At 59.2% G+C, this 137,729-nt stretch overlaps 2 protein-coding genes and 2 long non-coding RNA genes across 11 annotated transcripts; 3 read left to right on the top strand and 1 right to left on the bottom strand.

The window, feature by feature from the left end:
• Positions 1–18,888: 18,888 nt before the first annotated feature.
• Positions 18,889–104,877, top strand: ACSF3 (acyl-CoA synthetase family member 3). Of its 8 annotated transcripts, none has more exons than XM_058279567.1 (11): positions 18,889–18,987; positions 25,471–26,122; positions 27,440–27,595; positions 54,056–54,210; positions 55,511–55,656; positions 67,810–67,922; positions 74,604–74,730; positions 88,560–88,694; positions 88,867–88,978; positions 96,649–97,589; positions 97,957–98,690. In XM_058279567.1, the coding sequence occupies exons 2-10, from the start codon at positions 25,481–25,483 to the stop codon at positions 96,779–96,781; spliced, it is 1,719 nt and encodes a 572-aa protein (XP_058135550.1). In that variant the 5' UTR covers positions 18,889–18,987; positions 25,471–25,480; the 3' UTR covers positions 96,782–97,589; positions 97,957–98,690. The 8 variants fall into 8 exon arrangements, with proteins under 8 accessions (XP_058135550.1, XP_058135553.1, XP_058135547.1 ...); XM_058279564.2 differs by lacking the exons at positions 96,649–97,589; positions 97,957–98,690 and adding exons at positions 102,876–102,992; positions 103,265–104,877 and having other exon boundaries at positions 18,938–18,987; XM_071209034.1 differs by having other exon boundaries at positions 18,938–18,987; positions 96,649–98,137; positions 98,230–98,690.
• LOC139436842 (uncharacterized) lies at positions 103,515–109,711 on the bottom strand. Its single transcript, XR_011646254.1, has 2 exons — positions 109,122–109,711; positions 103,515–104,550 (listed from the first exon to the last, which is right to left on the bottom strand). It is a non-coding gene; the product is annotated as an uncharacterized lncRNA (long non-coding RNA).
• A 1,568-nt stretch (positions 109,712–111,279) lies between these two features.
• On the top strand, positions 111,280–128,541 carry CDH15 (cadherin 15). The gene is made up of 14 exons (XM_058279562.1): positions 111,280–111,400; positions 115,987–116,145; positions 118,620–118,775; positions 119,631–119,775; positions 122,575–122,735; positions 122,957–123,085; positions 123,431–123,616; positions 124,090–124,343; positions 124,530–124,672; positions 124,814–125,050; positions 125,115–125,354; positions 125,548–125,684; positions 126,238–126,405; positions 128,022–128,541. The coding sequence occupies exons 1-14, from the start codon at positions 111,359–111,361 to the stop codon at positions 128,220–128,222; spliced, it is 2,358 nt and encodes a 785-aa protein (XP_058135545.1). The 5' UTR covers positions 111,280–111,358; the 3' UTR covers positions 128,223–128,541.
• Positions 128,542–133,107: 4,566 nt separating this feature from the next.
• Positions 133,108–135,274, top strand: LOC131274278 (uncharacterized). The gene is made up of 2 exons (XR_009181481.1): positions 133,108–133,205; positions 133,844–135,274. It is a non-coding gene; the product is annotated as an uncharacterized lncRNA (long non-coding RNA).
• Positions 135,275–137,729: the final 2,455 nt, after the last annotated feature.

Below are 137,729 nucleotides of genomic sequence, written 5' to 3'. Positions count from 1 at the left end.
GGACGCGGTGCGGCACGTGCGGCCCTGGCTGTGTCTCCATGGAGGAAGGCGCCCCAGGCGGGGCCGCTGTCACCCCACCTTGCACTGGGGGTCCGCCCCGGCCCCCTGGTTGGCACCTCCACATCCGCCGTGGCACCAGCCAGCGGGGCCTGAGGACGCGACCTGCGCCCAGAGTGTCCTCCGGGCCAAGGTGGGCACGTGCCCCCAGCGCGGGGCCCGTCGCCTACGGCGGGGAGCTGGGCACCCTCACCCCACGCGCGCGCCGCGTCACGAGGCCGCGCACCGCTGTCGTCTTTGGGTGGGGACTTGCAGGTAATTGCGATTTTTCTGCAGTTTATTACAAAAGTGCAGAGAGTTTTTAAAAAAGGCATTTTTAGCCCAAAATAAAAAAGCCTGCGGGAGGAGCGGGCAGGAGTGCCCGGGTCGTGAAGGAGGGGGAATGGGGAGAGGCACGGCGAGCACGGGGCCGGCGGCATTCTCCTGGACCCGTGTGGGCGGCGGGCAGCGGGCGCCACGCGGGCGAGACGGGCAGCGGGCAGTGAGAGCCGGTTTTCCTGTTGCGCTGGCAATGCACAGTCACAGGGACCTCCGGGAAGGGGCAGGAGACGCTGCCCCTCGCTGCGGCCACGAGAGAAGCAGAGAGAACCTTCTCTGGGGGAGCAATTCAGCGACGTGCTTGAGTGGGCACTTCTCAGGCCTCGTCTTTAGGAAACATCAGAGCCGTGCACGGGACTTCCCTGGAGTGAGTGAGTGCACAGGAAACGAAGCCCGGCGGGAAGCGGATGCCAGGTGGCTGCGGAACGTCTGCGCCCCAGGGCAGCCCCCGCTGGCCCCCGCCTGAGGCCGGCGCGGTGGAGCGAGACTGGCCTGGCACGGAGACACGGCGGCGTCCGGGCGAGGGGACGGGGTGGAGGGTTCTGCTCCAGCCGCGTCCCCCGCACCCCGGTGGCATTGTGCCCTCGCTGTCCCCCGCTTCCGGATCTGGCCCTAACGTCGTCCCCAGGTGGTCAGTCCGGGGCAGTGGCCGGGGCTGCTCCAGGACAAGCGGGGGCTGTGCCATGCCATGGCCCCCGGGCTCTGTTTGACTCGAGTCCCTCGTGGGGTCACGGTCTAGGGTCTGGGGGGCTGGGACGCCCCGCCCAGGACAGCTCCCTTGCTGGGCTGCTGGCCGGGGGCCTCGGCTCCCGCTGGTCCTCAGCAGAGGTGTCCCAGGGGCCCCGTGGGTGACCCGCTTTCCCGCAGGAGCCACCGGGAGCGGAGGAGGGGGCCTCGGGCGGCCCCGCCCCCGCCGCTGCGCGTGTCCCTCCTCCGCGTCTGGTGACACGGGCCAGCTTCAACGTGGACGGTCCACATGACGTGCCCCCTCGGGAGCCAAGGGTCCTGGGTCCTCTTGGGGGCAGGCGGGCGTGAGCGGAATGGGATCCGGGCCGGGCCTGCCCTGGCGCTGGGCCCTCGGCCACCACCCGCCCCGTGCCCGCCAGCCCGTGCTCTCCACTCTGCGTCTCCGCATCCCGTCGTCGCGCCCCAGGCCTGCCCCCCCTCTTAGCCAAGGCAACGAGTCCACGGTTTGCACACGCTCCCTTCACGGGCAGCTCCCACCAGCACGTCTGTTTTTCTCTAGGCCCATGAAGAGCTGCGCCCCCAGCGCCCCCAGCGCCCCCAGCGCCCCCAGCGCCCTGGGCTCGGTCAGCTGGAGCTGGGACCCCACAAGGAGGGAGAAGAGAAGGGGCTCGTGGGTGCCGCCCTGCCGCCCCCAGGCTGCTCCCTACCGGGGCGCAGTGCGTGGCGCTCGTGGCGAGGCAGAGCTGGTGGAGGGCACCGCCCGTGCGCCGGCGGGCAGGGGGAGACCCTGGGGGCCTCTGGAGGGGCACGTTGAGCCAGCGTCCCCACGCTGAGCGCCCGCTCCGCGCCCAGGGGCTGGCGAGGGAACGAGCCTCCGCAGCGAGCGCGGCTCTGCTGCCCTGTCCCAGGCCTCATCCCGGGGAGCCCGCTGTCACCCCCATCCCCAGAGAGCTGGGGCTCCCTCACGCAGGCAAGAGAGAAGCCACGCAGGTTAGGGGGTCAGCACGGCGTCTACAACCCCGGAGACCAGCCCGCCCCGGACGCCCCCGAGGGCACAAACCCACGTGTGGTGCCAAACGGGGGGCCCCACCAGGGGCCCCGGAGCGGCCGAGGGGCCTGGCTGCAGTCCCCTCCTCCCCGTGACGCCAGCACGCCGCCAGAGCCGCTGAGGGGGGAGCAGGACTGCTCGGAACTCCTCCACATCCGCGGCCGCCCCCGCCCAGCCGAAGGCCGGGGCTGGGGGACCGCTCGGTGTGCGGGTCGGGGCCGTGAGCCGTGAGGAGGCAGGGGTCTTCGGAAAGGCCCTGCCTTCCTTTTCCGTACAAGGCGAGAACCCTGGCATGCAAAGGTCTTGAGCTCCGCTCTTTAGATTTCAGTCCTCAGCAAACTCGTTTGAATGTTTATTCAGCGTTAGGTCGTTATAAGCGGGCCCCGGGTTTCTTTATGGTGCCGTCGCTTCCCGCGTCGTCTGGTTCTCTTCTAAGTGACACCGTGGTGAGCATCTCGGAAGGGGCCGCGTTTGGTCTGGAGCAGCGTGGGGGGGCTCGGGGCTCGCGCCAGCTCTGTCGCGCTCTAGTGTGTGAGCGCAGGCTCGTGACGCGGCTTCCCAGAGCCCCGTTTCCCGTTTCCTCCCCGGGAGGGTCCAGCCGTTGCCGGTGTAGCGGCTTCACCGTGGTTAGGTGCTGAGAGCCTTCCTCCCTTGGTGCCCCGCGCTGGGCGCCAGTGCTGCGATCAGCTTAGGTATAGGTTGGCTCGAAGGGAAGGCAACGCAGAACTTTACAAAATAAAGGACAGAGAGAAAGACACGAGAGGAGATAAAGCTGGGACCAGGGACGCAGCTTCTGGAACCGGGAGCTTCCACCCTAGTGTCCGCATCATATTTATTGGGAACTCCAAAGCAGCTGTTCCTCATCAACACGGCAATGTTTACAACAACTGGGGACAAGTGCAACAAACAGGGAACAGGCCAGCCAGTTTCCCACAACAGTTAGGAATTCCAAAAACAGTGGATTATGTTTGTAAACTGATCTGAACCTGGGCGTGCCTGAGTTATGATGAGGGCTTTGACTGGGCCACGTCATCGGGGCGGGGACTCACAGATTAAAGCCACAGCAAACGACAAGAGTTGAGACATTTTGATGTTAGAATCTTGATTTGGAGTTTGATGCTGGAGTCTTGAGCTGGTGCTCTGGGAAGTAAGCACTTCTCCAGAAGCCAGCCCTGGGAAAAGAGGACCTGAGCCAGGAGAAGAACACGGAGGAAGAGAGACAGCTCCTTAGACACAGCAGAAACCCCAGGGAGAGAGACAGAGCCGTTCACCTGATAGTCTCCAGCTGACCTTGTGAAGGAAACAGAGGGGCTGAGCCCAGAGGAACCCAGGAAGCCTGAGCCCTGGCAGACATCCGCAGCCATCTTGCTCCAACACGTGGAAATAGACTTGGCGAGGGAAATAACTTATGCTTATGGCCTGGTGTCTGTAAGCTCCTACCCCAAAGGAACACCCTTTAAAGAAACCAACCCGTTTCTGGTGTTTTGATCAGCTCCCCTGTGGCTGCCTAGCACAGCCAGGTTGCCTGGGCTCACCCCCTCCCCGAGCCTGAGACCTTCCCACCGCCTTGCCCGCACACTGCCTGCTTGTCCACTGGCTTGTTAGCCTTCCTTCTTCCCCGCTGGTGTGGCCGCCACAAGAGGGCAAGGGCTCTGGACCCGGCCCAAGCTGCCAACCCTGCAGCCCGGCCCAGGGCCCATGGAAGGCCGAGGGGAGGTTGGCCAGGGCCTGGGTCCCAGGTTCTGCCGTGCTGGTTTGCAACAAGGACTTGCACATAGAGGGTGGCTCAGCTCCGCTCGCCATCGTGTGCCTGGCAGGGAGCACCCTGGAGGCCTCTGGGTGTGTTTCAGGAGAGACACAGGCGTCCAGCTGCGGTGGGACCATGCGGTGCAGGGGCTGCCCGATGTGGACACATCCCCCTGCCCCTTGTAAGTTATTTTATCATCTAATTTAACTTTTCTTTCCAGCCATTATACACAGTTATATATCCACACAATTTAAAGAATCATGCTTCTGGGGAGAGAAGAATAGAATAGTTGGAAGAAGGGGTAACTGGGGGGCAAGGGAAGCGTTCTGCATGATCCTGCAGTAATGGGTACAGGCCATGTTAAATATCTCCAAAAATGTATAAAGATTTATAGTCTAAAATATATGCCATAATGTAAACCATAATGGAACCATGGTTAGTAACTGTATTAGTCAGAGTTCTCCAGGGAAACAGAATCCAAGAGATATCTGTCAATAGTATGTGATTCTATAAGAGTCTCTCACGCAGCTGTGGGGAAGCACAAGTCCAGGTGCCGCAGGCAGGTGCAGCCAGGGGCTGCAATGAAAGTCAAAATGAAGGTTCTTGACGAGTTCTGGGAGACGTTGGCTGTCCAAAGACGAGCTGGGAAATTCTCTCTCAATGCTGGAATCACTTCCCCTTTTAAGGCATCCAGCCGATTGGGTTAAGCATCACTCAGTGCTGATGGCAATCTCCCTGACTGACGTAATCGTGATCAGCTACCTATGATTTACCACTGCAGTGAAGTCAGTGATGACCAAAGTCCATAAATGCCCTTGTATTGCAGTTAGCCCAGTGCTTGCTGGACCAAACAACTGGGCCCAATTACCTGGCCGAGTTGGCACAATAGCCTAACCATCACAGTAGCTGTGTCTCAATATCTGTACATCAGTTCAGTAAATGTAACATCCACATGTAAAAAGATCATTTCTGGGGAAGGGGGAAAAGGGTTTGATGTTGGGTATATGGGAGTCTTCTATATTCTATATGTGACTTTACTGCGACTTAAAACTTTTTTGAAGACATTAAAAAAAAAAAACAGATGTAGGCACTGAGGAAGAAATGGAAGAGATTTGTCTTGCCACTGTACATAGAGGGCAACACCTTTTACAGTGATGAAAGGCAAAACATCAAAAAAATTTTTATGACATTTTTTGTTTTTTTAATACCCCAATTTATTTTTTACTTTACTTTCATTTTTCTAAATTATTACATATTCTATTTCTAATAATTAAACCTGTCATTACTACTTCATTTTCCTATTAATTGAACTTGGCAATACATTATTCTTCATTTTTGAAGAAGTTTTGGATCATAAAGGGGTTCAACTGTGACAGGGGAGCAGCACTGGTGTGGGGTGTCATTGAAGGGGGATGCATGGGTGGGAGAGAGTTCTCCAGGACATGCATATAGGGTGTACAGATATGTTCAGATGTTCATTAGGTATTGACGTAGTGGGTAGTTTCACACAGCAACTGGAGGAGTACTGAGTTCCCATTCCAGGAAACTCTGTCTCATTCCCCAATGGAGAAGCAACAATCCCCCAAGTACAAGGGCAAAGACCAGTAAAGAAGGAAGGTCCAATGATGGGCCCTTGATACTGAAGACTATGCTTATGAGCCTGTGTGCTTGAAATTTCAACTAGGTCTAGAGCTGCAGTGTGCCTAAGAGTTACCTCCTGAGAGCCCCTATGTTGCTCAAATATGGCTACTCTCCAAGCCAAACTCAGTACGTAAATGCATTACCTTCCCCCAGCATGGGATGTGACTCCTGGGGATGAGCCTCCCTGGCGCCGAGGGATTACTACCAAGCACCAGCTGTTGTTGCAACTAGAAAAAGACCTTGAATTAAAGGGGGAAATGGTAAAGACAAATGAGTTTATATGGCTAAGAGACTTCAAAATGAGTTGGGAGGTCATCAGGGGGGTCGCCCTTACGCACATCTCAGCAGGATCTCAGAGACAGCCAAAGTAAATACACCCCCGGTAGTGGTGCTTGTGAGGGCTATGGAGACACCCAGGTCCAACAGTCATGACAGATGGCTCTGGAGTTCAGTGCCTTGTCAGAGGGCCCTACTTTGGAATTTGTGCTTCTGAGTATGATGGAGTTGGATTCAGAGGTGACCTTTCTACACATTCCTCTTCTGTCACTTCTACTGAACCTGTGGTTGGTGCTGGGGTTGGTGTATGCTCAGGGGACTTGATCTCTGGATTGTCCCTGTGAGAGCTGGGCCCTGAGCCTCAGCAGAGTTGCAACACCCACTCTCCAGTTTGTTGGACTTACCCAGGTCCGTTAACAAGGAGGTGGGAGGATGGCCAACAACACCAGGAAACCAAGAGAATCTGCAGCTGGAAGCAGGAGAATTCCATCCACAAGCTTTGTGGGATTTAGGCCCCCTCTCGATGTAGAGGTGGCATGGACATCGCCATCCCAGGGTCCTCAGGAGGAGGAATAAAATGTGGATTAGTGTGGATTTACTGGTATTCTACTATAGAATTATTGTGACTCTAGCAATGGAAGAAATTATATCACTGATGTGGAGACAGTGGCCACAGGAGTTGCTGAAGGCAGGAAGAGGGAAAAGAGGTGTGATATGGGGGCATTTTCTGGACTTGGAGTTGTCCTCAATGATACTGCTGGGACATTATATATCCTTCCATAACCCACCAAATGGACTGGGGAGAGTGTAAACTATAAACAATAATCCATGCTGTGTAGCAATACTCCAAAATGTACTCATCAAATGAAATGAATTTGACACTAAGACATTGTCGATGTGGGAGGAGTGGGGGGTGTGGGGAGTGGGGTATATGGGAACCTCTTATATTTTTTAGTGTAACATTTGTGTTATCTATGTATCTTTAAAAAAAAAGATAATAAAATAAAATAAAAAATAAAAAAAAAGAATCACGGAAAGCAGATTTGGTTCAAATGATAGAGCATCCACCTACCACATGGGAGGTCCAGGGTTCAAACTATGGGCCTCCTTGACCCGTGTGCAGCTGGCCCACACACAGTGCTGATGCATGCAAGGAGTGCCGTGCCATGCAGGGGTGTCCCCCGCGTAGGGGAGCCCCACATGCAAGGAGTGCTCCCCATAAGGAGAGCTGCCCAGCGCGAAAGAAAGTGCAACCTGCCCAGGAATGGTGCCGCACACATGGAGAGCTGACACAGCAAGATGACACAACAGAAAAGAGACACAGATGCCTGGTGCCGCTGACAAGAATACAAGTGGACACAGAAGAACACACAGAGAATGGACACAGCAGACAATTGGGGCGGGGGGAGGGGAGAAATAAACTTCTTTTTAAATCTTAAGAAAAAAAAGCACCACCCTTCCCTTCTTCTTGATATTGACCTGCGTGTCTCAGAGGCGAGGTCATCGCAGGCGCTCTGCTGCAAAGGAAGCCCCAGCTTCCCGGCCGCCACCCCTGCCCCCCGCCCCCCGCCCCCACCCCGGTCCATCGTGAGCTTGGTTAGGCCACACCTGTGTCTGCCTTCCGTGGTGACGTGATATTTACACTGTTGTGCTTCTGTGACGGGCTTGCTTTACTGCGCAGCGATTAATCAGGCCTCGGGGATCTCTTGTATCTATCAGCTTGTATCTATCCCCAGAGCTTCCCGCCCCCCTGGGTGGGCCTGGGGTCCCCTGGAGGAGTGGGCCAGCCGAGGCCAAGGGGGGCCAGCGGGGACCTGGGCCTGAGCCCTGGGGGTGTCGGGAAGGCTCTGCCTCGGGTCTTAAGGGGCTGCTCCAGCAGCCGCGCTGGGAAGGGCCAGAGGGAAAGTGCAAGCCGGAGACCAGGAGGGGTATTTAGGTGGGGGGAGAAGAGGTGCTCGGCACCCACAGTGGGGCGGGAGCTGCCGATCCTGCAGCAGTCCACGGGCTGGCAGAGGCTGTGGGGTAACCAGTTAGAGGGGAGGCCCGGGACAGGCCCATTTTCCCATCTCTTGGGCGTCAAGTGGAGACGCCGGGTAGGCAGCTTGGGGCGCCCTGCCCTGGCCTCGTTAGCTGGTTGGTGTGGCCATTCCACACACCTGGGTGCTCGGCCGCTCGCTCGGTAACCTCTGGAACGTCTTTGGTGAGTTCCTCCCCCCGCTCCGCTCCCCCTGCCTGCAGCCTTGAAGTGGTGTCTGTTGGACCTCTGGACTGTCCACAGATTTTCTTCACTTTCCTGGTTTTCTTCTCCTAGTCTTCTTTTGTCCTACCTCTGGGAGATTCCCTTAGTTTTATTTTCCATCCCTTCTGCTGAGGTTCTCATTTGGACTATTGATACTGAGCAGAAGCTGGTTCCTGCCCGAAGCACCTCAAAGGCCAATCCCTGAGAAACTGGGGTGTCAAAGAGAGGAAGAGGTTTATTGCCAGCGCACCGCAAGGAGAACAGATGACCTAACGGCCCAAAATCTGTCTCCCAGACTTGCAGGAATCGGTGGTTTTCTAGTGTGCAGGTTCAGGAGTTGGTGCTAATGAGCAGCTCAGTGGGGCTGGCTTGGGTTCCTTCACTAATAAACGTTAAGGGGGCTGTCAAGTGATCGTAAGACTTTAACGTTGTAACACAGGATGGGGGTGAGTGCAGAACGGGGGTCAGTCGTAAGGTCTCTACAAGCAGAAGGTAAAGGTTCTAGAGTTTTACAATCATTGTTGGAGATCGAGCCATCTGGACTCTAGTTGAAATGCATTTCAGTAAGTTCAGGGATTTCCTTTTACAATATATCAGAAATATATGATGATTCAGGAACCATAATGATTTGTTAATGCTTAACCCTCGGTTACACAGTCAGAGTCTTAGTTTCAACAGCTCCTTTGTGCTGTTTGTGACCTTTCCCAGAACACCTTGCTCTTGAGTCATGGGGGCCAGAGCGCCCCTTCCTCTGCAGAGTCTGTTTCCTGCAGGTTTGGGCCTAAGTCTCTCAGGTTAGAGGCTGTCCTCAAATATCTGGTGATAAATAAAATCGAGTACCCCAACAGGGAGGCACCTGAGCTAAGCCCCACAGCAAGTTTCTATTTCCAGGAAATGCCCAACTGCCCAGAAGACCAGATTCAATACAGCCCAATCTCTACCAGCTATCGCCAGGCAGCCTCCTCGTTCCTAAGCAACCGCCTGCTCCTCACGTCGCACACCCCCCTAAGGAAAAGAGAAACTTCACGTCCGCTGGTTGGAAGACTTGCACACCTGCTCTGCATTTGTCCCGTTTTGCCTCGGTGGAGCCCCCTTCTGCTTTCTGAATGGGATGATACCCAGTTCATGCATCCCCATAAAGCTGTGAGATCCTAAACGGCGTGGAAAAACAAACCAGAGTCGTGTATGCGGACGATGGCATTTTATTCAAAACACCAAAGTTTTACTGCAGCAAAGGAAGGCAGAAGGGAGCGGCTTCGGGGTTCTAGGGACGGCAAAGGATTTTCACAGACACAGGAAATTTGTTTGTCGCCTACTGATTGGACCAAGGTTTGTCCATCTTACAGGGGTGGGTTTATGGCAGGTGGGATTTATTTTGTATTGGGTCAAAGGTCATGAACTAGGGCTCCATCTGGGTCAACTGCCTCTGTCGGGTTGTCAAGTTTCAAGAGATGAAGAGGAAACTTAAGAGGGCATGGCTTTTTATTTTTGACTCTGAGGGGACCCCAGGGCTCTCTCTCTACAATTTTATCAGGCATGAAAAGTTTTTCTTTGATCACTGGTGATTCCGTTCATTTTTGAGTTGCCAAACCAGAAATGGGAGTGCATGGAAACTTTAGGGCCCAGAGTTAAAATTCCTGCTGTCCCGTCTCCTGCGTCTGTGTTTTCCTGATGCAGCGCACCCCATCTGGGAAAGAGGCAGGGGGATATACAGTCGTAAGTTTTGACACCAAAACCAGCCTTGTCCCAACGACACATACTTGGACTTTGGGCCTTTGTGGATGAACCAGACAGAGTGCAGTGTCCCAATTTTCCCCAGATCCAGGTCTTTATCCTCAGGCACCTGAGGCTGCCTCCCCTGTGTAAGAAAAGAGTTACGTTTAGCTTTCGCACAAAGGTGATGTGGGATTGGGAACACGTAAACTAAAATTAGCCTCGTGGTTTCTATCGGTTCTGGCACCAAGTTTGAAGGCAGCACCAAATTTGAAAGCAGCGCCAAGTTTAAAAGTGGCACCAAGGTTGAAAGCGGTGCCAGCTTCTTATAAGGGTAAAATACAAGGGCGGGGGGACTCCTGTGGGTTAGTTAGCGCTCTCGGATAGGTTGTAACCTCTGGAGTACCCAGCCAATAGGAAACGGGTGGATCTGCATGCCAGGCTTAGGGAATAAACTCTGCTGCATCCGGCCACGCCGGTGCCAACCTCCATGTTCTGGCTGTGTGGGTAAGGGTTAAGTTTAATTTTCACAAGCAGAAGCCAGAGCAGCTCTGCCATTGGAGGAGGGAGGAAAGGGGTTCTAGTGGCTTTTGTGCACCAGGAATTTGAAAAGTGGCACAAAAACGAGGGGGGCCAATGGTGAGAAGTGGGGGCAGGGCCAATAGTGAAAGGGGCGCCAAATTTGAAAAGCGCACCAGGAGTGAAAGTGGCGCTGAGCTCACCCAGCCCGCCCGAGTGTAGAGAGCCAGGAGCAGCAATGGAGAGAGGGAACAGAGTAAGTTAGTTAGACGCCTTGGATAGGCTGTAACCCCTGAAGCAATGGGGAATGGGGAGCCCTGCATGTTAGATTTAGGGTATAAATGTCAGTATTTCTTTCTGTTTGGTGCATCAGACATTTTATCCAGGTCTAGCACCCATTCTTGAGAGATCATTAATAAAATCCTTTTCCCCTCCACAACCAGGTGAGCCTTTGTTCTCTAACAGATTAAGCTTTCTTTCTAGCAACATTTGGGGCTCGTCCGGGATCCAAAGCTTCGGAGGGGGACCCCCAGGGCAGATGAGGAGAAGGCACACCCCGCCAAGTGAGCAGTCTCAGACTCTGCCGCTGGGGGCCCACCTCTGACAGCCAGAAGGACCCAAGACCAGACACTTAGATCAGCCGATTGTGGATGAGAAAAGGGGAAGGAAAACCTGCCTCTCGCTGACCAGGTAACCCTGTGCAAGGGCCAAGGTAAGAAAAGAGACTGTTAAGTATTGCCTTGGTGGGGGGAAATTCTAATGAGTCTGAGCTTGAAAGAAGCCCAGACAAGACTCAGAACAGGGAACAGAGGCAGTCGGTCGACCGGGGAGGGGGTATCTGTAAGATCCCCCAGGGACATTCCTCCAGATAGCCCATTAGGGAGGATGTTGGAACATTGGACCGATAATGATCGGACTGAGGGAAAGGAAACGACCGCCCGATGTATTCTGGCCAAGATACTGTGCAGATGAGTATTGACTCTGTGCCAACCTTGCTTTCATAATTCTTTTTGGGTTTTTCTATTTGTTCAGTGTATGTTTTAATACCTCCAGGTGGTAATATTAAATTGACAATGAAAATTCTTAAAAGAGCTCTATTCAAATAGCTAAAAATAAAGAAAAATAACTTCTATCAATAAATAAAGTATGGAATTCTTTGAAATTCCTAAATTGAGAAGAATAGTTTATTCTTTTTTCACAAAACAGAATGAGAGATAAGAGACTTAAGTAGATATAGAAAGGTATAAAACATTTGTATGAGTGCTGACAAAATTTAATATTTGTTTAAAAGAATGTGTTTTTTTCCTAAGAAAGGTGGCTTTCATAAAATCAGGATGGAAGTATGTAGGACAAAACTTGAATGCATATGGCAAGTTGTAGAAGGTATTACAGGAGGTAGCATTAAGAAAGGGAATTGTGTTTTGTGATGGCAGAATTTGTGTTGAGATGAAGCAACTATTGTCTATATGGCTATGGATAGCTATAAGAAGTTTGTAGAAGCAATGTTTAAACCAAAATATTTGAATGGCTAATTCCAGTAAGTCATTATCAAACAGAAAACTGAATTGATTTTAATAACAAAAAGTAGCTTCATGACAGGAAAAACTGTCAGAGGCCACCTCAATCTGCATATTAAAGTGGTGGTAAAGGAAGATAATCTTGATTCTATTGGGCTGTATTGCTGAAGCAAAATACTTGTTAAGTATTTTACAAGTGGAATACTGGAGTCTACCATCCCAGCTTCTCTCTAGGGTTAGCAGTGCTCAGCGTGCTGCTGTGTGAAGGACATGCTAGGCGGAGCAGCGATCACCAGGGTGCTGTGAGCAGAGCTTAAGCATAACTGGCATTATACCCTGCTCCCATGCAGAGACAACTTGTACGGTGCTAAAAACCAGGAGCTTAGATCTATTAACTGCAACCCAAGAAGAAACTTATGCATTCATTAGTGCATTGAATGGTATTAAGTACTGGACCTCTATCTCCTATTCTAGATATATGCTTGATGGTTATGATGATATATTTTCTAAAGCATATGCAAAAGGATATTGAACATATTAAAAGGTCCTGGTAACTTCACTTTCTAAGCAGTTAATGAACCCGCTTAATCCAAGTCTCCCTCTCAGCCCTTATTCTAAAACCTGTCCACTCCTATCCTGGGGAGGACTGGCAAACCCACATGCCGTCCTGCCAGGGCTAAGCACTTTCCCACCAGGAAGGAACAGTAATCGAGGTGGCTGGGATCCACTTCAGCTTAACCCCGTTGAGACAGTCTCTGGGTAACCTTTCCTCACCCAGGACCTGGAAGCCAGTTTCTGATGAAAACCTGCAAAATAAAGACCATCAACTTTGAGAAGATGCAGCCTTTAGGCTCCCGGCCTTTTCTGTTTTTGTGGCCCAGTATCTTTTCAGTGAAACCCTATATCCTCAACATTCTAACTAAGTTTATTTCTCCCATCTTGTTAGCCATAGAGGGATTTCATCCAGTTTCACCCAGGGTGCCAGAGTCACCTTCCTCCAATCATGATAGAACAGCAGGAGGGTTTTACACCTGGTCAGGTAAGGCCTCCTGCCCCTAAGCAGGAGGAAGCAGTTACAGAAGAGTGACCACCGTCCTTCAGCAGCCCTAAAGAATGAAGGAGTGAGCTCTCAGGGGAGACAGAGGCTTTAGAGGGGCTCAAAAGGGCAAACTCCTGTTCTGGCCCCCCCTTCCTTGAGAACCTTTCCACCTGTCTGTGACAGTAGATAGAGGGACAGCCTTGGGGGTTCTGATCCAATCCTGGGGAGGTCAAAGGAGACCTGGAGCCTTCCTTTCCAAGATTTTGGATCCTGTCTCCAGGGAACGGCCCGGATGCGTTCATGTTGTGGCAGCAGCCGCTCTCCTAGTAGAAGAGAGCAGGAAGCTGACTTTCGGGGGAGCCTTAGTCATTAGCACCCCTCCTCAGGCCAGAACTACTCTGTCTCAGAAAGTGGGAGGGTGGTTGACTGATTCCAGAATTCTGAAGTATGAGACTATCCTGATGGAAAAAAATGACTTGGTATTGACAACAGACCACAGCCTGAGCCCAGCCTCCTTCCTCTGGAAGGACCTGACCAAAGGGAGGCTCCTGAGCAGGATGGTTTAGGCCTGACTGAGTATCAGACCCGAGTCTGGTCTGACCTCGGGGACCTTCCCCTGCACTCGGGGGAAAAATTATTCATAGACGGGTCCTCCAGGGTCCTGGAAGGAAGGGACACAATGGCTGTGCAACTGTGGATGGACTAACTTGTGACATGAAAGAAGCTGGCCGACTGCCCCATGACTGGTCAGCTCAAACTTGTGAATTTTATGCATTAAATCAAGCCCTCAAATTATTAGAGGAAGAGGATGGTACAGTCTACACCAACTCTAAGTATGCCTTTGGGGTACTACACACCTTTGGAACAATTTGGGAAGAGAGGGCATTGATTAACAGCAAAGAAAAAGGGCTAGTCCATGAGGAAGTAATAAAACAAGTATTGGGCAATCTATTCTTACCCAGGGAAGTATCATTGGGGCATGAAAATGGACACCAGAAAGGTCACAATTTGAAGAAAGGGCAACAGGTTAGCAGATGAAGACACTAGGAAAACTCCCTTAGTTCCCCTTTGAAGTTGATGATCCTGGTACCCTCCATTCCCAAAGAGTTCAGGGTCCCCACATTCTCTGAAAAGGAGGTGAAAGAGCTGAAGCAGTTAGGAGGGACCCTGGATGATCAAGGGAGGTGGCTCCTCCCATATGGCAGACAAATGTTGAATAAACAGGTGATGAGAGAGGTATTAGCAGACTTACAGCAAGGGAGTCATTGAGGGGTGCAGGCCAGGTGTGATCTGGTTCTTAAGTGTGTTCGATGCATGGGCTTTGTACTGTAGCTGAGCAAGTAAGTTATCGATGTATGATTTGCCAAAATGACAATAAGAAAGTCTTCAGGAGGCAAGAACAAGGGGACGGGAGCCGGGCCTCAGGCCATTCCAGGGCATTCAGGTTGATTACAGTGAAATCCCCCGGTGGGTCGGCTGAAGTATATTCTTTATGGTTATTGTAGATCATCTGTCAGGATGGTGGAGCCATAGCCTCTGGGCCCAGCAACAGCATCAGAAACTTCTAAAATCATCCTTGAACAAATCATTCCTTGTTATGGGTTAGTGAAAACACAGACCCAGACAACAGTAGCCACTTTACCTCCCGTGCTCTCCAGAACATGACGCGCAGCCTGGGTGTCACATGGACTTCCACACACCTTGGCACCCGCCGTCTTCAGGGAGAGTGGAGAGAAGGAATCAGACTTTTCTCTCTTTAGAAAGAGCATCTAAGTTGGTCTTAGAAACAAAGTCACCCTGGATTAAGTGCTCACCCGTAGCCCTACTGAGGATTAGAACCGTCGCAGGAAAGAGCCGGGCATCTCCCCTTATGAAATGCTTTCTGGCTTGCCTTTTCCCAGGAGGACTGGAGACCTCCCTTCCTTAGAGGTGAAGGATCTCGTCCTTAAGAATTACATACTGGCTTTGTCCTCTACTTTGTCATCCCTCAAGCATTGTGGTTTGTTTGCCCAGACGCCGCCTCTTGGATTCACTGTCCATCAACACCAACCCGGCAGCTGGGTCCTAATCAAGTCGTGGAAAGACTCCAAACTTCAGCCGACCTGGGAAGGACCCCATCGAGTTTTGTTGACAACTTAAACTGCAGCCCAGATAGCAGAAAAAGGCTGGACCCATTATTCTCAAGTAAAAGGACCAGCACCCGACCCGGATGATAAGTACCCAACAAATCCGTCCAAGTCCTGGGAAATCACACCAACTTCAGATCCTTTAAGGATCACTCTGAGAAGGCAATAGTTGGAGGGCATGTCGGAAAGGGGGAGGCACTGCTTGGACTCTGTATCAGTGAACTTTGCAGGAAGACATCCCTCCACTTAGGGGGAAGGCTATTACCTGTATCCACCTTGTCTAGTGCCTTAAGAGACTAGCAGATGAAGGATTTAAAGTTTCTGGAAATGAGAATAGTTATGCTGACTATGACGTTTCAGTTTCAGGTCATGACAAGCCCCGTTAAATTGAGAGTAAATGTAACCGAAGGTCTAGAGTCTCAGACTGTGCGGTTTGACCCCTGCCAAGTGATAAGGTGTGGAGATTTAGGGCAGTGGTGGTGGCTGAGGGGGCAAAATAAATGTCTATGCCCGGAGTCACCAAGAGGTTATCTCACCTCCCCGTCTCGATTGGAGCTTCGTGTGGTGGACTAGCGAGGACAAGGGGTGGAGCACTGGGAACGGAGGAGGCCGTACTCACTAGAAACCGTTAGAGGACAAGACGGCCTTTTATAAAGGTAATACCCCACCAGACTGCAAAAACCTCCAGTGTAACTTGGTGTTACTAACCATGAGAAAGGCAGACAAATTCAGCAAAAACAACCATTATTCTTCCCCTGACAGAGGCTATGGGATGGGGGTGGGCGTTACAGGTAAGACCCTCTGGGGAGGTTCTGTATTCAAGTCCTTCCTCCCCTGTGGATATGACGTCAACAACATCCCCTCCAGCTCACCCTTCAGAGATGCCAAGGGAAAACCCTCCAAAGGCCAGGTCCCTGGTGCAGAAGGATCCCAAAGCAGTCAGGACACTGAAGGCGGAGGATTTAAAGCAGACCATAGAAATAGAGACAGGATATGGAGACGCAAATGCCTGGGTAGAATGGGTCCAACATACAGTCCAGAGTCTGAACAGAAGCAACAGTTAGGCTTGTGCAACAGGCCGGCCCACAGCTCATATCGTGCCCTTTCCACTAGGTATAGAAAAGCATGAAAGGGAGTTTACATGCATGACACTCCTCTTCCAGAGTGCTACTCCTGGTAAAAATTGTGTTACATTGTTCTCTCTCTCCTCTCCTGTCAAAAAGGGAAACAACAAAGCCATGCCGGCTTCCCTCCTGGGTCCAGGAAGTTGCTCTGCCTAACTCTCTAGATGGGGAAAGGGACTGCAGGACTTTGGGACCATGGCCTCGTGTACAAGAGTATGGAACGTGAGTGAGGACAGTACTAGCAATTTCTCTAGTTTGGCCATACGCCGAGCAGACCTTTGGTGGTACTGTGGAAAGGGGATCCTCCGACCGGTGTTACCTGAGAAGTGGGGAGGAGCCTGTAATCTGGTTCAACTGGCCATCCTATTTACCCTGGCATTTGAAAAAGAGGAAGAGGGAAGCAGACTTGGCCCAGTGGTTAGGGCGTCCGTCTACCACATGGGAGGTCCAAGGTTCAAACCCCGGGCCTCCTTGACCCATGTGGAGCTGGCCCATGCACAGTGCTGATGTGCGCAAGGAGTGCCCTGCCACGCAGGGGTGTCCCCCGCGTAGGGGAGCCCCACGCACAAGGAGTGCGCCCCATAAGGAGAGCCGCCCAGCACGAAAGGAAGTTCAGCCTGCCCAGGAATGGCGCCACATACACGGAGAGCTGATGCAGCAAGATGACGCAACAAAAAGAAACATAGATTCCCGTGCTGCTGACAACAACAGAGGTGGGGGGAAAAAAAAACAAGAACAAGCAGCAAATGGACACAGAGAACAGACAACTGTGGGGGAGGGGGGGAAGGGGAGAGAAATAAATAAAATAACTCTTTAAAAAAAAAAAGAAAACGAGGAAGAAACCCAAAACCAGGGAAAGGGAACGAAAAGAAGTTCACTTGGTTCCTTTGATGACCAAATTTATCTAGATGGTATAGGAGTTCCCCGGGGAGTCCCTAATGAATTTAAAGCTAGAAATCAGGGAGCTGCAGGATTTGAGTCATTCTTGTTCTGGTGAGTCACCGTTAACAAAAATGTGGATTGGATTAACTATATATATTTTAATCAACAAAGAATTACCAATTACACTAGGGATGCAGTTAAGAGAATAGTAGAAAAGTTGGATGCTACTAGCCAAATGGCCTGGGAAAATGGGATAGATGTAGAAAAGATGCTAGCAGAAAAAGGAGGTGTCTGTGTTATGATTGGAGGTACTGCTGTACCTTCATCCCCAATAACACGGCCCCATACATGACTATCACCAAATCCTTTCAAGCTTTACAGCCTTATCTGAAGAGTTAGGAGAAAATTCTGGTGTTGACAACCCACTCACAGGTTGGTTAGAGAGCTGGTGTGGAAAATGGGAAGGAGTGGCACTATCTGTCCTGACTTCCCTTACCACTGTGGCTGGGGCACTCACAGCAGGTGGATGTTGCATCATCCCGTGTGCCCAAGGGTTAGCTCAGAAACTCACTGAAACGGCCCTAACCAAACAGATGCCCACACAGCACAAGCAAACACCTTGTACCCCTTAAAGAGGAGATCTTTAGCTAAGATGAAGAATGTGAGGAGGCTCTCCGCCGGTTTGAAAAACTAAATTGTGAAAAGTGAGAGTCTAAAAGAAAGAGGGGTGATTTGTAGGAAAGGGTTAAGTTTAATTTTCACAAAGGGGAAGCCAGAGCTGGCTTTGCCATTTGAGGAGGGAGGGAAAGGGGTTCTAGTGACTTTGGGGCACCAAGAATTTGAAAAGTGGTGCCAAAATGAGGGGGGCCAATGCTGAGAAGTGAAGGCCGGGCCAATAGTGAAAGCAGCGCCAAATCTGAAAAGGCTGTCAGGAGTGAAAGAGGTGCTGAGCCTGCCCAGCTCGCCAGAATGTGGGGAACACAGTCACAGGGCCTGAGAGCAGGAACTGCACAAGTCAGACGCCTGGGATAGGCTGTAACCCCTGAAGTATCCAGTCAGTGGGAGCAGGGGCGGGACCTGCCTGTCAGGTTTAGGGTATAAATGTCAGTGTTTCTTGCTGTTTGGCACGCAGGCCATTTTATCCAGGTCATGCACCCGTTCTTGCAAGATCATTAATAAAATTCTTTTCTCCTCCACCATCAGGTGAGCCTTTGTTCTCTGACAGGTGCAGCTTTCCTCCTAACACTGGGGCTCCCCAAGGACCACATCAGATGCCTCCCAAACAGCAACCATTACCTGGGAGGGAGAAGGGCATGGGAATAGTTACGTATCCAGAGTATATGGACATGGTTCTACGGATAATTCGCATAATTGCTATTTGACAGTGCAGCTTTTGTCTTATTTATTTTTTGCGTCTGGCATTAAATGTTTGCCTTTACTTCCAGGAAGTTAAAACACCTTAGAGTACCCTGGTTCCCAAGTCTCCTAGAGGAGAGACTCAGACTTTAATCTGCTTAAGCTATTCCAGAGGAGTTTTTACAGCAGTCGCCCGCCTCAGCCCTCGAGGGGCCCCTTGGGCAGGGCTGGGGTGAGGCTCAGGAGGGTCCCTTAGTAGATCTAATCTTGAGAGCCTTTGGTCTAGAGTCTCCCTGTCCAGTTGGGTAGCCAGTAGGCACTGTGGCTGTTTAAATCTAAACTAAAACAAATGAAAACCCAGCTCAGCAGAGAGGTCCCCGGGGCACTAGCCCCGCGCGCACAGCCTCCCTCTCCCCAGCGCGGAAGGACAGACAACCGGCCCCGGAGCCGCTGATTCTCTAAAAACCCTGGGGCCTCTCGGGCGCGGGCGGGACCCGGGTCTAGCCACTCGAGGGAGCCGCGCTGCCGCGTGTCCAGCCCCGGGAACCGCTCGCGCCCGGAACCCGCCTCCGCGGCGCCGCGCCCGGGGGGACGCGCTTGGGCGCCGGACGAGGTCTGCGCGCGCCGCCGCGCTTCCGGCCCGCACTTCCGGCCCGCGCCCCGGGCCCGCGGAGCCGGCAGAGGAGGAGGCGGCCCAGGTAGGCCCGCGCCGCCCGCACGCCCCTTTCGCCCCGCGGCCCGGCCCCGGCTGGCGCGCTGCTGGGAGCCCCGCGCCGCCCGCGGGCTGCGCGGTCTCCGGGTGCCGGCGGGGCCCCTCCCGCGGGTTGGAGGGGCCTCCTCGGAGGTGCCGCGTGCCGGGGCCCGCAGGGGCCCGGGAAGCGCGGGAGGGCCTTGAGGTTCCTGGAGCCACATGCAGGCGCCAAGCCTCCGAGTTGACTCTTCTGCTGTGTCCGGAACGATTCGTTGCTGTTTTTCGCGGGCCCGTCAGAGGCACCGCCCCCTTTTTCTTTGGTGTCCAGGCTGCTCCCCGCCGGTGCAGAGTCCAAGCCGGTCAGGCCCCTGCGGGGAGTAGATTTGTGAGCAGACGTCGCCGTGCGTCCATGTGAGGTACTTTGCAGGCAGAAGGAGGGGGCGGCCAGCCTCCCTCCACTCCCCCAGGGGAAGGCTCCAAAGGGGGCTGCTCCTTGAGCTGGGCTTGGAAGGACGAGGGGCAGGGTGAGGAGCAGGAATCGAACCTTGGGCAGTCCAGGAGAGGCGGGGAGATGTGCGCGCGGGAGTTGAGGCGGCGGCGGCGGCCAGGCCTGCCCTTGAGTGCCGGGCCCGGGAGCGGGCGCTTTTCCGGGGGCCTTGGGAGCTGCTCAGCAGGCCCTGCGGGAGCGGTGACACGCTCCAGTGGCCTCAGGAGCCAGGCTGTGCCTCGGAAGTCGAGCTCCCCTTGCTTTCACCATCTTTTCCTCTGAACCTTTTCCTCAGGGCAAACTGAACTGGTGGATAAACTGTGGGTCTAAGAAGGCAAGTTTTGCCCTTCCAGATGGCTCTTTAAGAAATGGTGTTTTACTCCCTAAAAGGGGCGGGGGTTTTAAGTGTGTGTGCCCTCCCTTTATGTGAATGTCGCGCTCATGAATCGGTGTGAATGTCTGATACTTAAAAATACAGTTTGAGGGAAACAGACTTGGCCCAGTGGTTAGGGCATCCGTCTACCACATGGGAGGTCCAGGGTTCAAACCCCGGGCCTCCTTACCTGTGTGGATCTGGCCCATGCGCAGTGCTGATGCGCACAAGGAGTGCCCTACTACGCAGGGGTGTCCCCCACGTAGGGGAGCCCCACACGCAAGGAGTGCGCCCCGTAAGGAGAGCCGCCCAGCGCTAAAGAAAGTGCAGCCTGCCCAGGAATGGTGCCGCACACACTTCCCGTGCTGCTGACGACAACAGAAGCGGAAAGAAACAAGACGCAGCAAATAGACACAGAGAACAGACAACCGGGGGAGGGGGGGGGAATTAAATAAATAAATCTTTAAAAAAAATAAAAATAAAAATACAGTTTGAAAACACCCCCTAAAACCACAGGCATCGCATTGAAATGACTGTCTTGTGCCGCAGGAGTGGGGCAGGTCCCTCTGCTCACCCCACACCCTCACCAGAGCAACGAGGCCTGCGGAAGTGCTCTGTGGGGAACCCTTCAAATATAAGGTTGGGGGTGGTGTTGAGTAGATCAGGTGCCTTCGTTCTGACCAAGTAGATTTGGCACGTGGTTCTGTGCTGCGCACAGCCTTTTGTTTCACGCTCATCACATGCCAGGTCTTTCATCCCCGCATTTACTCTGTGAGGTAGGTCTTGTTATTATCCCGTCTTACAGATGGGGAAACAAATCCTGGAGAGGGAGGAAAAAGGAGTTCAAGGCTAGATCCTCTCCAGCCATCAAACCATGCTCTTGAGCGAGTGTCCTGGTTGAGACAAAAATGTGATCTTTCGGTGCTTGACGATGAACCAGGGAGGCGCATGTGTCACCCCTTCTCGATGGGCTGCACTGAGGGTCTCCTCTAGTCTCTGCCCTCATTCCTGCCTCCTAGAGATGGAGGAGCTGTGCCCAGTGGTTCCCAAGCTCTAAGGGGCATTATGCCTCTATCATGCAAAGGCTGTCCTGGCTGAGCAGAGTGCCTGTATCTTTGCTTTATCGTGCGTAGCAGTTTGATATAGTTATGAATTTGGGAAATAGATATTGGATTATGTTTGTAATCTGGTCTATTATTGGGCATGATCGAGTTATGATTAGGGCTTTGATTGGACCATGTCTTTAGGGTGTTGAGCCCCTTGGTGGGTGGGGACTCAGAGAAAAGGCGTGGCAAAGGACAGAGCTGGAGCTTTTGATGCAAGGGTTTTTGATGTTGGAGTTTGATACTGAAGCCGTAAGCTGGAGCCCCTAGAAGTAGGTCACAGAGGAAAGAGAAGCCAGCCCCATGAAGGGAGGAACCCTGAGCCCAGGAAGAAGCAAGCCTTGGGAAGGAAGGAACCTTGAACCTGAGAGAAGCAAGACCCTGGAAGGGAGGAACCCAGGAAGCCTGAGCCCTCACAGCCGTCAGCAGCCATCCTGCTCCAACACGTGAAAATAGACTTTGGTGAGGGAAGTGACTTATGCTTATGGCCTGGAATCTGTAAGCTCCTATCCCAAATAAATACCCTTTATAAAAGCCAACAAGTTTCTGGTATTCTGCATCAGCACCCTTTTGGGTGACTAATATATCATGTAAAGTGGTAACACTGGTTGTTTCCTGTTGGTCCAAAGTACTGAATAGCAGTTTTATGAGTTGATTAAAACAGGGAACGTCATGTCTGAGATGCATGTATCTGATGGCAAAGTCGTTCCAAGCCGTGCCGCTGGCATGATGAGACGCGCCCCAGTGGCTGAGAGACAAGGGTCACTTCCTGAAGGAGCTGTGGGTCTTTCTGCATCTGGAGATTCTCCGAAAGACGGCGCACGGCACTTGGCCAGAATGGACGTTCTTACCTGCTCAAGGCAGGGCCTAGCCCAGATGACCGTGAGGGCCCCGCTCTGTGTTTAGAGTCGATGGCCGATGATGGCCAGGTCTCCAGCACAGAGACCTTGGAGGCTGGTGTGATGGGATGTCCCCATTCTCCCACTTTACCCAGTCTCTTTGGAGGAGACCTGGGCAATATTTGTTGGAATTATGAGGACCTGTGTTTTGATCTGGCAGTCCCACACCAGCCCCGCAGGAGCCCACGGCTTCTCAATCCGTTTTGCTGCAGCATTTTCCTGAAAAGCACAAACCCAGGCCTTTCGGCAGGACGGCCTTTTCTGAGACAGTTTCTGCTCCGCCTGCTTTTGAAGCGGTCGTCCCAGCCTCCCCTGCCTGCCTTGGTGCGCTGGCTCTCCTGCACTCTGCGTCTGGGAAGAATGCCACTCGTGCTGCTCTGCTGCTGCCAGCTGCTCAGCCCCCTTCCCTGCCGGTGGACTCCCCCACCTTCCTGCCCGGGGTTGGTGGATGCGCCAAGAGGAGGGCTCAGGTGTCCTGGCACCGCGCCGCCGTCGTGGCCCCCCTCCATGCGTCCGGCCGCTGCCGTGCCGTCTGGGCGTGTGTTCACCTCAGGGCCGGCCCGGCACCTGCCCTTGCACTTGCCTCGTGCGGAGCCCAGCTCTTAGTCGTCTGCAGGAACCTCCAGCAAGCCCATAGCTTCAGTCAAACAGCGCTCCTTCCTCTCTTATTTATCTCTACCATTTTGAGAAATTAAACAGCTGTAATTAATTATAAAAATCATATAAAAAACACTCGGGGGTGGATGTGGCTCAAGTGTTTGAGTGCCTCCTTCCCACATGGGAGGTCCTGGGTTCATTTCCCAGTGCGTCCCCAAAAACAAAAACAACAAAAAATGAAAACACCAGCTCATGGGAGCCAGTGTCACTCAGTGGTTGAGGGCCAGCTTCCCGCATAATGAGGTCCCAGGTTCAATCCCTGGCCCTGGCACCTAAAAAAAAACTGTATCCACCATCTAGAAAAAGTATTAATTTTATATTTGCTTTGTTTTTTATATAAAGGGAAATATTAATGAAGTTGAAGTATCTATTTAAAAATGACATTTATTAGACTTTTTCTGATAGAAAAACCATACATTCTCAGTGCAAACAAAAAAAAATAAAAAGAAAATTGAGAAGCGCTAAGAAGAGACCAGAACTGCCCAGTCCCACGCAGCCTTGCGCACGGCCCGACTCTGGGCCTCGGCCTCTACCCGCGCTGCCCGCACTGCTCGCCCCGGAGCGCCGCAGCGGGCTCAGGGCACTCCCGGTAGTCCTTGTTTCGAGCCCTCGTTTCGAGTCGTGGATGTGGCGTCTACAGCGCCAACTTACACGCTCCATGGACACATTCTTCCACATAATCTCGGGCGCCCGGGGTGGCATTCCTGTTGTCACAGTTCCGCTCTGTGTCCTTGTTGTGAAGTGACCATGAGGGGTCGACTCTGCCGGGGAGCAGCCCAGCAGCCCTGGGGCTCAGGTCCTTGGGGCAGCTCCTGCCGGCTTGCCCTTCCTGCGTGCTTCCCGGGGTCCGCAGGTCTGTTGCTGAGGCCACCTGCTCACCACCCTGACCCCGCCATGGGCTTACGATCCTGTTTTCTGGTTGAGTTTAACGATATAAGCGAAGCTGTCAGAATTTAAGGATGTTGGAGGGGGGCGGTGGCTGTGTCGGGGAGCCCCGGGTGGGGGGGTGGCTGTGCTTTGGGGTCGGGGAGTCCCCGGGGGGGAGCGGCTGTGTGTTGGGGTCGGGGAGTCCCGGGGGGGGGGCGGCTGTGCGTTGGGGTCAGGGAGTCCCAGGTGGGGGGCGACTATGCGTTGGGGAGTCCTGGGAGGGACCGTGGGCCAGCTGGCTGCTCCGGGCGCTGCGCTCGAGTGGACAGAGGCCGGGGAGCAGGGCTGGCCAGCCCTCGGGTCTCCTGCCACCTCACGGGAAGGTGGGGCGTTTGGAGCTGACTGTGCGCACCCTCCAGACCCCCGCCACGCGCCGGCCTCCTCCTCGGGGTCCCTGTTCCAGGCGTTGCCTCTGCCACTTGCCCTGCTGCTTGGTGGGGGCAGGGGGCGGCCAGCTCCCCGGCCCCAGCTCCTTCAGGCTTCATTCCCAGCAGCAAGCACGTGGCCGGGGGGCCGCCCTCGCCAGACCCTCGCTTCAGGCCCCTGCCCGGGGCTGGGCAGGAGGGCGCCCTCGCCTCGTATCTGTGGCGCCCCTGCCTCTGGTCCAGCTGCTGGTGTCTCGGGGGTGGGGGGTGCAGACCGTGAGCCCCCGGGGCCAGGCTTGCTTGCCGTGGGACGGATGCCGCCCAGCCTGGAAGTGCGGCCTTCAGGTGGGGCCGCGCGCGCTGGAGGGCTGACCCCTGGGAGAGCCGGGGAGCGCCGAGCAGCAGCACCAGCTGGGGCGGCAGCTCCGCGCGGAGGCCTCTGGGCCGCCCCACCGGGTTAGGAAGAGCGGGCTTGTTCTCACGCGGTTTCCTGCTGTGGAGCTGGCGGGCAGGTGCTGCCAGGTGGTGATAGTGTCGTGTGTAATCAGTTTTGTGAACTAACAGCAGGGACAACACCGTTTAACACACACAGCAACACACGCAGTTGTCTCCACAGTGCAGCACCAGAGGGGCTGCTTCTCCCTGGGGCAGGGGCGCAACCTGGGGTCACTCTGGCGGCCGTGGTCCCCAGTCCTGCCAGAACGGGAGCCAGAGTCACAGCTGTTGCTCCATCGCTTTGTCGCTGGCTCTGCAGTGGCGTCCTCCAGCCCTGGGTGCCCGGCATGGGGTGTTGACAGAAGGCCCTTTTCAGGTGCCCACCCGGCTTGTGCCTGCAGCCACGGTGAAATCTCCCACAAGTCACCCTGCGCCTGGCTTTCCCTGCCGGCCCACATGTCATTTGCACCCAGCCACCCGGTAGCAGGTGTGCTGAGCTGGGGCCAGCGGGTGGCTGACGGGGAAACCCCGCCCACAAGCAGGTGCCACCAGCCACAGGGCTGACCTGCCACGCTGAGCCGCGCCAGCCTCGCGGGCAGTGCTTTCAGCAAGGCTGCAGGGCAGGCGGCCTGCGTGGCCTCACATCGAGTGAGCCCTCGACTGTGGGCTGCCACGGAGGCCGGCGCTGTTGGGAAGCCCCTGGGCGAGGGCTGGAGGTGCCCCCTGTACAAGTGCACAAAGCCCCCGAGTGCCATCCCTGGCGGCGGTGTCCTGGGCGCCCGAGGGCTTCCCCCCCCCCCCAGGCCTCACCCCAAGGCCCTGAGCTGGCTTCCCGCTGCTGGGCTAATGGCTGGTGTAGACCCCCACAGTCGCCGAGGTTCCCCGAGGAGCACAGCACTCGCTCACTGGGGCTCTGGGGCTTCACCGCAGACGGCGGAGCACGTGCTCGGCTTGCTTAGTGGCTCCTCCTCTTACCTAGTATTTTCCCAGGTTCAGAGATTTTAAAACCATTTTTCAGAGTCACCCTTAAGTTCATTCCACTGCTTCTTACAGTTTTAGCATCTTGTATATTTTTGCAGTCTTTAAGCTAACGAGATTAAATGAAAAGCTGAGGCGCTGGGTGTTTAAATCCCAGGGCGGGGAGGGAAGAGAGGGTGTGTTCGTCTTTTGGGACAGTGGCTCTGCTCTTCACCGTGTGGCGCAGGGCACGGGCTGGCGGTAACCGCGTGCCTTCTGCTTTGCAGCACCGGAGCGATGCGCGCCCCCGTGAAGGCCCTCGGGCGCCTCGTCGGAGCCACGGCCACCTGCAGGGGGAAGGCCCTCCTGCACACGGCCTCGGCCCCCCGCTCCAGCAGCAGCGCCCCAGTGTTCGCCCGGGCCCTGGCCTTCGGGGACAGGCTCGCCGTCGTCGACCAGCACGGCCGCCACACGTACCGGGAGCTGTACCAGCGCAGCCTGCGCCTGTCTCGGGAGATCCTGCGGCTCCGTGGCTGTGCCGGCGGGGACCTGCGGGAGGAGAGGGTCTCCTTCCTCTGCGCCAACGATGCCTCCTACCTCGTGGCGCAGTGGGCGGCGTGGATGAGCGGCGGCGTCGCAGTCCCCCTCTGCAGGAAGCACCCCGCCACCGAGCTCGAGTACTTCATCCGAGACTCCCAGAGCTCCCTGGTCATCGCAGGCGGGGAGCACGCGGCGCTCGTGAGCCCCGTCGCCCACAGACTGGGTGTCCCGTTGCTGCCTCTGCCCCCCGCAGACCCCGGTGAGGGCGCGGCGGAGCCAGCGGGGCGGGAGGCGCAGGCGTGGGAGTGGAGCGACCGCGGGGCCATGATCATCTACACGAGCGGCACCACGGGCCGGCCCAAGGGCGTCCTGAGCACGCACCGCAACGTCGAGGCCGTGGTGAGCCAGGCCCCCGCCGAGCCGGCCGAGGGGGAGGACGGCGCAGCCGGGGCATGCCCTGGCCCGGGACTGCTTTCTGGGGAGGGGGTTTCCTTCTCGGGGACCTCTCACGGGGTCGCCGGCCTGCCGCCCCCCGGAGGGCTGCTGGGCGCCGCTGGGGTCGGCGCTGGCCGCTGTGGGGCTTTGGTGCATTTGTTGAGCTGTACAGTGAATATTCAGGGTACAGGATCAGGGCCTGGAATCAGCATTTTTGGGGACAACTGGAAAGCGGAGCAGCTTTTGCGTGTGCCTGTGTCTCACCCTTGCTGTGTGCTGTGGCCTTCATTACTGTCTAGAGCAGGGTTCTGAACCCCTTCTGGGCCACGCCCCCTTTGCCAGTCAGGTGAAAACCACGGACCCTTCTCAGGACGTAGCGTCAGATAGTTTTATGGCACGCCGTGTCAGAGCAGAGAAAACAATCAGTTGGTTTTTTAAAATCCAAGTTCAGGGATCCCCTGAAATTTTTAGGGGTCCGTGGACCCCTCTTTAAGAACCCCGGGTCTAACCGAACCTCCCCAGCCAGTTTACTTCTTGATAGTTTATGCCCTGCTCACTTCCAAAAGGTATATCTATGTACAATAGAACGCTCGGGTTCAGTACAGCCAACAAAATAAAAACTACAGCTCAGAAGCCCCGAGAGGGAGGAGGGTTTAAACAACAGAATCTCGGGCTCGTAGTGTTACCGTGGGGCGTTTAGCCCCGGCTGCCGGCAGGCCAGGCTGATCGAGGCTGTGCCGGCACCTTCTGGAGGAAGCCTCTCCTCCTGGGGGGTCACCGCTTTCCTTCTGACTTCTAAGAGGAGCGGGCACTGTGCCATCCAGTGGGCAGGCCTACAGTACCCACAGAGGGGCCCGGGGGCCGTGGCTGCCGTGGCTGCCCTGTCGGCACGGATCTCGCACCTGAGCAGGCTCCTCTTAGGGGGTGGCCCTCGTGCGGCTGCACCCGCGCAGCGGTGGTGCAGGGGTTTGGGACAGGCTGTGGCTTCAGGCTGAGCGCTGCGTGCCAGCGCAAACACCAGGGCCCTTTGCAGTCGGGGTGGCCGCCCCTGGCCAGCCTGCAGCGGGGACCTCCCAGCAGGACGCCCAAGTCGAGGACCCTCTCTGTTGCTGGCCCCCGCCTTCACGTGCTGATGTTCTCTGCCGCCGAGGCCAGGGTGTGGGCCCGTGGTCCTGCTCCCTCCGTTACTGCCTCCCTTTGTGTGCCGTGGAGCAGGGAACTCGTGGGCAGGGGCTTTTCCACAATGCCCTCAGGGGCCCGTGGCCTTCCCTGTCCCCGCAGGTGACGGGGCTGGTCCACAAGTGGGCGTGGACAAAGGATGACGCCATCCTCCACGTCCTCCCGCTGCATCACGTCCACGGCGTGGTCAACAAGCTGCTCTGTCCCCTCTGGGTCGGGGCCACCTGCGTGATGATGCCCGAATTCAGCGCTCAGCAGGTGAGTCGGCGCCGCTCGGCCTTCTGCCTCGGGCGGCCGTCGGTGGGGCGCCTGCCTGGGCTGCACCTGCCGGGCGAGCTTCCTGCAGGCTGAGGCCGGAGGGGCAGGGGCGGGGTGGGGAGGTGGGGAGGCAGGGGAGGGCAGGAACTGAGGCAAGGGGGAGGCAGGGGGCGAGGGGGGGCACTGTTGTCTGTTGTCTGCATGTCGGATATTGTACATACACTCACCTTCTGGAGGTAAGCAGGGCATGAACTAGCCGCACTTCACAGCCTAAAACGCACTTTATCTCTCACAGTCCCGGAGCTGGGGGCCCGGCAGGGCCTCACGGTGCTGGCGTCCGGGTTACCAGGAGGGCTCGCCCTCTGCAGCCTTGGGTTAGGGTAGACCGACGCAGGAACGGACCGCAGAGCTTGGCTGTCGTGGGGAGCTGAGCTGGAGCAGGGCGTCCCGCGGCAGCAGGTGTGCGGCGGGAGGAAGGGCCGGCACCAGCCTCGGGAGCCTTGGGGCGGCGGGCACGGAGGCTGTGCACTGCGTGTGGCCTGAGGCCGCGTCCGTGGCTGGCTGGCTGGCCTTCGTGGAAGGGAGCCTGGCCTGGGGCTGCCTGACAGGGTGGGCTGGCACAGGAGTGGCCTCGGGGCGCCCGGGGAGGCCAGAGGGCAGCTTCCTGGAACAAGGTCCTGAAAGTTTTACGCTGTAACATGTAAAGCGAGAAAAGGACCTGAGCAGCCTGTCTGAAAGTGGGAAGAGCCCGGGAGTGGAGGCCCGCAGCAGGGGTTCTGGGGTCACTGATGCCCGTGGCAAGGCAGCAGCGCGCCGGGTGCCTGGTCTGTCACGGCGGCTGAGTTGGTGGTGGCAGAGGGGCTGTGCTCCACGTCCCCAACCACAGGACGGACTCGAGGCCCCAGGCGGGGCTGCCGATGGGCCATTCGTGTCAGGGGCCTGTGTTAGTCAGCTGGGGGCGCTGCGCAAGACACCAGGGGCGGGCTGGCTCCTATAAGGGGATTGATGGGGGTAGGAGCTTTCCGACACCAGGCCATGGAGCGTCAGGTATTTCCCTCACCAAAGTCTATTCCCACGTGTTGGAGCAAGACGGCTGCTGCTGACGCTCAGCTTCCTGGGTTCCTCTGGGCTCAGCCCCTCTGTTTTCTTCACAAGGTCAGCTGTAGACTATCAGGTGAATAGCTCTCTCTCCCTGGGGTTTCTGCTGTGTCTAAGGAACCGTCTCTCTTCCTCTGTGTTCTTCTCCTGGCTCAGGTCCTCTTCCTGGGGCTGGCTTCTCTTTCCTCTGCATGCTTATTTCCCGGGGCTCCAGCTTAAGGCTTCAGCATCAAACTCCAACATCAAAACTCAAAACATCAGACACCCTCAGCTCTGTCCTTCGCCATGCCTTTTATCTGTGAGTCCCCACCCACCAAGGGACTCAACAGACTGCTGACATGGCCCAATCAAGCCCCAGTCGTAACTTAATCACCCAGGTGGAGAGCGGTTTACAAACATAACCCAGTATTTGTTTTTGGAATTCATAACCATATCAAACTGCTCAGAGCCTCCTGGCCCTCTCGAGGCCTTGGGGAAAATCCCTCCATTTCTGCCCTACAAGCGAGGCTGGCGTTCCCACTAAGGGGAGTTCGCTGGGAAGAGGGGCCTGGCTCCGGGAGCCGCTGCTCGCCAGCAGCCACCTTGCTCTCTGACCTCGCTGGCAGCAGGCCTCCGCCTCGCCCCTTGCCTCTGTCCCGGCGTCTCCCCCCGTCTCCTCCCCCAGCGGCCCGAGTCTGAGTTGAGCCGTTCATGAGCTGTGCAACCCAGGGCGGGTGCCCCCATCCCCTGCCTCATCCCCTGCCCCGCCGGCCCTCAGCCTGCGCATTTGGGGGCTCCGTGATCCCAGAGAGGCATGGAGGAGGAGGGCCCCCTTCTCTTGCTTCAGCTGGAGTGGAGAGTCGAGAAGAACCCCGAGTGTAGAAGCCTCAGGGGCACGTCCCTGCCCGTCTAGGAGCCTGCCCAGGTGTGGCTGCCGTGGCCCACGGGGAGCGCCTGCCCACAGCACTGTGCTCGGGCCCCCCCTGCGCCTCCTCCACCACAGTGACTCTGCTTCTCCCCTGCTTAGCAGAGGGTCCTGCAGCTAAAAACTGCCTTGCCAGCCAGCAGGCAGAGGCCCCGTCCGCGTCGGGCATGGGCCCCCTCATGCAGCCCTCCTCCCTCCCCAGCCCACCACCACCATGCCCAGCCTGTCCCCTGGCCGTCCAAAGGGGCGAGCGAGGGCAAGACGGGCTGTTGTGGGGTGGTGCCGGCTTGCTGCCCTGGTCCTCTGCTCTCAGGGCTGGCCGTCGTCAGCACTGCTCCCCACACCCTCAGGCGTCTGTGCCAAGGCTGAGGGGTGCGCCGGCGGGGGCGTGTGGAGAGGGCGCCCGGGCTGTATGGGCTGCTCACAGCACCAGGGTACTGACCACTCAGGGGCAGCGAGGACAGCTCTGAGGGCACCAGGGACCCAGAAACCGCCCTTGGCGAGGCTTTGCTGGGGCCGTTTGTAGGACAAATGCCGGGCGGCTGTCCCGAGAGGGTCTCCAGAGAGCGTGAACGTCACTCCTCCCATCAGAGGGCCTTCCTGGGCTCAGAGCGCTTGGTTGGCATCAGAGAGCCATGAGGGTGAAGGCGTGCCCTGCCCTTGCGGCTGCCGCTGCACCAGTGCTGGCAGCGGCCCTCTCCTGCGGGGGCCCCTGCCCTGAGCAGCACAGCCCCCACGGGTTCCTCGGCTGGTGTCCAGCTTCCGTGCTCCCCCTGCACTTCCAGGAGGCGGTGCCTGCCCGGGAGGGAAAGCCGTGGCTGCGCCTCAGGGGCCCGCCGTGCCCGCAGCCTCAGGAGCCCGCCTGAGACCCGCGGCCGCCCAGGCCTCCCCGCCAGCCGGCAGAGCCCGCGGCCGCCGCTCTCCAGTCCCACCTGCGGCTTGTCCTTCCGGCGGGAGGCCGGGCGGAGTTAGCTGTGGAGAAGGCCGGGCTCTGGCTTCGAGAGTTTGAAAGCGAGGGTGGGGCTGGAGGGACGTCCCGGCACAGAGTGTCTTCTGTGGACTTAGCTCTGGCCTCCGGCCCCGGCTCTTCCGCCCGCCCTGCAGCTGCCGCCTGGATGCCTGTGTCCAAACACTCGTGGGGACAGCGGCTTTCACGGCAGAAGTGCCAGCGCTGCCCAGCGAGCCTTCGGAGGCTCCAGGTGAGGCCGTCTCCGGCTGGGCCGCACCTCGGGCAGCCTCGCGGGTGCCCGCCCACCCTCAGGCATCGGCCGGGGTGGAGGGCACTGGGGAACGCGGCCTCCAGAGGCCGAGGGCAGCCCTCAGCCGCGCGCCTCGCACAGGGTGCCCGACCCAAGCCTGCGCTGTCCTGGCCGCCCGGCAGGTTGAGCACCTGGCGGGGGGCCTGCAGGCTGCGGCCTCAGGGTGAGCCCCCCCAGCAGAGCCGGGGGTTGAAGGCTCATGCTGGGTGCCACGGGGGTGGGTCCTCGCTCAGCCCGCAGCACCGGCCGGGGAGCCCGACTTCCAAGAGTCTCGTGGCCAATGGAGAGGGGTCTGCGAGAGCCGCGAGGATGGGACATGCTGCAAATGGACACACGGGGCACGTCCCCAAACGGGATTGTGGGGATGGCAACAACTGGGGAGATTTACTAAAAATCTTTGAACTATGTTCCTAAACTGGTGGGGTTTCCAGTGTGTAATTCATACTTGAATTAAATTATTTAAAAATGTAAAAATGAAAATGAAAAGGACCAAAGCAGGCAGGCGGGAGGAAGGCTGATGGCTGGTGGTGATCCCAGCCTTGGCTTCTGAATCCCGCCTTCTCTGTGGTCACCCCCAGGCCTCCCTTGGCGAGGCTTTCTGGGGCTGTTTGTAGGACAAATGCCGGGTGGCCCTCCCGAGAGGGTCTCCAAGGAGCGTGAACGTCACTCCTCCCATCAGAGGGCCTTCCCGGGCTCAGAGCGCTTGGTTGGCATCAGAGAGCCATGAGGGTCATGGTGGCCACGTGTCCCCATGACCAGCAGACTGCAACCTGGTGACCCCTGAAGGCAGGGGAACACCTGCTCCGCCAACGCACAAACTCACTGGCAGAAATGGCCAGAAAGCAAAGGGCTTGGATGGGGGAGAGTGAGTCGGGTGTGGGAGGGGGCTGTTAGGCGCTGGCTCCCCTGCCCCTCGCCCTCCCCCAGGAATGTGCAGGCCACCCCAGAGGCTTGCAAGTAAGTTTTTCCCTCTGATTCAGAAGTCCTTGCACAGCGAGAGCTCGTGAGAGGCCTTGCCGCGAGGCTTCGGGTCCTCCCCGTTGACGGCTCCTGGTCACGCGGTCAGGGGCTGGGGCGGGGGTGAGGAGGAGTGCTTTGGGGTGCCTCACAAGGCTTGGTGCAGATGAGACCCCTCCCCCAGACCCGGCAGGCGGCGGCTGCTGCAGGGCTGAGAGTTGAGGCCAGGCTGGGTGGACGGGCACAGGCAAGGCTGCAGCCTCCTCACGGGTACGGGTCTGTCTAGGCAGGGAGCTGGCACACCGTCAGGGTCAGCTAAGACCGGATTTTTTAAATGATTCTGCTGCTAAAACATGCTTGTGTAAAGCCCTGGGATAAGCGGCCCAAGCTTGGTGGTACTGTTTGAGTGGTCTTACCTGGTCTGTCTCCCTGCTCCCCTCCAGGCAGACAGACCCTGATGGTGGGTGACAGTGACAGCTTGGGGGCGATGGCAGGGAAGACAGATGGTGCTGTGTGAGCCAGGGCACTCCTGCAAAGCCCCCTCTGAGCAGCGCGGCTGGAGTTTGGTCAGCCTCCAGGTCCCAGCCGCTCGTTGCCTCAGGCAGTTTCCCTCTTCCAGGCCTGCGACGGGCCCTGGTGAAATGGCCAAGCCCTGTGAGCACTGCCCTTTACCTGCCTCGCCAGGCCTTGCATGAAGAGGGGCTGGCGCCAGTGCAGCGTGTGGGGCACGGGCGCCCTGAGGCCCGTGTCCTCTCTGCAGGTGGCCGTGGTGCTCTGCTCTGAGCCTGCGCGGAGGGAGTGTGTGGGGCACGGGCGCCCTGAGGCCCGTGTCCTCTCTGCAGGTGGCCGTGGTGCTCTGCTCTGAGCCTGCGCGGAGGGAGTGTGTGGGGCACGGGCGCCCTGAGGCCCGTGTCCTCTCTGCAGGTGGCCATGGTGCTCTGCTCTGAGCCTGCGCGGAGGGAGTGTGTGGGGCACGGGCGCCCTGAGGCCCGTGTCCTCTCTGCAGGTGGCCGTGGTGCTCTGCTCTGAGCCTGCGCGGAGGGAGTGTGTGGGGCACGGGCGCCCTGAGGCCCGTGTCCTCTCTGCAGGTGGCCGTGGTGCTCTGCTCTGAGCCTGCGCGCAGGGAGTGTGTGGGGCACGGGCGCCCTGGTCCTGTGTCCTCTCTGCAGGTGGCCGTGGTGCTCTGCTCTGAGCCTGCGCGCAGGGAGTGTGTGGGGCACGGGCGCCCTGAGGCCCGTGTCCTCTCTGCAGGTGGCCGTGGTGCTCTGCTCTGAGCCTGCGCGGAGGGAGTGTGTGGGGCACGGGCGCCCTGAGGCCCGTGTCCTCTCTGCAGGTGGCCGTGGTGCTCTGCTCTGAGCCTGCGCGCAGGGAGTGTGTGGGGCACGGGCGCCCTGAGGCCCGTGTCCTCTCTGCAGGTGGCCGTGGTGCTCTGCTCTGAGCCTGCGCGCAGGGAGTGTGTGGGGCACGGGCGCCCTGGTCCTGTGTCCTCTCTGCAGGTGGCCGTGGTGCTCTGCTCTGACCCTGCGCGGAGGGAGTGTGTGGGGCACGGGCGCCCTGAGGCCCGTGTCCTCTCTGCAGGTGGCCGTGGTGCTCTGCTCTGAGCCTGCGCGCAGGGAGTGTGTGGGGCACGGGCGCCCTGAGGCCCGTGTCCTCTCTGCAGGTGGCCGTGGTGCTCTGCTCTGAGCCTGCGCGGAGGGAGTGTGTGGGGCACGGGCGCCCTGAGGCCCGTGTCCTCTCTGCAGGTGGCCGTGGTGCTCTGCTCTGAGCCTGCGCGGAGGGAGCTTGTGGGGCTGCATGGGCACCTGGGGTGGGGCTGCAGCCACGTGCCCCCAGGAGGAGCTCCCTCCCAACAGGGGGCTCTCAGTCAGCGTCCTGTGGGGGGTGTCGGGGGGGGGCGGGCTTCGGCATCAGGAAGAGAGTTTTTTGGTGCTCCTTCTGTGGTCTCTAAAGAGCCTGTGTGAGCTTAAAGCTCTTCTTTCCCTAAGTCCTTGGTAGAATTACCAGGAAAGCCATCAAGTACCAGGTCTTTCTGCAAAGGTTTCCAAATGGTGACTCATTTTTTCTAACATAGATAGGATTCCAGAGATCTATCTTTTCTTGTGTTGGTTTGGGTAAATTGTAACTTGAAGGAAATGGCCCATTTCATCAAAACTGTCAAATTTATAGTTGTAAAGAAGTTCATTATTTCTCCCGTTAGCCTTTCAATGTCTCTAGGATCTGTTGTGATGGCTCCTGGTAAGAGTCTGATGTTGGTGATTTGTGTTTTCTTTTTTCTTAATCACTCTTGCTATAGGGATTTGTATTAGTCAGCCAAAGGGGTGCTGATGCAAAGTACCAGAAATCTGTTGGCTTTTATAAAGGGTATTTATTTGGGGTAAAAACTTACAGTCCCAAGGCCCTAAAGAGCCCAACTCAAGGTTGCTTCCTCACCAAAGTCAGTTGCCGCTGTTGATGCAAGATAGCCACTGGCCTCTGCCTGGTCTCTCCCTCCTGGGCTCCTCCTCCTCCTCGGGCTCCGTGGGCCCCACTTCCTCCCATCTCAGCTGTGGGCTGGCACAGGGCTCGTCTCTCAGGCTTCCTGTATCAGGGTTGCTTTCTTCCCAATCTCAGCCGTAAGCTATCAGACAAATGGTTCCTCCCTCCCGGGGCCCCAGGATAAAAAATGACAGCGCTCTCTCTCTTCCCTGTGTCTTCTTGAGTGCGTGTTTGTTTATTTCAGCCTACCAAGCGGGTGGGGACTCAATCTGAGTTACCCCTTACTGACATAGCCCAGTCTGAAGCCCTAAATTGATTTTACCAAGTAAACCTAATCAGACGCCCCTCAACTGAATCCAGTATAATCAAAAGGGTGCCCCACCCAGAAGAATAGATTAGTTTACAAACACAATCTTTCTCTTTATGGGATTCATAAATAATCTCAAACTGTCACAGGATTTATTAGTTTTATGAATCTTTTAAAAAACCAACGATGACTGTTGGCTACTCTAACGTACCTGTACTTTTTAGTTTATTAACTTCTGGTCTTATTTTCATTCCTTTCCTTTATCTTCATGATACATTGTTATTGTTGCTTTAAGCAGCCAGTAGTCCTTTTTTTCCTTCAAAACTTGCCTGTGTATTTCCTTTTCTGATGTTCATTTCTTCCTTCGACCTGTGCTTCTGTCTTAGATCATTACCCTTCAGCCTGAAGAATTTCTTTTAATAATTCTTTTTTAAAAAAATTTATTATTATTTTTTTATATCTCTCCCCTTCCCTGACCCCCCCCCCCCCAGCTGTCTGCTCTCTGTGTCCACTTGTATTCTTGTCAGCAGCACCTGGAATCTGTGTCTCATTCTATTGCATCATCTTGCTGCATCATCTCTCTGTGTGTGCAATGCAATTCCTGGGCAGGCTGCACTTTTGTTGTGTGGGGCGGCTCTCCTTACGGGGCGGCACTCCTTGCGCAGGGGGTTCCCTTACATGGGGGACACCCCTGCGTGGCACGGCACTCCTTGCACACATCAGCACTGCATGTGGGCCAGCTCCACACGGGTCAGGAGGCCCTGGGTCTGAACCATGGACCTCCCATATGGTAGGCGGATGCCCTATCTGTTGGGCCATATTGGCTTCCCTTAATAATTCTTGTACTGCGGTTCTGCTGATAACAAATTCTCTCAGCTTTTTCTCACTGAAAATGTTTTTATTTCACCTGGCTTTTCTTTCTTCCTTTCTTCTAGCTCCAGTGACCTGCGAGCTCCTTTCCCTCCCATAGTCACTTATCGCTGGGTTACCTCAGCATCTCTTTTCGCCCTTACCTTCTGAATTAGTCAGCCAGAGGGTGCTAACGCAAAATACCAGAAGTCTGTTGGCTTACGGTTACCAGGCCATAGAGCATAAGTTACTTCCCTCACCAAAGTCTGTTGCCACGTGTGGAGCAAGATGGCTGCCGACGTCTGCGAGGGCTCAGGCTTCCTGGGTTCCTCTCTTCCAGGGTCTTGCTTCTCTCCAGGCTCAGGTCCTCTGTTTTCTCCACAAGGTCGGCTGTAGATTATCAAGCAAATGTCTCTGTCTCTCTCCCCAGGGCTTCTACCACGTCTAAGGAGCCATCTCTATTCCTCTATGTTCTTCTCCTGGCTCAAGACCCCAGCATCAAACTCCAAATCAGAACTCCAACATCAAAACTCCAGCATCAAAAAGCTCTAACTCTGTCCTTTGCCATGCCTTTTATCTGTGAGTCCCCACCCACCAAGGGGCTGGGACTCAGCACCCTACTGATGTGGCCCAGTCAAAGCCCTAATCATAATTTGATCATGCCCAGGTGGAGAGCAGTTTACAAACATAATCCAGTATCTATTTTTGGAATTCATAACTATATCAAACTGCTACACCTTCTAATTCCCATAATCACATTTACGACTGTGATTTCTATTTCTTGCCTGGGCCCTGAGCAAGACACCCCCAGCCCCTTTCCTCTCGAGAGCTGTGCCCAGGGCTGTCTCTTCCCCGCCATGGCCCCTCACCTGCCAGCGCCTGCAGGAAGGTCCTAGACCCGCCGCATCTGTCGTCATCGCCACAGAACTTCCCTGGTGTCCTGTGGCTCCGAGCCGGGCCAGGGATTCAGTAACAGTGATCCTGCAGTGGCGACCTACGCTTTTGTGGAAGCAGATTAATTACATATTTAAAAACTTTGCTGCTTCTTCCCTGGCTGTTTTTCTCTTCCCAGTCTCGCTCTCTCCATGCCTCCATTCCTGCTTTCAAATTAACCACCTGCACCCAGGTCTCCATCTGAGGTTTCATCCAGAAGAGCCTCAGCTGAGACACGCGTCAGCTAGCATTAGGGAGTTTGTTTTGTTCACAAACACTTCCTTTTCCTCCTAGTTCCCCCTAATCTCCAGTCTGTTTTCTGTCTCTTCAAATTTGCTATTTCTGCTCATCTGAGTGATGGCATACAATTTTTGTCCTGAACATAACGTTTTCAAGGTTCTTCCATGTTGCAGCAAGTTTCAAATCTTCATTTTTCCCTAAGGCTGAATAATGTCCCATTGTGTGTATGTGCCACATTTTTTTAATCCATTCATTTGTTGATGGACTCGAGTTATTTCCAGCTTTTGGCCACTGTGAATAATGCTGCTCTAAACGCTGGCGTTCGAGTATCTGTTTGCTACCCTGTTTTCACTCTCACTGGTGGAGTAGGATTGCTATGTCAAGTGGTAATGCTGCATTTCGCTTTCTGAGGAGCCGCCATGTTGCTTTCATTGGCTGCACCGTTTTACATTCCCACCAGCAGTGCACTAGGAGTCCCAGTTTCTCCTCATTCTCCATAATATTGATTTTCCACTTTTTAAATGACATCCATCCCTGTGGGTATGCAGTGGTGTCTCATGGTTTCACTTTGCATTTCTCTAATGGCCAGTGACATTAAGCATCTTTTCCTGTGTTTACTGGCCATTTTTATATCTTCTTTAGAGAAATGTCCTTCAAATGGTTTACCATTTTTAATTAGGTTGTTGTCTTTTTGTTGTTGCATTGTAAAAGTTTTTAATGTATTCTGGATACTAAATTCCCATCCAGTATATGGTTTGAAACTGTTTTCTTCCATTCTGTGGGTTGCCCTTTTACTTCTTTGGTAATTTCCCTCAGTGCACCATAGTTTTTACTGTTTGTATTTTTGCTTTTGCTTTTGGTCTTATATCTTAGAATCCATTGCTGAATTCCAAGTCATAAAAATTTGCCCCTATGTTTTCTTCTAAGTGTTTTATAGTTTTAGCTCATATATTTAGAAACTTGATCCATTTTGAGTTGATTTTTTATATGGTATGAGGGGGATGTCTAACTGGAGTCTTCTGCACTTGATTATCCAGTTTTCCGGGCACCAGTTATTGAAGAAACTCTTCTTTCCTCACTGCGTGAATTTAGCACTGTTGTCAAAAAATAGTTGCCCATAGAGATGTGGTTTTATTTCTGGACTTTCAGTTCTCTTTCACTCATCTATTTGTCTGTATTTGTGCCAGTACCCCACTGTTTTGATTACTGTCACTTTGTAGTACAATATGAAATTGGGAAGTGTGAGTTTTCCAAACCTGTTCTTCTTTTTCAGGATTGTTTTGGCTATTCAGAGGCCCTTGCAGTTCCATATAAATTTGTGGATTGTTTTTTCCATTTCTGCAAAAAGAGGTGCTGACATTTAATAGGAATTGCATTAAGTTGCATGTTGCCGAGGTAATGCTGACATATTAATAATGCTAACTCTTCCAATCCATGAACGTGGATGTCATGCCATTTATTTAGGTCTTTAATTTCTTTTAGCAGCATTTTGTAGTTTTCATTATGTGAGCCTTTCGTGTCCTTGGTTAAATTTATTCCTAGATATTTTATTATTTTAGATGCTATTGTAAATGGAATTGCTTTCTTGATTTCCTCTTCAGATTGTTCATTGTTAGTGTATAGTGTATAGTGTAATTGTTTTCTGTGTGTTGATCTTATACCCTGCCATTCTGGTGAATTCATTTATTAGCTCTAATAGTTTTCTTGGGGAATTCTTTAACTTTTCTAAATATAAGATCATTTTGTCTGCAAATAGAGATAGTTTTACTTCTTCTGTTCCAATTTGGATACATTTTATTTCCTTTTCTTGCCTGCTTGCTCTGACTAGAGCTTCTAGTACAATATCAAGTAGCAGTGGTGAAAGTGAGCATCTCTGTCTTGTTCCTGATCTTAGGGGGACTTTTTAAGTCTTTCATCACAGTATGATGACCTGTGGGGTTTATTCACAATTGGCCTTTATCACGTTGAGAAAGTTCCCTTCTAGTCCTATTTTTTGAGTGTTTTCATCAAGAAAGGGTGCTGAATTTTATCAAATGCCTTTTTTGCATCTATTGAGATCATCATATTAGGGTTTTTTTCTTCATTCTATTTATGTAGTCTATTACATTGATTTTTCATATATTGAACCATGCTTGCATTCCTGGAATGAATCCTATTTGGTCATAGTGTGTAATCTTTATAATATGCATTTGTTTCAGTTTGCTAGTTTTTTGTTATTGATTTTTACATCTATGTTCACAGAGGAAATTGGTCTATACTTTTCTTTGCTGGTGCTGTCTTTACCAGGCTTTCATAATCAGAGTATTGCTGGCCGCATAGAGGAAATGAGGACACATTCCCTCCTCATTATTTGAAAGAGTTTGAAAAGTATTGATATTAATTCTACTTTAAATATTTGGTAGAATTTACCAGTAAAGCCATCTGGCCTGGGACTTTTCTTTAAAGGAAGATTTTTTTTTTTGTTTTAAAGTTAATTTTCTTTTAATAGCAAAATAATAGATGCTGTGGAATGAAGGAAGGTTTTCGAGTATTGTTTCAATACCTGCTATAGGTTTATTGATGATTTTTCTTCTTGAGTCATTTTGTGTAATTGGTATAATTCTAGGAATTTTCCCATTTTTCTAGGTTATCTAGTTGGTTGGCATACAATTGTTCATAATATTCTCTTATAATCCTTTTGTTTCTGTAAGGTAAGTAGCAATGTTGCCATTTCCTTTCTAATTTTAGTTATTTGCATTTTTCCTCTTTTTTGGTCAGTCTTACTAAAGGTTTGTCAATTTCATTGATTTTTTCCAAAGAACCGACTTTCTGTCTTGTTTATTCTTTCAGTTGTTTTTCTATGCTCTATTTCATTTATTTACTCTTTCATCTTATTTCCTCTTTTCTGTTAAATTTGGGTTTACTTTGCTCTTGTTTTGCTACTTCTTTGAGATGTAAAGTTAGGTTATTAATTTGAGATCTTCTTTTTTTAATATAGGCATTCATAGTTATAAATTTCCCTCTAGCACTGCCTTCACTGCATCCCGTAAGTTTTGGTATGTTGTGTCTTTGTTTTCATTTGTATTTATGATTTTTCAAATTTTCCTTGTAATTTCTTAACCCATAGGCTGAGTGTGCCATTTAATTTCCAATTATTTGTAAATTTTCCAGTTTTCTTTCTGTTTCTGATTTTTTGCTTCATTCAATTGTGGTGAGAAGTTACTTAAAAAAAAAAAAAAGATACTTAGATTACATAAATGTTACATAAAAAATGTAGAGGATTCCCATTTGCCCCACAACATCCTTCATTAGTGTGGTACATTTGTTACAATTGATGAACACATGTTGGAGCATTGCCACTAAAAGTAGATTATAGTTTACATTATAAACGCTCTCCCAGAGAGTTTTTGCTTTTATGCTCTCAGTAATATTTTTAAATGTATTCAAACTTCTCTTGTACCCTAATATATCATCTACCCTAGAGAATGATCCATGTGCACATGGAAAGAATGTGTATTACACCGTTATTGGGTAAAATGTTCTCTTGTATGTGGTTAGATCTGCTTGGTTTATAGTGATGTTCAGGTCCTTTATTTCCTTGTTGATATTTTGTTTAGAGCTTCTATCCAGTATCAAAAGTAGTGTATTGAAATCTCTGACTGCTCTTGTGGAACTGTTTCTCCCTTCAGTTCTGTCGATGCTTACTTCATGTATTTTGACACTTCGCTGTTAGGTGCATATATATTCATAATTGTTAAATCTTCTTATTGAAGTGACCCTTTTATTGATACATAATGTCCTTCTTTGTCCCTTGTAATGGTTTTTTACTGTCTCTTTTACCCTATATTAATATAGTCACCCCCATCTCAATTTCTGTTTGCATGAAATATTTTTTTTCCGTCCTTTTACTTAAAATCTGTATCTGTGGATTTAAGCATATGTTAGGTCATGCCTTTCAATTGTAGAGTTTAATTCATTTACACTTAAGGAAATTACTACTAGGGCAAGATTTGCTTCTGCCATTTTGCTAATTGTTTTTTGTATGTCTTATACAAAAGACTTTACTGGTTTTTTTTCCTTCCTTTAATCCATTACTGTCTTCACTTAGGTGATCTTTTATGGATTGGAATGACTTATCCTTTCCTTTGTGTATATTTTTTGTGTATTTTCTTTATGGCTACCATGGGATTACATTCAACATATTAAATCTGTTACTGTTTAGTCTTTTTTTTTTGGTAAGATTTATTTTTTCATTTATTTCTCTCCCCTTCCCCCCCCCTCCCCAGTTCTCTGCTCTCTGTGTCCATTTGCTACGTGCTCCCCTGTGACCGCTTCTATCCTTATCAACAGCACCAAGAATCTGTGTTTCTTTTTGTTGCATCATCTTGCTGCATCAGCTCTCCGTGTGTGCAACGCCATTCCTGGGCAGGCTGTACTTTCTTTCGCGCTGGGCGGCTCTCCTTACGGGGCACATTCCTTGCATGTGGGGCTCCCCTACACGGGGGACACCCCTGGGTGGCACAGCACTCCTTGCGCGCATCAGCACTGTGCATGGGCCAGCTCCACACGGGTCAAGGGGGTCAGGGATTTGAACTGCGGACCTCCCATGTGGTAGACGGACGCCCTAACCACTGGGCCAAGTCCACTTCCCTCCCCATAGTTCTTATTGTCAGTCCCTAAGTTCAGTGTGTCCTTGTACCCTGCCTGGTTTTTGGGCCGCTTACTGCTCATCACTTTAGCGGTCTGGCTCTGCCGTCCTTGGGGGTGTGGTTTTGTTTGTTTGCTTGTTTTGTTCTATTTGGGTTTTCTAATGGGTTCATTTCGCCTTAATTATAGAAGATTCTTTAACCATCAACTCTTCAAATATTCCATATGCCCCATTCTCTTTTCTTCCTCTGGGACTTCTGCGACAATATGTTGGGTCATTTGGTATTGCCCCACGCATTTTAAGAATGTTTGCTTCTCTCAATTTCTTTCCTCTCTCAGTTTTTTTTTTTAATTCATTTTTTTAAAAAATATTACATTAAAAAAATATGAGGTCCCCATTCACCCCCACCACCCCCACCCCACCACTCCCCCCACAGTAACACGCTCCCCCATCATCATGACACATCCATTGCATTTGGTGAGTACATCTCTGGGCATCGCTGCACCCCATGGCCAGTGATCCACACCATAGCCCACACTCTCCCACATTCCATCCAGTGGGCCATGGGAGGACATACAATGTCCGGTAATTGTCCCTGGAACACCACCCAGGACAACTCCAAGTCCCGAAAATGCCTCCACATCTCATCTCCTCCCGTTCCCCGTACCCATCAGCCATCATGGCCAATTTTTCTACACCAATGCCACCTTTTCTCGATTATTAACCACAATAGTTCATGAAAAGAATATCATTAAGTCCACTCTAATCCTTACTGTAGTCCTCCTTCCTGTGGACCTTGGCTTGGTTGTGTCCATTCCACATCTATGTCAAGAGGGGGCTTAGATTCCACATGGATGCTGGATGCAATCCTGCTTTCAGTCGTAGGCACTCTAGGCTCCCTGGTATGGTGGTTGACATTCTTCAACTCCATGTTAGCTGAGTGGGGTAAGTCCAATAAATCAGAGTGTAGGAGCTGAAGTCTGTTGAGGCTCAGGGCCTGGCTATGATATTGTCAGTTCAGAGATTCAGATCCCCTAGGTATATCTTAAACCCCAGCACCAACTACAATTGCAGTAAAGTAGCAGGAAAGGCTTGTGAAAAGAGATCACATCTGAGTCCAGCTCCATCACGCAGAAACACCAACTCCAAAGAAGGGCCAAATGACATGGCAGTGAACTCCATCTGCCATAACCATAAAACCTGTGGGTCTCTTTAGCCCTCAAAAGAACCAATACCTGGGGTTGTATCTACTTTATCTGTCTCTGAGACTCTGCTCAGGTGTGCATAAGGGCAATCCTTCTGACAACCTCCAGACCCTTTTTTAGAGACTCATAGCCATATAAACTCATTTGTCCTTTCCATTTCTCCCTTAATTTAGGTCAAACAGCATTTTTAACTCCTGTTATTATATGTCAACAGGGATATTCTGCTGGTCCGCATTGAACCTTTAATTCAAGGTCATTTTCTAGTTACGTCATCAGCTGGTATTCGGTAGTGATCCCTCAGTGCCAGGGAGGCTCATCCCTAGGTGTCATGTCCCACACTGGGGGGAAGGCAGTGCATTTACATGCTGAGTTTGGCTTCGAGACTGGCCACATTTGAGTTACACGGAGGCTGTCAGGAGGGAACTCTTAGGCACAGTGCTGCTCTAGGCCTTGTTCTTATTTCAGGCGTATAGGCTCACAATCATAGTCATTAGTATCAGGGGCTCACTGTTGGACCCTCATTCCTTCCTGGTCCTTGCCATTGCACCCTGCTCCCCTAGGGACCACGACAGAGCCCCCCCCCCCGGCCAGGAACCCAGTACCCCCCAGCTGTTGTTTTTAATTGTTTCCACTATGAGTATATCCAAACATTTCCATGCACCCTGGACACACGCCCTGTGTAACTCCCTGTCAACCATATATCCCTGTCAATAACATCCCATACCAGTATTCCTCCGCTGCCATTGTTGAACCATTCTGTGATCCAAAACTTCCTGAAAAGTGAAGCCCAATGTAATGCCTTAATAGTAAAATGGAATATAGCGATGAGTTTAAAGGTCAGATATAGAATACATATTGATTTGGAAAAATTCTACATCCTATCTTTTTCTTTTCTTTTTTCCTAATTATTGAGCTTCTCTTCACAAGAGCCATAGATCACAGTAATTCATATATACAATATACAGTACTCCCACATATCCAATATAAACCTTTTCCTTTCTACAGCAATAATCTTTTAACATATTCATATCATATTTACTGAAACTGATGTACAGATATTGAGACAACAGCTTTCAGACAAGGTAACATTTGTGTTTACATTGTGGTTTATACTTTAGGCTATACAGTTTTCTAAATTTTTAGTTATCCTATATTTTACATTATGGTTTACGTTATTAGTCTGTCATCCCCTATTTGTTTTTGGTGTAATATTACATGTTTTATATCCATCCTTGTGTACTCTCGTGAAACACTTCTATTGCCCTCACAGTTACGTTGGTTCCATCTATTCAATACATCTTTCCCCCTCCCCTTGGGGCGCACAGTGACAGTCAATCTTCATTTCCTGAGGAGCCACGTTCAGAGATACTTGCAACAGTGTTGAGGGCTTGACCCGCTCAACTGCCCTAATGCCCTGGGAGCCACCCTTTCTCTTGAGAGATGCAGTTCCCTCTATTTGATGGCATCAGTCCTCCCCAGAATGTGGGTATACCTTCACTCTCATTATATGGGTCTCTACCCAATGGTATAACCCAGTCTGGCAAAATGAGCATTCAGATATTCTCCAGGAGTCTGTCCTACATCAGATTATCCCCTTTAAGTATCTTAAACAGGTAACTTTCCTAATTATATTTTGAAAAGGTTTTCTCAGCATTATACTTTCAACCAACACCTGACAATCTCCTATGTTCGTATGTTGCCCCACCCTCCCCCCAATTTCTTGGGCGATATTACCCATACGCCCATCCCTAGCCCCGCTCAAGTCCGCAAAGCCCCACCCAAAGGTAACCCTATGCCCCCATTTTATCCCTTCCTTGTACACATACTTACCTCCAGCTTATCATAGATTTCACCCATGTAGATGTCAGCTTACATCCTTCCTCTACCCCCCGCTTTCCTGTAAGCCTATCTTCCAGTCACTAGCTCTCTGAGGCAGCTTGGTTTACTTATTTCATATCATTGACGTCATGTAGTATTTGTCCTTCAATGCCTGGGTTGCTTCACTTAACATAAGGTTCTCAAGATTCATCCATGTTATCACGTGTGTTTGTAGTGTATTTGTTCTTACAGCCGAGTAGTATTCCATTGTATGTATATACCACATTTTATTGATCCACTCATCTGTTGATGGGCATTTGGGTTGATTCCAACTTTTGGCGATAGTGAACAATGCTGCTATGAACATTGGTGTGCATATATCGGTTTGTGTCCTTGTTTTCAGTTCTGCTGGGTATATACCCAGCAGTGGAATTTCTGGGTCATATGGCAAATCTATGGTTAGTTTTTTGAGAAACTGCCAAACTGTCCTCCAGAATGGTTGGATCCTTCTGCATTCCCACCAGCAGTGGATGAGTGTCCCATTCCTCCACATCCTCTCCAGCATTTGTAGTCTTCTGTTTTTTTCATAGCTGCCAATCTTATGGGAGTAAGATGGTATCTCATTGTAGTTTTAGTTTGCATTTCCCTGATAGCTAAAGATTTGGAGCATTTTTTCATGTGCGTTTTAGCCATTTGTATTTCTTCTTTGGAGAAGTGTCTGTTTAAATCTTTTTCCCATTTTTTAAATGGGTTGTTTATCTTTTTATTTTCAAGATATAGGAGTTCTTTATATATGCAAGTTATAAGTCTCTTATCAGATATATGGTTGCCAAATACTTTCTCCCATTGTGTAGGCTCCCTTTTTACTTTCTTGACAAACTCCTTTGAAGTGCAAAAGGCTTTAATTTTGAGGCAGTCCCATTTATCTATTTGTTCTTTTGCTGCTCGTGCTTTTGGCGTGATATTCATGAAGCCATTTCCTATTACAAGGTCCTGTAGATGTTTCCCTACACTGCTTTCCAAGGTCTTTATGGTCTTGGCTCTTATATTTAGGTCTTTGATCCATCTTGAGTTGATCTTTGTATAAGGTGTGAGATGGTAATCCTCTTTCATTCTTCTACATATGGATATCCAGTTCTCCAGGCACCATTTGTTGAATAGGCCATTCTCTCCCAGTTGAGAGCGTTTGGTGGCTTTATCGAATATTATATGGCTATATATATGAGGTTCTATATCAGAACTGTCAATTCGATTCCATTGGTCTGTGTGTCTCTCCTTATGCCAATACCATGCTGTTTTCACTACTGTAGCTTTGTAGTATGTTTTGAAGTTAGGTAGTGTGATTCCTCCAATTTCATTTTTCTTTTTCAATATGTCTTTGGCTATTCGGGGCCTCTTTCCTTTCCAAATAAATTTCATAGTTTTTCTAGTTCCTTAAAGAAGGCTGTGTTGATTTTTATTGGGATTACATTGAATGTGTAGATCAGTTTTGGTAGGATAGACATCTTAATAATATTTAGTCTTCCTATCCATGAACAGGGAATATTCTTCCATTTATTTAGGTCTTCTTTGATTTCCTTGAACAGTCTTGTATAGTTCTCGGTGTGTAAGTTTTTTACATCTTTAGTTAAATTTATTACTAAATATTTGATTTTTTTATTTACTATTGTGAATCGTATTTGTTTCTTGATTTCCTCCTGAGCTTGCTCATTATTGGTGTACAGAAAGGCTACTGACTTTTGCACATTGATCTTATAACCTGCGACTTTACTAAACTCATTTATGAGTTCTAGAAGCTTGTTGTAGACCTCTCAGGGTTTTCTATGTATAGGATCATGTCATCTGCAAATAATGAAATTTTGACTTCTTCCTTTCCAATTTGAATGCCTTTTATATCTGCTTCTTGCCTCAGTGCTCGAGCAAGTACTTCTAAGACAATGTTAAATAGAAGGGGAGACAATGGGATCCTTGTCTTGTTCCTGACTTTAGAGGGAAGGATTTTAGGATTTCTCCATTGTAAAAAATGTTGGCTGTGGGTTTTTCATATATACTCTTTATCATGTTCAAAAAATTTCCTTGTATTCCGATCTTTTGGAGTGTTTTTATCAAGAAAGGGTGCTGTATTTTGTCAAATGCTTTTTCTGCATCTATAGATATAATCATGTGATTTTTTTCCTTCCATCTGTTTATATGGTGTATTACATTGATAGATTTTCTTATGTTGTACCATCCTTGCATACCTGGAATGAATCCCACTAGGTCATGGTGTATAATTTGTTTAATGTGTTGTTGAATATGATTAGCAAATATTTTGTTAAGTATTTTTGCGTCTAGTTTCGTTAGAGAAATTGGTCTGCAATTTTCCTTTCTTGTGGTGTCTTTGTTTGGCTTAGGTACTAGGGTAATGTTGGCGTCATAGAATGAGTTAGGCAATGTTCCTTCTGTTTCGAGTTTTTAGAAGAGTTTCAGGAGGATTTGTGTTAGTTCTTTCCAGAATGTATTATAGAATTCACCTGTGAAGCCGTCTGGCCCTGGGCTCTTCTTAGTTGGAAGATTTTTAATGACTGATTCTATCTCTTTACTTGAGATTGGTTTGTTGAGATCATCAGTTTCTTCTTTTGTCAATATAGGCTGCTTATGTGTTTCTAGGAATTTGTCCATTTCCTCTGAATTGTCATTTTTGTTGGAATATAGTTTTTCAAAGTATCCTTTTATGATAGTCTTTATTTCTGTGGGGTCAGTGGTAGTATCTCCTTTCTCATTTCTTATTTTGTGTATTTGCATCTTCTCTCTTTTTTTCTTTGTTAGTCTCACTAAAGGTTTGTCAATTTTATTGATCTTCTAGAAAAACCAGCTCTTGGTCTTGTTTATCTTTTCAAGTGCTTTCTTATTTTCTATTTCATTTAGTTCTGCTCTTATCTTTGTTATTTCCTTCCTTCTTCTTCCTGTGGGATTACTTTGTTGTTGTTTTTCTAATTCCTCCAAATGTGCAGTTAGTTCTTCAATTTTTGCTCTTTCTTCTTTTTTGATGTATGAATTTATGGGTATAAATTTCCCTCTCAGTACTGCTTTTGCTGCATCCCATGAATTTTGGTATGTTGTGTTATCATTATCATTTGTTTCAAGGTAGTTATTGATTTCTTTTAAGATTTCCTCTTTGACCCACTGTTTTTCTAAGAGTGTGCTGTTTTATTTCCATATCTTGGTGTGAAATCTGGGCCTCTGGCCCTTGCAGATTTTCAGCTTCACTCCACTGTGGTCAGAGATATTATTTTGTATGATTTCGATCTTTCTGAATTCATTAAGCCTTTCTTTGTGGCCTAGCATATGGTCTATTTTGGAGAATGACCCATGTGCACTTGAGAAAAATGTGTATCCTGCTGTGTTTGGGTGTAATGATCTGTATGTCTATTAGATCCAACTCCTCTAATATACTGTTCAAATATTTTGTTTCTTTAGTGATTCTCTTTTGAGATGTTCTGTCCAGAGTTGATAGTGGTGTATTAAAATCTCCCACTATAATTGTAGATGCATCTATTCTTTCACTTAGTTTTTCCAGCGTTTGCCTCACCTATTTAGAGGCGCCCTTGTTAGGAGCATAAATATTTATGATTGTTTGTTCTTCTTGAGAGATTGTCCCTTTCACTAATATGTAGTATCCTTCTTTGTCTCTCACAATTGTTTTGCATTTAAAGTCTATTTTGTCTGATATTAATATAGCTACTCCTGCCTTTTTTTGGTTATTGTTTGCTTGTAAGATTGTTTTCCAACCATTCACTTTCAGTCTCCATGAGTCTCTGGGTCTAAGATGTGTCTCTTGTAGACAGCATATAGATGGGTCATATTTCCTTTTCCAGTGTCCCAGTCTGAATCTTTTGATAGGTGAGTTTAATCCGTTGACATTCAGTGTTATTACTTTCAAGGAATTATTTATGTTAGCCATATTTTGATCGGACTTGTGTTTGTCATATTTTGTTCGTTTTTTTCCTTCTCTTTTTGTCTTTTTGTTGCTCTTACACTCTCCTCCAACTCTGCCTGTCCTGTTTTTTCCTTTCTTCCTGCAGAACTCCCTTTAGAATTTCTTGAAGGGGAGGTTTCTTATTGGCATACTCTTGCAGTTTCTGTTTATCTGTGAATATTTTGAACTCTCCATCATGTTTGAATGCTAGTTTAGCTGGATAGAGTATTCTTGGTTGGAAATTTTTTTCCTTTAGTACCTTGACTATATCATACCACTGCCTTCTTGCCTCCATGGTTTCAGATGAGAAATCAACACTTAATCTTATGGAGCTTCCCTTGTATGTGATGGTTTTCTTTTCTCTTGCTGCTTTTAGGATTTTCCCTTTATCTTGAGCGTTGGATAATTTGACAAGTATATGTCTTGGGGTGGGCCTGTTGGGGTTTATGATGTTTGGGGTGCGTTGTGCTTCTTGGATACGTACATCTGTCTCTTTAAGTAGATTTGGGAAGTTTTCAGCCATTATTTCCTGCAACACTCCTTCTGATCCCTTTCCCTTCTCTTCTTCTCAGATACCTATAATACGTATGTTTGTGCATTTTGCATTGTCATTCAGGTCCCTAAGTCCTAGCTGGATTTTTTCTATCTTTTTATCCATCAATTCTACTATTTGTTTGATTTCCAATGTACTGTCTTCCACATCGCTAATTCTCTCCTCTGCTTCTTCTAATCTGCTGCTATTTGCTGCGAGTGTTTTTTTGATTTCTTGAACTGTGTTGTTCATTCCCATCATATCTGTTATCTTTTTGCATATGTCTGCAATTTCCTCTCCAAGTGTTTTCTTCATATTGTTAAACTCTTCCTTTACTTCATTAAGTTTGTCTCTGATATATGTTCTGAGATCTTTAATTACTTGTGTGAAGTTCTGCTTCCCTTCCTGGTTTTTAGTTTGTTCATTGGATTCAGCCATGTTTTCCTGATTACTGGTTTGGTTTGTAGTTTTTGTTGCTGTCTTGTCAACATTTTATCTTGACAGGTTTAATCCGTTCCTTAGCTTCTTTGTCTAGTCTTGGGGATTAATTAGCTGTTGTTTTTGCATAAGTGTTATATCTTCTCTTTGGCACTTTGTTCTTATTTTAATTTCTTATTGCTGGCTTAGTTCACTTTGAAGGAAAATATTAGGGCCAGGGAAAGGCAATTGTGTAAGAATGGAAAATGTGTAAAGTAGTATTGGTAATAAATGTTAACAAAGCAACAATATGAGATCTGGGAGGATGGAGGTTAGATTCATGTAAGTTGTGTAGAGTTATAGCAGAGAGTAGAGTACCTATAATAAGGTGGTTGACTGAATATGGGAGGAATATGGTATGAATTAAAAAGCTAGTGTTTTCATGAGAGAGGGAAAGAGAAAAGAAAGACAATAGTTTCAAGAGTGGATAAAAGACAGAAAACAAAACAAAGGTATTAGAAATTAAAAGTTAGACAATTTGGGGATCAAAGAAAGGGAGGTGGAGTATAGGAGAGATAGTCGATGATGGAGGATATCAAGATGTGGGGGAAAGGGGATAGTGTAGGTAGCCAAAATCAATTCACACAGAAATGAGGCAACGGAGGATGAGGAAACCCAGGAAATGTGAGGTGTTCCCTGCAGTATCTATTATATAATTAAGATAAAATAAAATAAGAAGAAAATGAGGGACAAGAGGGAAAAAAAGAGAAGAAAGAAAGAAAGAAAAAAGGGGGGTGGGTAAAGAAAAGGGAGGGGAACAAGTAAGGAAAAGAAAAGAAGATAGAGAACAACAACAACAGCAACAACAAAAAAACCCTAAATAAATGAAAAAAAAAAGACGTTGGGGGATACATGGGAGAAAAGACTAGGAGATAATACAACATTAGCAACCAGGACAATAAGAAATAAAAAATAAAAAATAAATTTTAAAAATTAAAAAAAAAGAGAAAAAGGAAAGAGGAAAAAAAAAATGTAAACGTTGAGGGCTAGAACAATCAAGGACCTCAGATGGACCTCAGAGCGTGGTGGATTCAGGAATGGGAAGTCTGTGATATTGCAGACTCAAGCGGTGTGAGCCTCTGGGGTGTGGGCCACCAGGGTTTAGGGGACACCAACTTGCCAACCTCAAATCCGGGTAACAGGGGGCCTGGGAGCGCCGCAGTGCAACACAGCCTTCAGGGATCCCCGCAGCTGGGTGCCAGCCCTATCAGGGGGGGCTCACATCCACAAACTCTGACCTCTGTGTCAGAAACCCACAATTCCCCCTCTCACAAGAGTCTCTTCTGTAGCTGTATCACCAATTCAACTTCAGGACACCTCCCGCCCTGCAAGCCCCCGAAACAGCCTCCTGGTGACGCCTCTTTATTGCGAGCGATTTAAGGACGCTGCAGATCGGCAGCCAGGCCTAGGGGGCGGGGCTCTAGCCAGAAGCACCATTATTCATGTCAGAAATCAAAATTCCCCACCTCGCAGAAAACTCCGTCTGTCTCACCAAATCGGTTTCTGAAGGCCTCCTGCCCTCCAGGCCCCTGAATAGCCCGCTCAGGGCTTATGAATTCCCCAGCACCGCTGAGCCTCCAGGAATCGCCGCCACGGTGCCGGTGCCGCCCACCCCAGGGGGAGCGTCCTGCGCGCAGCCCCCACCTCCGTGTAAGAGAGCCTCAAAATACCTTTTACATGAATCTTCTCTGTTACCGTCCCACCAAATCGATGTCCAGACACCTCCTGCCCTGCAAAATCCCAAAACAGCCTGGTCCCGAAGAATTTCCAACACTGCCCAGCCGCTTCTTTGCAGGAGAGACTGTAAGGTGCACTCACTCAGCCACCATCTTGCCCCCGTTCTCTCTGATTCAGTTTTGATCACTTCTGTTTACTTGTATTTGACTTTTATCTCTTCTGCCATGTTTTGTCTGTTCTGCTCTTAGTCCATCCAGTCAGTTCTAATTTCAGGTATTTTTCAGTTAATGTTTGTGTGTATGTGTATCTGAGATACTGGGCTGGGGGTTGAACCCAGGACCGCTCGTGTGGGAAGCCAGTGCTCAGCCACTGGGTCACATGGGCTCCCCTGAGTTGGTTTTTTTTGTTTGTTTGCTTGTTGGTTTGTTTTTGTTTTTAGGAGGCATGGGAGACCAAACCCGGGCCCTCCCATGTGGGAAGCAGGCGCCCAGTGGCTTGAGCCGTATTCATTCCCCTATAATGTTCTTTTGATTCTTTTTTGCAATTCCACTTCTCTGATGAAGTCCTACATTTCTCTCCATTTTGTCCATTTCTTTTAAATTCTTTAACATATTGTTGTAATTATTTTCAAGTCCTTTTCTGTTAATTCCAACACCTGGATAATTTGTGTGTCTGCTTCTCTGACTTTCACTTTGCTTAATTATGAGTCACATTTTCCTGTGTCTGTGCATTCTTTATAATGTTTGGTATGACAGTCATTGTCCTTAAAAGAATGATCATGTTCCCCAGAGACATGTGCCTTCCTCTAGCAAAAAGCTGAGGTAAGAGGCTGGTTCTTGCATTCCAGTTAGGAGCCGAGCCTGGTTGGGGCTGGATTGCAAGTTAGCTTGTTCCAACTTACCCTCGTTTCAAGAGTCTCACGGGCAGGATCGGGCACGTGTCCCCTGTGCCCCTCCTCATGGCTCTGACGGCCCAGAACCGTCTTTCCCCTTCACGGCCTCCTTCGTCCGTGGGCGCCTTCCTGGGGTGGGGGAGCTCACTCTGCTTGTGGGGTCCACCCGCCAGCCGCAAGGCTGTGAGAAGCTGCTCGTTTCTCCTTGTACCCCAAGTCCCCCTGCCTTTGGGAGGCCAGCCTACTCTCGCCCTCTCTGCTCACCTAGGAAGTGCTCGCTTTCCTATGGAGTTTAGTTCCTTTTTTTTTTTTGAGTGTACAACTTTCCAGTATCTTTAGCATGTTCAGGAGTTTTTTTAGTTTATCAAGTTTTTTTCGTAGTTGGTATGGCAAGAATGATGGGTATCATGACTTCAAATTCTAACTAGAAGCTGAAGATCATTCATTACTTTCATTTATTACTGTACTATTTCTGTAGAGAAACTTCTTATCAGCTGTTTGGTTACATTTCACATGGCAAAGCAGAATAAATGCTTGATTCTTTTCCTGTCAGATCTCAAAATAGTTGGGAAGATCAGTCAGTTTTATTTCATTTTGTGTAGAATCATTTTAAACTTACCAATTCAAGCAGGCTCTTGACGTGTCGTCCTTCCTGAGGTCAGCTGCTGTGTCCTCGACCAGCGAGAGCTGCTCTAGGTCCACCTCCTGGCCCCTTCGGCACGACCTAGAGCCGGCGATGGCTCCTCAGTCTGTGGGGGACGGGCTGCTCCAGGAGCATCTTGAAGGTTTCCTATCTCAGATCTGGAAACAGCCGTTTCTGTAAAGAATGCTACTTCCTTTTGGAGGGAAATGGTATTTGGAAACCATTACCAGTGCAGGGTGCTCACAGCTACTGGGTTAGTCGTTATTTTTAGACCTTCTCAGGGGACAGAGTGAGGAAACAAAGACTCTTCAGACACATAAACCACGCCCTGGTTCATTGGCAGTGCCACCTCCAAGTCGCGCTTAGGCCCCAGGGTGCTTCCTCAGCCTCAGCTGTTTACGTCTGCCAGCTCCCTTTTCCCATGCCCAGGATTGCAGTTCTCGGTAATGACGTTTGCCTCAGCTCATGTTCTACACACGGGAGACTCAGAATTACAGGACAGCGCCACCACCTCCAACACAGCACAAGTGCCACCAGCCATTTATGAGTTTGGTTTTCAATTTGGAAAAGTTCCTCCTTGTGCTGGGTAAGCCACCAATTTCGCACACATTTAGATTCATTTGTGTCATTTTGCTTTCAATTTTTAGGTGTTTCATATAAGAAAGATTAATTTTGTTTTAAAATTATATAAAGCATTTGTCTGGGTCTAAAGTCAATTTACAAAACAAGCTCCATGCAAACAAATACGGCTCTGCAACTGCCCACCCACCCGTTTCCTTTATCCCTCATAGAAAACCATGGAAATTACATAAATTCCTACCATGTTTAAAAAAATAGAAGCAATGTATTTACTTTCTATAAATACCTATCCATAGCCTTCCCCTTCTTAGATGAACTAAGATCTATGAACAATTGTCTCCAGCTTCCTTTTTTTACTTAACAATATGTTCTGGAGATCACACGAAGACACAGTTCAGTAGGGTCGTTCCTCATCTCTGCCGCCAACTGCGCAGTTCTCCCTGTGGGCGCAGTGACCAACCTTCATCTCTCCATTTTACAAGGGGAGTGGGCTTGGGGGATCACAGGAACATGCATGCTCTCAGGATCCACGGTGGAATGCTGGGGGTCCAGAGAGCCACAAATTAGACATGGCACACCAGCTTTCCTTAAAGATTCAGAGACTTAACTGGTGAGAAAGTCAAAGACATCTGTGTATCGAAACAGGAAAACGCACGCGAGCCTGTGGCTGTGCTGCAACTCTTGGTGCTGGTCTGAGCCAGGCTGGGCTGACCTCCAGGGCCCCAGCGTGTGGGGCGGCTCTCAGGCCCAGGGCCTGCATACTCGCCTGCCCTGGCACACCTGTGGGGGCTCACCCAGAGTCCCCTGCCCCAGCCCTTCCCCCACCGCTGTCCTGCACGAGCCTGGGCACCCCCTGGCTCGGGACGACCTCGGTGGGGTCGGGCAGAGGACGGTGTTGCCCTGAGGTGATGGCATCTTGCCCGCTTGGCTGCGGGGAGGCTGCGGGGCCACGCCTGGAGCCGGGCGCGTGCACATGCCTATCTGTTCTATGTGTTCTACTTCATGACCACATCCTCCCTTTCTTCCGTAGGTCTGGGAAAAGTTTTTAAGTTCTGAGCCTCCGCGGATTAACGTCTTCATGGCTGTGCCTACGATATATGCCAAGCTGATAGATTATTATGACAAGCACTTTACCCAGCCTCATGTCCAGGATTTTGTACGTGCAGTTTGTGAAGAAAAAATTCGGTAAGGCATCCAGGAAGTCTCGAGGATCAATAAACGCTTCGCAGTTCTTGTCCGTCAGTCCTGCTCCATTTTAGGCAGTGGCGCTTTCTGCACTCTTTGAGCAGAGATGCACGTTAGGGGTAGACGGTGAGGGTGACCGACGGTGCGCGGCTGCTGGCTCGGGTCCTCTCTGCCGCCTCCCGGCCCACCTCCTGCCCCCGGATGGCCCCCAGCCCCACGCAGAGCTGCACCCTCTGCGCAGAGGACCTCAGTGTTCCTCGTGGACCCCTGGGCCTGGACGTGCTTCCCCCCGCCTGGGGACAAGGGTCCTGGGCCCGCTGGAAGGTGCGAGCTTGTGCAGGTGCCCGGGAGCCAGTGCGGGCAGGAGCGGGCTGAGGCTGAGCGAGCCCTGGGAGCCCTGATGTGACCCTGGGCCACTCTGCGGCGTCACCGCTACGCAGGAAGGGTGCTTTTGGGTCCCCAAGGGCATTTTGGAACGTCCCAAACAAACACTTGACGTGGTGTTTGGAGCCTCCGTCTGCCATTGCTGCACTCCTCTCTGGACAGACATTTGGGGAGGCTCGTGCCCTCGCCTCTGCCTTTAGGGAACCCGTGCCATGCAGTGTGCCAGCGTCAGGCACTGTCGGTGGCGGGATCTGAAGCCCCGGCTGCTTGTTTAACTGGGTGAGCAGCACCTGCCTCCCAGCTCCCAGGAGTCAAGGGCGAGCGTGAGACCAGTGAGAAAGAGGGAGCCAGGGTGCTGGGGCCAGCGGCTGGAAGATGTGCCCGGCCTGGCCCGGCCTGGGCCGAGCACCGTCGTCACGGGGCGCAGCCCAGATGGAGGTGGGAGCGGCCCCTTCCCTCTGGGCTTGGCACTGTGCAGGAACGACGTCTGAGGAGGCAGTGTGGAACCGCAAACACTCCACGCTGTTTCCATTCTAATCGAGCTGTGAAGCCTTCGCGCGTTAGGCAGGGCACAGGGTCCTCTCCAGCCCAGAGGGGTCAGCGCCTGGCCCATCTCTGCCTCGGCGCCCTCCTGCTCCTCAGACCCAGAAGCGTTTTGCCCAGAAACTGCATTTTATCATCATTATCAATATTAATTGTGTTGTTATTTAGGATTGTTTAAGAATAGCATCTTAATTATATGCAAACGAATGCCACCCCAAAGACCCTACAAATATTTCTTTTTGTTTTGATTAAACCATCCCTTTCTAAAATACACCCAACAAAGTTAAGTTTTAGCCTAAACTATAGTTTGAATCATGACTTGAGAAGCAGCAGCTGTGGGCCCGAGCAGTCTATAGCCTGTGGCTTTGCGCAGGTTGATGGTGTCGGGCTCGGCCGCTCTGCCCATCCCCGTGCTGGAGAAGTGGAGAGCCATCACGGGCCACACGCTGCTGGAGAGGTACGGCATGACGGAGATCGGCATGGCCCTGTCCAACCCCCTGGCCGCCTCGCGCCTGCCAGGTACGAGGCCTTCCTCCCTGGGGTCAGCGTCGGACGGGGGTTCCCGGGGTTGGGGGGGCGTGGGACTGCCGTCGGGCCAGGAGAGGCTGCTGGGCGCTCTCCCCTGTGCTGCCTCCACACCCGCCATGCTGCACCCCGGGTGGCCGGCCAGGGCCAGAGCAGAGGCCCTCCCGCAGGTCCGGGAGCCACGCGCGCTCAGCACAGGGTGGCTGCACAGGTCGCCACCAGCAGTTTCATGGCTCATCCGCAGACGCCCTGACTGCACAGCCAGTGGCGTGAAGGACGAGTACGGGCACGTGCCCCCGGGACCCTCCTCCAGCCCTGCCAGTCTCCTCTGCCAGCCGCAGGGCTCTCACAGCCATGCTGGTGGGCGTGGTCTGCCTTGTGCGGGCTTGCTGGTTTTCCTAATGGCTCGCGGTGCCGCGCATCTCTTCAGGGGCAGGGCACCGTCTGTACATCTTCTTTGGTGAAGTGTCTATTCAGACATTTTGCCCATTTTTAACTGGGTATTTGTTTTCTTCATTCTGAAATTTGAGAGACGCCTTCTACCAAATATGTTTTGCCTGTATATTCTCCCAGGTTGTGGCTTGTCTTTCCATTCTCTCAACATGTTTTTTGAAGAGCAGATGTTCTTAGTTTTTGGAGCAGTTTATTAATTTGTTCTTTTATGAATGTGCTTTTACTGTTATACCTAAGAAATCTTTGCCCAGCCCAAGGTTACAAAGATTTCCTATGTTTTATTCCAGAAATTTCATACTTTTAGATTTACATTTAAATCTATGATCCATTTCGAGTTAATTTTTGCAAAGTATGGGTTGATGTTCTGTTTTTTCCTTTTTACCTATTGTAGCAGTTTGGTATGGTATGAATTCCAAAAACAGATACCGGATTATGTTTGTAATCTGGTCCATACCTGGGCATGATTGAGTTATGATTGGGGCTTTGATTGGGCCACGTCATTAGGGCTTTGAGTCCCCTCCCTTTGGTGGGTGGGGACTCAAATAAAAGGCAAAGGACAGAGTGGAGGGTTTTTGATGTTGGAGTTTGATGCTGAAGCCTTAAGCTGGAGCCCCAGGAAGGGAGAACCTGAGCCAGGAGAAGAACACAGAGGAAGAGAGACAGTTCCTTAGACATGGCAGAAACCCCAGGGAGAGAGACAGAGCCGTTCACCTGATAGTCTACAGCTGACCTTGTGGAAAGAGGCAAAGCCTAGAGAGCCTCATAGTCTCCAGCTGCCCTTGTGGAGGAAACAGAGGAGCTGAGCCCAGATGAACCCAGGAAGCCTGAGCCCTCGCGGACGTCGGCAGCCATCTTGCTCCAACGTGTGGGAATAGACTCTGGTAAGGGAAGTAACTATGCTTCATGGCCTGGTGTCTGTGAGCTCCTACCCTAAATCAATACCCTTTATAAAAACCAACCCATTTCTGCTATTTTGCATCAGCACCACTTTGGCTGACTAAAACACCTATTGATAACCAATTTTTCCATCACTATTTTTTGGCAAGACTGCTTTTCTCCATCGACCTACCTTTGAATCTTCATCAAAAAGCAGTTGACGTCACGCATGTGGGCCTGTTTTCTGAATCTCCTCTGTCCTGTTGGTGTGTAAGCCTCTCCTTTTGCTGATTCCATCCTCTCTTGGTTACTGGAGCTTTATAGTAAGTCTTGACATCTGGTGGTCCTTCAACTTTGTTTTTCCCCTTCCTTTGCCTTTCCCTGTACATTTTAGAAGCAACTTGTCAATTTCTGTGAAAAGTTTTTCTGGAATTTTGATTGGAATTATGCTGAAACTGTAAGTCACTTTGGGAAGAATTGATATTTTAATATTGAATCTTCCAATACTTGAGTATCATACTTCTTTCCATTTATATAGGTCTTTTTTATTTCTTTCATCAGTGTTTCTTAATTTTCAGCATATAGATTTTGCTGTTTTGTAAGGTTTATACAAGAGTATTTCACTTTTTTGGTGTATTGTAAATGCTGCTTTTAAGTTTTCCAGTATCCAGTTTTTGCTAGTATATATAGTGTGTAGAAAATACAGCCTGGGAACCTGCAACCTTGCTGGACTCATTAGTTCTAGCAGCTTCATATAGATTATTTGGGATTTTCTGTGCAGGTGTTCGTGTCAGCTGCAAGTAGACGAGTTCTGTTTCTTCCTTTCCAGTCTGTGTGCATTTCATTTCTTTGTCTTTCCTCGTCGCCTGGCTGGGCCTCCAGTGTGAGGTGTCAGGGAGGAGTGGCAGGAGCGAGTCCTGGCCGTGCTCCCATCTGAGGTGAGCCGTGGGTCCTCGCCCTGACGCCGTGTCAGCTGCCCTCCAGCTGGCTGAGGAGCTTCCGTTCTTTTCCTGTTTGCTGAGAGTTGTTGTCATGGATGTTGGGTACAGAATTCCGTCAAATGCTAATTCTGCATTTACATTTTTTCTTTTGAAACAGTTTAATTATATTGATTTTTGAATGTTGAACTAGCCTTGCATTCTAGTAATAAAGCTCTCTTGATTATGATGCTAGTAATATTAATATATTGTTGAAGTTGATTTGGCAATAGTTTTGTTAAGCATGTTTGCATCTGTGTTAATGAAGAATGTTGGCCTGTCGTTTTATTTTCTTGTGATATCTGGTTTCAGTCTCAGGTTAAGACTCAACTCAGAATGAATTATGAACTATGTTTTTTCCCAATTTTCTGCAATTTGTTTAGAATTGCTATTATTTCTTCTTTAAATCTTTATTAGAATTCATTACCAGCCATCTGGTAATTTGTGGAAAGATTTTTTTTTAAGATTTATCTTATTTATTTATTCCCGCTCCGTCCCATTGGTTGTGCTCGCTGTCTGCTCTCTGTGTCTTCTCATTATGTGCTCTCTGTGTCTGTGTGTCTTCTTTTTAGGAGGCACTGGGAACTGAGCCCAGGACCTCCCATGTGGTAGGGAGGCGCCCAATCACTTGAGCCACCTCCACTCCCTACTTGTTGTATCTCTCATTGTGTTTCTTTGTTGTGTCTCCTTGTTTGTGTCATCTCATGGCATCATTTTGTTGTGTCACCTCGCCACACCAGCCCATCACATCAGCTCTCTGCCTTGCTTGTCTTCTTTAGGAGGTACCAGGAACTGAACTCAGGACCTCCCCTGTGGTAGGCAGGAGCCCAACTGCTTGAGCCACATCCACTTCCCCATGGAAAGATTTTAAAGTACAAATGCAATTTCTTTAATAGGTTTGGGGTTTTTCAGTTTATCTATTTCTTATTTTTTATTCATTCTTATTCAAACTTTATTTCAAATTCAAAAATTAAAATAACAGCAAAAGGCAGTTCAACAAGTTATAGAAGGGGAAGTGGACTTGGCTCAATCAATAGGGCATCCGCCTACCACATGGGAGGTCCACGGTTCAAATCCCAAGCCTCCTTGACCCATGTGGAGCTGGCCCATGCGCAGTGCTGATGCGCACAAGGAGTGCCGTGCCACGCAGGGGTGTCCCCCGCGTAGGGGAGCCCCACGCGCAAGGAGTGCACCCCGTAAGGAGAGCCACCCAGTGCAAAAGAAAGTGCAGCCTGCCCAAGAATGGTACCGCACACATGGAGAGCTGACACAACAAGATGACGCAACAAAAAGAAACACAGATTCCCAGTGCCGCTGATAAGGATAGAAGCAGTCACAGAAGAGCGCACAGCAAATGGATACAGAGAGCAGACAAGTGGGGGAGGGGAAGGGAGAGAAATAAAAACATAAAATAAAATAAATCTTAAAAATAAATAAATAAATAAATAACAAGTTATGGAAGCATTACTCTAAAAAGTTCTGTCCAGGCACTTTTATCTCATGTAATTCATCTGCTAACTTAGTTGTTCCTCTAGTGTTCAGAAAGATTCATAGATGAACACGAATTAGTTAAATAACATAGTCATGTCTCCTTATTAATGAAAAAAAATGAAGAAAAGAAAAAAATACTTAAGTGTATTCATATCTCACAAAACCTAACCCATATTCTTTTTCTACCTTTAGAATTAATATAGTACCAACTTTGCTTTTGCCACAGAAATGTTATAATGTTGTTAACTATAGCCCATAAATTATATTAGTTATGTTTTTCTCATGTATCACCGCATTCTTAACATCCTGCAGTAGAACATTCCTGTGTTTATATTGTTAATAACAATCATTATTACACATTCCCAATATTATCCTCCAGCTGTCCTCCACTTACATTAACCTCCCTAGACTACTCATTTCAGCCACAATCACATCCATAAACCAACAGCATTTGTTACACTCGTAATGTGTTCCCATCAAGTCCAGCCATCGCCACATATTCCCATTTGACCTTATTCTACACACACCCAGCATTGTCTCTCCCGCCTCAGCCCACATTTCATCTCCCACCGATCTACACTTCTTAGTCCAACTCCACACGTCTACTCACTGTATTTGGTCCGTATCAGTGAGACCATCAGTATTTGTCCGTGTGTGCCTGGCTTATTTCACTCAACCTAATGTCCTCAAGGCTCCTCGTGTTGTCATGTGCTTCCCCAGTCCTGCGACTGAATAATATTCCATCGTATGAATGTACCACGTCATGTTTACCCCCTCATTGGTTGACGGGCACTGAGGTTGTTTCCATCTTTTGGCAATTTTGAATAATGCCACTGTGATCATTGGTGTGCAAATGTCTAGTCATGTCCTTGCTTTCAGTTCTTCTGAATATATTCCTAGTAGCGGGATTGCTGGATCGTATGGCAGGTCTATATTTAGCTCCCTGAGGAACAGCCAAACTGTCCTCCACAATGCACCTTTTTACAGTCCCACCAACGGTGGAGGAGCGCTCCTGTCTCTCCACATCCAAGAAATCTTGTAGATTTCTCATCTTTTAATGGCCATTCTATATGGTGTGAGATGGTATCTCAGTGTAGTTTTGATCTGCATGTCCCTAATAACTAGTGATGTTGAGCATCATTTCATGTGTCTTTTGGCCATTTATATTTCTACTTTGAAAAAATGTCTATTCAATTCTTTTGCCCATTTTTTCATTGGGTTACTCTTCATTTTGTCATTAAATTATGTGATCTCTTTATATAATAAAACATGGAGATCAATCCCTTGTCAGAGCATGGTTTCCAAAAAAATTTCCCATTGAGTTGGCTGTCTTTCACATTCTTAAAATCATTTGAAATACAAAAGTGTTTAATTTTGAGGAGGCCCCATTTATCCCTTTTCTTTTGTTGCATGTGCTTTGGATGTAAGGTCCAAGGAGCCACCACCCACCACAAGGTCTTGACGATGCTCCCTTGCATTTTCTTCTAGGAGTTCCATGTCCTGGTTTTCGTATTTAATTGCTCTTTGTCTAAGGCGTGCGGCAGGGCCCTCCTCCTTCCTTCTGGCTGTGCTTAGCCATGTGTTGAGTAGGCTCCTCTGACCCAGCTGGGCAGGTTTGAGCCTTGTCAAAACCACTTGACCAGAGATGGGCGTTCTCAGTTTGGTTCCATTGGTCAGTCTTGCTTCATCCCATCCTGTGTTTACTGCTGTAACTAGATAATACACTTTAAAGTCTGAAAGTGAGAGTCCTCCAACTTCTTTCTTCTTTTTTAAGGTATTTTTGGCTATTCAGGAGCCCTTACCCTTCCAGATAAATTTGATAATTGGCTTTTCCAACTCTACAAAGAAGGATTTGGAATTTTTATCAGGGTTGCGGTAAATCTGTGTATCAGTTTGGTTAGAATTGATATCTTAATGATATTTAGTCTTCTAACCCATGAACATGGTATATCCTTCCATGTATTTAGATCATCTTTGGTTTCTTTAAGCAGTGTTTTATAGTTTTTCTGAACATAGGTTCTTTATGTCCTTGGTCAAGTTTATTCCTAAATACTTGATTCTTTTAGTCTCACTATTGTAAGCAGAATTTTTTTCTAATTTCCTCTTCAGATTGCTCATGAGTAATATATAGAAACACTTGTGATTTTTGTGTATTAATCTTATATTCCACCGCTTTGCTGAAATCATTCTATGATTTCCAAGTTTTATTGTGGATTTTCCTGGATTTTTTAAGTGTAAGATCATATCATCAGCAAATAGCAAAAGTTTTGCTTCTTCCTTTTCCACTTGGGTGCCTTTTCTTTCTCTTCTTTGCCTAATTGCTCCGGCTAGAACTTGCAGCGCAGTCCTGACCCGCGGTGGAGGGAGTGGGCCTCCTCGTCTTGACCCGCGTCCCCGTGGGAGCGCTTTCGGTCTCTCTCCATTGAGCGCAACGGTAGCTGTGGGGCTTTCGCAGAGGCACTTGATCACAGTGAGAAAGCTGCCTTCTCTTCCTTTCAAAGTGTTTTTATCAAGAAAGGGTGCTGTTTTGTCAAATGCCTTTTCTGCATCTGTTTCACTGTTCTTGCATGCCGCCCCCACTTCACATCGGGCTCCGCACCGTCCTGCTGCCCAGCGCCGTCCGCCAAGTCCTCTGCTTCTCCCTGCCGCCACGCCTTGGCCATGGATCCCACCCTGGCCCTCGGTGGGCCTGTGTGGGGGCAGCTGTCCGGCACCTGTGAGGAGCCGCCTGCCCCAGCCCAGCTCCAGCACCAGCGACGGGCGGTGAGCGCACTGGCCTGCGGCGGCGGGTGGGCAGCAGCGACGTGTGCGTGAGACACTGCCCTGGGCAGGGGTATGGGGTGGGGAGGGGTCGTGTGGGTCTGTGCACAGGGGCCGCAGCCCGGGGGGCTCAGCAGTGCAGGGGCCGGCACGGGGTCATCCGCGGCAACAGGGACGGCTGGGCCGGGCTCAGCCGGCCGGAGCGGGGGCAGCTGAGCCTGGAGGCCTCGGAGCAGCGCTAACCTTCACTGAAGTGTGAAGGGAAGTCCTGGGGTGGGTGTGAGAGAGCAGTGACATGGTGTAAGCTGGCGGGGTCGCCCTGGCCCCGGGAAGGGCTGCGGGGTCCAAGGGAGAGCAAGGATTCATCAGGACGGCCATCGTGGCACGAGGTGGCGGCAGGGGGAGACCTGAACCGCTGTTTCGAGGAGTCAGTGTGAGGGGGGAGGGTCCACCTTGGCCCCTGAGACTGCCCTGGGCTGGCCCAGCGCTCTGGCAGTCCACCGTGTATTTCCTGTTGACGAGCCCCCGGCCATGGCTTAAGTGGTCTCCTGGGAAACGGTGGGGAGGGCCCGGGTGGAGCCTGGAATCAGCGTCTGGGTCCTGGGGTCTCTGCCTGCCTCGTCCTCCTCACTGGTCAGCATGTAGGATTCCCCCAGAACTGCCTTTCTCCTGGTTGAGCTTGGAACACATTAGTGATCAAACTTGAGCGTAGCCAAAGAATTCCAAGTCTCATCACAGGCCAAGGCTGTAGGCAGGATGGGTTCATGGGTGAGTTCCAAAGAGCAAGATGAGGTCCTCCCTGGACTCAGGCGGGCAGGCCACGCTCCAGGTCAGCCCTGCTGGTGTCCAGGCTCCCGCTCCACATCACAGCAGCACTCGGCGCTTCCTCTCCCTCAGTCCCCTCAGCCCTGATGTCGGCTCACGGGTGCCCCAGTACAGGCGAGGGTCCGGGCGGACAGCTCAGGCTGGAGACCACTGCCTTCCACAGCGGCCGGGCAGCCAGACCAGGAGGAAGGGCGAGCACAGCCAAGGTGGACGCAGGGCCCAGCCTCGGGGGTGAGAGCAGCAGACCAGGAAGCAGAGACGGCCCAGGAGCGTCCACGGGGGGACAGGATCATCCACAGGGGCCCAGGACTGTCCACAGGGGTAGGACTGCCCACACGGCAGGACCGTCCACGGGGCGGACCACCCATGGGCAGGTGTAGTTCAGAGGCCTTAGTTCAGGGCAGGAGCTGCATCACCTTCCAGAACAGCGAGTTGAGACCCCGCAGGGCCCAGGCCGGGCTGCCTGAGAACAGGCGTGGACAGAGGCCTGGCCTTCTCGGCCTCCTCGCCCTGCTGGTGAGGCACGGCCAGCCTCCTGTGGGAGGAGCGCACCCAGCTCTTGACACCTTCCATCCCTGCCTGGAGTGTTCTTCAGGCCCCAGGGACCTGGGCAGGCGCTGAGGGGCTGGGAGCGCTCTCTCTGGAATGCTCTGAAATCTAGAAAGCACCGAGCGGCTGGACCGCCCGAGCAGCGCCGCGTTGGCGCTGGTTCTCAGCTCAGAAAAAACAGCGACGGGATGTGCCCTTGGCCGGCTGGGCCTGTGGCATGGAAATCTTGGAGCACAGCCTGCCGAGTCGTGTTTCTGGAGAAAGGCCGAGGGGTGCTCCCCCCAGCCCCCGGGGCTTGTCCTCCCAGAGGTCAGCGGTCAGAGGGCCTGCTGCTTGGGCGCCCGGCTCCGGCCCTGCGTGTCCCTGCGTCGCTCTGCGCGCAGCCTCTGAGCGTCATCCCTGCCCAGGCCCGTGTAGAGATGCCCCCGAGCCTGGCACACACGTGCCCTCCTGCGGCCGCCTCGCTGTGCTTGCCACCCCGGCCCGCGCACTTGCCGCCAAGGACGGTGACTGAGTCGTGACCTGTGCTGGGCCTGGCCCACTCTAATGGAGGCTGGTTGTGAAGAGAGGTGGGCCCCGGGGGGTCGCGGCACGGTCACGGCACAGCTGCGTCCTGACCGCAGCCCAGCGCGGCCTCCGCCATGGCTCGGGCCTGCCATGCCAGCGGGTCGGGGTCGCCCAGCCCACGCGGCAGGTCTTCCCGCAGTGGCGCCAGCTGAGCACATCCCAGAGTCTTTGAAACTCAGGCCGTGCTCCCTGCTGGGGCCTTGGTTCTGTTGTTGTGTTGGTGACTCTGAATGTAAGATTCTGTCATCACTTTTGTTGTAGATCTGTATCAGCCAAAGGGGAGCTGATGCAAAACACCAGGAATGGGTTGGTTTTTATAAAGGGTATTTATTTGGGGTAGGAGCTTACAGACACCAGGCCATAAAGCATTGATTACTTTCCTCACCAAAGTCTATTTCCACGTGTTGGAGCAAGATGGCTGCCGACGTCTGCCAGGGCTCAGGCTTCCTGGGTTCCTCTGGGCTCAGCTTCTCTTTTCTCCACAAGGTCAGCTGGAGACTATCAGGTGAACGGCTCTGTCTCTCTCCCTGGGCCTCCAGCTTCAGCATCAAACTCCAACATGAAAAGCCTTCAACTTTATGGGAAGCAGTTGTGGCTCAGCTGATATAGAGCATCTGCCTACCACATGGGAGGTTCAGGGTTCAAACCCCGGGCCTCCTTGACCCGTGTGGAGCTGGCCTATGCACAGTGCTGATGCGCGCAAGGAGTGCCGTGCCACGCAGGGGTGTCCCCCGCATAGGGGAGCCCCATGCGCAAGGAGTGCACTCTATAAGGAGAGCCGCCCTGTGTGAAAAAAGTGCAGCCTGCCCAAGAATGGCGCCGCACACACGGGGAGCTGACACAGCAAGATGATGCAACAAAAAGAAACACAGATTCCCGGTGGTGCTGACAAGAATGCAAGTGGACACAGAAGAACACACAGTGAATGGACACAGAGAGCAGACAACTGGGGGGGGAGGGGAAGGGGAGAGAAATAAAAATAAATCTTTTTTTTTTAAAGTGGAAAGGGGAGGCGAGGCAGGGGGCCTGGGCGTTAGCCTGGGGCGGTGCCTGGCAGCCGGCCCTCGTGGACCCCCCGTGGACCTGCCCTATCTCTGGCTCGACGTGGGACCTGGAAGGCAGACACTGGAGGTGGAGGGTGGGGCCCGGGGAGCCCCCCGTGGGCGTGGAGCAGAGGGCACGCGGGCAGGTCAGCAGCCGCCCGGGGAGCTTCTCGGATGCATGTTTTTTCAAAACCAAAAAAGGCAAACTTGGCAGTACATTCGTTCATTATTTCCTCACCTCTTTTGTCTCTCAAAGCTTAGCAATACTGAAACTACCCCGTAAGGCACAGCTGCCGGCGACGTGTCCCCGTCAGTGGTTTTGTGGCTGGGACCCTGCACCCTCACCCCTTGTCCTCCCTGCTCGCCAGGAGCCCCAGCTAGCAGTCGCGCTCGTCTGCACCCCGCCTTGTCCTTCCAAGCCAGCGCCGCGAGAGCCTGAGCCTCCAGCGTCGTCTTCGCTGGCGGGCACGGTGGGGGTTAAACTTCATTAGGAAATGGCCCTTCCTGGTTCCCGGGTGCGTCCCCTGCCCTGAGGGGCCACGTGCCCGGCAGAGGCTTCGGACTGGCACTGGCAGCAGAGCCGCCTGCCACGGGCTGCCCTGGCCACGCTGTGCTCGTGGGCACGCTCGTCACGGGGCCGCTGAGCCCTGGGCCTGTGGCAGGTGCAGCTGAGGACCTGAGCAGCCATGTGGCTAGCGGCCACTGGACTGGACAGCACAGCTCTGGACGCCCTGAGAAACCTGCCCTGCTCCCACAGCCCAGCACCGGCACGGCCCACCTCCCAGACAGCGTCCTCAGCCAGTGCCGAGTGGACACGTCCCCACCGTCCAGCCGCAGGACATACACCCGGAGGACGAGCTGGCCGGGCAGGGCAAGACCCAGGCCCTGAGGCCCTCGGGTGCGAGCCCCGAGCCCGGCGTGGCGCAGCCTGCAGAGGCTGGGACTGAGGGGCTGCCTGGGGAGTGGCGTCCGCAGCGCTGCTTCCTTCTTGGGAGCCACGTGGCCGGGGGCGGGCGGTGGGGCTGCTCTTCCTGCGTGCAGGCGGCGTCGCTCTCTGGGCCTCGGCCTGGGCACTGGCTCGCTGTGGGCACCACGCCCTCGGCTCCTGAGGAGGCTGGCGTTAAAATCATGGTGTCCACTGCACACCCAGGCTGCAGCCTTCCTCCTGGGAGGCCTTTGGCCTTGCGTCCGAGCGGCCGCGGAGGCCGTCACCACTGAGGGTCCCTGGGCGTGGATCGCAGGAAGCCTTGGGCGCAGACAGCTGTGGACAGGCGTGTGGCCCTGAGTGCCGCACTCTCCTCATCTCTTCCCCTGCACCTGCCTCAGCCCTGGTCCTTTGTTTGTGGACTTCTGTGTGCAGACTGTCGGAGCGCAGTGCGGCCAGCCCTGGGCGTGGCGGGGAGCCCGGCCTCATCCCCACCCGCCCCTGTCCGAGGGGGCCCCAGGCAGCCTGCAGGCCGGGAGTTGAGGCTGCTTGGGGAAGATGAAGCGGCAGGGAGCCGCTGGCCTGCCAAGAGCTGCCCCAGGCAGGCGCGCGGTGGCAGGAGACAGGAGACGCGGTCGCACCCGCCTGCACAGCCTGGTTGAGGCGCCTCCCGCAGGGCGGGTGGGGCCACGCAGGCTCCGCCATCGGGACGGGCTCAGACTGGAGTGGAGAGCGCGGCCTCTGCAGGGACGCAGGCGCCGCTGGGCCCGCGCACACCGTAGGCGTTGGGCCGCCTCTGGGAGACCCTCCTCTGAGCCCTGTGGGTCTCGGCTGTGAGAGGGGTCTCAGGCCTCGAGGGGCTTTCCTGGGGGCCGGCCTGGTGCAGCCTCCGCTGGCCGGTGGTCTCCCAGGCCTCATCCAGCTCCGGCAGAGGCTTCCCCTGAAGTGTGTCAGAGCCGCCGCCAGGCCCGGCGCCAGCGCAGGCCACGGACTGCGCACTCCATCGCACCCCGACGCGCCTGTGCCTCTGTTCCCCGCGCGGGGCTGGGGGCCGGATGTGGGCTGGACCTCGGGGAGCGGCAGCTCAGGACTCGGCACCCCTGAGGGTCCCGACTCACCTGCACGGGCGCAGCACCTGTTTAACCTGCTCCAGCACCTGGAGGGCGCAGGTGGGACGAGGGGCGGGAGCCTCGTGAGCTGACCAGGTGCCCAGGTATCTGCACTCAGGGCACGGCTGCAGAAGGGACAGGCCCCTCGCATCGGCCGGGTGGGCATTCTGGCGGCGATGGGAACCTGCCCCCCGCGACGTGGCCCGCTGCCCCTTCGTCCGTCTGTCCTTAGCCACGTCGCCCTCTCCTTCGCGTTGCTTTTTCTGTTCGTGCACCCTTTGGTCCATCTCTCGCAGCCCACGTGCACTCCGGGATCACCGGGGCTTGGCCGTGTGTGTCTGCAGACGGATCCCAGCAGAGCCCCAGCTTGGAGCCGGTGGCAGCTGCCCCAGCCCTGGGGGTCCTGGCGCCCCAGCCGCGCGGCTCCGCCACGTGCCTTGAGGTTGCACCATTCCCAGCAGGGCAACCCCTGCCCACAGATGCCCACCGAGCTCGGGAAGCCATTCGGAGCCCCCACCCACGCACGTTCTCCCCTGGCCCCCTCATAACCTCCCCCGTCTCCCCTCTCGCAGGCTCCGTGGGGACCCCCCTGCCGGGAGTGGAGGTGCGCATCGTCTCGGAGAGCCCTCAGAGGGGGCACGCTGCCTACACTGTCCACGCCGAGGGGGATGAGCACACGACCCGGGTAGGTGGGCGCACCCTGGGCCTGGCAGCAGCCCCTCAGCCCAGAATCAGACAAGACGGCCCCTGTGGTGGGCGGCCTCAGGGACGGGCGTCAGGGCTCAGGCGTGGCCTCTGTTGGCCGCAGAAAGGGGTCAGGGGGCGAGGGGGGCCTGAGGAGAGCAGGGTGCCCAGGCCCAGGCCCCGCACTGCACTCCCCAAGGCTTGGTCCCTGGGCTGGCCTGGACACGGGTCGTTCCAGCCGGTGCCCCCGAGGGCCGGAGAGGGCAGCGGTCGTGGAGGGCTGCAGTATCCCCGGCCTGGCCCCTCCACGTGCTGCCGGGCACCGCCTGAGCCCGTGTGCCCCCGCCCCGTGCTGCAGCCTCAAGTCCGGGGGGAACCCCACGCCCTGCTCGCTCTCCCCGGGCTGCCTCTGCGGTGCTCCCACCCTCGCCTGCTGGCGGTCGGTGCTGGTGGCCGCCCCCACCCCTGGGGGTCCTCACTCAGGCCCTGGCTCTGGGCTGGTGCCTGCGCCGTCCCCGCTGCCTTGATGGGGCCCCTGCGTCAGGTTGGCCTCCCAAGGGGCACGGGCAGGCGGGCTCGCAGGTGGCACAGGGGTCACCAGTCACCTGGGGCGCACCGGCTGTGTCCACCTGCTTGGCAGAAGTGCCAGAGAGAAGGGGCGGGCGGGCGCGGAGCAGCTCCAGCCTCGAGTTAGAAATGGTTTAGCTGCTCCGCCCCACAGCACCGCTGCCCTCACCCGAACCTTGCGTGGCCCCTCTGCGCCTTGCCCAGGTGGCTCTGTCTACAGAGTTGTCACCGAAACGTCCTCGGTGGCTCCGCCTCCTGGTAGAGAAGCCGCCCTGCTCCGTGGGGCCTGCCTGGGCCAGGAGAGGAGAGCAGGCAGCGGCCAGCAAGCTCGTGCTGGGCGGAGATGAGAAAACAGGGCGGGTTTGGTATAGCGGCTACGTCCTCTAAAATGACCCCACCAGGTCGGGCGCCAGGGGCAGGCCAGGGCAACCGTCTTTTTTTTTTTTCCGAATTCTCAAGAGAGTTTGTTCTCTTTTTTTAAAGAAGATATATTTTTTATTTATTTCTCTCCCCTTCCCCCAACCCCAGTTTTCTGTTCGTGTCCATTTGCTGCGTGTTCTTGTTTTTGTCCACTTCTGTTTTTGTGAGCAGCACGGGAATCTGTTTCTTTTTATTGCGTCATCTTGCTGCATCAGCTCTCCGTGTGTGCAGCGCCATTCCTGGGCAGGCTGCACTTTCTTTTGCGCTGGGCAGCTCTCCTTACGGGGCGTACTCCTTGCGATTGGGGCTCCCCTATGCGGGGGCCACCCCTATGTGGCACGGCACTCCTTGCACGCATCAGCACTGCGCGTGGGCCAGCTCCACATGGGTCAGGAGGCCCCGGGTCACCCCCACCCCGCCGGGACAGCCTCGTGGCGCTCAGCTGGGGCCGTGACGTGGCCATGTCCTCTGAGGGCTCAAGCTGCGCTTCGTCGGAAGCCCCCTTTGTACTGCTGGACCCTAGAGGGTCGTCCAGAAGGAGCCATTTTACTCTCCCATGGGTTCACTTGAAGGAGAAAGGCCCCTTGCCGTGGCGTGGTGCCCAGTCCCAGGCGCCGAGCTGGGCCTGCAGCCTCGGCACAGAGCAGGCCTCGGCCTCGGCCTCGGGAGCTCCGGCATCGTGCGCCTGACCGTGACAGCGTTCACTGGCTTCTCGAGTCCTTGGAAAACGGGGCTGCGTGAGGAGCCGGCGGAGCGAGGGCGGCACCGGGCACCCCGGCGCGGGAGCAGTGTTGCTCGTGGGGCATCAGGCCCGGCGCGGGCTGCGGCTCTGCCAGCTCCCTGCTCCCGCTCCCGGCGGCCCCTCCACTCTCTCTCCAGGGAGCCCTGAAAGAGACGGAGCCCCGAGGGGCCCGGGAGCCAGGCGGCCTGGACCCCTGGGGGAGCTCGGGTCCTGCCACTGCCCATGACACGTCGCCATGGAGACCAGGCCCCAGCACCCGCCCTGCCGGGGTGCATGGCCACCGTCACGAAGGGGTCACATTGCCATGGACACTGGCTAGGACGCCAGGAAGGCTCCCGGCACTGAGGACCCCTGGCGTGCTCGCTTCCGCACATGGGTCTTGAAAACGCGGAGCTTCGCGTCATTGCTGAGCCGGGAGGGTCGGCCGAGCACGTGCAGGTCGTGCCTGGGCCCAGGAGGCTGGTGTTCTCACCCTCGGGATGGCGGGAGGTGTTTTGAAGACTAAATCTCTTAGTAAGAAATAATTTCAAACTTAGAGGGAAGTTGCAAGAAGAAACAAACAGAGCACCCATCTCTTGGCCCAGGAGCGCCCCATGGTGTCACCCCCCAGCCCCTTGCCCCGCTGCCTGCTGCCAAAACTCAGGGTGCACGTGGAAACTCAGCGCAGGTTCTGCTTCCACACGTAGCGCTGCCACGGGCGTCGCACGGCATCTCCTCACCGTGGGGCTCGGCCCAGGCCGGGCGCTGCCTTCACGGCCCTGGCAAGCAGCCGCGGGGTTTCTGGACGCCTCGTTGTCGCGCTTAGTCAGGCTGCACCACATTGGACTTGAGCGCCCGCCCCAGCCACACCTGCAGCGCACGGCACTCCCGAGGAGAGGCCATGCCGTGCCTGGGCCGACGGAGCAGGAGGGTCCACGGGTGGCGGTGGGCTTGGCACCTGGGGGGAGACCCTCAGCAGGGCCCCGGGTGCTCCAGGCCCCACACGCTCCTTCACCCACTTCCATGTCCCACCCCCTGCACACACCAGCATGCGCAGGGCCCCTGGGCCGGGCACATGGGGCATCGGACATGGCGTGGCCCGGAGCTGCAGTGAGGAGCGAGCCCACCCCAAGGCGCAGGCCTGCCCTGCAGAGGGTGTCCCGCGGGCAGGAGCCAGGGCCTCCTCGGAGAGGGGCGCAAGGCAGAGGGCAGCGCTCACCGGGAAGGGGAGCCCTCCTGCTCGCAGCAGGCCGGGGCCACAGGGCAGGGGACGCAGCCGGAGGCCCAGCAGCCCTCGAGGCAGAGGTGGCCTGTGGAAGGTGGGCTGGCCCAGCACCAAGAGCAGAGCACCACGCCTGGGCAGGTGCCAGCAGGTGTCAGTGCCAGGACATTGGCACAGGCCTGCCTCTCGCGCCCTGGTGTCCTTGGCCCCTAGGGGTGGCGGCGGGAAGAGTGCAGTGCGCCCTGGGGTGGAGCCGCCTTGGAGCAGGCAGCGGGGCGCAGGGAGGGGCTCAGGCCAGATGCAGGAGTTGGGGCTGGCCGGAGCTGGGTGAGGCGGGCTGGACGGGCCTCCCCCTTGCCCACCGTTGCCCGGTACAGCGCTGGGCCAGCCCTCAGCGGCCAGGCGTGCCCTGGAGAGCCCCTTCCCTGAGCCATGCACCCCAGGACCCACTGTCCCTGTCCTCTCAGTCTCCAGTCACACAGAGGGCGCTGGCCCACGGCGCAAGGCCACCTTGCGGCCATTCACTCCCCGTCCCTCCTAGCGCCACCACGTGGGCCTCGCGGTTCTGCTTGTTCTGAGGGACTAAGTCTAACATGCCGTGTGTGTTTCCTGTGCTTCCTCCTTCCTCTCTGTGACTAACGTCACGTCCTTAAACTCATCCTGTGTCCTGCTGGGCCGTCTGCGCGGGGCAGTGCCGCGCTGCTCCGTGCAAGCCCACCGCATGCCGGGCCCGACCTCCGCAGCGAGCGCCAGCCAGGCGCCCCCAGCAGTGTCCTGTGTGCTGAGGCCAGCGCTGAGGTCCTCACCGCCTGCCGTGGTCGGCCCTCGTGCCGGCAGGCGCTGGGCGTGGCCTGTGTCCACGTGAGCCTCGTGGCTCCCACGTGGCCTTCCCAGATGGCGGAGGCGCCATTTCCGTGCCTGTCTCTTCATGTGCGCACCTGCCGTTTGGATTTCCTGTTTGCTGAGGTGGCATTTGCCTACTTCTGACTTGCCCACTTTTCTGTTGGGCGACCGTTTTTCTGCCTCTTTCCTCGTCCAGCTAAGCTACGTTCATGGGCGAGTTCGCGACTCAGGACGCTGCCGGCCGCCTACTCCTGGGCTTCCCGTCAGCGGGCGGCCTTGGTCCTCCTCCCCTGGTGGGTGCCACTGCCCTTCCCCAGTCCAACTCCACGAGCACCTGCTCTGCCGTGCCTGCGGCCCCCCCGGGAGCCTCTGGTCCTAGCGGGAGGCTATTCCACCTTCGCGGTCTCCTCCAGCCTCTGCTGCTTCCCGGCACCCTGCAGAGCAAGCGGGCAACCCCCTGCAGGATTGCCGATTGCGTTGTTTGCTGCTCTGTACCATTTCAGGCCCTGCACTCCCCAGCTGGCCCAGCCCACAGGCCTTGGCGGCGTCTCAGCTCTCCTCCTGCGTGTCCTCTTCTTCAAGCGCCTTGCTTCCCCGGGCGCCGAGCACCGGCCAGGGGCTGTCAGGGATCGTCTCGCAGGAAAGGGGCCGCGCAGGGTATCCAAGGCCTCCTGGGCAACGGGCCTGGGCTCAGGCCATCTCCCCTGGCTGGTGCAGCGGACAGCACCAGGGCAGCCGGCAGCGGGGCCAGCAGCAGGCGCGGCTCTCTGTTCCTTACAGAAAACGAGTTAGTGCATCGTCTGCACATCTGCAGCCTGTCACTCTGGACAGCAGACTGCTGCCCCGGCCACCAGCCCTCCCCCCGCAATGCTCCTCCCAGGCCCTCCCTCATCGCTGCCATCTGCCCCCACAGTGACCTGCCCACTGCGCAGGATCCTCGGGCGGAAGGAGAGGCTGATGGGGCGGGGCTCGAGCTGCAGGGCTGGACGCGTTCCTTGGTGGCTGCGCAGTGCCCGTCCACAGGCCCTCACCTTCCGGCAGCAGCTGGCCGGCAGCAGGCCAAAGGCCGCAGCCCTTGGGTGTGGTGGATTCTCTGTCTTTATCAAAAGCCAGCTAGAGGCAGTGCTGACCCTAAACAGTAGACCTTCCCACGGAAAATTGGCGCTGTACCCCGACTGCTGCAGCGTGGGGCGGGGCTCAACCGCCCTGCACCCCAACTTCTGTCTCCCAGACATCTTTGGGGACTTTCAGGCGTGTCGGACCTCGAGTCTCCTGGCTTCATCTGCTCACCTGAGGGCAGTACTGCCGAGAGGGCGTCCACTCGCTGCGGCCCTGCTGGCCACCGCAGCCTGCAGCCAGACACTCGCAGATACCTGCACAAGAGGGGCGTCATTTTTGAAGCCAGCCGCTCCTGAGCACGGCTGAGGGGGAGCGTGATAGTGAAAGGGGCGACCCCTGGGGCAGCACAGACCCCGAGGTGGGTGGGTCCCTGCGTGTCCTCTTGCCCTGAGGGAGAGCTCAGCACCTCCCAGCGCCCAGGATGGCTCTCCCCGCAGACACAGGGCCGGGGCCTGCGTTCAAGCCACCTGGCAGTCCCCCCAGCCTGGCCCCGAGAGCCCGTGGCCGCGCTTCCCACAGCCGTCTGCGCCGTCACGCAGGACCCCTCAGGGCGAGGCGCTGTCTGTAGTCAGGTGCCATCTTAGATGGTTCACTCTCAGCCACCTCCTCGGACCGCGCCACCGCTGCCCCTCGCGACGCCAGCGACCAGGCACCTGGGCCTCTTGTTCCAGGGCGTCGGAGCTGCGCATTCATTAGCAGCGCACAGGGGACGTGCGTGGGGCTGCTCGGAGCCTCGCCCCGAGGAACCAGCGCTTCTGGTCATGAGGAAAACGAGGGCGTCTTCATTCCTTTGCTTCTTTAGGGCAGAAGCTCCCAGAGAAATTGTGTGAGACCGCGGGTTGGGGAGCGTGCCTGCCGGCTGTGGCTGTGAGGCCGCAGCTGGTGCACGGGCGAGCCTGGAGAGCCTCGGCTGAAAGGGCGGGCGGGCGCGGGCGCGGGTCTGAGGGCCCGAGGCGGTGGGGGGCTGGAGCGCGGTGTGCCCCGAGTCCACTCTCACGGTCCATCGGCGAGCAACAGGTGCCCCGACCTCAGCCAGGTGCCCGTCCCCACTCAGGTGTCCCATTGTCCTCACTCAGGTGTCCCGACCTCAGGCAGGTGTCCCTCTGTCGCTCCAGCGCTGTGCTGTGTCCTTGCCGCCCACACCTGTTGTACTGCAGTGGGGGGGCCGGCGGAAGCCCTGCCACTGGGGCTGGGTACAGCCGAGCTGCTGGTGTCCTCCCTCTCGGGCCCCCGCCCCCTCCTGCCGTGCCAGCCCTGGCTCTAGGCTGCCCTTCTGTCGGTCCACCTGTCCTTTGGGGCCACGCCCCAGGTCCTGGCCCCCTGCTCCTCTGGCCAGCATGTCTGCTTTGCTCCCCTGCCCTGCTATGTGCTCCCCGTGTCTTCAAACACCCCGTTCTGGGAGGCTCCTCCCGGCTACTGAATCAGAGCCTCTCGCCAGGCTCCAGGCGCTGGTGGAGCAGCTCTTCCTTGAGGCTGGCGCTGCGGACTCGCACCTCGCGGGGGGCCGAGGGGATAGCGGGCACCCCCGGCTCCGTGCTCGCTGCTCTGTGGGAAACCCTCCAAGCAGGGGCTCCAGGTGCTTCCTGCCCCTTCGCTGTCCCTTGGCACCTGCAGGAGCAGGGGTCCGGAGGCGGGTCGGGCTGGCCTGTGGTGGGCAGTGGGGTGGCGATAGATGTGGGGGGGGGGGGGGGAACAGGTGCCGCAAGCACCACCCACGCTCGCGGGAGCGCAGCAGAAGAACCAGTCCCAAGGGGCGTTTTTGACACACTTCTCTCACCCTCCTTCTGCAGGTGACCCCAGGGTTCGAGGAGAAGGAAGGGGAGCTCCTGGTCCGGGGACCCTCTGTGTTTCGAGAATACTGGAATAAGCCGGAAGAAACTAAGAACGCATTCACCTCAGACGGCTGGTTTAAAACAGGTGGGGCCTGCCCTGTGTCCCTCTGAGCTTCAGAGCAACTTGCTGGCTGGAGCCTGCGGTGGCAGGATGGCAGTGAGGCTCGGCCACCACAGGGCCTGCTGGGAAGCAGGGCCGCTCATTCCGCACGCGCTGGCTGCAGCCCGCTGGGAAGCGGGGCCGCTCGTCCCGCACGCGCTGGAGGCCCGCTGGGAAGCGGGGCCGCTCGTCCCGCACGCGCTGGCTGAGGCCCGCTGGGAAGCGGGGCCGCTCGTCCCGCACGCGCTGGCTGAGGCCCGCCGGGAAGCAGCTCCCCTCCTGGGCCTCCTGGGCGAGCCACAGCTCTGAACACTCAAAGACCCTTCCCCTGTGCAGCCTCGCAGCTTCAGCCTTATTTTGTAATCTCAGAAGTAGGTCCTGACCTCTTCCACTGCCCCCACTTGGATCACTTTTGGGTATTTGCGATTTGGTAGTAGGCCCGTCATCCCACCACTGAAACTCATCTCCCCTTGTGTCTCCTTCCGAGACAGGCCTTTCATAACTGAAAGTTAAGAAAAGGTGAGTGTAAAAGCCGTGGCTGGAGTCAGTGCAACACCCGCTCCCTGTGCACGGGGCCCAGGGCGCGTGGCAGATGGGGCGGCAGGGGGCCCCCCCTCAGGCCTGAGGCCAGGCGAGGACTCGGGAACGCACCGTCTTCTTGGGGGCTGTGGGCTGTCCCACCCCATCTGCGCTTTCCTGTGGGGTATGTGTTGGTGTGCAGGTGCACACCGGCCCAGCAGCCCCTGCATCTGGAGAGGGCGTGCTGGGGCTGTCACTCCTTCTTGCCTGTCTGTTTCTAAGCATTTGCACTGGGTGACTGGGCATGCGTTATCCTTTAATAATCTTCAGAACGTGGTTTAAGACTCATGATGTCAATGAATTAAGGTCAAGAGCGTCCTCCAGGAGCCAGGCGTGTCTCACGTCGCACGTGTGCCGTCCCTCGGCCAGGCCACGGTGCCCACATGCCACTCCACGCGCAGCTGGGGGGTGGGGCAGAGGAGGGAGCCTCGTGCTGAGCTGCCGCCTGTGCTGCTCTGATGGCGCCCATCGCGGGGAGGCTGCGGCACGGCGTCCCTTTGCACTCAGAGCTGCCCAGATGTGGGAGGTTCGGTGCTTTTATTCCCAGGGAAAGCCAGCAAGGCGTCCCCGGGACCTGGCATCCCGGGCTCCATCCCCGAGGCCAGGCTGCCTGGGGTGCAGCGGCAGGGGACGTGTGCGCGTGCAGGGGTGTGCGTGGGAGCACGCGTCTGCTGTGTGTGCGCACGCGTGTGGGGGCTTCGTCCGACGTGTTCCTCGGCTCCTGCTGAGCGGAGGCCTGGCCGTCCCAGTGCTGTCCCGGTGCAGGCGCATGTCCTGCGCGGTGGTGCTGGGCCCACCAGGCTCTCCGCCTCCACCCCGCTCACGGGAGGCCCCGGCTGCCTCCCCCATCGCCAGCTGCCCAGGCCCCACGTTGTCGAGGATGGGGTCCCTGCGGCTGCTCCTGCCGTGACCGGCTTAGGCTGGGGTGTGAGCTCCCAATGCCACCCTTGCCCTGGGCCCAAGAAAGCGCCGGAGGAAGAGGGCGGGAATCCTGCGCACCCCTCTGCCCCCAGCAGCCCTGCCCCGGCAGCCCCTCCTTGCCACCCCCGGCAGCCTCTCCTTGCCGCCCCCGGCAGCCCCTCCTTGCCGCCCCCGGCAGCCCTGTCCAGCTCCTGGGCATGGTGGAGCCGAGGCAACACCAGGGCAGAGGGCGGGGGGCTCAGGCAGCGAGGCAGAAGCCCCCCCGCAGAGGCCGTGCCGTCACTCGTCTGACCTGCCACCTGCTGCACCTGAGGCCACAGAGGCACAGCCGGGGGGCCCTGCGGTCTTGGGGACACGGCCCCCCCCACCAGCAGGGCCTGGAGGGTGCGGGGCAGCGGGGGCTTCCCCCTGAGGAGGGGACACGGTGCCTCCCTGCAGGCCGCCTGGCCACCCGGTCCACTATCACCCCAAGGCCCGTCGTCCGCCCCCTGCTCCCTGCTGCTGCTCCGACTCCAGCTGCTGGGGTCGGAAGCAGCTCGTCTGTCCACATGGGCAGGCAGGGGTGGCAGGCGCCATGGCACGTCCCCCGGGCACCTGGTGGGTGTCCCTGCCCCCCAGGAGAGGGGCCGAGCGCGTGGTGGGGCCGTCACTCCCAGGGGCCATGGGGCGCACGCACCGGCCTCCAGCCCGCCCGTGGAGACACACACCCAAGGAGCCAGCATCTAGAGGCGCCGCGCCTGCAGCCTCAGGAGGGGTCGGGCGCGGCCACCAGGCTGGCCTCGTGGCCATCTTCCTGTATTTTTAATTTCAGATAAAAAGCCACGGATGCAGCAGGCCAGGCGGGGGCCTGACGGGGCTTTGCAGCCTCCACTCCTGATGAGCGTTTCAGTTGAAAAGGAATAGCATGCATTAATTATCGTAAAGAGACGTCTTTAGAAGAAAATGATTTTGAAATTCAGTTGAATTTCATTGTGATGCACCCCGCACTGGAAGGGAGTGTGTGTGCCTGGCTCCCGGGTGAGGCCTGGAGCGCCCGCCTTTGTCACAGGCCATTAGCGACACAGGCTGCATAATGAGCACACAATCAGCCACAGCTGCCGCTCCTGCTGGGAGAGCGGGATATCAGATAGGAATCAGGACGGATCAGACTTAACCCTTTCCCTGGCCAAACACCGGAGAACCACTGGGAGCTCGTGGGCCAAGAAAGACGGCGGACACAGGCCCGCAGCCCGAGGCACCTGCGTCGGGGAGAGCAGGGCGCCCAGCGCCACGGACGCCAGCAGCCACTGGGCAGGCCCCGAAGGGCGGTGCCAGGGCCTGCGCTGCAGCCCGCGGCAGCTCCCAGCATCCGCAGGCAGGCCACGAGCTCTGTCCCAAGACGCACACCAAGAGCCGGTGCCCAGCAGCGAGGGGCCCACTGCGCCTCCAGAGACCCCCTCCCCTGGCGGAGCTCGTTTCTCAGGGCTGCGGCAGAGGGTCAGCAGCTCCAGGCCCCACGGGGTTGCGCAGGCCCCCAGGCGAGAGGCAGCTGGCCGTGGTGCCAGCAGGACTCGGGAGGAGAGAGGCAACCGTCGCGCTCGGACAGTAGCGGCCGGCCCGTCTCACGGGCGCTGGTTGGGTGTGCGGTCACCACCTCCGGGCAGGCCTCCGCCCTGGCCCAGTGCCACAGGCCCTGGCCGGCCCCTGGAGTGCGGCCGCAGCTGCGCCAGGCCGGGTACGTGCTGTTCTGGGGGTGGAGCTCAGAGGGGCATTTCTGGAGCCCTGTCCCCCCGGCCCAGCCCCTCCCGTTTGGGGTGACTGAGTCTAGGCAGGGCTGCCTGGGTGTCCATGTGGAGCGGCCCCCACGGCGCAGAGCGCGCTGCCCCCCGCTGATGGGCCTGTGGCTCCCGTGGCGCTCGCATCGGGTGTCCTCCAGCTCTGAGCCGCACGCGGCGCTTCTGTTCTGCGGGGCCGCGCAGCTCTGGGGTCCTGCCGCTGAGGGCTGAGGGTCGCCCAAGCCAGGCCACTCGCCGTCAGCCCACGCCCAGGCGAGCGTGGGGCAAAAGGTCCCACACAGCGCGAAGCTGCAGGATGCTCCTCGTTTGTCCTCGAGGCGGTCGGCCCCTGGTGGCACCCTCACGGCGTCGCAGAGAGAACTGGTGCTTGAGCGAGGGGAGACGAGAGCGCGTCTCCAACGTACTTGAAAGAACACGTACACTGTCCCGTCCGGTGGGGAGTAGCGTTAGACTGTGTCACCGAATACAGACAAAGGGGTTTCTAAGTCCTCCTTAACCAGACGACAGACTGTGGGAAAGGAACAGCCACCAGGCCCATCTCGGGGCTTCCCGTTCCCACACCTCCCGTGGCGAGCGCTGCACCTTCAACCACGGCGGCATCTGAAGCCGACAGGACCACCACGGCGGGCAGCGCCCAGGCTCTGTGCGGCTCCAGGCGCGACTCCAGCCTTCGCCAGGGCCGCCCTTGGGATGCTGGCGCCCCACCTTTGGGAAGGGGCATGGCCTCGGTGAGGCGCCCGTCCTCCCAGCCCCCACCACGCCCCTCAGCCACTGCGGGAAGGAAGGAGCCCGCCATAACCGACCCAGCCGCAAACAAGGGCTCTAGAAAATGCCGCCATTCTCGGCCACGTTCTGAAGCTTGAGTTTTGCTGTGTTTGCTTCCAGTTCCCCTGAGCCGTTAGAGGCGGTGCCCTCTGCACCCTCACCCCCCAAGCTGACCCTCTCTCAGATGTGGAGCTGCTTGTTTGCGGCTGTTTGCAGCAGTCGCTGCAAGTGCCTGTGATTGCTCAGCGCTTTTGTGTCACTCTACGTCGCCCCAGCTCCTGCCACGTCCCGTCACCTGCACCTGTCCTTCCTCTCTCACCTGTCCGTCGTCAGGGGGCTGCTGGGATGTTCTCGGGTCTCGCTGTCATGGTGACGCTGGCTCTGGGGGGCCCTGGGCCCTGGCTCTCTGCGCCTGCCGTCTTTCCAAACGTGCGTCCCCAGTGGCTGCCCACGCCACATCCCGCCAACCATGTTTTTGTTTTTTCTGTTGTATTTTAGGAGGTACTGGGGATTGAACCTAGGACCTCGTACGTGGGAAGCAGGCGCTCAGCCCTGAGCTCACCTGCTCCCCACAACCCTGCTTTCTTGGCAGCTCTCGCAGCAAGAACCGATGGCCTGCCCCTGGAGTTCGGCACGGCCGAGCCCAGCCTGGGGGCCCACCTGCACACCTCCTTCGCAGGCGTCACATCGTTATGGTGACCAGGGGTCTCCTTCGTGACCTTTTTCCGGCCTGTGGGTTGTAGATACTCTTCTCTATTTTCTGTGGGTTTTGTCAGGCTTTGATTCTGCACTGGGAGCAAATCCTGTGTGGAGTGGCCTCCTGATAAGAGTTTTGTGTGTTTCCCTGGACAACCAGTGTGCAAACTACTCTGAACAGCCATCCCTGTGGCCGCAGGTCCAGGTGGCACCTCGGGCCCCAGGCGCTTGTGCCAGTCGACTTTGGGCCCCCTGGGCTGTTCCGCAGTGCCCCCACGAGGCTCTGCCACACACATGCACACACCTGTAGGCACGCCTGCAACAGGTGCACGCACCGCATGGCAGGGCCATGCACCCTGCGATGGGTCACGTGCCACGAGATGGGGCCACACGTCACGCGGCGTTCCACGTGCCCCGCAGCAGACCCCCACGTGTGCACGCCCGTGATGTGTCTTCACTCAGGCGCAGTAAAGCTCCCACTTCGTGCACTTTCTAATGTGGCTTATCCGTTGTCACCTGTGTTTTTCCCTACGAATTTGAGGACACGTGTTGGGACCTGTGAGGAGCCTGTTGGAACTCGCTTGGCCTTGCCCGGCCTGTGGCCAGCGGTGAGCGTGACCCAGCCTCCCGGCAGCAGAGATGTCTGGGCTGGGAGGCCAGCTTCCGGAACCCTCTGACCAGCGGCCCCCCTAGCGCGCTTCTGCAGTCCACGAGCACTGCCCACGTGCGTGGCCACTGGGACGGCCTCCCAGGGACCCAGGCAGCTCCCAGCTGCACTGGCCCTACGCTCCGGGGCGGCGTGTCCGACTCCCTCGTGCCTCCGTAGACTCGGTACAAGTGCTGCGCACTAGACGCCAAGCGCTGCCACACGCTCCGTCCTGTTAGGAACGGGACCCGCCCGCCTGTCCTGAGCGGCTTCCCCAGAGCGCTGGAGAGTCTCGACCTGCACGTGCTGACGGCAGAGAACACTCGTGAGGCGGTGGCTCAGGCGGCTGAGCGCCCGCCTCCCACGGGGAGGTCCCTGGTTCGGCTCCTGGTGCCTCCTGAAAAACAAAAATTGACAACAAGCAAAACAAACGAAAAATCCATTTCAGGGGCTGATATGGTTCAGTGGTTGAGTGCCAGCTTCCCACAAATGAGGTCCTGGGTGCAGCCCCCGTACCTCAAAAAAAATTTTATTTCAAGTTCTAAAGGTTTTCCACAGAACTTTTGTTGGCGACACCGTTAGTTGCTCGTGGCCGACAAAAACGGGCGTCTGCTCTGCCCTGGCGTCTCCCGCGCTCCCTCCTCGCCTCCCGCCAGCACCTGCGGGCGCGCCATCAGGGCCTTGCTCGGCTCCCAGCCCTCTGGGGACGCCTCTTAGCCTGGACGCCCTTGAAGCCGTGGGGAGCGCAGGCCCGGAGCGAGCGTGGGGGACGGGCTGGCCAGGAAGGAGGGGCGCCCCGAGCCGGTCCGGCCGTTGGCCTCGAGCGCCGCACGCATCCCCGCGCAGGGCCTGGGCAGCACATGGGGCCACCCTGCCAAAGCTCGGCCCCTCGGCCCCGCCACCGTGTGCCACGGCCCTGGGCAGAAGGGTGCGCCCGCGCCCCAAGTCGGCAGGGTAGGGTGCTGCCGTCACCTATGACGTCCGCAGTGGCCTTGGACAGATGGCCTTTCCAGAGGCAGGGGCTGCTCGGCTGCTAGGAGGATTTGGTTTTGTTTGCTCAAATGAAGGTTGAGTTTTAGGGGTCTGCGCTTCCGAGATGGCGTAACCCTGCGGTCCTCCCCACGCGTCCAGCTCACGGTGGCCCATGGCCCGTGCTGAACCGCGTGCGCTCTGGGGCAGCAGCAGCCCCTCGCCCGGTGCATCCTCCAGAGTCGTGGCTGCTCATTCGGGGGAGGCTCTGCTCCCTCTGGTCTGTGCCATGGCCATATACTTGGCACCCACCCTCGGTCCCTGCCCAGAACCAGGGGCCCCTGGCCCTGCAGAGCCCCCTCCCCGGGCCCCAGTCACTCGGCCGGCTGTGGCTTGGGCCATGTCCCTGAGGGGGCTGTGCCCTACCCTGCCCCTCCCCAGGCCCCAGCCCCCCTGGGACCTGCTGCGGCCTAGCAGGCCCCAGACTCGCTGCCCACTTGCTCTCCCCGCAGGGCTCTCAGTGCTTGTCCCCACCCACCCTGGCCCCGCCCTGCTCCAGTGGGCCCCACGACCCCCTCACCCCGCTGGAAATGCTGTCCCACGTGCGCTCGGCCCCAGCCCTGGGCCCTGCCTGCTTGCTCTCCACTGCGCCCGTCTGGTTCTTCCTGCCAGTGCCTTGCCTGTTCGTAACGATGCGCCTTCCTCCAGAGGACCAGTGGCGCCTCCTGGGCCTTGGAGCTGCAGCCTCTGTGACCTCCTGCTGTGCAGCCCGCACCCAGAGCCCAGGGGAGCCCAGGGGAGGCCAGGGGAGGCCACGCAGGCCGGGGAGCCCAGGGGAGCCCTGGGAGGCCAGGGGAGCCCAGAGGAGGTCGTGCAGACCGGGGAGCCCAGGGGAGGTCAGGGGAGGTCGTGCAGGCCAGGGAGCCCAGGGGAGGTCAGGGGAGGCCAGGGGAGGCCGTGCAGGCTGGGGAACCCAGGGGAGGCCGTGTGGGCCGGGGAGCCCAGGGGAGGCCAGGAGAGGCTGTGAGGGCCGGGGAGCCCAGGAGAGCCCAGGGGAGGCCGTGTGGGCCGGGGAGCCCAGGGGAGGCCAGGAGAGGCTGTGAGGGCTGGGGAGCCCAGGGGAGGCCAGGGGAGGCCGTGCAGGCTGGGGAGCCAGGGGAGCCCAGGGGAGGCTGCGCAGGCTGGGGCTTCTTCCCTTTCCAACAAGCTTTTGTTTTCCCCAAATCAGAGCTGGTCTCTGGCTCCTCCAATTTCTCAGTTCCCCTCGCATTCAGCCCCCATGTGCTGGATTGAGTTGGGTCTCGCAAAGTGCAGGCTCAAGTGCCCTTCCCCCCAGGCCCCAGGGTGTCCTCCCCACAGGCCCCAGGGTGCCCTGACCCCCTTCACCCCCCTCCATCCCCACCGTTCAGTGCTGGGTGGTGGTGCAGAGGGTGGTGGTCCCTGGATGGTGCCGCCGAGAGCCGGGCCAGGCAGAGGGGCGCGGGCCACAGGGCGGAGGGGGCACAGGCCACAGGGCGGAGGGGCACAGGCCACAGGGCGGAGGGGCGCGGGCCGCAGGGCGGAGGGGGTGTGGGCCGCAGGGCGGAGGGGGCACGGGCCGCAGGGCGGAGGGGGCACGGGCCACAGGGCGGAGGGGCGCGGGCCGCAGGGCGGAGGGGCGCGGCCCACAGGGCGGAGGGGGCACGGGCCGCAGGGCGGAGGGGGCACGGGCCGCAGGGCGGAGGGGCGCGGGCCGCAGGGCGGAGGGGCGCGGCCCACAGGGCAGCTGACCTGGCGGTCTCCTGGAGGCCTGCAGCTGCTCCCTCGCCCGTCAGAGGCACGTCCAGTCCTCACCTTAGTTTCTGGCTTGGGGTCTCCCTTCCTTTTAAGGAAGCCCTAGAGCTGACCGCTCCCCTCTGCTGCCTTCGCTGCAGCCCGCGTTTGGGGTGTCCTGCCTTCGTGTTCACACGCCCCAGACACATCCTCGCTTGCTTTGTGATTTCTTCTTTGATGCATCGTTGTTTAATAACGTGTTGTTTAATCCGCACGTGTGTGTTTTCCTTTGCTCTGCCTCCTGTTCCTGATGCGCAGCATCATCCGCTGTGGCCAGGGAGGATAACTGCGTGATTCCGGTGTTTGTTAACGTGTCCTCTGCTGGGTGGAGGTTGTGCTGGCGTCTGCGGCCCCGCTGGTTTAGAGTTTCCCTACTGATCTTCTGTCTAGACGTTCTGGCTCTTCCTGAAAGTGCTGTGTGGGCATCTCCCGCTGCTGACATGGAGCCCTCTGTTTCTCTCCTCAAATCTGTCAGTATTTGCTTCATATACTTTGGGGCCCTGCTGTAGGTGCATATTTATTTACAGGTGTTAGGTCACCTTGTTGAATTGACCCCTTTATCAGCATATAAAGACCTTCTTTGTCCATCGTTACAGTTTTTTTACAAAAGTCCATTTTATCTGTAATTAATACAGTTGCCCTAGCTCTTTTTTGGTTATTACTTGTATAGAATATATTTTTTCCACCCTTTCTCATTCAACCTACTTGTGTCTTTGAATTTAAGGTGAACCTCTGGTAAGTAGCCAATAGTTGGGTTGTGGTTTTTTATCCACCCTGCCAGTCTCTGCATTTTGACTGGAGCGTTTAAGCGTGTACGTTGAAAGCCACTGCTGGTAACGCAGAGCTTTCCTCCAGCCCTTTGCTCTTTAGTCTTTGTAAACCTTACACTTTTTTAGATTCTCAGTTCTTCCGTTCATGCCTACGATCATATTTATTTGTTTTTTTGTGTTGTACCACCTTGAATTCCTTCTCGTTTCTTTATGGATGTATTTTTCATGTTTGATTTGTGGTCGCCATGGGGTTAAAACCTAAGACCCTGAACACGTAGCGATCATCCTTCCTGCTGCGAGCTTGACCTCAGCAGCACACACAGCGCACCACCCCACCCTCCCCCACCGCCTTTGGTCACAAATTACATTTTTGTACATCGTATCTTCACAACCATTGCTTTATCGTTACTTTCACACACCTGCGCTTGCGCACCTGTCGGGAGTGGAGCTGCGTGCACGATACAGCGCGGTGTGCCAGCAGGCGCGTTTGCCGAGCACCTGCAGCAGGGCCTGCCCGCCCAGCGTCCCCCCGGGGGGGGCCCCTTTCACGTGGCCGGGGCAGGGCCGGTGCTGACCAACTCCCTCCGCTTCTGTTTCCCTGCGAGTCTCTTCGTTTTTCTCTCTCATTTCTGACAGGCAGTCTTGACAGGTATAAAATTCTTAGCTGGCAGTTGTTTTCTCTCAGCACGTTAAATTCTGTCCCACTGCTTCCCAGCCTCATGGTTTCTGGTGAGAAGTCGGCACTTAATTTCATGGGGACTCCCTTGTACACCACGCGCTGCTTGTCCCTGGCAGCTTTCGGGCGCTCTCCGTGTCCCTGGCGAGGTGGCGTGGCCGTGCGTGTGGGGATTTCCCTTCACGCCCATTGTGCGTTTCGGATGTGCTGCGCGTGTGCGTCTCCAAGTCTGGGGAGCCTGCAGTCCTGGTTCTGTGGCCCTCCTCGCGGCCCCCCCTCGGCTTCTCCCCAGGGCCCGTATGTGTCTGTTTCGCTGGTGGCGCAGGCTGCGGGGCGCCGGCTCTGTCCACATGCCTCCTCCTCTCCCCTCCGCCCTTAGCCTGACTCCCTTAGGTGCCTTATCGAGTTCGTGGATTCTGTCTGCACCAGCTCCAGGCTGCTCTGGGCACTTTTCATCTCAGCCGCTGTGGTCTTCGACTGCAGTGGTCCTGTTAAGCCCTTTGTTTTTTTTTTAAGGAAGTCCTGGGGCTTGAACCCGGGACCTCGCACGTGGGAAACAGGCGCTCAACTGCTCGTTCCTTTTTAAATTGTCTGTGTCTTCATTTAGGTTCCCCTGCATTTCCTCCTCCTCCTTGAGCGCACTGAAGATCTTTTTTTAAGGCTTTGTCCAGAGTGCTCACAGGCCGGTCATCCTCATCGCTCTTTTCTGGATTTTCATCCACTTCTGGCTGGGCCACCATCTCCTGTTTCCTTGTCTTGTACCTTTTCTTGCACACGGTGCACTTGAATATTTTTCATGTTAACTCGGGGATTTAGTCCTGAGCTCCTGTTTCCTGGTTGGTATCCACCTGGTGATGTGACAGAGACTTCTTTGAGTGCCGGAGCTAACAAAACCAAACCAGCCCGAGCCAAAAAGCGCCCTGCCCGGTCCCTGCAGAGCGGCTGCGAGCCGCGTGGCGCTGTCCTGCAGAGTCAGCAGGCGACGCCTGCGCAGGCCCTGCCCCCGAGTCCTGTCCTGGGGCCTCCCGTTGGCAGGGCTCCGAGCGCCCTCCCTGCACCCTCCCCGCGCAGGCCCTTCCTCCTCTGCTCCCGCAGGGCCGGACTCCCGCCTCTGACGCCACCTTCCCCGGCTGCCTCTGCCCGGAGGCCGAGCTGAGGAGGGGCTCCCACCGCAGGGAGGACCCCGGGCAAGGGGCCGGCAGGGGAGGGGCGGGGCTCGTCGCCGCGGCGCACTCTCGATTCAGCGTTTATTTGCCCCGCAAACGTGGCCTCTTGGCTGTTTTCCGTGGCGCTGCTTTAAGCCCTCTGCCGCCCCGGCGGGGGGGTCAGGAGCCCCTCAGGGTGTCGGGCCGCGGCGATCTGAAGTAGCCATCGGAGCGCAGCAATCGGTGGGGGCCGTGATGGCCCGGGTGCCAGCAGTGGTGCCAAGAGCCAGGGTGCGGGGGGTGGCGAGCGACCGGCACGAAAGCTGACTCGCCGGCGCCACGCAGCTGGCCGGCCTCATCCCGCGCTCGCCCCTGGAAGCTGCGCGGTGGCCTCCAGGCCGGAGCTCGGGGTCGACCGCGTCCCTGCCTCTTGTGGCGGAGGCCGCGCTCCTGGCCGTCCTACTCCGCCACCTTCCCACAATGCCATCTCGCGGCGGCGCTTCCCGCCAGGAGTGGTTCTCCGCGAGTCGCCTGTCGTCTTGTCTAAGCCTTGGCTTTGGTGCCACAGCCCTTGGCCACAACTGGACCAAGGAGGATGTAGCCCACAGGCCCTGGGAAGGTTGTGGGTCCCAAAGGCAGGTGCTGGTGACCCAGGGGTCCTCGTGGAGCCGAGACCCTGCGCAGGAGCCCCCTGCACGGAGTGGCCTGGGCAGCACCTGCCGGCGCTCCGAGGAGGAGCTCGTGTGGGGACATAGAGCAGCAGGCAGCACCTTGACCTTGCCGCCCCCAGAAGGACTGGGGTGTCGGAGGAACATGGTCGCCGCGCAGGCTGGGAGCGGACAGCTTGGCTTCCTGCAGGGGGAGGTGTGGGGCCTGGTCTGTTCACTGCCAGGAGACGGCTCCGGCCCAGCCAGGGGCTGGTGGGGAAGAGGCATCTGCGTGCCCTGAACACGGGCCTGCGCCTCCGGGTAGCCAGCTGTCCTCGCGCAGCACGTCTGTCCTCCCGCCTGGGCACAGGGCCGGGCATCTCGGCCAACCGCCAGCTGTGGACGCGGTCTGCCCGTGCTGCCCTGTGGGCGCCCACCTCGTGGAGGCCCAGCTCCCAGAATGGGTCCCCACGCTCCCAGAAGCCTTCGCTCCACGCCCCACGGCTCCAGGCGGGCAGGTCTCCAGGGTGAGGAGAGGTTACGCTGGTGGGACACAGCGCCGCCTGGCCGGGGCAGAGCAGCCTCCGGCACTCCCTTCACGCGACTGCTCCGTGCTTGCAACCTTTGTCCCTCAGTCTTGTCTGGTTAATACAGACGGTTTCTTTAAGAAGCTATTGCTCGGTGAAACGGACTTGGCCCAGTGGTTAGGGCGTCGTCTACCACATGGGAGGCCCGCGGTTCAAGCCCCGGGCCTCCTTGACCCGTGTGGAGCTGGCCCATGCGCAGTGCTGATGCGCGCAAGGAGTGCCGTGCTACACAGGGGTGTCCCCCACGCACGGGAGCCCCACGCGCAAGGAGTGCGCCCCGTAAGGAGAGCCGCCCAGCGCGGAAGAAAGTGCAGCCTTCCCAAATGGCACCACCACACCTCCCAGCCGCTGATGACAACAAAAGCGGACAAAGAAACAAGACGCAGCAAATAGACACAGAGAACAGACAACCGGGGGAGGGGGTAAATTAAATAAATAAATAAATCTTTAAAAAAAAAGAAGAAGCTATTGCTCAGTTAGGCCCCGTTGAACGCGTTGGGCCTGACGCATGCGTGCGCGTGGCTCCGTCTGTCACCTGCCTGTGCACGTGGGGTCCCTCAGCATCACGTGGGGTCCGAGGCTCATGCGCCGCGCTCAAGGCATAGGACCCCCGCAGGCCCTGCCATCACCCTGCGCAGCGTCTGCACTAGTCGCGCGCGCCCTTACCCTCCAGGCTGCCACCCACCAGCAGGCCCTTCCTCTCCGTGGCCAAGCCGCCCCCTGCCAGGGTGCCCCCCGCGCCCACCGAAGGACATGGGCGGCCTCAGCGGTGCTTCGTGAATGCTTGTGCGTGGCCTTTTCGGTAGCCCCGAGCTGTCGCAGGCTGGGGCATGTCCCGGGAGCGCTGCTGCTGCGCAGGCGGGAGCGCGCTCAGCACTGGAGTTGGCGCCGCCCGCCTTCCCTGAGCAGCTGCAGCGCCTCCTTCCCACCAGCAGTGCCGGGTGCAGCACCTGCCTGGCCGGCCGGCGCGTAGGGCTGCCAGAGGTGGGGTTTAGCAGTTGCGTGGTGAGCGCGGTCTGCTCTGCGGTGTCCACTGAGCCCCTGGGAGCAGGTGACTGGGCACCTTCTCTCGCGCTCACTGATGGCCTCTGGGGCAACCCTGGCTCCCTGGCTGGGGGACCCTCCCCACTCATGCACCGTGCTATTGCACGCATGCATGGCGCTGCGCACGCACCGGAGGGCCGCTCACTCCCCCACCCCGTCCTCCCGTGGCCGCCCCGAGCCCGCAGCTCTTGTGGGAACAAGGGCTCCTCGTGTCAGGCTGCCCCGACAGCGCTGGCCTGGAAGGCCCTGGCACGGCCCCTTCCCCTCCTTGCTGGTGTTTCTGCAGGCACAGCGCCCACGTCCCCCCCAGCCCTGCTCCCGTCCCCAGGCCCAGCCAGGCCCAGCGCCTTTTTCTCCCGAAAGCCCGTCTGACCGCATGGCCATGGACGGCTTTGTTGTGTCCACTTGGCCCCGCAGCCGCAGGCCTGTCCAGCACACGCACGCCGGTCCACCCTCTGGCCCTGAGCCTCCCGTAGCATCCACTGCCCCGGGGTCAGGCAGGGCCGCCCCACAATCCCGGCCTGGCCCACCGTGACCCCCGCCCTCCGTTCCTGACAAGGTCAGGCTCTCTCCACAATGGTGGCGCCTGCGCCCCTCCCCGTGTTGCGTGGACTGGTGGTGTGGCCCTGCCTCGTGCCCGGGACCGTCCCCATGAGGGCCTGAAGCGAGGATGCAGGTGGGCCCCACGTTCCCCAAGACGCAGCCCCACGGCCCCGCACGCGGCAGCGCAGCTCAGCCTGAGCCCGCGGGCTGCCCCGCAGCCTGACAGGGCCCCTCCGCAGGCGACACAGCCGTGTTCAGGGGCGGCAGGTACTGGATCCGCGGGCGCACCTCGGTGGACATCATCAAGAGCGGCGGCTACAAGCTCAGCGCCCTGGAGATCGAGCGGCACCTGCTGGCCCACCCCAGCATTGCAGGCGAGCGGGCGGGGGCGGGAGGCCGGGCGGGGTGCCTCCTGCGTCTGTCCTTAGGGGAGGCAAATTCCACAAGGCTCCGGGCCGGCGCTTTCGCCTGCCCTGCAGGCGCTGGGCCTGGAGGCCTCTCGAGCAGCCTGGGCGCGCCTGAGCCTAAGGCCTGTTCTCGTTGCAGACGTGGCCGTGGTCGGAGCTCCCGACTTGACCTGGGGCCAGAAGGTCATCGCAGTGGTGGCACTCCGAGACGGGCACTCGCTGACCCACACGGAGCTCAAGGAGTGGGCGAGGTAGGACGGGGCGGGTGGGCCTGGGCCCACGCGCTGTGCGGGCAAAAAGCGGGAACCTTGATGTGCCCCTCGGCTGCTGGCCTCTCCCCCGGCAGGGCCGTGGACTCAGGCCGCAGCAGGTACTGACCCAGAAGCCGGCTCCTCCCACCGGCGGCTCTGACCGTTGAAGGCCCTGCCAACCCGCGGCAGGGGCCTCTGACCGCGGACGAGCCCCTCCAGGACAAAGCCCCCGGGCGCTCATGCCAGAGCCCTGCAGTTCACCAGGGCTGCGCTCAGAGGCCCCAGCAGGCACGCAGCCGAGCATCTCCTGCCTCCTCCCCTGCCCTGGCCAGGGCCACCGTGGGAACGGCTGTGCACCCGAGACGCCCAGGCAGGGCATCAGTCGCCCCATCTCCCCCTTGTGAGGGGGCAGGGACCCCTACCTGTCCTGGCCTTGTTTTGCTAAACTATTTTTCATTTAAGGGTTTTTGAAATTCACATGATTGAGAGTTTGGCTAGAGTTTTCTCGCTGTCTTAGTTGAGAGAACACCTTGTGGTTGAAATTCCCTTTGCGGGGAGTGGGCGCAGCTCAATAGTTGAGCGCCTGCCTCCCAGGCGTGAGGTCCCAGGTTCAATCCCAGTACCTCCTAAAAAACAACAAAACAGAACCCTCTCCCGATGGTAGGTCAGTGGTCAGCGGAGGAAGGCCTGCAGGGTGGTGGGCGCAGCTCGCACCCAGGGCAAAGCCGCAAGCTGCTGACCGGGCTGCCGCGCTCGCCCCATCCCGTGGTGCTGGGGCGTCCGGCCGAGGCTCTCCCGTTCCCCGTGGCGGGGGCAGGGCCGTGCCAGGCCGCTCGTCCACCCTTCTGTCCGGTCCCTCCCAGCCCCGCTCACCCTGCCTTTTAGTTCGTTTGCCTCACCTCACCCAAAACCTGCCCCCAGGCCTCTCCTCCCAGCCCATCTCGGCCCCCGTGGCTTCACCTGCGTCCCTGGACCCGTCACCCTCCCGGCTGAGCCGCCCTGGCCTGACCCTGCCCCGTCCTGGGAAGCCGCAGGGCGGGCCTGAGGAGCGGCGACGCCCGCTGTGCTGATGGCAGATCCTAACAGCCCCCAAACTCTTTACCCTGGAAATCGTCTCCTGTGCATTCCTCCCCCCGTACATCCCCCTCCCAGCTTGTCCCCTCCTCCTTAGCACTAAAGATATTTTTGGCTCGTCCAACACAACTTCTCGAACAGTAGGAATCCTTGTTTCATCAGGGCAGCACAGCTGGGCAATTAAAGATTCCCCTGGATTTGCAGAATCGCAGTTGGAAGACGACAGTTTAACAAAGGCAGAGGGGTGCTGCGTGGCCGGCTGCTGCCTTGATTAAACAATTACTGTGTTTAAAAGGAACAATAAGGTGCACCCAGAGCTGAGCGCTTCCCGAAGGGGCTTCCGAGCCCCGGCGTCCAGGTGCAGGGTCCTGCTGCCCCGCGGCAGCCCAGTGCGCGTCTGGCCCCGGTCTGAGCACGGGTCACTGCATCTCCACGCTGCGCGCTGGTTCATCGGCTCTTGATGCTTTCTGCCACGTGGCTCTTTCCCTCCAAGCCAGCACCCGGTGAGGGCTGTGCCGATGGTCCCACTGGCAGCACTGGAAGACTCTGGCAGGCTGCTGGGTGCAGGGATGGACGGGTCTCCCTGGGGAAGGCACCGTGAGGCAGGCAGACAGGCCTCGGGGAAACTGGAATGAGGAGTGGCCTGGGGCCAAGGACCCTGCCCCGGTCGGGCCCTCCTGACCCTGGAGAGGGGCAGCTACGCCCTGGCGGGGGCTCCCGGGACACACCGCTCCCACCAGCTCCACTGCACCTCTCAGCCCTCCTGCCTGTCGGTGAGGCCGTACCCCCAGCACCCCGGCTGGCCCTTTCCTGCGAAACTTGCAAGAGTGGGATCAGCCCCACAGCTGCAGCCCGTCTCCGACTGTCAGGAATATTGTCATCACAGCCCCTCACCCAGATACTCCTCGCTCGCCTCAGCTGCTTGCAGCAGAGTGACTCAGACCCTCACCCCAGGGGGCCTTGCCCCCTCCTGCACCCTTCTCAGTGTGCGGCCACCGCACTCACCCATTTGCCATTACAATTGGGAGTGCCAGCCTGGTCAGAAAAGAGGACAGAAGACATCAGGGCAGCTGTCAGGGGTGAGAGCGGCACATCACACAAGACCCCACAGTGGTGGCAAGTAGTTGCAAATAACACAAGCTACTTTATCCAGTCAAATCAGCAATTTAGATGAAACAAAGTCCTTAAAAGACGCAAATTACCAAACCTGACACAAAACTAGAAAAACTGAATAGCTCTCTATTAAATAAATTGGATACACAGCTTATAACTTTTCTGTAAAGAAAACACAGGCCTGAAAGATTGCACTGGTAAATTCTAACACACATCTAAGGAAGAAAACAAACCAAACTCGTACAAGTCTTTGGTACACTAGAGGAGGAGGGAATACGTCCTCACTCATTCTGGGCGGCCACCATCATCTGGTGCCAAGCCAGCGTCACAAGAAAACAACAGGTCAGTATCCTTGATGAACAGACACCAAAAATCCTATTAAAATATTAGCAAATTAAATCCATAAGTTCATAACAAAGACAAAAGTACATCAAGACCAAATGGTGTTTAATTAGTAATTCATATTTACAGAATAAGTGATGGAGTGGCACGAAATCATCTTAATAAATGCAGAAAAAGCACAGAACTCAACTCCCATTTATAACAAAAACTCTCAGCAAACGAAAAGAAGACACTTTCCTCACGCAGAGTAGCAGCCCTCCAGGTAAGCCCATTGTTAGGGGAGGGACAGCACTTTCCTCTTGGGCCAGGAAGAAGCCATGGACATCTTGCCACTTCCCTCCACCTCATCAGATACAGTCAAAATGAATCTATGCCTTTAAAGGTCAAGGCACCGGTGCTCCTGGGGGCTGGGGGTGTGGAAAAATCCAGAAAGGTTCTGTTTCCTGATCCGGGTGCTGGTTACCTGGGAGCATTCCACAAAAAAATTGTTTTTTCCCAAGCCTCCTCCAAGACAAGCAACATCAAGGTGTGTAGTTAAAATATGTAAATTATACCTCCATTTTAAAATGTAAACTATATAAGAGCCCAAATAAATTTAATGAAGAGATTGGAAAAAAAGGTAAAGGAAGTAACCCAGAAAATAGAACAAAAGACAAGTTAGATAATAGCAAAGATCTCAGATCCAGGAGATCTACTACCTATCTAATAGGTTTTCTAGACAGAATAGGGAAAATGGAGAAAATTCCAAAGAGCTAATGCAAGAAAAGCTCCAGAAGTAAAGGACTTAAGTCTCTAGCTGAATGGACCCACTCAGCACCCGTACAGTGAGAGGGGGAAGCGCATCAGGGCAAAGTTAAACAGCCTCCAGAAAGAGGAAAATGCAAGGTTACGATAATGAAAGGGCTCTTGGGCATTAAAACTGGAATAATCAATTTTTTTTAATTGAAAGCAAGAGTTGAAAGATTAAATTGAAGAATTCTTTTATAAAACATAACAAAAGACAGGGAATTGTAAAATAGGAAAAAGAAAAGAAGTAAGGATAAAATTAAAGGACAAATCCAAAGTTGCAACACCAGACTAGTGAGACATCCAGAAAGAGAAAAATGTGGGGAGGAAACTAACAACAACAACAAAATTTTTTCCCAAACTGAAGCCTGAGTTTCCATATTGAAAGAATAATGAGTGAAAAAAAGATCCATGAAAATAGTAGGAATAAAGATACTGAAAGCTTTCAGCTAGGAAAAAAAAACTGGTCATATACTAAGGACGGGACTCTGAAGGTATCAAATTTCAGCATCAACATTTCAGAAGACAGTAGCATAATTCACAAATTAGGATGGGAAATATTTTCATCCTAAAATTTTATACCCAGCCAAAATATCAATGAAGTGTCAAAGTAGAATAAAGGCATTTCAGACAGGCACAGTCTCAAAAACTCCCACACGTCCTTAAAAATTTTATGAGACAACGTGCTGTTCCCAAAGAAGTTAATCACCCAGAAGAGGAGGACATGAGGACAGGGGGTGGGCGGCCACCCGCAAAGATGGGAAGGAAAGACCTGGAACGAGATCTGGGCAGCATTCCATGTGCGGCACGTCCACTGTAGAGGGGCGTTGGGGGCTGTCACATACAACGCCGCTATAAACGTGTACGGGGCTTTGGATGGACATCTCTTTCTTCTGGAGCAGTGCCTAGTACTGGCCAGATCACATCATGGGTGTTAAACTCTTAAAAACCGCCATTTTGCCCCAGTGCCTGTGTACCCTGCTGACGGCTGGCTGCTGGCCATCTCCATCTGCGCCGTCGGGTGGGGTGGCATCTCACCAGAGCTCAGTTCTCACCTCCTGAGTGCTGCGCATCTCGCCATGTGCTTACTGACCTTCGTGCTTCTTCCCTGGTGAAGGTTCTGTTCAAATCTTCTGCCCATTTTTTAAGTCGAGCTGTTTTCTTATTATTGGGCTTTGGGAGTTCTTTATATATTCTGGCTACAAGTTCCTTATCCAGCACAAGATTGGCAAGTGTTCTTGCTCAGTCTGTGGCTTTTCTTTCTCAATACTTTTTGAAGAGCAGAAGTTCTTAATTTTCACCAAGTCCGTTAGCTCAGTTCTTTCTTTTATGAATCATTCTTCTAGTGTCGTAGCTGAGAAATTTTTACCTAATGCAACGTCTTCTAGAAATTTCGCAGTTCTAGGTTTTGCATGCAGATCTCTGATCCACTTGAAGTTACTTTTGTGCGTGGTGTGAGGTGTGGACTGGAGCTCGTTTCTTTTTGCATCTTGTTCAGCTCCGGCACCGTTTGCTGAAAAGCGCCTTCACTGCAGTGCCGCTGCACGTCGCCAGAAGGCACGATTCCGCGCCGTCGGGGGGTCTGTGTCTGGCCTCTCCTGTCTCTCTCTCCCAGACTCAGTACTCCGGCCTCACAATAAGTCTTTGCATCGACTGTTAGTCCTCCAGCCTTGTTGCTTGAAGCCTGTAGCCCTTGGCACTTCCACGTGGGTTTTAGAATTGGGTGGTCTTGAATCTAGGGTCACCTTAGGGAGAAATGCCATTTAACAGTACTGAGTTTTTCACCCATGGACACAGACTATCCCTCCATTAATTTAGTTCTTTGTTAATTTCACTCAGCAATATTTTGTAGTTTTTAGTCTTACAGATATTTTGTTAGATTTGTCCCTAAGTATTTCAGTTTTTTATGCTATTTTATGAGTTGCTTCTTAAATCTTTTGAATCTACTGTTATTTGTTGCTAGTACTAGGATACAGATACAGTTGAGTTTGTATTTTCATCTTGAACCCTGCAACCTTGCTAAACTCATTACTTCTAGTGGCTATTTTATAAATTCCATCAAATTTTCTACCTAGACATTTGTGTCCTCTGCTAATGCAGATGGTTTTCCTCCTTCCTTTCCAATCTGGTTGTCTTTTATTTCTTTTTTCTTGGCTTATTGTGTTGGTCAGAACCTCCTGAACAAGGGCGTGGTGAGCACAGCCGGCCCTCTTGCTCCGGTCCTGGGGGGGCGGCACCCCAAATCTCCCCACCAATGGGAGGCTGGCTGTGGGTCTCTGCTGCCTCGTGTCCAGGAGGAGGTTCTTAGTGTCTTATTAGAGTTGGGTGTGGGAGGTTTTCAGATGCTTTTACCACGTCGATTAAGATAATTTTGAGTTTTTATGTTCCAAATATAGTGGATTACACAGATGGTTTTTTATGTTAAACCCACTCAGTCATGATGTGTTTTCCTTTTTCTGTGTTACTGGGTTTGATTTGCAGTATTTTTGTCTGTAACTTGCACAGGTCTGGGTGTCCTTTTCATGTAGCATGTTCGTCTGATTGTTTCCCCGAGTAGCCTCCGCCAAGCCTGCTGGGCTGTGCCGCCTCCTCCAGGAGGGGCAGTGCTGCACCCTGCGGCATCTGCAGCACCCTGTGCCCCGTGTAGCTCCGGGGATGCAGAGATGGCAAGTAGCAGGCCACGTCTACCTGCGCTCTCCTTGCAGTGGCAGTACCTGCCCCTCACGGGCGCGTGCACTGGCAGCGGACACGCCCCGCGACACACAAGCACGGCGCCTGCAACTGCCGCCACAGACGGGAGCGTGAGAACTTGAGGCGGGCATCGTGGAGCGCTGCCTCTCCAGGAGGCGGCTCCACCTGGCCTGGCAGTGGCACTGAGCCAACAATGAGCAGTGGAGGGTCACGAGGGGCCAAGCAGGCCAGGACCCCCACAGAGCGGTCCCTGCCCGTCCCAGATCCCAGCCCGGGCCCAGGGGCCACAGGTGCTGAGCAGGACTGTCGGCGCTAACGGATCACTCCGGACGCCGTGGGGCCGGTGGAGACGGGCTCGGGAGGCCTGCGGCCCTGCTGCCGGCGGGCGCCCTTCATCGCAGGTGGGGCCTGGGCTGGCCAGGTGTGCGTCCAGGGCCGCCCCAGCCCTCCCCTGCACACCTGTAGCTGGCCGCCCGTGGCAGCCTGTGTTGGAGGCGCGTGCACCTGCCGTCTGCAGGAGGCAGCCCTAGACCTCTGCCCTTGCCGTGGCCGCCCGCGCACTGGCAGTTGGCCCGCACGGCAGAGGCCAGGCCCGAGGGCCAGGGTGGCGGGTTCCAGGGGAGGGCGGGGGTCAGGCTGAGGAAGCCGCCCCTTGGCACTCTCAGGGACCACCAAGCCCAGCCCAGGTGGCTTTTCCAGAATCCCAACACGGCACGGCAGGCCACTGCAGCTGTCCCTGCCACGTGTGCCTCAGCCTGGGAGGGGCGCCTGGCCAGCCCACATGCCCCCCACTCCCCGCCACCCGGGGCGGTTCCCGCCAGCCGATCCCCAGGCCGTCCATCCACTGGCACCCAGCACCCCAGAGACACGTTCCAGCTCGGAGCAGCCGCACCCAGAGGACGAGCTCACGGCTGTGGGAGAACGGGTCCAGAACGTTCCGACCCCATCACAGCTGCCAGGACGCCAGACGCTGCCCACCACGTGTGCACCGGGGCGTCGGGCAGTGTCCCCCAGCCGGCCCCTCAGCGGCACCTGCCTGGCCACGCAGCCTGCGGGGAGGAGCCACAGGCCAGCCACAGCACCACGCCTGGGCCACAAGGTCCCGGGTCTGAGCCTCTGGGGGCCCCACGGACCAGGCCCAGGCGACCCGCCGCGGGCAGGTGGACAGTGCTGGCATCTGCTGGACGCGACCCGGGCTCCCGGCCACATCTCCTGGCAGCTCCACACCTGCCGCCTTCCCGAGGCCCCGGAGCAGCCGCCGTGCGCACTGCCGAGCAGGACGAGAGCAGGCGTTGCGCGGTGCCTCGAGGGACCCGCGGGCGGAGGGGGACGCACCTCGGGGCTGGGGGGGGGCCACTCCCCAGAGCCGCAGAGCCGCGCCATGAGGAGGCGCGCAGAGTGGGCTCCTGGCCCCGCCAAGCCCTCCCACTGCGCCCGCCCCGTTGCGCCCAGGCCTGTTCCGTGGGGGCACCCCGGGGCCACCGCCGGCCACAGCCACCGCCCCGGCTCCTCCGGGTGCCATGTGCCGCTCTGCAGGCTCCTGGGCCGGCCGTGGGGGCTGCCCCAGCCCCAGGGTGGGCCCAGCTCTGCGAGGACATGGCCTCCAGGGTGGGCACCTGGGCGGCATGGGGCTGCGGGCTCACCCGGACCCCTTGTCCCCACAGAGGCCTGATGGCCCCCTACGCCGTGCCCGCGGAGCTGCTGCTGGTGGGCGAGATCCCACGGAACCAGATGGGCAAGACCAACAAGCAGGACCTGCTCCGCCGCCTCTTCCCGCAGGGCCCCCGGGCGCCCTGAGGCCACCCAGCCCGGGGACGGCCACGGCAGGGGCCCTCGAGCCCCTCAGCCATGGAGGCGCCGCTCTTGTCGCCCCTCGCCCTGCTGCGTGCTGCGCGTCTCTCCCATTCCCTTCAGGCGTTCCCTGCCGACTTGCCCACGAGTCTCTCCCGTCTGCTCTCCTTGGGGAGGGCAGGCGCTCACACCCATCGTCTCGGCGCCTTGGGGGCTGGCGTGTGTCCCCGGGACCCAGGCAGGCGCTGACGGCCCCCAGGGCCCCCACCTGGGGGGTCATGCTTGGGCGTCAGTGGTGCAGGAAACGGGCGCAGAGAGCCGGGCCCCGCCACAGGGTGGCTCTGCGCACACCTGCGCAGGCGCTGGGGCCTCCTGACCACCGTCCCTGGGGCCGCAGTGGCGCCTCCAGGCCGGGTCAGCAGACAGCGCGGGGGCCAGGCGGCCTCGGTCAGGAGCCCTAGCCCGCGAGCCCTGCCAGGGGCCCCGCGGGGGCCGCAGCACCGCCGCGCCCTCCTGGGCCCCTCCTGTCCACCCACGAGAGCCCCCGGGCCTGCCACAGGCAGCAGCGCCGCCTGCGCGGCGTAGGGAGGCCCCTCGGGCAGCTGCCGAGCTCCTGGGAGTCGACGGGAGCGGGAGGCCCCGGAAACGGTGGCCCCAGGACAAGAGGTGGCCTCGCCGCGCCAGAACCTCCTGTCGAGGCCAGGCTGCGTGCAGGGGAGAGGTGGTGCCCGGGCACAGCGCCGAGACCCAGGGGAGGCCGCCTCAGCCCCGGGCCGCGTGGGCGGCCCCCGCCCTGGCCCCAGCACCTCACCAGGTGCGGCCCCACCCAGCCCCTGCCCCCCTGCGCGCGTGGGCTGGAGCCGAGCAGGAGGCAGCTGGTCCCAGCCCTGCCCCGGCCATCTCCGGGCCTCGGGAATTTCCTTTCGGGGTTCCCAAGTGGGCCCACCCCCAGAGCCAGCGGCGGGTGGGCTTCGCACGGCCCCCCTCCTGCGCCCCCATGGCCCTTTATGCTCAGCCGGGGCACAAGGCCGCCCGAGGGGCTCCCCTGCCTGGGGGTGCCCAGAGGGGCTCGGGGCAGCCCCCGGGCACGTGGGGTGGGGGGCGCCCCGCCTGGGCCTGCCGCGGCTGTAAGCAGGTCTCTGGCAGAACGGTGGGACTCCAACACCCGCCCATGTCACCAGGTGCTCTCAGCTGGTTTCCCGAGCCGAGGTCCACCCACGCTCTCCAGGGCCCCTCCACGCCCGCTGCCCGCCCGCCGCCCGCCCCCACCACCTGCGACTGAGGGTGCTGGGCGCCTGGGCAAGGACACGCCCCCGTCAGGCGGGCACTCCCTGGGGCCACCACAGGGAGGCTGCTGTGAAGGTGCCAGCGCATGCTCAGGCAGGACCGGGCTGGACGTGGCTGGACGTGGCCACCCGTCCACGGTCACGCCGGCGTCGGCTTCTTTCCTTCAGGGGCTGCAAGTGGTGGTTTTAAGGTCCATCACCCCTTCCACATTTATTACCTGGGTTTCTGAAAAGGACTTCATCTGTTTCATCACCCTGAAAAATAGTCCACGTAGGAGAGAGCAGGCGATCAAAGCCTAAACGGTGCGTTTCCAGGTAAACTGTCAGCGCCCTCGTGGCCTCCGCGGGCTGTGGACCGTCCTGGACCCGTGGTCGTCGTGCTGCTGCTCGGGCCAGCCTGGCCCACATGCGGATCGTTGCCCCCGCTGCACCTGCCCCACCCCTGGGCCCCCAGGAGCCTCCCCAGGAAGGAGGGGCGCCCGGCTGCCTGGCGCCTCCCCCTCGGAGCAGTGAGGGCTGGAATTCAAATCTAACGTCGCAGGGTTTCACCTAACTCCATTGGTTTTGTATTTCTGTCTCTTTAGTACTGAAAATATTGATTCAAAAAAATTACATAATTATTTCCTTTATGCGATAGTTTTATGTCAAAATACTTTCAGAGTAATTAGAGAAACATTCCTACCAGCAGCAGCCTGCGAGGGGGGGGGGGGCAGCTTCGCAGTTCCCGCTCCTGAGGTTTTCCAAGGAGTCGAAGCCCTGGGTCCTAAAGCCTCTCGTTAAAACCCTCTGTGCCTCGGCTGCCCCGCAGGCCCCCCGCCCGTGGGCCCTGCTCCCTGGACCCCACTCGGCCAGCACACTTTCTTCTCCGGGGGAGCTGCCAGCTTTCCCGTCACCAGCCGGCGCCTCCTCTGCCCGGGGAGGCAGTGCCGTGGCCTGGTCGGCTGACCGGGAACAGGTGCTGCCCCCCCAGCCTGGGGCGCAAGCCTCTCCATGCGGCAGATGCCCCTGCAGGCTGACCCCACGGGGCTCCTGCACTTGGCCCTCCAGGACCGGGCCCAGGGCAGGCTGGCTGCCTCAGTACGCCCGGCTGCGCCTCTGACCTCAGCTGGGGGCATCCTGGGGGTCAGTGACGCAGGCGGGTGGGAATTTGTGGGAAGGACCCTGGGATGGGCGCAGCCCCACTCTGGCACCCACACTGGATATCGGGGTGCCTAGTGAGAGTCGAGATGGGGGCAGGGGCCCAGCTGCCCCTAGAGGGGCCTCAGGCCCTGGGGTGCCCAGAAGACCCTGAGGACAGTGTCCTGAGGCTGCCTTGCCTGCCAGGCCTGGGGGACAGGGCAGAGGGGCCCGCCCGCGCCACCCGCCAGCCCCCGTGCACCACCCCCTCCTCCCACCTCCCCTGCGAGGCCCTCCTGGGCAGAGTGTAGAACAGGAGCGCAAAGGTCAGGGCCAAGAGGCGAGGGGCCGTCCCCGCCCCAGGGGGAGGACACGGGTCTGTCACCCAGGGGAAACGCGGGGGCTGCTTGGCGCTGGAGTCCTCTCCAGCCATCTGCTCCGGGCGCCTCGTGCTGGATTGAGGCCGGGGAGCCCCAGGACGGGCTCCAGGAGGCCCCGCGGTGGCCTGGGGTCAGAGGGCACAGCCATGCAGGACGTGGGCAGGTGCCCGCGGTGGACCCCCAGGGCTGCAGGTTCACGCACGTGTCTCACGTGCGCACAGCCTCACGGTGGGGCCAGGGTGTCTCTAGTTGTGTCCCAAGAAACAGGGATCAGGTCAAGACTGAAGCCCGCCCCCTCTGTTCCACGTTGCTGTTCCACGTAAACCATTGCCTGAAAAGCACCCCCCACTCAACGCTGTGCTGGAGTGCCACCCACCCCCGGAGTCCCTGCCTCGCCGTGCTGTGGCCCCCCACAACGGCTGGGTCCCCCCGTGACGGCCCCTCCACCTGGGCCCAGCGGCTGCCTTGGGGGTTGGGGGTCTGTTTCCAGCCCCCTCTGACCTGGGCTGCGGATGTGCGGGGAGCACAGAGGACACTTTGTCACAACGGCGGCGACGCGGTGAGCCCCGGTCAGTCGGAGCCTCCGGCCCACGGCCGCGACGCTACACACGGGCAGGCCGGGCCGAGGGAGCTGCGTGGCAGGGCGCGCCGGGGCGCGGCCACCGTGACCCCACCAGGGTCCCCGCTCGTCCTAGCCCGGGAGCCATGAGGACGCTGCCTCTCGTGGCCAGCGGGCTGCGGCTGTTGGCGCGTCTTAGGGAGCGGGCTGCGTCAGCACAGGGTCCCCAAGACACTACGAGGGGGCCGGGGGTCATCATCAGGGCGCAGGGGCCTGAGGACTCGCCCCGCTGCCGGGAGGCGGAGGGGGCTCCAAAGCGTGGGCGCCCGAGAGGTGGGGCCAGGGGCCCGGGCCAGCCCTGCCCACAGCTTGGTGGTCACCGGGGGGCCGCATCCACCTCTGAGCCCCAGAGCGGCGAGAGGGTGTGAACTCGCAGTGTGTGAGGATCCGCCTGGACCAGCCCGGGGCGGCCACAGCCTGCACCAGGGGTCTCCAGGGTGGCGCTCAGGAGGGGAGCGGGGCCAGCACCGTGGGCCGAGGGGCGAGCCAGCTGCGCGGGAACAAGTGAGAGTCCAGAGCCAGGGGCCTCGGGGACAGCTGCCCCTGCCCTGTGCTGCCCAGCCCCTGCCCTGTGCTGCCCAGCCCCTGCCCTGCCCGGCCCCTGCCCTGCCCGGACCCTGCCCCTGCCCTGCCCGGCCCCACCCCTCCCAGCCTCTACTCAGCACCCTCGGTGGGGGGGTCTGCTCCAGCCTGAGGGGTCCCTGGCTGCCCCCTGCCCGTTCCCACGGCTGCAGCCTCCTCGGTGTGAGCTGGGCAGGGCCGAGCAGCCCTCGAGCCCCTCGAGCCCTAGCGGCTGGTACCCGCCCAGCAGCCCTCCTGGCAGGGGCAGCCGCCCCTCGGCCTCCTTCCCGTCCTTGTCCCCTGCCCTGCCCGAGGCGCGTGGGCACGTGTGGGTGGGGGTCTGCTGGGAGGCGTGGGGGTCACAGTGCAGCGGGGGGGCACGGCAGGCCCTGCGCCATCTGCACCGCGAGCCGTGTGCATGACTTCTGGCATGGAGCCCCCTCCCTTGCCCACCGCACGTCCTCTCCAGGTGGCCCCACGCGCGTTTGGCCCCACTGGCCACCTGATCGTGCGACCGGCCCTCAGGGCCTCGTGAGGCCACAGGCCACTGAACGGTCCATCCCCCGGTCCCACCTGCCGGCCCTTCCCAGCACCACGCGGAGGCGTTAAGCCGCAGCCCAGCCACTTCCCGTCACTCCTGCCTTCACGGGGAAGAGGAAAGAAGACTCCCTCGCCAGCTGGATCGGCTGCCTGGGCACGGGGGCACGGCAGGGGGCACGGGGGCATGGGCATGGGGGCACGGGCACGGGGCACGGGCGGGGGCACAGGGGCACGGGCGGGGGCACGGGGGCACAGGCAGGGGGCACGGGGGCACAGGGGCACGGGTGGGGGCACGGGCGGGGGCACGGGGGCATGGGCGGGGGGCACAGGGGCATGGGGCATAGGGATGCCCGTAATGGCAGAGCAGGGCTCAGAAGCCACCCAGCAGTCACAGCTGCCCCAGGTCCCCAGCGGCCAGTGACGGCGAGAGCAGGGTGGGGGAGCCGGGGCCGCTGGCACCAGCACTGGGCTCCGGGAAGCCAGGCCCGAGCGGGCGCCGCCACAGCTGCCGGGCTGCGCGCCGGGTGCGCCTTCCCGGGCTCCCCCCAGCCGGTGCTGACGGCGGGGGAGGAAGCGCGGTTTAAAGATTCTAACGTGGAGGGCGGGAGCCTGGCAGTGCGCGCACCCTCCGGGCAGGCCGGCGCCTGGCCGCGTGCCCTCTACGGAACAGGACAGCGAGGCTGCTGCGTCCCCTCCATCCAGGGCACGGTCAGGAATCCCGCGCTCCTCGTGCTGCGTCCTCCGAAACCACAGTCCCCCGCCCAGCACTCCCAGAATCCCCGTCCTTCTGCCAGCGGCTTCCCTGGCTCCATCACGCCGGACGTTGGGCCGCGCTGGCAGGCTCGGCTCTGGCTGGCTTTTCCCACTGCCGCCCGAAGTCCCTCGTGCCGACGCGGGCACAGGCACCCCCGGGGGCAGAACGGCCGGCAGGGCGCAGGCAGCGTCGCTTGCTGGAACGACCCGGGCTGCCCCAGCGGGCCCGAGGATGCCGCGTCCCCCTGGCCCGTGCCCTGCGCGGCCAGCCCGGTTTTGCCCAGAATGCCAGGGAGAAATGGCAGCTCCCTCGCCCGCAGCGCCTGGTTCGCGGGGGCGCTTTCCTCGCGTGGACGGCGCTCTGGCTCTCCGCTGGCAGTGGCCTCAGTGTCCTCAGCCTGCCGGCTCAGGCTTCAGCTTAGTGTCTTGGCTTTGTATATGCAAAATGTTATCATTTTAATGTATTCAAATGCACTAATCTTGTCTTTTTGTGTGTGGTTTGAGTTTTGGGTATCTCGTCTAAAAAATCCTACTACTCCAAAGCCTTAAATATATTTTCCCATAAGTTCTTCTAAAAGTTACAAAGCTTTGCTTTCTCCATTTAAGTCCTTAATATGCTAAATTTTATCTCGGCATGCAGTGTGAAGTAGAGCCCTGGTTTTCCCCAAGTGGGATAACTCATTTTCCCGGCACCCACAGGGAGTGGAGCGCCGGCAGCCCCATCCCCGTCCCGTGCCCGGACGTGCCCTGCCCTCTTCCCTGACCTTTAGAAGGACAAACACCCCCTTCTACTTTCCTATAGCTTTTTTTTCTTTCTTTCTTTTTTTCGCCACCACCATTTCCAGAACTTCCCGACGGCCCCAAACAGAACTCCACGCCCCGCGCAGTGACCGCGCGCCCGCAGCCCAGGTGCCCGCTGCTCTAACTCTGCCTCTGCGACTCTGCCTTTCCAGAACTTCTGTGTAAGTGGAATCATGCACTGTCCTCGCCGCGCCTTTCCCCGAGCGTCCTGCCGTCAGGGCTCAGCGGGGCTGCACGGCCGTGCCCGCCTCCCCCGCGTCACCCTCCACTGCGAGGCCACGTGCCGACGGGCTCACCCTTCCAGAGCACGGCTGGTGCTGCCGCGGCCGTTGGCATAAAACGTCTGCTCGAGTCCTCGACTTCGATTCTTTGGGGAATATACCAGGAGTGCAACTGTCAGGTCTGACGATAATTCTGTCTCTCTCTCCCTAAGGACCTGCCAAACTGTTTCCACAGCAGCTGCACCATTTTACATCCCACCAGCAATGCCTGAGGGTCCAAGTTCTCCACTTCCTCCCAATACTTGATATTTTCCTTTTTTAAAAAAATAGTAATAGTAGCCATCCCGGTGCAGGGGCTCTTAGCCTGTTTTGTTCCACAGACCCCTTCACCAGTCAGGTGAGAACCAGGGACCCCTTCTCAAAAAGCAGCAGCAGATAGTTTTATGACACTCAGCATTGGCATGTCTTTAAATTAAATTTTAGGATTATTCAAAATTACACTTTATAACTTTCCCATGATTTCAATACCTAATAACCTAACATGGTTCAAACAGTCTTTTTCTGCAAACATTTAAAACTTCAAGTTTTCCCACAGCTTCATAACACCGTCTCCGCCGTCCTTCCCAACTTTTTGCAGTTTTCCACTGCATGCAGAACACGCTACATCAAAACAAAAATCATGCTAAGCCCACACCACGCTGGGCGTTAGTGAATAAATACATCGCACCCGCGCCAGCACGGCCCCACAAGAATAATGTTTTTTGAATTTTCAGTTCAAGCTCACGGGTCCACAGGCCCCAGTTAAGAGCCCCTGTCCTGCAGCCCCAGTGGCTGATGATGAGGAGCATCTTTTCGTGTATTTATTGGCCATTTGTGTATCTTCTCTGGAAAAATGACTATTCGAGTCCTTGGCCCATTTTTTATTGGGTTGTGTCTTGTTGTTGCATTGTTGGAGTTCTTTATATATTCTGCATTAGTTATCCTTTATCATACACAGGACTTGCAAAAATTTTCTCCCAGTCTGTCAATCGTCTTTTCACTCTCTTGATCGTGTCCTTCGACGTGCAAACGCTTTTAACTTTTATGAAGTCGTTTATTTCTTCTGTCGTCTCTGTGCTTTTGGTGTCACATCTAACAAGCCGTTGCCACAGCCCAGGGCACGAGGAGCCGAGGAGCCGCACCCGTGTCTCCTCTGAGAGCCTCCTCCCCTCAGGGCTGGCGTTGGCGTCTCTGAGCGTTTTGAGCTAGTTTTGAGCTCGGTGAGGCAGGTCCGCTCTCTGGTGGGCGCCTCGTGTTGAAGGCGCCTCTTTCCTCTAGCGAGCCCTGAGCCCGGCAGCGCCGGCGCCCGCTCCCGAGTCTCCTGCGCACTCGTGGCCCCGCCGGGCCCTGCTCCTCCATCTGAATGTTAAGAGCAGCTTAAAGGGGCAGCAGATGTGGCTCAGGCAGTTGGGCACCTGCCTCCCACATGGGAGGTCCCAGGTTTGGTTTCCAGTGCCTCCTAAAGAAAAACAATCAGCAAAACATTGAGCGAAAACATCAAGCAGACAACAGGAAAAAAACAACAGACAGACAGTGAGCAAAAAAAGCAAGACAACAAGCAAATAACAAGCAGACAGCAAGTAAAACAACAAGCAGGGAGAGGATGTGGCTCAAGCAGTTGGGCACCCGCCTCCCACACAGGAGTTCCCGGGTTCAGTTCCCGGTACCTCCTAAAGAAGAAACAAGCAGACAATGAGTAGAAACAATGAACAAAGATGAGGAGGCCAGGGAGGGATGGATTAAAAAAACCAACTTAAAGTTCCTTTAAAAAAAAAACGTATTGAAATTGTTATGAGCGTTGATTGCGTTTCTAGATTAACCCATGAGATTTGTCGTCTTTCCAAAAATCCTCCCTCCATCCGTGGGCATGACAGCCCTCGTGTCCCCAGGCCCCTTTTCGTTTCCTGAATGCTTCGGGGTTTTCCTCCCTGACGTCGCTCTCGTCTTCGAGAGGTCTATTCCAGGAGCTTAGGGCTCTTGTGGGAATCCTGAACGGGACTCTCTGTTTCCTGTTCAGTTGGTTTTGGAAAGCTGTCGCTGTGGAGATGCGGCTTCCGGGCCCACGGCCCCGCGGAACCCTCCGTGGACCGTGAGCGTCTGCCCGTCGCAGGGGCGGCGCCTTCACGGCTCCCGCCTTCTTCCTTTCCCTTCTCTTCTTATTGCACTGCTGGACTCTCCAGGAAAAGTTGAGGTGCTCCCTGGTGCCGTGGGGTCCGCCAGGCCTGGCTGGGTGCAGGGCTGGGGGAGGGTCCTGGGCAGACCCTCCCCGCCAGCTGAGCTGTCGCTGCTCCTGTTTGCTAAGAAGCTTCACCCGTGGGAGCTCAGTGAGCTGAGACCCCTCTCCCCCCGCGGGAGCGCCCTGCGAGCCTCGCGACCCCTTCGCTCGGTTCCTGGCCCCTGGGGTGCAGTCCCCGTCCACTGCCACACTGTGCGGACAGCAGAGGGCTGTGGGGGGCCTTGGGGTGGCGGCGAATTGCGCCTGTGGACTCTGATCATTCATCCAGGGCCCTGGCGGCGTAGCCAGACTCCAAACCCAGAAGGCTCCGAGACCAGGTGTTGCTTCCTCGGCTCTCCGAGTCCACGAGCTCTTTCGGCCGAGACCCCCAGTCCTGGGTGGCAGGAGGCCTCTGCACCTGCTGCTGCTGGGGCGGGGCTGGGGTCCGCCCGGGGGCTCCCCGAGCCACCTCAGGCCTCTAGCAGCGCGGGGGCTCTGGGCGAGGAAGCGCGGCGTGGGGGCCGTGGGCCACAGCACGCTGAGAGGCGCCGCGCCTGCTGGGAGCGTTTTCTTCATCCAAGAATGTTCTTCAAGGAAAACTGTTCTTAGGAGCCCAGGAAAGAAGGCTGGTGACAAAAGCGGGGCAACTCCCTGCTCCGTGACTCAGTTTCCCCACGCATAAAAGGTGTGCGGTCAGGGGGGAAGCCGTCAGGTAGGGTGGGGTTCAGCATGTATTGGCCGAACCTGGGGTGAACCTCCCACTCTCCCACTCCCCCGGCTCTGCCCCCCAAGACTGATCCTCTCAGACCCCTCGCCATGGCTCCCCAGCCCCCCTCAGACGCACCCCTCAGTGGCGCCCCAACCAGCCCCCTCTGTTCCGCCTGCCCCACCCCATGCCATCCTCCCAAACGGGCCCTGGAGCCAGGGGGACCCGACGGTTTCGGGGTGCCCCAGGAGGCAGGGAAAGGGCCGTGAACCCCACCAGGTGCTGATGGAGAGGGCAGGCGCCTGGCCTGGTGGGCACCGTGGCGTGGCGGGGGCCGGGCTGGGCGGTGGGAAACCGCCTTTGTCCTCCCCCTCCCCCAAGAGCCCGCAGAGGCCCTCGCCTCTTCCCTTCCCCCTGCAGCCCCTCTGCCCCCTCTGCCCCCCACGGTCTGCCTCTGTGGCCCCGACCGGCCCTGCCCTCCCCCAGTGCAAGGCCCAGGGCTGGCCCCCTCTCCCCAGGCCTGCAGCCTCCCGCAGCCTCACCCTCCCTCTGCCCCTCCCCCCCAGCACTGGGGAAGAGAATGGTGGGGGGTGGAAACTGGTGTGAAAGACGGGGGTGGGGGGGTGGAGGGGAGTGTGGGCAAGAGGAGGGGGAGAGGGAGAGGGGGGCAGGGGAGCGGGGGAGCAGCAGCTGAGCGCCTGCTTCGCCTGTTCAAGGTCCTGGGTTCAATCCCCCGCCCAGCGCAGGACCCGGCCGCCGGGGGGTGGTTTGCTGGGCGCGGCGTCCCCTCTCAAGCCTGTGCGCCGGGCAGACGCCCGTGGGTGGGTGGGCAGGAGCCACCATGCTGCCTTCTGTCCTTCCGGGCTGCAGCCCAGAAAGGCCCAGGCGACGCCCCCTCTGTTGCGAGCAGCCTGGGTCCCGGGTGCGCGGAGCTCCAGCACCCGCCTGGGGGTGAGCCCGGCCTCCAGCTGGCCTCCCTCGGGCCGCAGTCTCACTGCAGGGGGTGGCCTCGGGGGGGGGGAGCAGCCTCTGGGGGTGGGGACTGGGGTGCAGGGACACCCCGCCTGCGCCGGCGCCCCCTCCTCCAGGGGCCCTGGGCCTGGGAGGGGCAGAGTGTCCAGGGCCGAGGTGGGGGCAGCACAGCCGGGGAGGGGGCAACACTGGGGGGACGCCCGAGGCGTGGGCGGGAGGGCCGGTGGCCCCAAGCCCAGCTCCTCCGAGCAAGGGAGGCCCGGGCTGCGCAGCGCCTTCCCTGGAGCCACACCGCCCCCTGCAGGTGCACGGGGGACCCGCCGCAGGGGGACGGGCAGGGGTCCTTGCAGGGACCCTGCCCAGGGGCCCAGCCGGGGCTCACAGGCCACACGACTCTCAGCCTGGACTGGGGCCCCGTGGGGCTCGCTGGGGGCAGCCACGAAGGGCAGGACAGGCCCCGGGTCCCCTCCGCGGGGGCCCTGTGAGGGGCTGGTCTCCCCCCCCAGGGGCCGCTCATCCCAGGGTGCTGGGGCGCGCGGGGGCACCATGACCCCCCCTCGGCTTTGTCGTGGTTCCACATTCTGTCAAGGGCTCGCGCCCTTTAAACGGTTTGAAACGAGGGGCTTTCTTGGGGGGCCCTGGAGAGGGGCGGGCGGGGGCGCCCTGAGCAGGGAGGCCCCGCCCCGAGCTCCGCCCACTGCGCCCCGCCTGGCGCCCAGCACCCCGGCTGGCCTGGGGGCGCGCGGGCGGCGCGGGGGTGAGAGCGCCCCCGCCTCGTGGCCCAGCCCGTGCCCTGCGGCCCCGCCCCCCGCCGCCCCCCGCCGCGCGGACCCCACCCCGCTGCCGACCCGCGTCCCGACCCCCGAACTGCAGCCGCATCGGGACGCGACCCCCTGGGCGGGGACCGCGGCACGGGTGGGGGGTCAGCAGGCGCGCGTGGAAGGCGGCCTCGAGACCCCGCCCTCCGGCCCCGCGGGCGGTGGCGCCGCCGCCTGACGCCCCCCGCCCCCTGGTCCCCCCTTCCCCGGGGCCGTCCGGGCAGCGCGGGAGGCTCGCGGTTCCCAGCCAGGGCGCCGCCTCTGCCGCCAACTCCGAGGCCCGGAGGGGCCACCCGCTCGCCCACGGCCGGCACGGAGCCCGGGGTGCTGGCGGAGAAGAGGGGACCCCGGGGCGGCGGGGAGGTCGCGACCTCGCGCCGGCCCCCCGCCCGCGCCCTTTCCAAACCCCTCGGCGCCCCGCCCTGCGAGCTGGAGAGTGGGGGCTCGGCGGGGCGGCCCCGCAGCCCCCAGGACGCGGCCCCTCCGCAGATGACACCCACCCCCCAAGAAAAAAACCAAACGGCCCGTCGGGGCTGCGCTCACGCGCGTTTTCCAGCTGAAACCCCGCGGCCCACGGCGCCCGTGCCCGGCCCCGCCACGGCAAGAGCGGGGTCCGCCCAGCGCACGCCCCGTCCTCGCGCCCCCCGCCCCGGCGCCCCACCCCCGCCCTGGCGGGTTAGCCTTGACCGGCCAGCCCCCCGCCCTCTAGCAGAGGGGACGCGCGCCCCTGGCTGGTGGGAGGCAGGGGGGCCCGAGCGAGGCGAGGAAGGAGAAGGGCGCGTCGAAGAGGCCGCTCGCCCCGAGCCCGCCCTGGGGGGCGCCCCCGCCTTACACCTGAGCCCCGCAGGCAGAGAGCCCCGAAGCTCCCCGACCTCGGGGGCGGCGCGGTGGGCCCCGAGCCGGGCGGAGGCGGCCCGGCCCTCCCCGCGCGTGGCCGCCGTCCAGCAGCGCCGCGGGCACAGATGGGCCGGCACCTGCGCCCTCTGAAGCGCGCGGAGCGCACCTGCCCGCGCGGCGGGGAAACCGGGGCAGGCCCCTCGCTCCGCGGCGCGCGCCCCTCCGCCCTCCCCCCGCCCGGGCCGCCACCCTCGCTGGGACTCCCCCCGCCCGGGCCGCGCCCCGCGAACACGGACACACGTCCTCACACGCACCTGCAGGCTCACACCCACACTCACAACCTCACACGCTCGCACGCGCACTCGCTCACACCCGCACAACACGCGCTCCGGCTCGCATGCCTACACCTCACGCACAATCACGCACAACTCAGGCACTCCCCGCTCAGCCTGGCTCGCACACTCTCACGCTCACACACACACCTGCTTGTACCCCAGCGGTCCTGCTCTCCAGGAGCGTGCAGGGCACGGCTCCCACGCGCGCACCGCGGGCCTGCAGGTCGTGGGCTCACTGCAGCGGCGGCAGCGGCGTGGAGGCCGGACAGCGGGGCGCCCAGGCGCGGCCTCCAGGCTGCGCGGGCACGAGGCCGGCCTGGGAAGCTAGGCTCCGGCACCCATGCGGGCGCGGGTGACCAGGCCGGCTTCCTGGGGTGAGGAACTGGGCGCAGGACGAGGTGGGTCGGGGCCCGGGGCGTGCCGGGGCCCTGCGGCGGCGCCAGGTGTGCTGGGTCGGGCAGGTGGCCTGAGCCGCTGACCTGGGGTCCTCAGGGTACTGATGGCCCCGAAAGCCGGGGGCGCAGGCGGGGACGCCTGGGGGAGCCCACCCAGCTGGCGTCGGAAGCCCACCGCGCCCCGGCTCCCTGCGGGCGGGGAGCAAGTTCCAGCCAGCGAGCTTCCGGCTCCTCGGCGCCGCGGGGCGTGGCCGCACAGCAGGAAGGGGCCGCGCGCTCCCGCCACCCGGTCCGCAGCGCCCCGCCTGGGGACCCCCAGGGGAGAGGGCCCGCAGGCGGCCGGCGCCGCTTCCCGCCGAGGGGCCTGCCGAGACCCTGCCCTCGGGTTTAGGCTTGCGGCGGGCGGGAACGGCCACTTCTGCCCCCGCGTGAGAGCCCGCGAACCGCAGCGCTCCCGGCGCCCTCCCCTCGCCGGAGCCCCGGACCTCCGGGTGCAGCCCGCCCCCCCACCCTCTCCTCCTCGCCCCCTTCCCCTCCAGCCGCGCGGAGCTGGGTGACGGGGCACAGCGCGGGACCCAGGCGGGGCTCGGCAGCCGTGGCGTCCCGCGGGCGCCCCCCCCGCCCCGCAGGGCGCGGAACCCCGGGCCGGGCCCCCAGGCCAGGGTGCGGGGAATCAGCGGGAATAAAGTGTGCCGCGGGGAGGAAGACACGCACGATTTGCTGCGTGCCGGGAAGGGCCGGGGCGGAGCTAGCGGCAGTTTCTAGGAGGGTGGGGAGGGGGTGCGGGTCACGCACAACCCCGCGGCGCCAAGGGAGCCCGCCCGGGGCGGGGCAAAGAGCCTCGCCGGCGCGCAGGCAGCTGCGCAAAGGCCCTGGGGCCCGCACGAGGAAGCCGGGAGAGCGAGGGGCGAGTGCGAGCTGGTCCCTACCCGCGCCCCCGTCCCCGTCCCCGCCCGCGCCCGCGCCCGCGCCCGCGCCCGCGCCCGCGCCCGCGCCCGCGCCGCTCGCCGCCCCCGCCGCCCGGCTCGGGAAGCCCCGCCCGCGCGCTGTAGCCCCGCCACGCGCTGTAGCCCCGCCCGCGCGCTGTAGCCCCGCCCGCGCGCTGTAGCCCCGCCCACGCGCTGTAGCCCCGCCCGCGCGCTGTAGCCCCGCCCGCGCGCTGTAGCCCCGCCCACGCGCTGTAGCCCCGCCCGCGCGCCGCCTCCCGGCCCGCCCCGGGCGCTCTCGCGCCGTCGCTCAGCCCTCCCCGGCCCCGCCCACCGCCTCCGCCGCCCTTGTCGCTCCGCCCTCAGCTCCGCCCCTGCCCCGCCCACTCCCCGGCCCCGCACGAGGTTTCGCTCGGCCCCCCGGTCCCGCCCACGGCGCATTTGCGCTGTCGCTCAGGCCGCCGCCACGCCCACGCCCACACTTGCGCTGTCGCTCAGCCCTCCGCTTGGCCCCGCCCACACACTTGTGCTGTCGCTCAGCGCGCCCCGCCCACGCCCCCGCCCACGCCCCGCCCACACACTTGTGCTGTCGCTCAGCGCGCCCCGCCCGCTCACTTGTGCTGTCGCTCAGCACGCCGCCCGCGCCCCGCCCACACACTTGTGCTGTCGCTCAGCGCGCCCCGCCCGCGCCCCGCCCACGCCCCGCCCACACACTTGTGCTGTCGCTCAGCGCGCCCCGCCCGCTCACTTGTGCTGTCGCTCAGCGCGCCCCGCCCGCGCCCCGCCCGCGCACTTGTGCTGTCGCTCAGCGCGCCCCGCCCACGCCCCCACGCCCCGCCCACACACTTGTGCTGTCGCTCAGCGCGCCCCGCCCACGCCCCCACGCCCCGCCCGCGCACTTGTGCTGTCGCTCAGCGCGCCCCGCCCACGCCCCGCCCACGCCCCGCCCACACACTTGTGCTGTCGCTCAGCACGCCCCGCCCACGCCCCCACGCCCCGCCCACACACTTGTGCTGTCGCTCAGCGCGGCTGCCTTTCGGGTCGCCGAGCCGGACACTGGCCCATGGACGCCGCGCTCCTCCTCGCTCTCGGGCTGCTGGCCCAGGTAAGGCCTCGGCATCCCGTGGGGAAACCTGCCCCCCGAGCCTGAAGTGGGGCGCCCCGGGCTTCCCTGGCACGCGCGTCCTGCAGCCGGGGCTGCCCGAGGGCTGAGGGGTCCCGGGGGCAGAGCTGGGGTGCGCGGGGCTCCTCTGAGGCCGGGTGCCGGCTGGCCCGTGCCCGGGCGTGTGGCGGAGGCAGAGTTGGAGAGAGCGCGCCGGACTCACCCAGAGCGCCCCGAACGGCGAGTCCAGGGGCGCCCGACAGGTTCCCCACCCTTAGGAGCGGCCCACCGACCGCGTCAGCAGGGCCAGGGCTGGGAGAGAGGGGGCCGGCGCGCAGGACCCTGCTTAGTCCTGGTGCTTCCGAGCCCCCGCCCTGTGCCCAGATAGCAGGCAGGTGGCTGAGGGCCTGTCCTCCAGGAGCCCCCTTTCTGGGGGTGGCTTCTCCCCCGGTGTGGGGCCCATGCACCCCACCTCCCAGGACGCTCCCCACAGCCCCTGCAGCTGGGCAGCTGGACAGCTGGACGTGCCTTTGTGCCTGCCGGGCTGGGTGCGGCCTGGACCCACAGATCTGCTGGGGCGCGAGCAGGGGTGGAGGAGGCCTTCGGGGTCCCTTCCCCGTGGTGGGCACTGCCCGGCAGGGCCACGCTCATGCCCCAGGCAGCCGGGGCGCAGGCTGGGTCTCAGGTGCTGGCCTTCAGGCCTGGCCGAGCCCAGCGGGGGCTCTGTGGGGTCAGAGCTCGGCCCCCTCTTCCGGCTGCCACCTCCTCGGCAGACGTGGCGAGCGTCAGGGGCCCAGCAGGCACCCACGAACGGCTCCGTGGCAGCGAGGGTGATCCCAGGGGCCGACCCGACCCGGCAGGCCCCGCCGGGGCTCTGGCCCCCCGCCCCACCATGCCCTGCCCTCTGCCCACGGCCGCCCTGCTCCCGTTCTCTGCCTGAGACCAGCCCCTCCGCAGGGCCTTGGCGTTCTGACACCTTGGGGTCCACTTCCAGAAGGTTCTGGGCCTCCGCTGCTGACCCCCCGCACCCCCTGGCTGGGATGGGGCGGCTGTTAGGACAGCACTTCCGCAGCCCCACTGGGTGCCTCGGGTGGCTGGCGCGTGTTCGGACACCCTTCTCTCTGGCTCGGACCCCAGCCAGGTTCTCCTAGAGGGGAGTTCAGACCCCTCTCAGGCTTCCCTCCCCCCAGGGAGCTGAGGCCCCTGGCCTCTCCCCTCCCCCAGGGCTAGGGCAGAATGCCCCCCCCAGGCAGCTGGAGGCAGCCCCTGGAGCGGGGGACGGGGGCCAGCCCGGGGGGCCCCTCCTTCCCTGCGCTGCGTGGCCGATTAGCTCCGCTGCCGGGCGGGGGTCTCCTGGGCCCAAATGTGCGGTCAGGACCCGGGACCCTCCCCGCCCGGCTCGGCTTTCAGCCCCTCCTCCCTCCCTCTCTGACCCCGGCTTGTCTGCCCCGGGGAGCAGCGCCCCACGTCCCTACCTGGGACCCACAAGATGGCGCGGGGATGGGGGACTCCCCCGAGCTCCCTGGCGGGGGGCTCAGGGGCCCCCGCAGCCTAGGCTGGTACACAGCTGCACCCCGCAGCCCACTGCAGGGTCCCGAAGAGCCGAGGGACGCGTCTCCCCACCATGTGTGCTGTGCGATGTAGACGGCCTCCTGGGGGACCTGGGGGTGCACAGAGCTCCCCCCGCAGGAAGGCAGGCGCCCCCCAGCAGGAGGTGGCGTCTTGGAAGGAAGCTGCTGCGCCCCCAGCCCCGCGGCCTGTGCAGCTGGACAGGGTGGCCCCGGAGACGCCGGCCTCCGCCCCCCTCGGGGCGACAGCTGGCCCGTGCCTGGCGTGCCGGCCACCTGCCAGCCTGTCCAGGAATCTGGTGGCCAGGATTCCAGTGGGGGAAGGGCCTCCTGCCCTGAGCCCAGGACCACGTGGCTCCCGGAGAGGCGGCGGGCGGGGCGGGCGGTGGGCGTGGGACCCACCCCTGCCCCTGCGGCACCCGGTGAGCCAGGCCCCCGTGTGTCCAGGAATCAGGCGCCGAGAAAGCGTCGCCTGTGCAAGCCCTGGGCAGGCGCGGTCCCAGGGGGGTCCAGGGGAGGGAGCATGGCAGCCGGGGGGGGGGGGGGGGCTGGGGGGCGGGCCCTGCCTCGACCTCCTCTCCAGGCACCAGGGTCTTTGTGAAGTGCCCCCTTGACCCCCTGGGACCCCGGGGTGGGGGGGCGTCTGAGGCTCTTCAAGGTGTGGTCGCGGCTGAAGGGTGGACTGGAGGGGACCGCGACGCCCTCGGGGAAGTGGTTGTGACTCGCGTGGCTCTGGGCTGGTGGGGGTCACTTCCCAGAGGCGAGGCCCTGCCAGCGTGGCTTGTCCCGGTGACCCACGTCGGTGCGGTGGCCGGCCCCGGCCTTCCGGCCACGTCTTCTGGGGGGAAAGGGACAGGCCGACAAAGGCTCGTGGGAGCCGGAAGTCGGGGGCACACCCACCCACCGCAGCCTCTGTCTGGGCCAGGGCCCCCGGCCAGGCCCTGTGGCTTTCGCTGACCTCGTGAACTCGGGCTGCAGGCCTGCGGCCTCGCCTGCCCGCCCCAAGCCGGGGGTGCCCAGTGTCCCGGGGTGCCAGGGAGGCGGCCAGCGGTTCCGGGTGGGGGGCAGGTTGGGCAGCAGCTGGACGGTCCCCTTGGCCACGTGGGCTCTGCAGAGCCTGGGGGCCCTGCCCTCAGCCTGTGGCTCTGAGTGACCCTCTGCGGCTGCACTCCCGCTGAGTGGCCTTCGGCAACGGCTCGGCCCGCCGCGGAGGGGCCCGTGACCGCCCGCTCCGGGGCTGCGAGAAGCGCCAAGCAGGCCCAGCCGCTGACCTGCCCCGCCTGGCAGAGTCGCCCCCCCCGACCTGGGAGCGGCTCGTGCTCTGGCAGGAAGCCCCTGCCGAAGGCCGCTCAGCCATCTGCCAGCCCAAGGCCTCCCCTTCCTCCCGGGGCACCGCTGTGCATCTGCCTCAAGCTGCCGGGTGTTGGGGCCCGGGGGAGGCAGCTGGGGTCCCACCAGTGGAGCCCACCAGAGAAGGCGGCGTCCTTGGGACGTTAGGGGCACCGGTCATCTCAGCAGGGACAGGCCTCGGGTGCCGGGCCCTGCACAAGGGCGGTGCGAGGCTGCGCCACACAGAGGCGCCTCCAGGCCTGGAGGGGGCCCCGGTGTGCGGGACCACCCGGAGGGCACCACGCTGCCAGGCCCGGCCCCCACTTAGCAGGGGGGCAGAAAGACCGACGAGGTTGGAGTTGAGGGGTCAGCACAGCCCTCCGCCCACCCCACCCAGATCTGAGCCCCCACTCAAGCCTTGTCCTCTCCCGAAGGCGGGGCCCGAGGCCCCCACCGACGCCGACTCGGCTCGGGCAGTGCCATGCCGAGGGGCCCTGGAGCGGGGCCGGCGCATGACACCGCAGCTGCGTCGGCCCATGCCGTTCACGGGTCCTGTGGGCCTCAGTTTCCCCATTCGAGGGACGCCCTCCGGGGTCACAGGCAGGAGCCGCCAGCGCGTTTGAGGCGCGCGCCTTGCCTCGGGGGCAGCCGCGGGAGCTGGCCGCGACCTCCGTCCCCTGCCCGCCCTGACCAAGGTCCTGGCGAAGCTGGACGACCAGGCCACGGCCAGGCCACAGGGCCTGTGCCCAGATGCTGCCCCGGGAGCAGAGCGGGGGGCACTCAGCAGTGCGCCCCCCCCCCCACGCCCTGCCGGCCCTCAAGGAGCGGCCGTGTCCCAAGGGCCCGTTTCTAGGAACCGAGGTGCTGGTGTGGGGTCCCACCTCTGGGAGAAAAACGGCGCAGGCTGGAGGGCCGCCCCCCGCCCGCACGGCCAGCCGAGCTCCTTCCCGGGCGGGGACTGTCCAGCGCCGTCCTCGGTCCCAGGGCACAAGCCCCAGGTGGCTCTGCGGCGGCGGCCAGCTCGGCCCCGGGTGCTCCCCCCGGCGATTCGGCTGCCCCCGTCCCTGGAGCCGGCAGGCGCCCCTGCACCCGCGCAGGCCCTGCTGCCCCCGCCCTCCGGCGGGCTCCGGGCACCTGCCCGTCCTGGAGGTGCTGGGGATTGGTCCCCGGCCCGGCCAGCGTGCTGGGAACTGGCAGGCGGAAGGTTCCGGGCGCTGCTTGCTGTGGGCACAGTGCCCTGGCCCCGTGGGGGAGCCTGCCCCCACCCCCGGGCAGGGAGCCTGACCTTGCCAGAGCGTCCAGGACTCGAGCCACGAGGGGACAAGAGCTGCCCCGCGCCCCCAGCCCCCGCCCGCCCTCTTCCACCACGAGGGACCCGGGGGAGGGGGCTGCACTCCAGCAGCTGCGCCGCGGCGTGGCCGTGGCCCCCGCCCCAGCGCCCTGCCCGCCCCCCCTACCCGCTCCTCTGCTCCCACCTCTGGGCAGGCAGGGGTGGGGGCAGCCCCCCCCCCCCGTCCCCGCAGGCACCAAGTCTGCACCGGGAGGGGCCTCCGTTCTGGGTCCTGGGGGCGCGGCGCGGGCTTCGGGCTCCGTGGGGGCCGAGTCAAGTGGGCCTGGACTCGGCTGGGACACGGGCCGGGCACAGCCCGGCGCCCAGTGCCCGCAGGTGCGGCCGCCATGTTCTCGTTGCAGGGCCTGGGCCCGGCTCTGGGGGTCCCCGGGTCCAGGGGTCCCAGCACCCTGTACCCCTGGCGCCGGGCACCCGGGCCGGGCCGCGTGCGGAGGGCCTGGGTCATCCCGCCCATCAGCGTGTCTGAGAACTACAAGCGCGTCCCCTACCCCCTGGTGCAGGTGAGAGCCGGGGCGGGGCCGGGCGGGGGCTGCGGGGACTGGGGCTGGGGGCAGCGGGGACTGGGGCTGGGGGCAGCAGGGTCTGCGGGGGGCGGGACGTGCAGAGCAGGGCCTGAGCTGTCTCCTTGCCTCCCCGTCCCCCTTCCCAAGCGGCTTTCTGGGCGCCCTGGGCCCAGCCCCCCCACCCCACCCGGCTTCCTCTTCCTGGGCTGAACTCGGGGTGCAGACCTCCGCATAGCCCCGCGCCCCTCACCCTGCCTCCGGCTCTCCTCTCTGGGATGCCCCTGTGCGCACCCTCCCCTGTGCACACGCCCCGCCCTGTGCATTCCCCTGTGCACGCACACCCCTGTGCACACACCCCCATGCTCACACACCCCTGTGCACACACCCCGCCCTGTGCATTCCCCTGTGCACATACACCCTTGCTCATGCTCGCTGTGCTCACACCCCTGTGCACACGCCCTGTGCACACACACCCCTGCTCACGCGCGCTGTGCTCACACCCCTGTGCACATGCCCCCGTGCTCACATACCCCTGCTCACGCTCGCTGTGCTCACACCCCTGTGCACACGCCCCGTGCACACACACCCCTGCTCACGCGCGCTGTGCTCACACCCCTGTGCACACGCCCCGTGCACACACACCCCTGCTCACGCGCGCTGTGCTCACACCCCTGTGCACATGCCCCCGTGCTCACATACCCCTGCTCACGCGCGCTGTGCTCACACCCCTGTGCACATGCCCCCGTGCTCACATACCCCTGCTCACGCGCGCTGTGCACACACCCCCATGCTCACACACCCCTGTGCACACACCCCGCCCTGTGCATTCCCCTGTGCACATACAACCTTGCTCACGCTCGCTGTGCTCACACCCCTGTGCACACGCCCTGTGCACACACACCCCTGTGCACATGCCCCCGTGCTCACACACCCCTGCTCATGCTCGCTGTGCTCACACCCCTGTGCACACGCCCTGTGCACACACACCCCTGTGCACATGCCCCCGTGCTCACACACCCCTGCTCACGCTCGCTGTGCTCACACCCCTGTGCACACGCCCCGTGCACACACACCCCTGTGCACATGCCCCCGTGCTCACACACCCCTGCTCACGCGCGCTGTGCTCACACCCCTGTGCACATGCCCCCGTGCTCACACACCCCTGCTCACGCTCGCTGTGCTCACACCCCTGTGCACACGCCCCGTGCACACACACCCCTGTGCACATGCCCCCGTGCTCACACACCCCTGCTCACGCGCGCTGTGCTCACACCCCTGTGCACATGCCCCCGTGCTCACACACCCCTGCTCACGCTCGCTGTGCTCACACCCCTGTGCACACGCCCCGTGCACACACACCCCTGTGCACATGCCCCCGTGCTCACACACCCCTGCTCACGCGCGCTGTGCTCACACCCCTGTGCACATGCCCCCGTGCTCACATACCCCTGCTCACGCGCGCTGTGCTCACACCCCTGTGCACATGCCCCGTGCACACACACCCCTGCTCACGCGCGCTGTGCTCACACCCCTGTGCACACGCCCCGTGCACACACACCCCTGTGCACATGCCCCCGTGCTCACACACCCCTGCTCACGTGCGCTGTGCTCACACCCCTGTGCACATGCCCCCGTGGACCCACAGGTACAGTTGGGCCTGGAACGTGAGCACCTGAGATTTGTTCCTAGACCAGGGCCGGGGCCCCCGCTGTGCCGGGGAGGCCTTAGACGCCCCTCGCCGCCCCCTCCCCCGCGCTGGCTCCAGGCTCCCCCCCCCACACCCCCGCGCTGGCTCCCGGCTCCCCCCCACACACCCCCGCGCTGGCTCCAGGCTCCCCCCCACACACCCCCGCGCTGGCTCCAGGCTCCCCCCCACACACCCCCGCGCTGGCTCCCGGCTCCCCCCCACACACCCCCGCGCTGGCTCCCGGCTCCCCCCCACACACCCCCGCGCTGGCTCCCGGCTCCCCCCCACACACCCCCGCGCTGGCTCCCGGCTCCCCCCCACACACCCCCGCGCTGGCTCCCGGCTCCCCCCCACACACCCCCGCGCTGGCTCCCGGCTCCCCCCCACACACCCCCGCGCTGGCTCCCGGCTCCCCCCCACACACCCCCGCGCTGGCTCCCGGCTCCCCCCCACACACCCCCGCGCTGGCTCCCGGCTCCCCCCCACACACCCCCGCGCTGGCTCCCGGCTCCCCCCCACACACCCCCGCGCTGGCTCCCGGCTCCCCCCCACACACCCCCGCGCTGGCTCCCGGCTCCCCCCCACACACCCCCGCGCTGGCTCCCGGCTCCCCCCCACACACCCCCGCGCTGGCTCCCGGCTCCCCCCCACACACCCCCGCGCTGGCTCCCGGCTCCCCCCCACACACCCCCGCGCTGGCTCCAGGCTCCCACACACACACCCCTGCGCTGGCTCCCGGTCCGCCCTGGCTGGGGAGGCCTTAGGCACCCCCCCTCCCCCGCAGATCAAGTCGGACAAGCAGCCGCTGGGCAGCGTACTCTACAGCGTGCAGGGCCCCGGCGTGGACGAGGAGCCCCGGGGCGTCTTCTCCATCGACAAATTCACCGGGAAGGTCTCCCTCAACGCCGTGCTGGACCGCGAGAAGACCAACCGCTTCAGGGTGGGGTCCCCGGCAGGGGGTCGAGCCCCAGGCCCCACCTCATCCTCGGAGGGGCGGGGGCGCGAGTCGAACCCTGAGGCCCCCGCGGCAGCGGTTTCGGGGTCTCGGCTTCGGTTTAGACGACGAGCCGACAGCCCCGTGGCGCCAGCGAGCCCCAGGGTCGGTCCCGATGCACCGGCCCCTCGGTCAGGGCTGGCGCTGCCCAGGGAGGGGCCTGGGTTCTGGGGCCAGGGTGAGCTCCGGGGGGCCAGCGGGGGACCTGGGAGCCTGAGCACGGCCGGACCCCGCTGCAAGGGCGGGCCGCCCACCCCAGCCTCGGCCCTGGCCCCAGGCCTGGGCGGGGACTTTGCCTTCCTGCCTTCAGGGGTGTAACGCCCTCCTACAGGCCTAAACTCTGTCAGACGTGAGAGCGAGCTCAGGGTTCCGTTACCCAGAAGGTGCTTAGAGGGCATTTTCTTTTATCTGCATTTATATCCTGCCCATTCCCCAAAAGAATAGGAGGCAGTTTAATTTAAATTTTCATGTGTGCAGGTAAACTTAAACTTCAAAAGAACCAAAACCATATAGAGAAAAAATGAGAAACAGGGACCCAATGTGAACAGATAATTTAAGCGCTGAATGAGCTTCCTGGCAGCCAAGGCAAGAGGGGAAGCATGACAGGTGCCTTGTCTGCTAAGATAATTTCTCTTCAGAGAAATTCCACATGTGCTGTGGCACATGCCCCCACCCCATGCCGTTTCATGCCTGTTTTAAGTTGGCATTTCTAGTTGGGGGCAAAGCTTGCGTTTTGTGACCCTGATGGGAGCCACCAAAATTTGGGGACTACCGTGCCAGCCCTGCTCTCTGCCTGGCCAGCTAAGGGCCTTTGCCCTCGACCTGGGAGGGGCCACGCTGGAGGAACCCACGGACCTGGAGATCATAGTTGTGGATCAGAATGACAACCGGCCCGTCTTCAGGGAGAAGGTGTTCACTGGCCACGTGCTGGAGGGCGCAGCCCCAGGTGAGGGGAGGAGGTGCCCCGGGTGAGGGGAGGGGAGGAGGTGCCCCGGGTGAGGGGAGGAGGTGCCCCTAGGTGGGGAGGAGGTGCCCCAGGCCACTGCTGGGCCAGGGAGAGGGGAGCCCCCGCTAAGGGCCCGGCAGGCGGCAGGTGAGGACGCCCCGCAGGTGCTTCGGAGCCTGCAGGGGAGAACTTCCTCGCGCCAACTCGAGCCACTTTCCACGTCAACTTAAGTTTCAAACCCACGATGCTTCCAGAACGCGCGGGTTCGTGGCGGCGCTGCCCTGGTGGTCCCGCCTGTCCGAGGGCAGCGTCGGAGCCCCCCCGGCAGGGCAGCGCATGGCCACGCGGTCGCCCGCCCCCTTCCCTTCGCTGTCCCGCGGCCAATCCCGGCCTGGAGCTCTGCGCTGCGGTGGCGCCGGCCGCTGCCTGTGCCGCTCCTGCTCCCCTTACTTCACGCGTCTCCATCTTTCAAGGCTTAAAACGTCAGCTTTTTTGTTATAACTTGGGAGTCACAGAAAGGGTCCAAGGCAGCCCGTGGGGCGGCAGCCTGCGCGTTGGTCTCCCCTTCCTCTCCCCCTCCTCGCAGGCGCGGCGCCTTTTTCTCCCGTTTTCTTAGCCCGGGTTCAGGGGCACCGGGAACTAACGGTATTCGCGCGTCACCGCCCCCGGCCTGCGCCGGCTGTCCCCTGGCCGTGCGTCTTTCTAGCAGAAGGCCAGGCGGGGCCCGCCGCCCGCCTCCCCTGAGCAGCGTGTGCCCCCGTCCGTCACCACAGCGCGGGGCGCGGGCTCCCCCAGAGGCCGCCCGGGACGGGGCTCTGCTGACTGACGCGCCCCGTCGCCTGCTCCGACCCAGGCCTGGGACGCGCGTGGCGGGGCCTCATCCCTCCCGGTGCCCCGGCGGTGGCTGCCCGCAGCTCCCCGTGCTGAGCTGCCCTGGACCCCACAGGCCCCCGGCCACCCGCCGGCCTCCAGCCTGACCCCCCCGCCGGCGCGGTGCACGGAGCTCCAGGCCGGCCCTGGGAAGCCCCTGCGCCCCCAGCCCAGGCCCGGCTCCCTCCGCGCACCCCCCGCGGGCCTGCCCCTGCGGCGCCGCCACCAGTGCCCGTCAGGGCCCGGGGCTCCCAGCGCCGCCAGCGTCCCCCGCTCCACCACGCCTCGGCCCCCAGGAGGCGCATGGGCAGGGGCCGCCTCCCGACACGCACACAGCCCGGCGGCCACGGTCCGCCGAGGAGCAGCCCCTGGACTTCCGGCCGTGTTCCCCTCCGGCCTGCGGCGGCCACACCTTCCTCCCTTGTGCGTGGACAGGGACGAGCCGCGGTCCCATCCCCAGGGCCCCGGTTCAGGGTGTCTGCCAGGTCACCTTACACCCCTCCCCGATGAGCCCGTGTGCCTTGTCCAGCGCTCATGGCTGGAGCAGCCAGAGCAGCGCCCGCTCGCCGCAGAGGGACAGTCCTCAGAAGTCTTTAGTTTTTCATGACATGTTGTTTAGTTGTCCAGTTATTTTGTGGATCGGCTCAGTTCAGGTTCGTCAGGCCCAGGCTTTGCCCTCTGTGGCCACAGGAGAGGCGCACGGCGCCGCTGGCCGCTCATGGGCTTGTCCGCTGTGGGTTACTCTTCCCCTTTGCAATTAAGAACCTCGTGGAAGATGGCGCGAGCCAGGCAAGCATCCCGCTCACGCCGCCCCCGGTTCCAGCGTCCTCAGCCGCTTCTTGCTTGCGTCGGGTAGTTTGGTGGCTGCTAAGCCGTGGTCGCCTTCTCCGTGGGTCAGCTGACTTCCTGTCGTGCGTGTACAGCGCATTTATTCCCTTATACTGGTGTGGACTCTGGCGTCTCAGTTCATCGTTAGGATTCTAGGCTGTCGTGGCTTTGATGCTCACACTGTCCCAGCCTTGGCCACGGGGGTCCAACCAGCCAGCTCCTGGCTCGGCCCTTTCAGTGGACAGAGCCAGGCAGTGTGCTTCGGAGTCCTTGCACACCTACGGACACGTGTGTATGCCACGCACGCACACCTGGTTTACGTGTCTGTCCACCCGCGGCACTTCCCAGCAGCGCCTGGCTCCGGGGTGGCTTCCCCCACGGATCTGCAGCCCCATCCCCCTCGGCACAAACCTCAGCCCACTCCCCACACAACGCTAGAAGTAGGCAGATGCCCGGCCTCTGCGAAGAGGAGGCCTACGAGGGCAGCTCCTGGGAATTCTTTTTGTCCCCCGCACAAGGGTCCAGGACCGGGTCGGCCACCGGTGAGTGGCTCCCACTGCACAACACAGCCAGGCTAACTTGACCGCTGTGCCCAGCAGCTGCTGGCCAGGTCGGTCCTGAGCACTTGGCTGACGGCCCTTGCCCCCTGCCGGCCCCCAGGCGTATGTGCCGCTCCCCCTGGCTCTTTGAGGTCCTGAGGCAGCAGGCGGGTGGGCCAGGAGACGTAGATGTGCGTGTGGGCTCCCTCGAGTGGGGCACACTGGCCCAGGGTCTCGGGCCTCGGCCGCCAACGCGGCTGGGTGGGCTCTGCTCAGCCTCCCAGGGCAGTGGGCTTCTCTGTGGGCTCAGGGTCACGGCAGCTTCTCCAGCCCGGGGACTCGCTCGCCGGCCCAGCCTCTCAGCCCTGCACGGTGCTGTCTCGGGCACTGGCTGAAGTAGCTGCCGTGGCTCATAGCGGACACACCAGCCTCGCCCCTCCCCAAGGTCCAAGCCAGGCCCAGGCGAGGCACGGGGGGGTGGGAGCGCGTGGCGCTGTGGAGCCTCACGACCTTGCCAAACCGGGCACGGCGCCTCCTGCCGCCACGGCCCCCTCCTTTCCAGGCACCTACGTGACCAGGGCAGAGGCCACGGACGCCGATGACCCCGAAACGGACAACGCGGCACTGCGGTACTCCATTGTGGCGCAGGGGGAGCCCGAGCTCTTCAGCATCGACGCGCTCACGGGCGAGATCCGCACGGTGCAAGTGGGGCTGGACCGCGAGGTGGGCGCCGTCGAGGTGGACCCCCGCCCCGCCTGGCTGCTGCGGACCCCTCCCCTCCCGTCTTAGGTTCCCGGGGCTGCCTGGGGCTCAGGAGGCCGAGCCCAGGTGCCTGGAGGCAGGCGAGGCCGACCCCACGGCCCCCAGGCCCCAGCTGCCCCGGCCCTGTGCTCGGCCGCCGTGCTGCCCACCGTGCCTTCTCACGCCACGGCCTCGGCCCCCAGGTGGTCGCCGTGTACAACCTGACCCTGCAGGTGGCCGACATGTCCGGGGACGGCCTCACCGCCACGGCCTCTGCCCTCATCACCCTCGACGACATCAACGACCACGCCCCCGAGTTCACCAGGGACGAGGTGCTGCCCCCCCCCGCGCCCCCCGCCCGTCCCGCCCTGCGCGCCACGTCAGGTTACACAGGGGTCCAGTGCGACCCCCAAAGGCAGGCGCCAGCAAGTGGCGCTTGGGGAGCAGGCCCCTGGGAGCCCCCAGAGCCGGGGCTGCTCTTCCCAAGGTCCCCGCGTGAGGGAGCAGGTGGGCTCGCCGCACCTGGCGCACGCTGGCAGGGCCGCTCATGAATCACAAATCCCAGGGGACTGCCAGTTGGGGGGAGGTCGGGAAGGGGGGCCAAGCTCAGGGACCCCTCCCCCTCCGCGGGAGCTCCCCCCCAGCAGCCCCCGTTGGTAAGCCGGCTGCCCCCCCAGTTCTCGCTGGAGGCGGCGGAGGCCGTGGGCGGCCTGGACGTGGGCCGGCTGGAGGTGCAGGACAGCGACCTGCCGGGTTCCCCCAACTGGGCGGCCAGTTTCTCCATCCTGGACGGAGACCCCGATGGGCAGTTCGCCATCCGCACAGATCCCAAGACCAACGAGGGCGTCCTGTCCGTGGTGAAGGTGAGGGGCGGCCGGGCCCCGTGTCCAAGCCGCCAGCGCTGGACGGGGGAGGGCTCAGGACGCAGCTGCGTGTCCGCGACGAGCGCCGTCCCCGTGGTCAGGTGCGGTCAGTGCGCGAGAGCGCAGCAGGGAGAGACGACAAGAAACAGCCGCGGAGAGTGCGTGTCTGTGACTGCGCACACGTGGATGAGCAGGGGCACTGCTGGCCGTGGCGGGCAGCAGACGCAGTGCGGACAGGCGCTGGCAGAGGCGGGCGCACTCGTTCCCTGAAGGTCCCTCTGACGGGACGAGGCCACCCCACCCCGCTCAGGGGTCCCCAACCCCAAGGAAGCTGCCGGTTGGGACGACCCAAGGGCAGCCGTCCGGGGCCTTCCTGCCGCAGGCCCCCCCCCGGGCTGCGCCCTGCACCTCGGCCGCCGGGGCTCCCAGGGGGGTGCGTCCTGCGCAGCTGCCAGCTCTGCTCCCGCCCACAGCCCCTGGACCACGAGAGCCGCGAGCTCTACCAGCTCCGCGTGTCGGTGCAGAACGAGGCCCCCCTGCACGTGGCCGCCCCCAAGCCCAGGCGGGGCCAGGCCACCGTCACCGTGCGGGTGCAGGACGCCAACGAGGCCCCCGTGTTCCAGGAGAACCCGCTGCGGACCAGCCTGGCCGAGGGGGCGGCCCCAGGGACCTCGGTGGCCACCTTCTCCGCCCGAGACCCCGACACGCAGCAGCTGCAGCGGGTCAGGTGGGGGCAGTGGGGGGCGCGTCCCCAGCGAGGGCTTCTGGGGCCCCACAGCCGCCCCCGCCTTGCTGCCCGGGTCCCCTACGGCTGCCCAGGCTCCCTGGCCCTGTTTCCTCAGCGGTGGGTGGAGGGCTGCAGGCAGGGTGTGGGCTCGCGGCCCCTGCCCCACCTCCCGTCCCCTGTCCACAGCTACTCCAAGGACTACGACCCCGAGGACTGGCTGCAGGTGGACAGAGCCACCGGCCGCATCTGGACGCAGCGCGTGCTCAGCCCAGCCTCGCCCTTCCTCACGCAGGGCTGGTACAGGGCCATCATCCTGGCCAGTGACGATGGTGAGCGGACGCGAGGCCTGCCGGTGCCCACCGCAGCCCCAGGCGGGGACCCCGGCCCATGTGGGGCCTCCGCCCGCAGCCTCCCCGCCACGCACGCCCCCGGGGCGGGGACCCCGGCCCACCTGGCCCCTCCGTCCGCAGCCTCCCCGCCGCGCACGGCCACGGGCACGCTGTCCATCGAGATCTTGGAGGTCAACGACCACGCGCCCGAGCTGAGCGTGCCCGCGGGCAGCCTGTGCAGCGAGCCCGGCCTGGGCCCCGGCCTCCTCCTGGGCGCCACCGACCAGGACCGGCCCCCCCACGGGGCGCCCTTCCGCTTCCAGCTGAGCCCCGCGGACCCCGGGCTGGCGCGGAACTGGAGCGTCAGCCAGCTCAACGGTGAGCCGCGCCCGGGGCGGGGGTGGGCGCGGGGCGGCCCCCGCTCACGCGCCCCTCCTCGCAGCGAGCCACGCGCGGCTGCGGCCGCGGCACCGGGTCGCCGAGGGGCTGCACGGCCTCAGCCTGCTGCTCCGGGACTCGGGCCAGCCGCCCCAGCAGCGCGAGCGCGCCCTGAACGTGAGCGTGTGCCGCTGCGGCCGCGACGGCGCCTGCCTGCCCGGGAAGGCGGCGCGCAGGGCGGGGGGCGCGGGCCTCGGCCTGGGCGCCCTGGTCACCGCGCTGGCCAGCGCCGTCCTGCTGCTCCGTGAGTGCCCCCGGGTCCCCCGCCCGCGACCCCCCCCCCCCCCGCGGGCCCACCCACCTGCGGGCCCTGCCCTCCCCACCTGCCCCCTGCGGGCCCGACCCCCACCCCTTCAGACGCCCCACAGCCCCGCCCCTGCCCCGCCCCTGCCCCGCCCCCACCCCGGGACCAGCCTTCTTCCCCTCCCCCCCCCCAGTGCTCGTCCTCGTGGCCGCGCTCCTGGGCCGGTTTCACCGGCGGCCTCTGGACAAGGCCCTGCTGCCCGGGCCCCAGGACGACCCGAGGGACAACGTCCTGGATTACCATGAGCAGGGGGGCGGGGAGGAGGACCAGGTGAGGGGGGGCCAGGCGGGGGCGGGGAGGAGGGCCAGGTGAGGGGGGGCCAGGCGGGGGCGGGGAGGAGGGCCAGGTGAGGGGGGGAACTGGGTGGGGCCGGGGTGAGGGCAGGGGGGGGCCAGGTGGGGGCGGGGAGGAGGGCCAGGTGAGGGGGGGGGACTGGGTGGGGCCGGGGTGAGGGCAGGGGGGGGCCAGGTGGGGGCGGGGAGGAGGGCCAGGTGAGGGGGGGGACTGGGTGGGGCCGGGGTGAGGGCAGGGGGGGGCCAGGTGGGGGCGGGGAGGAGGGCCAGGTGAGGGGGGGGACTGGGTGGGGCCGGGGTGAGGGCAGGGGGGGGCCAGGTGGGGGCGGGGAGGAAGGCCAGGTGAGGGGGGGGACTGGGTGGGGCCCGGGTGAGGGCAGGGGGGGGCCAGGTGGGGCGGGTGCTGAGTCAGGGGAAGGCCGGTGCCCCCTGGAGCCCAGGCCACTAGCACCCGCGGGCGCCCCGGCTACCCCAGGGGTCACGAGGGAGCCCCGCCCTGTGTCCTGGGGTCTGACCCCCCTCCCCCACAGGACGCCTACGACATAAACCAGCTGCGCCGCCCCCCAGAGCTGGCCCTCGTGGGCGGCCCTCCGGGGCGGCCCCCGCTGCGCCGCGATGCCCCGCTCGGCCACGGGCCCCTCCAGCTGCCCCGAGGGCTGCCCGGCGGCCCAGCCGACATGGCCGGCTTCCTCAGGCAGGTGCGTCTCCCGGCGGCTCAGGCCACGCGCGCTCGCGCGCACTCGTACCCTCACACGCACCTTCACGCACAGGCACACGTACCTCAGACACACCCTCGCACGCGCACACCCGCGTGCTCACACACGCTCCGCCTCCGCGTGCGGGGCCAGCACGAGCCTCGGCTCTGGGGAGGAGGGTGGCCTCCGGGCGCCCGAGGACGGGCTCAGAGAGGGCGCCAGGCGCGCAGGAGCCAGCCAGGCTGGGGAAGCCGGCGGGGCCGGGGCGGGGCCGGGGCGGGGCCGGGGCGGGGCCGGGGCGGGCGCGGGGCGGGCGCGGGCGTGGGGCGGGGCCGGGGCGGGGCCGGGGCGGGCGCGGGGCGGGCGCGGGGCGGGCGCGGGCGTGGGGCGGGGCCGGGACTTGGGACGGGCACGCGGCCGGGGCGCCGCCCCAGGGGGCCAGGGCAGGGGCGGGCGCGGGGCGGGCGCGGGGCGGGCGCGGGGCGGGGGCGGGGCGGGCGCGGGGCGGGCGCGCGCGGGGCGGGCGCGGGGCAGGGGCGGGCGCGGGGCAGGGGCGGGCGCGGGGCCAGGGCGTGGGGCGGGGGCGGGCGTGGGGCGGGGCCGGGACTTGGGACGGGCACGCGGCCGGGGCGCCGCCCCAGGGGGCCAGGGCAGGGGCGGGCGCGGGGCGGGCGCGGGGCGGGCGCGCGCGGGGCGGGCGCGGGGCAGGGGCGGGCGCGGGGCCAGGGCGTGGGGCGGGGGCGGGCGTGGGGCGGGGCCGGGACTTGGACGGGCAAGCGGCCGGGGCGCCGCCCCAGGGGGCCAGGGCAGGGGAGGGCGCGGGGGCGGGCGCGGGGCGGGCGCGGGGCGGGCGCGGGGCCAGGGCGTGGGCGCGGGGCCGCCCCTGCGGGACTCCGGTGGACGCGTCGGGCCGTCGCAGTTGGCGTGAGGCGTGGGCAGCCCGCGTGGGCCGCAGCAAGGCCGTCGCCCGCTCTACCTCGGCGCGTGTGGGCGGCCTCGCTCCCCTGCTCCTTCCGTAAAACCCGGGGCTTTCTCCGTGCTCCTGGGGCACCGCTGCGCGGGCCCGGGGCTCCACTCGGGGCCACTCTGAAGTTTTCGCTCCGCGGCAGTCGCGGCGTCCGTGGAGCTCGTCTGATGTCCCGCCGTTGCCACAGGAGACCAAAATCGGGTGGCGTCGGGGGAGCTCGCGGCCGCCTCCCCCAAGCGTGCCCGGGCACCCACGGCCAGCGCGGGCCACCCTGCGGGGGTGGGCGCAGGTGCGGCGCAGGAGGCTGAGCCGCGGCCAGGGAGGCGGGGGCGGGCTGCGGGGGTGGGTGGTTTTTTGGGGGGCGGGTGCGCGGGTTTCGGGCCTGAGGGGAGATGGGGCCTCATGGGCGATAAGACGAGGGCCGGGTCAGAAGAGGAGCCGCGGCCGCGCCCGGTCCGGGGGGCGGGAGGACGCAGCGCCGCGGTCCCGCGCTCGGGCTCACGGCCGCCGGCCCTCGCTCCTCCCCTCGGTCCAGTGCCCGGGGCGGCCTGGGCTGGCCCCGCGGCGAGTCAGCGGCCGGCCCTGCAGAGTGGCCGCGCGTGGGGAGGCGGCGTGGGCGCAGCACCCTGAGCCGCCCCGGCCCTCTCTGCAGGCCCTGGAGGCTGCGGACAGCGACGCCAGCGTCCCGCCCTACGACACGGCCCTCATCTACGACTACGAGGGGGACGGCTCGGCGGCGGGGACGCTGAGCTCCATCCTGTCCAGCCTGGACGACCGAGACCAGGACTACGACTACCTCCGAGACTGGGGCCCCCGCTTCGGTCGCCTGGCGGACATGTACGGCCACTCGTGAGGGCACGCCGGGGGGCCCCTCCCGGGCACCCGCACCCACCTGCCCAGAGCCAAGGAGCTAGGACACCGTCCCCCGGACGGCGCCACGTGCCCGGGGCACCCGCTGTGCAGGGACAGGCGTGTCCACTGCGGATGGCACCAGACCTGGTCTCGGGTCAGAACTTGGAGACGTGGAGAGGGGAGCCCCAGACCTGCGCCACAGCCCTCCCCGTTCTCACTTGGGGCGCTGCCCACCCCACCCCCACCTGGGGACCCCATCTGCTACGAAAAGAAGCTGCCCCCTCAGCCACTCTGAATTAAAAACGTGCTGGTCTCTTCAAGGCGGGCCCTGGTACCCCGGCCCCACTGACTCCAGCGGCCTCGGGGCCTCTGTACCCCCCACCCCCGGGGCGGGCTCTGGGGTGCTCCCACCCTGGCAGGGGATCCCCAAGCTCACACCACCCCCAGGTGTATGCGGCGTCCAGAGGGGGAGCAGAAGGCTTCCTGCCCATCCAGGGCGCCCCTACTCAGGCGGGGGCCGAGGTCCAGGGCTGAGCCCCAGGCGAGCACTGTCCTATGGCCCCCAAACTCCCAGTACACCTGATGGGCATGGCTGGGGAGGGACGATCTGCGCCCCCACTGTCCCTGACCTGACGCCTCCAACTGCAGGGACACAGACTGCCCGCTCACCTGCGCCCCGGACCCTGGACCCTCGACCCTGCTGCTGGTTCTGGGGGAGCGATGCTGCCCCGGGGTGCGGGTGGCCCCATGTGGGCTGGGGGGTGGCAACAGGGGCAGGTGGTCCTGGCGGGGCACAGGCTGTGGCAACAGGCAGGCCTGGGCCACTGCGGCTCTGGGGCAGCAGCAGGACACAGAGCAGGGTGAGGGGCAAAGGTGGCGCAGGAAGAGGCCGTAGCAGCCGTGGACAGATGGACAGACAGACCTGGTCCATGCCAGGGTCCGGGGTGGGAGTGGACGGGGGGTGGGTGAAATGGATGCAAGGAAAAGAGATGGGGAAAGTGGTGGGTCGGGGGCAAGCTGCTCCATCCTGGAACGGTTTTGGTCTCAACATTAAGAAAAAAGAGCCGACTTGTTCCTGGGGTGCCCTCCCCTGGGGCCTGCCCATCTGCCCAGCCCCGCCCTGGCCAGCCCCCTCCCCAACCTGCTTTATCCGGGGCCAGCTTCCAGCAGGTCCAGGAAACTGGCTTCATCGGAGCAGTGGCCTAAGCCTGGAGGGCTGCTCGGCCCCTCCCACCACCCCACGGCGCCCCCGTGGAGCGGGCGTTGGGAGCTGGTGCCTACTCACCTGCTCGCGGTGGGGTCGCGTCCAGAGCAGCCGCAGGGCCACGGGCAGCTCTGCGGTGGAGGTGGGCTGCTCCCGGGTGCTGGGCCAGACCCCGGCCTCTGCCACTCCGGTCACCTAGGCCTGGAGCCACATCCACCTGCCCCCGCTTCCTGGCCAGGAACTGGGCAGTCCCTCAGGTCCACAATCGGGGCCCGCCCTACTGGGGGGTTGCCCTGCCGCTGCCCTGGCTGGTCCTCTGGCCAGCTCTGCCCCTTTCCAAGTAGCCCCAGCTCTGGGACCCTGGAATGGCCCTGCCACCCAGTGGGACATAGCCCGTATCCCCCACCCCCCACCGTGTCTCGGGGCTGCCTGCAGCATGGAGTCCACCGGGGACCCCTGCTGCACCCCTCCTGGCCTCGGGCCATGGGAAGCCCCTGCGCAGCTCACCCCACCTGCACCCTGCCCAGGGGTGGGGTTTGGGGTTGCCCTTTCCAGACAGGGTCTTGATAGTTACCTCTGTGCTTCTGGCCCTTTAGGTCTTTGGGCCTCAGTTTCCCTGAGCACACAACAGGGGAGAGGGTTGGAGTGAAAGGGCCAAGAGCTGCCCAGAAACCTCCCCGTGCCGAGCGCAGGCCGGCCTCACACCCAGCCCAGCGAGGAGCATCGGGGACGCCGCCCCTGGCCGTGCTCAGCAGCAGGACTGGGTGGCGGCCCCAGCGACCTGCCGTCAGAGCAGGAGCTCTGGCTGCGCGTCCAGGCGGGCAGCTCCTGTGGGGCCAGGCTGCAGGGAGCCCAGTCTGATGCCCCCGAGCCCCAACCCCACCTGTGCCTTCGCCCCTCCCCCTCATGAGCTGAAGCCCAGGATGGCACCATTGGGCCAGGTAACCCAGGTGCAGCAGCTCCAAACAGCGTGGGGACAGGGTCTCCCTGCAGACAGCGGGTCCAGCGATGTGGCCACAGGGACAGGAGGGGGGTGGGGGTGGGCCCTGCCGAGGGACGGCGCCCCCTTGCCCCTCCCCAAGCACCCAGGTTCCCTCCCCGCCTGCAGCCATACCCCTGCCAAGGAGCCCCCCTGAGAAGAGGAGCTGTGCTCGGGGTCCCCACCGCCAGCTTCACAAAGCACCACAGGGCCTTCCTGGCTCGGGCAGGCTGCACGGGGGCCAGCAGCCAGCAGGGGGCTCGGGACAGAGCCTGGAACCTGCAGGGGCGGGGGGGGGGGGGCTTGCGGCCCCCAGCTGCCCCTCCTCCCAGGACCCGGGGGCAGGACAGCAGTCACCTACCCCTGTCCCACAGCAGCCCTGGGCGAGCTTCTCCAGTCCCAGGGTGCTCTGCCCCTAGGCGCTCTCCTGCAGCAGTGGCCACCGCAGAGGCGCGCCCAGAGGAGGGGGCCGCAGGGCGCAGGCGGGGGGCGGGCGCAGGCGGCCTGAGCTGCCAGCAGCGCCCCGACAGGGGCGGGGGCGTCCAGCGTGGGCAGGGTCCGCCAGGGCAGCCCCAAGCAGCAGTGCGGGGCCAGCGAGACGCGAAGCAGCAGCACGGGCGCAGCAGCCCCCGCCAGCAGCCTCCCTGGCCGGTCGTGGAGGCTGCCGGGGGCTGCACCTCACAGATCTCAGGACGCGCCACAGCAGCCAGAAGGCGACCGTCTGCTCGGGTGACGCCATCGGGCAGCACCGGCCAGGGACCACCCGTGAGGCCCCGGTGCCCGGACGCCGCCGACCCACTAGCTGGGCCCAGAGCGGGAAGGGCTCGCGAGGGGAGGAAACTGAGGCTCGGGGAAGGCGAGGGGCTCCTGACTCTGGTGGTCTGGGGTCCCCAGGATCCTGGAAATTACTCCCAAGGCTGGGTGGGCTGTCCAGGTGGGACCCCGGCCTCGCCCCTGCAGCTCCTCCCCCGTGGCTGGCGCTGGCCCTAGCTCCCGCCTGCTGTGCCGAGAGCAGGTCTGTGGCCGGGGCCCCCCAGGAGCTGGCTCTGATCAGGCAGAGGGGCAGGCCCCGCGCCCCTCCCGCCGGGTCCTCCTGCCCAGCGGCGTCCGCCCTGAGCCCATCCGGCTCGGCCCTCAAGCTGCCCGCCTGCCCCGAGCCCCTGTCCCCTCACGTCTCCATGCAGTTTCGGGCGGCGCTGTGCCAGTGCTTATCTCAACAGCAGGTCTTTGGACAGGTGCTGGGGCACCTGCTGACCCCTGTACCCATCGGGAGGGCGGGACTGGGTATGGAAGAGGGGGGCCGGGCAGGTTTTGGGGGCCCAGGCTGCGCTGGCGGGACGTGTGGCCACCCCCTCCCAGTTTTCACACTCAGCGCTGAGTGGGGGAGGGGAGTGGAGGGGCCTCCAGGGGGAGGAGGCGGGGGAGAGGGGCCTGGGGGTCACTGGACAGGTGGACGCACCCTCAGGACCCCCAGGAGAAAGGTCTACTCTTCTCAGCCGTGGTGTCCCCGTCCCTCCCGGGGTCCTGGCTCCTACAGCCCGAGCCAGGCCCGTCGACGAGAACTGCCGGCTGCCCCCGCCCCGCCTGGGAGCCCACTGTCCGGCTCCCTTCAGCCCACACGTGCCCGCACCCAGCAGCCGCCTGCCCCTCTGCTCTAGGCCCCCCACGGGTGCTGCCCTCGCCCAAGACCGGCCCTTCGTGCTTCCCTAGGAGCCTAGCCGCGGGCTGCAGGGACAGACGCCCGTGACCGACAAGCCCTCACTCCTCAGGGGCCAGCCAGGAGGGAGCTGACCCCCAAAATGAAAGCGAGACCAGGCCACGGGCAGGGAGGCAGGGGAGAGGCTGAGGAGCATGGGAGGCAGGGAGGGAGTGGAGGCCGGGGGCAGGGGGAGACCAGCGGAGGGAGGGAGGCGGGGAGGGAGGACGGAGAGGGAGGGGGCACGGGAGGGAGGCCGGGGCAGGGACACGGGGGCAGAGGCCCGAGCCTGCCCCGTCCCGACCCAGTGCCGCGCGCCCCCCCAGCGCCGGCCTCCTCTCTCTCCCGGGGGCGGGAAGGAGACCCCGGCCGTGCACCCAGGTCGGGGGCTGCGCCGGAGGCCGGCGGCGGGCAGCGAGGGCCCCAGCGGCGCTCGGGCAGCGCTAGCTCCGCCCCCAGGACCGGCCCCGCCCCCAGGGCCGCCCACGCCCCGCCCACGCCGGCCGCCGCGCAGCGCCTCGGGCTCCGTCCGCCTTGGCTGCGCGCGCAGCGCCGGGGGCCTCGGGACAGGGCCGTGGCTGGGGGCGGGGCCGTGGGGACAGGGCAGAGGAAGGCGGCAGGAACGCGCCGGCCGAGCCCCGCCCGCCCACGGCCGAGGGACTGTCGACCTCCGCCCCGCACTGGCGGCGCGGCGGCCCGCGGCTCTCCTCAGGCGGTGGCGCAGTGGAGGCGGCGCAGAGGCCTCGGACGTCGGGCGGGGAGAGCGTCGGCGCCCCGCCCCTCGGTGGCCACGCCCCGCGGCGTCGCTGCTCCCTGGCAGCCCCGCCCATGATGCCCCGCCCCCCGCGGTCACGCCCCTCGATTGCCACGCCCCCGCGATGCCCCGCCCCCTCGGTTGTGATGTCCCGCCCCTTGGCGGCCCCGCCCTGTGATGTCCCGCCCCTTGGCGGCCCCGCCCCTCAGCGGCCCCCGCCCCGTCATGCCCCGCCCCCTCGGCGGCCCCGCCCCGTGACGCCCGCCGCGTCACGTCCGCCCCGCGATGCCCCGCCCGGGTCCCCGCCGGCAGGACGTCCCCTGGGTCGCCCGGCGGCGCCTTCTCTGCGGGGTAAAAACCCTTCTCGCTTCTCTTTTTCAGAGTTTTGCGGCCGTAGGGCTATTCCACAGCATAAATGTGTCCTTTTGCGACTTTGCCGTGGCGTGGAATCTGTGCTTTCATTTAAGGAAAAGCGGCTTCCTTAGCCATTCTTCCTCCGACCAGGCCGGCCGCGTCTGCTGGCAGAGCGCGCGCTTCCCGCAGCAGCCTGAGCGGACAGAGACCTGATCCTGCCGCTGGGGTGCGCTTTGCTTTCTTTCCCTTTGCTTTTCAGTACAGACGCTAGTGGATTTTCGTTGTTTTTTTTCTGTTTGTTTGTGGTTTTTTGGCACTTAGGAATTTGTGTAGCTGGCTCACTGGGATTTTCTGTACATATTATCATACGATCTGCAACTAATGACTTTGCTTTATTACTTTCCAAAATGCCTTCTACAGTTTGCTTCTCGCTTCCTGTAATTCTGGGGGTCATTTCTTCCAGAGTGACACTGACTCTCACGGAGATGGTCGGGACCTTCGCTGCTCTTTGAGTGGGTGTTTCTGGAACATCGTGTCAGGCCGGGGTCCCTGCACTTTGCGATGTGTGTGTTTTGTTGTGTTGAAGACTTTTTTCCTATTCCTTGTTCCTCGCTCCTTGGTTCGGCCTGCTCTAGGTCTTGAAGATTGTCGCTGTTGGTTGCTCACTCTGGACCGTGGGCCAAGTCGTGGCTGCAGACCCACCTCCCAAGGCGGGAAGCCGCGAGGCCAGGAGGCCTCCCCTGCGTCTGCGATTCCTCTCGCGCCCTCTCTGGTCGGCCGCAGGTGGCGACCTCTGGCAGCCCTCTCTGTTCCACCCCCGATTGGAGCCTTAGGCGGAGCTTCCCTCTCCTGTTTCCTGGGGAGGTGCATCTCTGCGGTTCCTGAGGCAGCGAGATGACGCAACGAGGAGAGACACAGATTCCCGGTGCCGCTGATGAGAATCCAGGCAGACACAGAAGAACACACAGCGAAAGGACACAGAGAGCAGACAACTGGGGGGGGGGGGAGCAGAGAGAAATAAAAAAATAAATCTTTTTTAAAAATTTAAAAATATGAGATGGGAAGCAATTGTGGCTCAACTGATAGAGTGTCTGCTTACCATACAGGAGGTGCAGGGTGCAGTACTGGGCCTCCTGACCCGTGTGGAGCTGGCCCACACGCAGTGCTGCCGTGTGCAAGGAGTGCCATGCCACGCAGGGGTGTCCCCCATGTAGGGGAGCCCCACGTGCAAGGAGTGCGCCCCACAATGAGAGCCGCTCCGTGTGAAAAAAGCGCAGCCCACCCAGGAGTGTGCACGCACACGGAGAGCTGACACAGCAAGATGACACAACAAAAAAGTGACACAGCTTCCTGGTGTTGCATGACAAGACTGCAAATGGACACAGAGAGCAGACGGGGAGGGGGCGGGAAGGGGAGAGAAATAAATAAATCTTCAAATAAAGAAATAATTAAAAAGTATAAGAGGCTCCCACCTGTTTCTTGAAGATTTCCCTTAGTCATGCTGAATTGTTGCTTTAATGGATTATGTTTATTTTAAGAATGTGGTCTTGGATTAATTTATCGATTATACTTCGTTCTGTTTTCAGAATCATTGATTTCTGTTTCCTGCTTTCTTGATTCCAGCCTGTGTTTTCTTCATCCTGAATTTGTATTTTTATAGGTTTAACTTAGATTTTTAAAATTCATTATTTAAATGTTTTCTTTTTCCTATTTAGTAATAAAAATATTAAGTACTATAAATTTTACACTCAGTGCAGTGTTAGGTGTGCCCCATAAATTTTGATGTATAATGTTTAATTTCCAATTTGACCCATAATTTTTAAGGAGTTTTAAAATTTGTAAGTGGATAGGTTTTTTTTCCTCATGTATTTATTCTAGTTCTTTTATTTACAACTTTATTGTAATGTGATCAGAGACTAGTGTCCACGCTATTTCTACCTTTTGGGATTCATGTGTTTTTCTCTGTGGTCCGATAAATGGTTTTTGAAAATACCAGGCTCTTAAAAGGAAAATCTATTCTGTATGGCATACAGAGTTTGAGATTTAATAAATCAGTCTTACTAACATTGGAGTTCCTCTGTCCATTTACGGCTGTAGTTGAAACACTGTAATCATATATTTGCTATGTTGCATATATTCCTTTGTAAATTATGAGACTTTATAAGCCACACGTGAACATACCACAAAGAATTATAACATGACTGTTGACTCTGCTTGTGCCCCCACTGCCCCCACCCCAGCTCCGGGATGAACCCACACTGTTTTGTGTAGCTGGAGTTAAGTAGTCTTCACCACACCATATGCTGCCTGTGTGTCAAAGTGTTTATCCATGCTTCTGACTTTTCACTTGCCTTTTGGGACTCAGGCTGCAGTTACATTTTTCACTTGGCTTCCGTTGCCATTATTCCAAAGCTGCTCTAGGGAAGTCATTTCCAACTGTTTGATCTCAGGAACCCCTTACTCTCTTAAAAATTGAGGACCTCAAAGAGTTTTCCTTGATGTGGGTTCTATCTATTGGTAATTACTGTGTTAGAAATTGAAAATGAGAAATTTAATATGTTTGTATGTTTATAATAACTCATTTAAAAATAAATTACACATTACCATAAGTAGCTTTTTAAATGAAAAATGTTTTCCAAAGGGAAAAAAATAGTGAGAAAAGTACCTCATTTGACATTTTTGTAAATCTCTTTTTTAAGTCTGGCTTACAGAAGACAGCTGGATTCTGATATCTGCCTGTGTTTAGTCTGCTCTGATACCACCTGCCATGTGTCCTCTGGAAAGTGTCCCACTACACTGGTCAATGAGAGTGTAAAAAAGCAAATTATGAAAATAGTTTTAATCTTGTGAGCCCTCTGAAAGTGCCACCGGAGCCCCCGAGGTCACTGGACCACACACTGGGATGCACTGCTCCCAAGGAAGCGGCGTGGGCCTGCAGAGCTGCGCCCCGTGACCTCCCCGCTGTACGGGAAACCCCACCCTTCTCCGGGGTGACGGCGCCCGGTGCCAGTGCTCCCCAAGGTTTGCACGTGGATTTTCCTGCGTCTTCACAAAGGCTGAGAGGACGGATCCCAGGGATTCCGTCTAAAGTCTCTGGTTTCTCAAAGAATTTTTTGATTTTGTGGTTTTATTTGGTAATCTGAAAAAAACAGTAAAAGCATATTCTGGAGAAGACAGAAGTCCCGTTTGTGTTCATGAGTGGGCTGGCACCGAGAGAACGCCCTCGTTCAGTCACCTCGGGCCGCCGAGGAGCCAGGGGCAGCCAGGTGAGCCCAGGGGCCACCCGCAGGGCCAGGCTTCTGCAGCTGGTCAGGGACAGGAGGCTCCACGGGCACGTGGGCACAGGAGAAGGGCACCGCGGTGCTGAGCGGGAAGGCCGGCCACAGCGCAGCCTCAGGTGCAAGTGAGGCTGCAGACTGGGTGTCGCAGCCTGCAGTGCTAGGTGTTTCACGCTCTCATCTGTCTTCATTTTGTAGGTGGATGCAAGTTATGACATAGAGTTTTTTTGTTTATTTAGGATTATTTGTTTATTTATTTCCCCCCTTCCCCTCCTCCCGCCCTGCTGTTTTTGCTGTCTGTGTTGTCTTCTGTTCTCATTTTCTCTCCTCTAGGATTCATCAGGATTCGATCCTGGGGACCCCTGATGGGGAGAGAAGCTCCCTGTGAACTGCATCACCTCCGGTCCTGGTCTCTGCTGTGCTTCACCTTGACTCTCGCCTTGCCTCTCTTGATGCGTTGTCATCTCGCTGCGTGACTCACTTGTGTGGGCCACTGGCTCACCACGCGGGCACTGGCTTGCCGCACAGGCACGCTTTCTCTCTTTCACCAGGAGGCCCCAGAGATCGAACCCAGGACCTCTCATATGGTAGGTGGAAGCCCTGTCACTTGAACCACATCTGCTTCCCATGAAGAGTTTATAGTTAATATTGCGCTGGTATATATACATATTGTAACTTTACTGATATATAATATTCACTCAGAAGGTTGCACATATTTTTCACAAACTGAACATATCCATATAACTAGCTCCCAATCCAGAAACAGAACACTAATTGTTAGTGGGAAAAAAAAAAAAAAAAAATATATATATATATATAAAATTTATATATATATATATATTACCAGGGCTGAGGACTGAATCCGGGACCTCATATGTGGGAAGCTGGTGCTCAACCACTGAGCCACATCAGCTTCCTTAGATAAAAAATATTTTAAAGTGATGCAAGAGGTCTTCAAGAATCCTTCTTCTTTAAGGGACCATATATTATCTAGGGTTTTTTCTTTATCCCCAAACATAGGGCTAAGAATATCAATTTTATTTTTAAAAATAATTTATTTGTAACTGTGGTAAAATATACATATAACAAAAATCATTTTAAGTGGGAAATTTTTTGACGTTAAGTACATTGATAATACTGTGTAACTTTCACCACTATTTCCAGACTTTTTTCGTCATCCCAAACCAAAACTCATCCGCTCATAGCGAGAACCCTTCCCCCAACCCATGTCACCTCTGTCCTG

The sequence above is a fragment of the Dasypus novemcinctus genome, chromosome 18, assembly GCF_030445035.2.
Source record: "Dasypus novemcinctus isolate mDasNov1 chromosome 18, mDasNov1.1.hap2, whole genome shotgun sequence".
Classification (NCBI taxonomy): domain Eukaryota; kingdom Metazoa; phylum Chordata; class Mammalia; order Cingulata; family Dasypodidae; genus Dasypus; species Dasypus novemcinctus.
The sequence above is the reverse complement of the archived record's forward strand: the minus strand, read 5'-3'. Positions and strand labels throughout refer to the sequence as shown.

Excerpts from the sequence above, each read along its gene's own strand:
- ACSF3 (XM_058279564.2), top strand. The coding sequence starts at position 25,481 with ATGCGCGCCCCCGTGAAGGCCCTCGGGCGCCTCGTCGGAGCCACGGCC. Across the intron at positions 74,731-88,559 it reads AGACGGCTGGTTTAAAACAG|GCGACACAGCCGTGTTCAGG; the intron begins GTGGGGCCTGCC and ends GCCCCTCCGCAG. Across the intron at positions 88,979-102,875 it reads GAGCTCAAGGAGTGGGCGAG|AACTTCCCGACGGCCCCAAA; the intron begins GTAGGACGGGGC and ends CACCATTTCCAG.
- CDH15 (XM_058279562.1), top strand. The coding sequence starts at position 111,359 with ATGGACGCCGCGCTCCTCCTCGCTCTCGGGCTGCTGGCCCAG. Across the intron at positions 123,617-124,089 it reads GCGTCCTGTCCGTGGTGAAG|CCCCTGGACCACGAGAGCCG; the intron begins GTGAGGGGCGGC and ends TCCCGCCCACAG. Across the intron at positions 126,406-128,021 it reads TGGCCGGCTTCCTCAGGCAG|GCCCTGGAGGCTGCGGACAG; the intron begins GTGCGTCTCCCG and ends CCCTCTCTGCAG.